At 37.5% G+C, this 125,639-nt stretch overlaps 3 protein-coding genes across 13 annotated transcripts; 2 read left to right on the forward strand and 1 right to left on the reverse strand.

Moving 5' to 3' along the window:
* Positions 1 to 7,269: 7,269 nt before the first annotated feature.
* si:ch211-215k15.4 (fucolectin-3) lies at positions 7,270 to 9,379 on the reverse strand. The gene is made up of 5 exons (XM_052144225.1): positions 9,314 to 9,379; positions 8,558 to 8,855; positions 8,297 to 8,448; positions 7,640 to 7,922; positions 7,270 to 7,420 (listed from the first exon to the last, which is right to left on the reverse strand). Exons 1-5 carry the CDS (start codon positions 9,372 to 9,374, stop codon positions 7,270 to 7,272), a joined length of 945 nt encoding a protein of 314 aa, XP_052000185.1. The 5' UTR covers positions 9,375 to 9,379.
* A 7,901-nt stretch (positions 9,380 to 17,280) lies between these two features.
* LOC127656056 (SWI/SNF complex subunit SMARCC1-like) lies at positions 17,281 to 41,644 on the forward strand. 2 transcript variants are annotated; one of them, XM_052144199.1, is made up of 28 exons: positions 17,281 to 17,504; positions 18,239 to 18,358; positions 20,581 to 20,666; positions 21,480 to 21,561; positions 21,693 to 21,785; positions 21,880 to 21,949; positions 22,104 to 22,173; positions 22,665 to 22,740; positions 22,885 to 23,010; positions 23,297 to 23,412; positions 23,683 to 23,810; positions 24,684 to 24,743; positions 24,831 to 24,868; positions 24,984 to 25,102; positions 25,487 to 25,558; positions 25,718 to 25,831; positions 26,034 to 26,187; positions 26,285 to 26,395; positions 26,501 to 26,560; positions 27,402 to 27,660; positions 27,804 to 27,965; positions 34,040 to 34,095; positions 34,327 to 34,471; positions 35,448 to 35,602; positions 35,768 to 35,902; positions 38,065 to 38,332; positions 38,446 to 38,589; positions 38,686 to 41,644. In XM_052144199.1, exons 1-28 carry the CDS (start codon positions 17,319 to 17,321, stop codon positions 38,787 to 38,789), a joined length of 3,309 nt encoding a protein of 1,102 aa, XP_052000159.1. In that variant the 5' UTR covers positions 17,281 to 17,318; the 3' UTR covers positions 38,790 to 41,644. The 2 variants fall into 2 exon arrangements, with proteins under 2 accessions (XP_052000159.1, XP_052000160.1); XM_052144200.1 differs by having other exon boundaries at positions 23,321 to 23,412.
* Positions 41,645 to 62,524: 20,880 nt separating this feature from the next.
* LOC127656058 (chondroitin sulfate proteoglycan 5-like) lies at positions 62,525 to 117,162 on the forward strand. Of its 10 annotated transcripts, none has more exons than XM_052144202.1 (7): positions 62,525 to 63,009; positions 71,129 to 72,029; positions 93,129 to 93,317; positions 96,625 to 96,781; positions 100,469 to 100,525; positions 108,164 to 108,304; positions 115,453 to 117,162. In XM_052144202.1, the coding sequence occupies exons 1-7, from the start codon at positions 62,913 to 62,915 to the stop codon at positions 115,756 to 115,758; spliced, it is 1,848 nt and encodes a 615-aa protein (XP_052000162.1). In that variant the 5' UTR covers positions 62,525 to 62,912; the 3' UTR covers positions 115,759 to 117,162. The 10 variants fall into 10 exon arrangements, with proteins under 10 accessions (XP_052000162.1, XP_052000163.1, XP_052000166.1 ...); XM_052144203.1 differs by having other exon boundaries at positions 96,628 to 96,781; XM_052144206.1 differs by having other exon boundaries at positions 96,628 to 96,703.
* Positions 117,163 to 125,639: the final 8,477 nt, after the last annotated feature.

Below are 125,639 nucleotides of genomic sequence, written 5' to 3' on the forward strand. Positions count from 1 at the left end.
TTGGTCAACTCTTGTTGTTTTTAAAGTGCTCTATAAATAAAAGTGACATTGACAATGGTGACCAGAACTCAGAAGGTCCAAAATCTGCACCTTTGACCTGCCCCGACCAGTATGTGGCTGAATATGTGAAAGTCACTTCCACACCAGAATGTGCAAGTATAGATTTACAGTAAACATTTACTTAAATATTGATCTGTTTCTCACCCACACATGTCAAATCACTTCTGAAGACATGGATTTAATCACTGGAGTCATATGGATTACTTTTATGCTGCCCCTATGTCCTTTTTGGACCTTCCAGGTTATCATCACCATTCACTTGCATTTTATGGATTTACAGAAAGACATACACTTCTGGGACGGCATGAGTGCGAGTAAATGAGAGAATTTTCATTTTTGGGTAACCATTCCTTTAAAGACACTTAACAAACCAGTGAATCAATCTTTTTGGTGAACAAATTCAAAGGAATTGGGTCGCAAGTTAACGACAGACAAATCAACATTATCTAAAGTAAAGAACATTTTACAGGTTGAATAAACAATTAAATCACAAATTAACAAATTCTTATGTTTTCCTTGGTCTTGCCAAGACGTTCTTCTCAGTGGTGACTGCCCGAGTTAGGAAGAGATGAGTGAAAAATCTGTTGTTCACCTGGCAGTTCTTCTAGTCCACACACTAAACGAGAGAGAGAGAGAAATCAGTTTATAAACTGATTATAGAAAAACAAACTTATAGCAACTGAAACATATGCTTTCCTCTGAGTCTGGTTTCTCCCAAGGTTATTTCTCCCAGTTTTTTGTTCCTTGCCACAGTTGCCTTTGGCTTGCTCACTGGGGTTATTAATACAATTATTATTTTATTACTTATTTTTATACACAATTAACAATCTTATTTGATCTAATTACACAATGATGATTCATTCACTATTCATTATAGACATTACAGTTTTATCGTCTGTTAATGCCTGATCTTCTGTAAAGCTGCTTTGAAACGATGTGTGTTGTGAAAGGCGCTATACAAATAAAAATTACTTGAGTTGACTCCGCTTTGGTTTCTTCTCAGCGAAGAGTTCACCTTGGAAGTCAGGAACCAATGTGTGTAAGATCTTCGGTGCACTAAACAGGTTTTCTGGTCTGTACAGAAAGAGAGTGAGAGGCAAATATAATAGACATTTCATGAATTGCTTGTAGGAAAAGTCAAACACAAAAGCAACTTACATTTTCTTTGGCTTCATTTTTGCCAAGACAGACTTCAAGGGTGAACAAATACCGTTGGGAATGAGGAATAAATGAGTAAAAGATGTTTGGTGCACTAGGCAATTCTTGTGATGTGTTTTCAGAGAGAGAGATAAGCAAATGTAATATCAACGTTTTTATATTGTTTACAGAAAATGTAACCCAGAAAAGCTACAGAAACCTATTTTACTTTGATTAGCTTTTGAGAAGTAATTTTCGACTTCATTTCCCAAGGAAAAATTTTGGGTTGGATATCATACATTTTCTCACACAGAAAACATAAAGATAACTTTCAATCTTCTTTGTTTCACTTCTATTGGAGAATCCCCTGTCCCAGGGTTTGTGTGTTCAACATCTTCTGGCAGCTTTAACCTTGTTTCATCGTAATTACAAAAAAAGGACTGTCCCCATTCAGCCCATTGTTTTGCACCGGCGTCATTTCAGAACTCTGATGTGACATGTAAAATTATAGAGTATGGTTTTATGACATCAAGGTAAGATATTATTCTAAATGTGTGGGACATGACATGTTTACTAATGAATACACAGATATATCACTTGATATGCTCAACATAAACAGAATCTACAAAGATTGCACTCACCTGATATAAATATTCTAGTGGGGTCCCTCCTTCTACAGATTCTTCCTAATTTTGTATTGCCTTGACGACATCTATTTTGTTTGGTGGACACATACAGTACATTCATTTGTACATGACATTAAACTTTGTTTAATGCTTGTCATCTCATGTTGCTCCTATTAGAAGTCCAATTACTCTCCATACCGAAGACAGTGTGTCTCAATTCCAATTTTCATTGACACCAAAAAAGCCCCTGCATGGAAGGAAAATGAAAGATATACATAAAAAATCACTGATGTACTACATAGATAGATGCATACAAAAACATATATATATATATATATTTGTGCACCTGCATTATCAGAACCTGCTAAAAATAAGATAAGCATCTGAACATTAAAGCACGGTAAATTATAACAGATTACATCGCTAGAGATGTGAGATTAAGTTACATATGTTAAGTGTTGGGTGCAACAGACTACATCTGAATAATTCAATCGATTACTGGTTTCCCACTGCAGACCATATTTTTGGCAATTGAAGCATCTAAGTGGTGGAGGAATGTAAGGTCTTACCGTGTAACTTACATATCCAATAAATAATCAGGCATGTTTTCCTCTTCAAATTTCAGCATTACTGATAAGCTATCCATTTTTTTTCTTTGTTCCTTACACTGTAAAAATGTCTGAAAATGTCAGAAAAAAAACTTTAATTGTTTAAAGAGTCTTAACTGTAAAATATACAGTCACATTTTTATTTTATAATACAGTAGTTTTTAAAATAACATTTTATAGATGTAAAAAGTATGATTTTCCTGAATAATTAATGGTAAAAATGTGCATTATGTTTAACAAGTGTGTACATGTAATTGTTACAGTAAATTATTGTTAAAATTAAAGTAAAAAACAATAATTTGGCGTTCCCACAATTATACATTTTATTATATTTAATGGGAATAATTATGTTTCTTCTTATTTTCAATATAATTTACATACATTGGGGTGTTCTGTTTTATATTTAATGTAGTTTAGTTAATGCTTAGATGTTTCGATAACACACTGATGGTGTTTTATTGTTTGTGTGAGTGACACTGAGCACTGTCTCTACATGTTTATTGGTCATTGCTCCTGGAAGAGAGTTACTATTGGTGAACTTCATGTCATCATGTGCTCTTCTGTAATTTTTATGGTGATTAACAATACCTTATAAACAAAAAAGCTGATTTTTACAGTTTCAGAATGTTAATATCAAATTTATGATGTTTTGTCACTGTAAAATTACATTTAAAAAAAATGTTTTTTACAGTGCCAGCTGTAATGTAATGTCATGTAATTTACAACAGTTTTAAACTGTAAAATTTACAGATTGTTGGATAATGTTGTTTACATTTTTCTGTATTTTTTCTTTTTTACATCATTATTCTGGCAACCAGAGCTTCCAGTTTTGTTGTACAAATTAAAACAGGATTTTTACATTGTACACACTGTAGACGCTTTGCTTCAATCACCTTAGTACCTTCAATAAAAAAACATGTAATTCTGTCAGTAGAGACATCCGATGGTAATCCAGCGATTACTATGGCATATTTTAATTTAGTAATTTTGTATGCAACTATATGAAGTGATTATAGTGTGTTTTATGCATATAAATTGAAATAGTTATTATTTTGGTAGTGTGAAAGGAAATATAATAGTTAGGTACTTTGCAGCTAGAAAAAGCATTATGTTAATGTTTATGAGTTCAAATGGAACATCCTGTTTTTGAGCAAAAGACAAATGTCTCTTTGTTATAAAGAGCATGCTACTTATTATCTAATCATATATCAAACTTGGAGTCAGGAATGGATTTCCGATCGGGCCAATGGGGCCAGTGCCCAGGGGCCCTTGACTGCCTGGGTGGAGGGAGGGCCCCCAACAACTTTTGACCATGAAAATTAAAATTTTGCTGATATCACATGGAAATCTGCTGAGGAGAAAATCACATGTAACATATTAATAAACAAAGGAACTATACATAAGTACATCCTGAGCCTGTCATAAAATAAGGGGGGCAGAAGACAGGAAATTCCCCTATACCGGTTGGTACGAATAAGAAGTTTTGGAATCGGAACTTTGCGTCTCCAGAAATCTTTGACACTACTGCACTTCGATTGCTGATTTGAAGGAATCTACCATGACATTACACCTCTTATCCAAGCTTTCTTATACGGTATAGTGCATGAAACTGTTTGACATTGCATTGATTTTATGCCCAATGCAGCTTTTTGCTGTTTTTCATCCTTACACAAGATTAGTACATTTCCGTTCCTCATTTTCCTTGCACTTTTTATATCTCCCAAAGCTTTTTTCAGGGTTTTATTTAGTTTGATAGGGTTTATCATAATATCAGGGTCTGTGAATTTCAGTGGTGAATTCTCAGGGCCAGCAAAGCCTTCTCTGCTGGCCTAACATGCCAAAATATACATATTTTTCATCCTTTCATTCTCAATCACCTTTTTGCCTATATATTTTTAATCGCTTTCCACTCTTAATTAATCTACAAAAAAATAGAGAAAAATGGAAAGTTTATCCAGAATAAGCCAGAATTTATTCCTTGATGCTTATGAGCGAAGTGTGACAACTGTTTCACAAATGGCATGCCCGAAGCAGCACCTGAGTTTGAGCCTCACACCATCAGACTTTCAGAAGTTCCAAAGAATCCCTAAATTTGTGTAAATTAATGCAGGTCTAATGTCAAATGGTCATATTCATCAGCCAATCAGATTGATTTATTTGTTCTTGCTGGGTGTGATCTTCAGAATATGTCCCGGTAGAGGCCTTCTAGCTGGCCTTGAGTGACGCAATCACACATTAAGTGACGTTGCTTGAAAGCGAGCGCAAGTTCTGAGTCATTACTGCCGCTATCGCCATTGAGAGAGAAAGATGTTCTGCATGACCGTGTGATTGTTTAATTTATTAATCGTGAAAGGAGTGATTTTCACTTCAAGTAAATTGGTAAGTGCTTTTTGCATTGTTATAGCAACATCAGGAGTTTTCTAAGTGTAAATTAGGCTGCTTGAGTGTCAGATCAAGTTTTGAAAAGTAATCCTGCGTTCCATTCAACTCGGAAAGTCGGATTTTATAACTTCCTACTAGGAAAAGTGCAATGGAATGCATCTTTGCTTCAGAATTACAACTTGTTGGCTCGTGCACAAATTCTCAACACACGATTTCGCCGAGATGCAGGGGCATGATGTCACACAAACATATCGACACTCAGGGAGATATACAAAGTAAGTGATAAACATTCACTTTATTAAGAAATATCGATAAATTAGTTTGTTTCCACATGACATGATATTAAAGCTGGTTTAACAAACGCTTGCAGAAACAGGTGTATAAAACATTCAATCTCTTTTGATAATCCTCAGTGTTTCCCACAGGATTTTGTGAGAGTATGGGGGTGGGCCTCCGATCCTCGAGGGGGGTCCGGGGGGCATGCTCCCCCATAAGAACATTAATTTAAAAAATAATACTTTCACAACAAAACATTAGCTACAATTCTCTATTGAAACTTTCTCATTATGCACAACATGATTAAAAGCTTCCTTGAAAACGGTTTGTTGTAATAAATAAAAAATACTCTTATTTCTCTCTAATTATGGTGGTCCATCCTGGAAGGTTTCCAGAGGTCGATGATGGTCATAAATTGAAGAGAGTAATTAAATATGTCTAAATATAATCTGATTAATCCATTTGGATGAGTGGCAAAACATTGTCAATAACTGGAAAAACAAATCATGAGGATTTTGCTCTAGAAGATAATTTATGATGACATGGATTGCTGGGAATCTTTTAAAAGCTGAGTAAAGAAACTTATAAATGAAGCTTAAATAACAAATGCTGGTTTTGTCAAGATAATATGATTAGCTCTATAAAAAGATAGCATATCCTTACATGAAAATTATGGCACAATTTAATTAAGATTCAACTTTTATTGTCATTGTCCAGTGTACAGAGTCAACGAAATGCAGTTGTTTTCACATATCCCAACTAAGCTGGGGTCAGAGCACAGGGTCAGCCATGAAACGGCACCCCTGGAGCAGATAGGGTCAAGGGCCTTGCTCAAGTGCCCAACAGAGGTATCTTGGCAGTGCTGGGGCTTGAACCCCCGACCTTTCGGTCAGTAACCCAGTAGTCTTCTGAAGCCATATAATAGCTTTGTGTGAGGAAAAAATTAATGTAAGCTATTCAGTTATTCACTGAAAATCTTCACTTGAAGTGGTGGCAGCGTAGTGGGCTAAAGCACATAACTGGTAATCAGAAGGTTGCTGGTTCAATCCTCACAGCCACCACCATTGTGTCCTTGACCAAGGCACTTAACTCCAAGTTACTCCAGGGGGATTGTCCCTGTAGTAAGTGTACTGTAAGTCGCTTTGGATAAAAGCATCTGCCAAATGCATAAAATGTAAATGTTGGCAGCTGTAGTGACCATTCATTTTTGTTGCATGGAAAAAGCAACTTGGACATTCTGCTAAACTAATTTTGATTTACACACAAAATGAAAGTGATGAGCGCAAGTTATTTTTTCTCCATTTGGGGGGACTATAAATGCTTTACTGAGCTACAGAGATGAAGCATTTAACCATCTGCAACTTTAGAATCAGGATAATTGTTAGGCTTTTTGCATTTCTCACATTTTAGCATATCAATATCGATATCAATCTTTTTACTTCCCTGTTTGGAAAACAGTAAAAAATGGAGAGTGCTACATTTTATAAAAAATTCTGGTGAAAGGGAATGAAGTTAGTAGATTGAGAGCTTGAATATAGAACATGCTTGACATATAATTATTGATTTTTTTTCCTTCACATTCATTGTTGGCCTATAATGCTGTCATGTTAGAAACTGATATGAATACCAGAAGGAAAATGCAAAGCCACAGTGAAGAGATTTGAAATATGTAATATTTGGGGGAGGAAATGTCAATTTGAATGTATTTGACAGATTGTGTTATGTGTTACACTGTATTTTTTAGTTTTTATTTATTTATTTATTTTTTTACCATTAAAGCATTTTATTAAAAAAAAAGAAGAAAAAAAAACTATATAAATCATAATATAACATTTGAACTTTTCATATTTTACAAATTCCAAGACACTCCAGACTTACTCACCAGATTATTATTTATTTCACAACATACATTCACTTCTTCATCCCAAATAGCAAACTGGTACTGCCTACAATTCTTACAGCTGTCTTACATGGGAAAAATATGTGTTGGTTTGTCCATTCTTATGTTTCCTTTGATAAACAAAAATCTGTTATATTGATCTGTAATGTAAAGTATTTATTAGCTTCCTTCTGAGATCTGTTTAGTTCAATTAAGCCTTACAATGATATTTAGCCCTAAAACTTTGATTTAGATGTTCATATATAGAAATATGACATGTAAAAAAAGTGTTGAGTGTTTCTCAGTCCAATGGAGATCCATACACTTCAACCTCACAGAGTGTAAGATATTGTTGCTGTCCTGGAATAACTATACTGACATAACGTCCATCCATCCCATTACATTCAAATGAGGTGGAAAAACCAGCAGCAATGGAAGAGACCACGGCACATCTGAAGAGAGAAAGAGAGAGCTTTAACCACAATCCATATCCAGACCAAAATACAGGACTGATCTAATAAAGACTATAATTTGTTAAAGTTAAATGTTACTTTATGCAGAGGAATGTTTTCATAGAACCACAGAGCCATTAGTGTTACACTTTTAGGTGTAATCAACATACAAATGGCATACGAGAACGAATGTTAACATGTCAGAATGAATTAATTTACCTGGGATTATTATTGCCATTGTTATCCAGACTGTTTCCAATTCGGATTTCTGCTCCATTTATTCTTTCAGGAAAACCATCTGCTCTGTTTGTAATTACAACTAGAAACACTTTGTGTGTTTTCCGTAGGTCCACTCTCCACCAGGGATTGAGGACACTTTCAGTACAGGAACAGGATCCATGAGTGAAGACACCATCTTTGTTCCCATCAATGGCATTGGATGCAATTGCATTCCCATAGAGGGATATCTGTGTAGCTACTCCACTTAAAGCCACATTTTCACCTAGAACAAAGTGATAATTGTATGCCAAATGAGAACTTACTTTTGAATAAACAATTTGTCTTTTACCATCTGGAGCAAAAAAGTCACTTAAAAGGGAATGAATGTCATTGCAGTAGATACAGTAACAAAATATCAAACCAACTGGCATTTATTTTAAATAAACTGCAACATTATTGTAACATGCACTGTAAAAATGCTCAAAAGTATTACTTTATTGGCTTTCTGTTATTGGAGAAAAAATGATGAGTGTCAGTCAATATGGAAGTTGAAGATGGCTTTGACCCTGGAATTTGTCTCTCTTTTGCATGATTACATTATATAGTATCTGAATCCATTTAAACTGTCAATAACAACAGCTAAATAAATATTGTCACCGTCAGGAGCTGGATAACCATACACCTCAACCTCGCAGAGGGTAAGAAGTCTATTCCCGGGTATGACCACGTTGACATAACGGCCTTCAATGCCTTTTTTCCACTTGAAAGTGAGGGATCTTCCACCTGGAATGGATGAAATCCTTCCAGCCCTATATAAACAACAGCAGAAGGACAATATGTAATTGTTCATAAGAGTGGTTATGTAATGTCATTAAATTATTCTTTAAGAGAATCTTTGTTCTTTTAAGGTTTTCTTACAATGGATTACTGTTTCCGTTGTTATCCAGAGAGTTCCCGATGCGTATCTCAGCTCCATCCAGCCTTTCAGGACAGCAGTCTTTTCTGTTAGTGACAGTTATGGAGGTCACTACGTACTTGTCAAGTAAGTCTACCCTCCACCATGGGTCAGTCAGCTGTGTAGTGGCAGTACAGGATCCATGATTGTAATCTGAATCACGATTGCCATCAATGGCGTTACTGGCATCACCATATGGTGCCCAAGGATTCTCAACCAAATATGCTTGCGTGGCCTTGCCATATAAAGCGAGATTTTTGGCTGAAATCAAAAAATTATTTTAGTAAAAATGCTGAGTGTAACAAAATGAATAAATAAGTCATTTGAAATTGTATTTTTTTTTTTCTCCTATTTTGCCCTGACATCATTGTTATGATTTTAACAATGGGTTTATATTGGCACTGATTTGATAAGAATATCTTCTATTGAAATGTGAAATACAGTCTAAAAACATCTTCAGTAACATATCTATACTTAAACTGCATTATAAGATAATTAAAGCCTTCTCAGTCAAATTAAAAAAATAATGAAACACAAAACAATTATAAAACTGCCAAAAGGTAACATACAAATGTATCAAACCATTTTTTGTCCTGAAGACATTGCAATAAAATTACAATAAAGTTTGATATAAATGTAACATCCTGCTTTGTCAAATGCTTTAATGCGATTGATAGGCTACAGTCAAAGTATATTTGCATTGTCATTGTAAACTCTACCTTTAGCAGTAGTTGTGTCTGTAAAATAAGGCATCACAAAAATACAAAGCAGGGAAAACATGTGCATTTCCATTGTCCTACAAATGAAATGGAAGAACAAATCTGATTAGCATTTTGCATTTTATTAATGTGTGTTTTTTTACTCATAGAGTAAAATCATTTATAATCAGATTTGTTAATGAATTTACTGAGACTTTGTTTTAGGATTTAATTTTTTTGTCTTCTTTTCTAACCGTACTTAATTAGTGGGTAATTAAGGAAAAAAACATTTGAATTAAAATGAAAGCATGCACATAAAAACTTAACTTGACAAGGATATATGATAGCAGTGACAAATTCATGACATTTTTAGTTTAACTCACCCACCTTTGTGTTAAAAGCTACAGAAGTTTTCTCAAAGATGACATGTAGCTCACTGGATAATGAGTACTCATCAGCCTTTTTATATCAGAAAAAAACAATGGGTCAGCTTTAAATGCACTGCAAGATTTTATCACACTGATATGTTATCGAAATAGGTAATCTCAGATAAATATGCTTTATCACCCTTGTAATAAAATCCATGACGTTGTTTTCCAAATTTATGAGCTTACAGCAAGGTCTGTTACTAGGAAACATTCAATGTGTTTCTCATTTGGTTTAGATATTTTATCTGTTCTTTATCTGCTTATAGATACTGTAATATGATGAAAGTCATGAAAGTGCAGTGCATATCATTTAAAGTAGACAAAAGACAATATAAACGTGAAAGAAGACATTAAGAGCAAAAGAAAATAAAGGTTTTAAATAGACATCCTAATTTGCTAAAACTTGTCCAACTCATTTTAACCCTATCAAGCTCATACTAATCAAATCAGAGGCTATGTCAAGTACTCATAGAAACATAAATAAACTAGAAATGCATTAGCAGACAGGTCATCATGGCTGGCAGTTAGATTTTGAATGGCAAACATTGTAACAATGTAGGTCAACAACAATGGGAGATTTTCAAACTGTAATGTTACATTTCTGAAAGACTGTAAAGGCCAAAATTAGATAGCAAAATGCCTTTCAATCACTGTTATTAACCAAATAATTGCATGGGTTTTGGATATTGAATCTTAAAGAATTATGGCACTCCAACCCAACCTGATGAGACAATTCAACTGACTTGACCCTGTATTACTTATTTATAAAATATGACCTTTACAAATTCTCCAGTCGGCCATGCACAAATCAGTATGTACAATTCTTTCTGCTTCTTTTATACTATTCCAAAATTGTTCAGAATTTTAAAATTATTAGAGAGACATACTTTATAATAATAATTTAGCGTTACAGGTCATGGTATTGGATATATTTCTTAGTCACCCGTATGCTTCCCAATCGCCATCCTTTGTCTGACAAAATTTAGCCCAGGCTTTATCCCTCTGCCTAAAGAGACATAAGTTGCATTTATCCAAGGTAGGTGTTTTTCCTTGACATTTGAAATTTTCCAGGGAGCATGTCTGATACTTGAGTGAACTCAGAATGTATAAAATCCCAGGTATCCTGAACATTGTGTTTTAATTGGTACCTATCCCAATTAATTCGATCATTAATAAATAAGGCAACGTTCATTTTCTTTAGTTTTTTTTTTTTATTTTCCGTCATTTTGGGGGCAATTTTGGAATTTTAATCTTCCATACAGATATAAATAACTGAGTGGTCACAGAAGCAGTCTGACAGAATACCAGCTTTAATAAATCTGTCAGGGTGAGTGAAAAGTATCAAGTAAAGACTGATATGTTGGGGTGATTCGAGTGGGTTCCTTAATTGTGATAAGTTTCGATTTTCAAAATTATTTTTATCTTTAACAGAAGGCTTATCTAGCCAATTTTTTGGAAATCACCTAAAACAATTATTTCATTTTTACATAAGAAATCAAACAGTTGGAAGATTCAGTGGGACAGAGGGAGGTCTATATATGTTTCCAATTGTTATATATTTGTTCTGATGAAAAATGATTTTAACAAAAAGGCATTCAAAATGTACAGGTTCAACTGTAGATATAATTAACTCAGATATCAAGTCTGAGACAAGCCCCTAGAGCTTCTATCAGCTCTATAAAGTACATAATTTACAAGTTTGATTTCAATATCAGAGATTTTGCTACTAAGCCATGTTTCAGACAGTGTAATAATATTAGGATTATGTTGGACTATGCATGCATGGAGTAAAGACATTTTTGGCAAAAGACTTCTAATATTCAAAAAATTATTTTTAATCCTTTAGTATTATCCCTTTTGAAAGTAAGAATTTGTATTGATAGCTATACACTACTAAGTGATAAATTAAAAGCTAGGCAAATCCAAAAAACTAAGAGGGCTGTAAGAGGTTGTAGTAATGTAACAACAAAACAAACACACAAAACAACTAAATTGATTGAGCTTAAATTGTATTGAACCAGAATGTTCCTTTAATTAGCAATTAACTGGTCCACAAGCATATTGACTCTTAATAAATAAATATTCCTCTTACTTCTGTACTGTTCTAGCTATAATAATGGAATCTGGCAGTGTGATATTACAGATAATGCTGACTTTTGTGTGGCAAATTGCTTGTTATGTTCCTCTTTTTGTCTCATTTGATTGACATTCTGAAAGTGAAAGTTGAGATTTATAGTAAAAAAGGATTTTAATATTGATCTGTTTCTCATCCAAAGCGATTGCATCACTTCAGAAGACATATATTAAACACTGGAGTCTTATGGATTACTTTTATGCTGCCTTAATGTGATTTTTGAAGCTTGAAAGTTCTGGTCAACATTCACTTGCATTGTATAAACCAAAAGAGCTGAGATATTCTTCTAGAAGTCTTTGTGTTCTGCAAAAAAAGAAAGTTATACACATCTGTGATGGCATGAGGGTAATGTTGTGTAATGAGTAAATTATGAGAACATTACAATTTTTAGGCGAACAATCATTTTAACAGGATTTGGCTAAAAGTGCATTAAACCTTGCATCCATTATGCACATGACACCTAGTTTTAATCTATTTTAAATTACTTAAAAATTATTTAAGATTCATTGATTGCTCATTGATTACAAAAAGTAATCTTCTTTTACAAAAATCAATTCCATTAAAGGAATATTCCAGGTTCAATTCAAGTTAACATTAATTGACATCTTTTGTGGCATAAAATTGATTACCACTCAAATTTATTTTGACTCGTCTCTCCTTTTCTTTAAAAAGAAAAAAAAAGAAGCTAAAATCTTGGTTACAATTGGGGGCCAATTTTTGAACATTAAAATACCCACTGTTTCAAAAGTATATCCATGGGAAATAAAGGATATGTGTGTAAACATGATTATAGTGTTATATATCACTTACTAACCTTTTCTGTGTAAAGTTATAGCCAATTTTACTACTTTGTTACCATGGTGATGTAATGTCAACAAACCCTAAAATGACTGTAAAAATGTCAATTTAAACATTACTGCTAAAATATCTCACAGGTTTTAACAGAAGAATTAATTGCAAGTGCTTTTATAAAATTATAAGCTTCACATTTCTCCACATTCACTTTAACCGACCCCATGCACTTCCTTTGTAAATGCCTCACTTAACCCAGATTTTTGATATTTTATTTGTTTTTATGAAAAGGAGGGACGAGTTGAAACATTTTTTAGTATTATTATTGTAATCAACATTATGCCACAAATGCTGTCGATTGAGCTTAACTTGTATTGAACCAGGAACATTAATTTGTATATAAATAAGAAAAAACTACGTTTTTAAATAAAAATAATAATAATAATAATTTGTCCTTTTGTTTATTGTATCTCCTCATATTTAACCCTTGTGCCTTGTTATATATTTAACACAGTTGAGTGTGTTAAGGGACAAAAATGGTCACATATTAAACATTGCCTAAAATATTATATATTATTATTATTTTCCACAAATACTGAGTTAAATCTTTTAACCAGCATCAGTCCTCATCATAACTACCAAATATTTATTTAATTTCAGGATTTTAACCCTTTAAATACCAGTTTTGGTGGTGATACCATCAATTTGTATTAGAGGAAAAAACACAAAAATGTAATTATTTTCCATATACTAAATGCAAAGTGAAAACTTTAGCTTTGGATTATCACAGTCTTGAATATGTCAAAGATTAGCAGCAACATTATTTTTGGTGCATTTTTATTTTTTGTGCTATGTCAGATTTAAAAAAAAAAAAAAACCCAGTTGAGTGTGTTAAGGACAAATTTGGTCCTATTTGAACCCATTAAAATATCAATTTTTGAACCCACTGTCATAATATCATAAAATCATAATTTCTATTCAAATACCCTGTCATTACCAAGCCTTGGGGTAAAATATTTATTTTTTACTGTTTTACACCAGTTAGTACCATTTCTCATATAATTGACATACTGCAAACATCTACTGCAAACATTTTCCTTATTTCTATAGGTGAATACAACCTGTGCCTGTCACTAAACAACAAAATTTGCTCTAGAAAGAAAGCAAAACTATACAAGATCACCATGAACATGAATTTTTATTAACTATAAAATTTCTATAAACATATAAAACATATTAAAACTTCAATACAAAATGGGGTCATTCTCATTTGCAGGAGCTGCAGAATTGCAATGCATGCTCCTTACATATGTAAACGCCACATTTTGAGCAGGTGGTGGACACTTTTCTTTTTTGGGGAGGCAGAAACTGCACCCCTCCTCCTCTTGTCATGGGTGTCTGCAGACCCACTTGCCTCTGAATTTTCTGCTCTCTGCTGCGATTGAACCATGGCTGCTGCGGATGGTGTGCGGGGCAGGCGCCAACAGCCTGCAAAATAAAAAGAAAGATCAAGGAAAAATGAATAACATGTATCTATTTTTTGGCCCAAGTTATAAGAGAAAAAAAATGCATGATACACTTAGAACTAAAAATGCCTAGATTTTAGAAAACCACAAAGATATGTATATAAAATAAAAAGAGTTACTGTTGCTAATAGCACATACCTGATCCAGGCAGTCGACAGCTCCTTTGCACCGGTTGTAGTCCATTATTATAACAGGCTTCTGGTGCTCCTCTCCACTCATAGCGGGCTCGCGGTGCTTGGTGCTCAGCAAAAGCACATTTTTCCCCCGTTTTGGCACATATGACACGGCCGTTGTGGTCTTCCTGAACGCAAACATGGAGGGTCTGGGTTGTCGCGCTCTGGTTTGGAGAAGGTGTGGAGGAAGCTCTCGTTTGTTCCTCCGTATCGTTCCAACCAGAGCAATTTTTTCTTCATCTTGTCGAGTTTGAAATTACCGCACCAAAGATGTGCACAGCTTTATATCTTTTGCATGAAACGCACTTGTATGATTTCTCAACTAGTCAAAACACAAACAAAGGCACACTTTGTTTTGGAAAGCTTGCAGCTACATCGTTGTGTTGCCGCAAGATGAAAGGTGTTATTATTGTCTAAGGACTGACAGCATGGCTGTGTTTGTGCCTCTACGTATGTGAGAAAATATCAATTAACTTTGAAATATAGACTGCCAAAAAAAACGAAGCTGTGTCAAAGGTTCAAGTCTGTGCGTAAAATACGCATGAATCAAACCGAAAGAAAACAATGCAGTAAGAAGTGCTTTCTCTTGCTAAATACACACACACACACACACACACACACACACACACATACAGAGAGAGAGAGAGGGAGAGAGAGAGAGATTAAACAGAAATGGAAAAATATGACCTAATGCGAATATTGTGATTTGTCACTCGCCTAAACACCATGTATTATATTTAGGCCCTACACACACACACTTTTGTCAACGCAGACACACATTGCTCTCAGACATCCACACATAATTATAAATATAATATTAGATCGATTAGCCATTAAAATGCTTCATAACACAGTCAATAGTACCCCTAGTGGAAACCAGGAATATAACATGCATTTCCACCCATAGGGAATACCTATGTAGTGACGCCATCTGTTGGAATACACTATATAATGCAAACAGGACCCTTTTGCTTCCCAATGACGCAATGTTTCGACCGAAATCGATTTGCATGTATTAATAGGCTTATTTGAGATGAGCAAAATCTGCGCAGAACCGATCACCGGTGATCAGCGCGTAATGCATGCCGGTTAGAAATGTGTCCGAGAGCAGTCCGCCTTGCTCTGATGTCATGCTGACGTATGTCAAAAAACACTCGCGAGCGCAAGGCGCACGTGTCGGATTCTGCAGTCGCGCGCAGTTGCTCTCCACCGACTGCGCTGATCAAAAGCATGATGGGAAACGACTTGCTGACGACACAACTTAATGCTCATTGGCTGCGATTGTCAGCTGATATTTTTTTCCCTTAATTCTAAGAAGTCCATTACCTATAGCCTAATACTATTTACTTTTTCTATAGTACTTTATTAGTAATTAGTACATGTGCTTTATTTATCCTTTTATTTTTATTTTCTTGGTTTTAAGTCCTGTTTGTTGTAATTTTCTCTTTATTGTATTGTATGCTTGTGTTAATTTTGTACATTGACATTTTTGTACCACATTATTCCATTAAATAAATTAGTCAATCAATCAATACATGCATACATACATCTAATGTGACGGTTTTACAATTAGGCCTCATGTTTGTGTGTTTTTATCTGATATCTTTATCTGGGTATGTCTTATTCCTGGAGTGCAGTAAACGCCACACATGCATGCTAATTTCTTAATTTAGAATGTGTTTTTGTTTCATATTATTTTTGAATAATAATTTGCTGTACACACTTTTCCTAATCATTAAACATGAAATTCAAACTTACATTAAGGTGACAAACAATTGTGTAATATATTTATATAGAATATTTTTCATGTAAAAGGGGATAGTTCACCCAAATATTTTTTTTTCTTTGGGTAAACTATCCCTTAAGTAGGATACACATCATTAGGTTAATCAGCTGTGCCATATCCCACTCTGAAATGTTTAACCCATAATTAGGGATAACAATGTAAACAGCATCTGTATGCTCAACATTTCTCATTATGGCTTTGATTATAAGAGGCACCCACAAAGTTAACAATTGTAGCAAGATGGAGAATGTGTTATTAACACTATCAGACTCCCAGGGAGCAATAACATTAACAGTAAGCAAAGAAATTGCTGAGACAATAAAGAATGGTGAGGAAATAATAATAATAATAATAATTTGGATGCTTGATGATGGAATTAATTTTATTTTATTGATTTAAATTCCTTTTTACAGATAAAAAAATATGCAGCATATATAATGCAACAAGTGAGAAATGCAGAACAGAAACAAGGTAAGGCATTTTAAGTAATGAGCACTGTTCACTTTCGGTGATTCTCCTCATCATAACCATCTTCGTGTAAAAACAGTGGTATTTCAATTGCATCCACTTCGTCTGCGATAAAGAACGCGAACGCGATCTCTTCCATTGCTGACGTTTGCAGTCCACAACACAGCGAGATTCAGGAAGTGTCCGGCTTGCCTGCACTTTTTTCACTCCTCCCCTCACTGCAGCCGCCTACTCTCACCTACATTTCAGGCGAGGCAAGGCACCCCATACTAACAAGCCTAATGACGGCCCCGGCTTTAAACGAGGTTTTAATGGGTTTCAATGGGCCATTTTTGGTCATTATGTTACTGGAAGGTACTTTTTTTTCTACAGAGTGTGTGTTATACATATTTTGCAAAATGGGATCAAATTTTTTACATTTATCCAAAAAGTCACAATTTTGCCAAATTACATACCATTTGCATTAAAACAGCCAAAATGGTCAAAGAAATTAAACTGCAAATGACCAAAAATGGTCATAACGAGGCACAAGGGTTAAAAGTGTTATGTTTTGCTAAACAAAATTAAAAACTGTTGTTGCTGTCTCGTCCCGTTTCCAAACCCTGGAACACCTCGCGAGATTGTCTCCAACCAACGACTCCAGCGTCGACCGTTGCGCAGGCGCAGTGCCGTTTTAAAACATTTTGTACAGACTAGCCTCTCTCGCTAATAAAGAAACAATGGCGGCGGTGGCGACTGCAGCGGGCGGAACGGGCTCCGGAGGACCATCAGCCGGCCAAGCGGGCGCCGGTGCTTCGATCGGACGGAAGAAAGATGGAGGGCCGTCGTCTAAATTCTGGGAGAGCTCGGAAACGGTGTCGCAGCTGGAGACGGTTCGCATGTGGATCGGGAAACATTACAAGAAGGTCTGCAGCTCGCGTGGTGCCCGTTGAATGAGGGGCGCGCGCATCACACAATGGCAACAAGAAGCGACACGCGCTCTTTTTTATTGTTTATTCATTATTACATTAAATTTTTGAAAGGTATTGAACCGGAGTGGTCTTGCAGATAATTTCCAGGTTCCGAACTGCAGTTATGGTCAAGAAGGTTTGCTCTGGGGATGTTTTAAGTGTCAATGTTTGGGGCTGTCTAGTTAGCTCGTGGCTAACGTTAGTGTTTGTGAGATGCCCGAGCTGGCATAACGACGGCTGTGTCTGAAAATCTATGGAGCTGCCTACCTATAAATCATTTTCGGGATCATTTTGGGGGCATATTTGTCTTTTTAACTAAATCAGCTGATCAACGACTTTTAAGTCATGGACACCTGAGGGGTTAGTGACCCCGAGAATTTCTGTTTATTCTAACGTTTGTTTACGGTATCTTTAAAAATGTCTCCTATAAAAAACAAAATGATATGTACATTCCATTATACCAAGACTGCCATGATTATGCTATGTTGCATGTCCAAAAAAACGTGATATTGCAATGGTACGTGTTCAAAATTAATAATTGGCAACACTAATGGTGTCTTGGCAGATTTGATGGTTAATTTCAGCGGCCCTCACTAGTGTTTAACAAAATTGTCTCTTAATGAAATTGATCTGTGGCACGTTTTGTATCTGTAGATAATGTATTGCATGTGTTTTTACTTTTTCTGCAGTTTGTCCAAACTGACTCTCCAACAAGCAAATCTTTGGCTGCTTTGGTTGTGCAGTTGCTGCAGTTTCAGGAGGATGCATTTGGGCGTAGAGTCAGCAATCCTGCCCTTACCAAGCTACCTGTAAGTCTGGATGTGAATATTAAGCAGTTCCTGTCTGTTTAACTGTCATACATGTGTTCTTGGTTGTACTCTTCTGTTCTATAAATGATTTGACAGATGTGGCATGTACAATTTGATTGCAAATAGGGATGCACCTATCCGATACCTGGATTGGTGTCGGCTCAGATACTGAATCTTTTAGACAGATCTCTTATTGGTCTGACAAGCCCCATCCAAATCCGTTACTCTGTGTTTGTCATGTTCATTACTGTCAAGCTTCAAAAATGACACCATGAAGTACCATAAAAACTAAATTAAAGCAGTTTATACGACTCATGCATTTTTTTCAAAGCCACTTGAAGATGTGCGATAGCACTGAATCAAAAAGGGGCTGTTAAATAAGTAAATATATAGTATGCGCAGCTCCAGCGCATTAGTGAATGGAGCTGCTTTGTTGACACAAGCTGGCGATGCACTCAAGGCTATTTTTAGCCTTTACAGTGGTGCGCAATATTTGCATGCTACTCAAGAACAGCATCTCTGATGTAGATGCTCAATAGTTTGGTTCACTTATAATATGCATTTAGAACTGTACCAGAGATTAATTTGACTAGCATTTGAATAAGAAGCCAATTAAACTACTGTGAACTTGCCTACCAACATACACATACAGGACTTCCTGGAGAGTATAGAATGTCAAAATAAAAGTGTGAGGGTTTAACCTGTTAATACGCAATCGACCGCACGCGGTAGTGACGTCTCTCTGCTTACATTTAATATATCATCTATAAATGTAAATAATGTTAACAAATTCTACGTCTTTTCAAAGGTTTAAGGGTTCAACATTATCCAATCTCTGTTTCACGATAGCAATGCTCCAGAAACAGCAATTTAGTTATTTGTGCCAGGAGTACAAATTAAAACATGCAATATCAAAACGGGCCTTCATACCTTTTTTATGAAAAAACTATCATCAGATGAATCCAGTTTGCCACACTTGGGTCAATTGTCCATGACAAGCGTTCATTGAAAAACATCCAATAGCACTTTCTGTCCAAAAGTGATAAATCTGAGAAATATTGATATATTCTCCATTGTTTACATGAGATCTTGCCTGAAAGATTTACCCTTCGTTTTTTGTTCTTCAACAAACTTTGCAATCTGAGCAGCATTATTCATTATTCAACATATTCATAATAACCAAGCAGTGCAGTCAGATTTTGTGTCGTTTTGAAAGGCGGAGCCTTAATTTTACTCTGTACGCCGCCAGTGATTTTACAGAGATCATCTTCAAATTTGAAACATAACTTCGTTAGACTTGTGGCTTTGAGAACATTGTATATCTGGGTTGTCTTGGTACTTTTATTATTGTTTTTTTGGATTATAAAATCATGTTCAGCACAAAATACCATAATCTTCAGCTTCTCTAACTTTAAGAATTAACAACATATATTAATTCTGAAACTTGGGGAAATAAAGCCCAATGTGTCTTCTTCAAAAGATACTACAAATGTGTGCATACTCCAAAGGGTCCAGTAAATACAGCCATTTAAGTTCAGGTATGTCATTTTCATGGTTTGTGCTAAAAAGGGGGTGCTTATCAACAGGTTAAAAAGTGCATGATTTAAATATATTACTGTTGTATTTAAAACTAAATCAATAATGATATTAATAACAATTTATTCATAATATTGTCATTAGTATTTGTATACAATTTATTACAATATTTAAGTTGAATGGGTTCCAAAAAAATAACTGTGAATGAAAAGTGGACTGATGTCTTACAACTAAATTTAACAAAAAAGAGATCTGAATCCTTTAAAGGCCAGATGGAAGTGGCATTTTTTTGGGGGGTAAATAAAACGTGGTTTCTTTTTTTTTCTACTGATAACTTATACTGGAATTACTGCTAATTTTCCTGCTACATTATCCAGTATACTATTTAATAATAAAGTGTTTCTTAATAAGCTATAGATTTATATTGAAATAATGTGTAGTTAGAGGTTTGTGTTTCTATACATATTAAAGAGTACTCCCAATTAGTTCCACACAATAATTTAAAGATATTCTAAACTGATTATGCATAAAAACAACACCAGTGTCTTGGGATCGGTATCCGCTGATACTGAGATTTCCGATATCGGATCGGAAGACAAAAAGTGCTATCGGTGCATCCCTATTTGCAAAACCATGTCATGTTTCAAAACTAAAGCTTCTCTTATTTTTGTTATTTGCCATTCTAGGCAAAGATCTTTCTGGACTTCAAACCTGCTGGAGCCCTGTGCCACATCCTTGGGTCTGCCTATAAGTTCAAAAGTGAGCAAGGCTGGTGAGTGGAATCTTTTGAAGATAGGTGTAAAAAAGGGGCCCAGGTTAATGAACGTAACTCATTACTGGGATCACGCAAAAAAAACATTGGATGTAAACACGTATACGCTAGCTTGTGGTGGATAAATATTTTATTTGATAAGAAATACGCAGAAACTATGCTGAAAACTCCGATTGAATTCATTTGGAGTACAAGATGTGCATTAAGTCCTGTGACTTAATAACTTTTTCATAACTTGACTAACCAGCGGACCAATCATTGCATCTGAAATGTTGCTCCGGTCATCCTGAAATGTGTGTCTAGAAAATCCATAGCCTGCATATAGGTTGCAGAGCAAGTAAGTCAAATAAAAGCATGAATTGCGCCGAAGAGCAGGTTTTATTGACATTTATATAAAGTTATAATGGTTATAATATAGATCTGCACAGGAAAGTCATAAAGTAGGAGGAATGCACACAGGTAATGTGAATTGTGTGATGCGCTGTCACTCCCAAAATTGAGACAAATTCTTTACAGTGTTTTGTCTGCGCGCCCTAAACCGTGAGTATTTTATTACTAAAAGATTCACAGTGGCTAAAATCTTTCTGGAAGTGACTATTTTCTTCTTTTGAAAACATGCAGCTTTATTCGTACATTGTTTGAAATATTATGATTTTTCACATAAATTAAATTTGCAACTTGGATGGAAACATAGCTAGTGAGAGCTTTTGAAATCTTTCTATGCTGAAAAAAATTGGTTCTAAAATGAATGCTTAACATCACCAGTAAACTGAACCTTTCCTAATTTTCAAACTATCACCTGTGTTTCTTCAGGAGGAGGTTTGATCTGCAGAACCCATCCAGAATGGACAGAAATGTGGAGATGTTTATGACTATTGAAAAGACTCTTGTTCAGGTAGAGATACTTGTGCTGAGGTTCATACAAGTTGCCCATTTAGAATTTGACTAATTGTAAACTGGGCTTAAAGTGTTGATTGCAGTCTTTCTCTTTACGCGTTCAATGCCGCATCTCATTCTTGTCCACAGAACAACTCTTTGACTCGACCAATAGTGTACATTGTGTCTGATATGGAGCAAAAGCAAGCCAATAAACTTAAAGACGTCATCAAGAGACATCAGGTAAAATAAAATCGGTTCGGAATGGTCTGGTTTTGTGTGGATTAAATTATTTGTTGACAATTTCCGTGACGTTTTGTTTAATTATATCTTCAAGGGAACCATCACTGAAGATAAGTCGAAGGCCACTCATATAATTTACCCCTCACCAGCCCAGCTGGAGGAAGGTTGGTGTTGGATTTTTATTGTAAACAGACCAACTGTATATTATAAATAACATCAGACTCCAATGTAGTCTTTCCCCAAATATTTATTTTCGTTAGTGCTTCTAATTGGAGGTTTCATGGAAACAAGCATAATAATTCTGGTTCTGTCTTTTAGAGGAGTGGATGCGTCCCGTTATGCGCAAAGACAAGCAGATGCTGGTTCACTGGGGCAATTATCCTGACAGGTTGGTAATGTGGCATATTTATATAAAGCTGTGAGAATTATCATGTTAACCTGTGCATTTAATTCATACATTAGTTAAACGCATACATTTTTCGTACATTTCACGATTAACGCGTTTAATGTTAAAACAGCATGAAGTGTATATGATAAACACCTGTTGGTTGGGCAGAACCATTGTAATGTGTCCACCGGGAGTCATTACACCTACACACAACAGTGCTTCCCTGTCAGTGATGGAATGATGGTGTTAACTCTTTCACATGAATCATGAACGCAGCTTTGCGATTGCTGTAGGAAAGCCAATAGCCACCGTCTACCGGCAGATTAATTTTGTGAGAGTTTAAGAGATTTAATGCCCATTGCAATCAATATGCAACCTATGGAGAGACTGGTTCTTTTAATTTAATTATTCCTTACAGTGCAGAAAAGCTTTTATATTTGATGGTTGTTGATCATGGATGTTTGCACATGGGTTTCTTTGACTTTTTGCAGTTATGACACATGGGTAGCAACAAGTGATGTTGATGGAGATGTTGAGGATCCTCCAAGCTCTGAGAAACCATGGAGGGTGAGAGGGTTGTTCAATAAACCGTTTGCGTTGGCTTGAGAGAAGTTCCCACACTACATTCTTTTTCATAAAGCAAGTGATGCAGCCTAGCATCAGTATTGCATTTTCTAGATTTTTGCTCACTACGCTCTGTGATGCCTTCAGGTGCATGCTAAATGGGTCATCGACACAGATGCTTTCAATGAGTGGATGAATGAGGAAGATTATGAGGTGGATGAGAACAAAAAGCCTGTTAGTTTCCGCCAACGGATCTTCCCAGGGGAAGAAGTGGTAAGAATTGAGCAACCCACTTAAAAAGTACATATGGTGCATATTCAAATGTTTATTAATAGCAGACCTCTAAGGTCTTCTTGGCAGGGTTTGTTCTCTGTCATTGTCTGTGTGTCTGTCAGTCATACTTTCAACCTTTTCCTAGCTGCCTCGCGCACCTCACCCTCACTGCCTCACCCACCCTCAAATCCCCTCAGTACCCCCCTCCCCCTTGTGTGTAAGACCGTTCCATTCTCTCATTCTCTTGCTCTTTCTCTCATCCTTCACCCTCCATGGTTCTGATCAGTCTTCCCGTACACCTGATCGCAAGGACCGCAAGTCACTGGTTGCTGGTAAGAAGAGAAGACGCTCTCCCTCCCCACCCAGCACCCCTGCGGAGTCTCGCAAAAAGGGCAAGAAAGGGTAAACATCTCTACTTTGTTTGAAGACAAATTGCTGAGAAATTTGGAAGAGCTTGTTATTTTTGGATTTAAAATATTTGAATAAATTGTAGTTGGAACCTTCTCACATTACATCACAACTTGAATTGTGTGTAATTGTCAATTATTAGTAGTGTAAAATCTGGTAAAAAAAAAAGTTAGAAATTGTCATACTTCATCTTTTCAAAGTTAGTCCTGTTCTGTTTTATAGGGAATAATGTAGTTTAAAGGCTTACCCCTTTTCGTCAAATAGGAATCCTGGGTCACAATGGAGGCGCCGTGGACATCAAAATGATGATGAGCAAGATGAAGACCTCACAAAGGACCTGGAAGATCCCTCCCCTGTGCCAGGAATGGAAGAGGTTACACTACCAAAAAATGGTCAGTTTCCTTATTTAGTTAGGCTCAGGGGGAAAAAAATATTTGTTACAAATCACAATTCTTGGGGCCTTGGTAGCTCAGTGAGTATTGATGCTGAATTCCACCCCAGGAGTCATGAGTTCAAATCCAGAGTGTGTTTGAGTGACTCCAGCCAGGTCTCCTAAGCAGACAAATTGGCTTTGTTGCTAGGGAGGGTAGAGTCACATGGGGTAACCACCTCGTGGTCGTGATTAGGGGTTTTCACTCTCAATGGGGCATGTGGTAAGTTGTGCATGGAACGTGAAGAGTAGCATGAGCCGTGGTGTCATGCACAGTGAGCCAAGTGATAAAATGCATGGATTGACAGCTCAGAAGCGGAGGCAACAGAGACCTGTCCTCTGCCACCCAGATTAAAAATTGTTATTCTTGGGACAAACTGTTTAAATGGTCTTGGTTATGAAAACAAAATTTTTAATGTAATAACAATTTGTAACAATAACAAATCTGCCTAACATAGCCTACTGAATTTTACAGAAAAAGGTATATGGGTTTATAGCAGGATGAGGAAATTATGACAATTTACAATTTTGGGTGAACTACTGCTTTAACCCTAGGTTAATCCAGAAGTACTGTCCTTCCAATAAGCATACTGTAAATCACTTAGGGTAAAAGTGCCTTGTTCACGACTACCAAAACAGTTTAAATCTTTTAAACGCCCCTCTAGATACACCAAAATTTAGAGCATGGCTAAAATAAACCCACTGGATCTCCGCTCTACTTTTTCATTGTCCTACTTTACACTGAAAGCTTTTAGATTTTTATTTCATTGGCATTGTCTGTCTGTTAACCTCCCTCCACTGCTCTCCTTGATGTTCTCTTTGTGTCTGTCTGCAGTGAATCAGAAAAAGGATAGTGAGAATACACCAGTGAAGGGTGGAACAGTTGCTGATTTGGGTAAGTGTTTTAAATCTTATTTATTATGGACAGAAATACAAGTTGTCAAAGATGTAAATGAAAGAATGGATTTGTTTTCTGTCTTAGATGACCAGGAAGATGATTCTGTTACATCTGGTGGCAAGGTAGTCTTGCACTTTAATCCAATAATTGTTTTCAGGTCTATTTCTAAAATAGTTTTTGTAGCTGTTTGTTGTGACTTGACTGGTTTTGAAAGACTGTACAACTTTCAATTGACAGGATGACGAAGAACAGTGCAAAACAGAGGTCAATCGTCTGATAGACTCTGAGGACAATGTGACCGAGCAAACCCATCATATCATTATCCCCAGCTATGCTGCTTGGTTCGACTACAACAGGTATGGAATCCCTATGGTTGTGTGTCTGTTTTATTAGTTTCCTGAGAACTAGTTATCTTAAAGGTCAACATAAAACCAAAATTAATTGTTTACATTCTCAATAAATTTCCTTATAATGCTTGGTTCATCAGTGCACTGTATTTTATAGACCATGTTTTTCTAGTCTTTTATCAACGTTTAATTTTCTGGACCTCTGAATCTGCTCTTCTTATTGATGGTAAATGTGTTGCTAATGCCATTTCATGCTGTTTTTAAAGTGAATACAAGACATTTGTTTTTCAAGACAGTACATCTTACCTCTTTAGCATTTGCTTTTATCCTGCTTTTGCTGCTTGATAACTCTTTGTATCATGTCCCATAAATTTTGCAATGTTGTTCTTCCAGTATACATGAAATTGAGAGGCGTGCCCTGCCAGAGTTTTTCAATGGCAAAAACAAATCTAAGACTCCAGAGATGTAAGTTCACAGTTCCACTAATGTGTGCATACATCTTTAATTCTCTTCAAAACATGAATTTCATTCTTTAAACTAATGCTCTAATGATCCATTTATTGCTCTTTTGCAAGCCTTCAATATATTTGTTTCACTGTTATATTCTGTTTAACTCTTAATCAGATATCTGGCTTATCGTAACTTCATGATTGACACATACCGGCTGAATCCTCAAGAGTACCTGACCTCCACCTCCTGCAGGAGGAACCTCACTGGAGATGTGTGTGCTGTCATGAGGTGAGAATTCTTATTTGCAGTCTACCCTGCGATGAATTGTGATATTTAAAAAAAGAGACTAATATAACTATGTAGTTAATTAGGCTTATTTATTTAGCAATATTTAGATTTTTAATGGGTGTGTGCTTTCTTTTGAAAACATTTTCCTTATTTACAGTACATTCTTGTATTTTTATCTTGCATATTGTCTTTTTTTTCCCAGGGTGCATGCTTTTCTAGAGCAGTGGGGACTGGTGAACTACCAGGTTGATGCAGATAGCAGGCCCCTCCCTATGGGCCCTCCACCAACCCCACACTTTAACGTACTGGCTGATACTCCATCTGGCTTGGTGCCGCTGCACCATCGTCCTCCGCAGGTGAGTCTGGAACAATTTCCTCTTTGATTTCCATAATTTTAGCAAGTTTTGTAGTGAAACTGTTACATTGGGGTAAAGTCTCTGCTGCTCTCTCCAGGTTCCCTCTGCACAGCAGATGCTGAACTTCCCAGAAAAGGGCAAAGACAAGCCAATCGACCTGCAGAACTTTGGCCTCCGTACAGATGTATTCACAAAGAAGAATCCCAAGGCAAGTGGCTGCAATTCTCTTGCCTGTTGTCAAACACACAGAAGTGGTCATTGCTTTTGTATCTTTCAGTTCAAGAAGTGATCATTTGCTCTGCTTTCCTTACAGGGTAAAGGAGCCACCAGTGGCAGAGAATGGACTGAACAAGAAACTTTGCTTCTGTTGGAGGTGAGATCAGACTCCTTTATATCAAAATGTGTGCATCATAAACTTATGATTTCTCCTTTTGAGCTATGAATGGGTTACAATGGTCGACTAGTTCAGCATCTGATCGTTGGATTAGGGTAGTAGACTTTTTTTTTTGCCATTTGTTCAATTGCAATGCTGAAAGCTTGCTGTGATTTAGCTGACAGACATGAAAAATGGCATCTTTAAATTACCTATAAATACCACTGTCGGTTCTGCATGTGATTTTGAATTCTCTGCTGTAATGCGATCTCATGCGTGAGCAGCGCAGTGATTGGAAGGAAGCGTTCCTTCTCAATAATAATATGGAGAAACACTCAGAATTGAATTATGTATTAGTGTACTCTAAAGCCAAAGTATTCTTCGGTCAGGACAAGTGATGCAAATTTTGTCATCAGCAGTGCACGGTAGCATTTTTCTAACCACACTTCTTTGAAATGCGCAGAAAGCGCATGCACATCAAATTATTTACACCAGTGGGTCAACGAGGTAGTAAATATTCATATTTCAACCGTTGCTATCACAAAGTGCTAAATGTAATCGCCAGTAAACAACATGTGGCAATTTGTATAATTATATAATGTAGTTTCAAGTTTCGGTTTACAACCGGAAGAACGAAATGGCTCAAAAGGGCCAATGCTTTAATTGTTTTCAAAGTATATATCTTTAAAACATATCAAAAAATGTGTTTTGGGCTTTCGTGACACTTAAGACATATTAGGCGATTTGTCATTCAGAGTAACCCATTGATTTTGAAAATAATATGGTTTTGCACATTTTCCTTTTATCTAGTCTTATATTTAAACTATGCTGATATTTGCAGGCTCTCGAGATGTATAAGGATGACTGGAACAAGGTTTCGGAGCACGTGGGCAGCCGTACACAGGATGAGTGCATCTTACATTTCCTGCGGCTGCCCATAGAGGATCCGTACCTGGAGAGCTCTGAAGCCTCACTAGGCCCTCTGGCTTACCAGCCGATCCCCTTCAGCCAATCAGGAAATCCCGTCATGAGCACTGTCGCATTCCTCGCCTCTGTGGTCGACCCGCGTGTAGCGGCTGCTGCTGCTAAGGCTGCTCTGGGTATGTCTGTTATATTCCTCCATTTACAAGATTCTGTGCCACTTATTTCAATTTTATAGCTGCTAGACAAGAATACATTATGAATTATCGTTGCTGTATATGCCTGTATTTTGAAATTGTTTTTCCGCTCATTGCGCTTGTAGAGGAGTTCTCCCGTGTGCGTGAGGAGGTGCCAATGGAGCTGGTGGAGGCACATGTGAAAAAGGTTCAGGAGGCGGCACGTAACACAGGAAAAGTGGACCCTGCATTTGGCCTTGAGAGCAGTGGCATTGCTGGTACTGCACCTGAAGAGCCAGAGAAGACAGGTAACAACTCTCATACAGTGAAGTTTGGAATCTCATTAACAGGGTTCTAACTTTTTCAGACGAGTAGCCTATAGACTGCTTACAGATTGTTTGATACATATTGGCCACGTTCCCACAGCAGTAGAATACAGTTGTCCATCCTGTTTTGAGTACTTGATATGGTTTCATTCACACACAATGGTTATTTACGAGTGTGACAACCGCATTCTATAACCAAACTGACTCCCGCAAATGTTCAGTTCTCTCAATCGTATTCTCATCAAACCTGTGCTGTATGAATTGAACCATACTGGACAACTAGTAGTCTGTCACACCATATATTGTTAAAGCCATGCTGCACTACACACACAATGTGTCACGTGTTAATCATGAGTGGTTTCATTAACTCATAGAAACTGGGATATGAGCTGTGTCATCAAAATATCCAAACCCTGTTTTCCACCAGCTGCTCACGAGCATGACACAAAAGCTGAGCTCTGCATGTGGTTAAAAAGCATTCAAAGCCACTGTCGGTTAGTTAGGATCTGATGGATGAACTCTTATTTAATAACGTGGAGTCCATTGTGAAAATACATGCCAGTGTTGTGTTATAGATGTCCGCATTAATATTTACTTCAGTCACTATAACAACTGTCAGAATACAGTTGTGACTTTGGTTGTTCGTTCATATAGACAGTATTCAAGCTGCTACTGTTGTATGAACAGGACATTTCAAGACTCACACCTGTAAGTAAATGCGGTTGTCAATCCCAAGCAATAACTGTGTGAATGTAGCCATTGTGTGCACACCAAGGCAGGGCTTAACAATAAGCATGGTTTGCTGGCCTGGGGCCAGTGTGATTGTGTTTCAGGACTGTTGACAGACCTGTCACTTAAATTTAGCGGACCAGTTCCAAACTTCCATAAATTTTTATAGCATTTAAATTTCTACAAATAATTCTCATGAAATTGTACCATTTTAATTATAAATTTTCTGGTACATTGCTGGTTAAATATACATAATGTCTTGTAAAAAAGATGTTGTTAACATGTCAGATGACCCCTTGTCTAAGTGGGTGCCTCTTGGTCAAAACAAACTGCTACATGGACTAGACTATACAAGTCTGTGTGAGAATACTGTGTGAATCGCAGACACCGCATCAGTGTGTCAAAATGCCTGCTGCCACCAGATGTCATCAAATCAGTACATTTATGGACAGTCATTGGAGACAAACCAGCTGTGGATGGGCTTTTTATTATTTAGAAATTGTCTGAATTATTTCAGCTAAAAACAAATGTAACTAAAAATACACCCCAAAATGAAAACTGTCATTTACACACTTTCATCATGTTGGCTTTCATAGAATATATTTTAGAATGCGATTTTAGGCAGTATTTTAGTGTCATTCCCCATTTACTATATTAGCATCTTTTTTCCATTCACTGATAATTAGTGGTGACTGAGCCATTCTGAGTCATTCTGCCTAGCATTGTTTGTGTTCCAAGGAAAATATTGGTCATATGGACCTGGAACAACAGGAGTTTCAAAGTGATGACAAAATTCAGATTTTTTGTTTAATGATGTAGTAAGATTCAGAAACCCTTGTTATTAATGACACCTGTGGTTAAGTGAACTGCAGCCAGCTACCTGTTGCTCATGCTCACGCGTACACTCCATAGGGAAGCTAGCATCAACCAAATCAAAGGGACAACATGATTCACCAACATTATGCTAACAGATGAGGTAGCATTATTAAAATTACACAGTTATGATTGTTTTACTACAAACTTTGAGACTGCATATTATATTTCACTCTAGTGCTGGAACAGGGCTAAAACAAAGTGTGGAAATAAGTCTGACTATGCGAGACTGTAGTTTGAAGTAATCACTTTTCTTTGCTTGATACGTTGACTGCATTTATACAATAGCCTATGTCAGCGTTGGCTAGCTAGCCAGCTTTATCAATAGCTGTTAGCTAAATTTGGTGGATAATGACAGTAGCTGTTCATAAAATACTGTACATTTATAAATATGTTGACACAATTCAGTATTGATGTGATTTCATCTCAACTGTAATTTTGAGATATTGTTGTGCTATTGTTTAATAATAGATCGTATATAAAGATGTCCCGATCGATCGGCCGCCGGTCAAAATCGGCCGATATTCACTTATCTTTACTCTCTTTAACATGAACGCTCTGTCAGTCAAAGACGTGCACTCTTCAGGTGCCCTCAATATCTCATTAGTCACTCATCCCAATTTAAATCAGATTAATGTTGGTCACAATACCACTAATAATAAATATAACTGTTTAACCTTCAATAACGACACCGCGTCTTCACGCATTTGCTTAATAATTAGTGATTTGTTTTACAGCAAAACTCAAAGACAGTTAACATACCGTAGATATTAAGGATTTCTCACTGGAGCAGATTTAGAGCTTGTTATGAATATATTTTTCTTATTTTTGAATGCATTTCTGTGGTGTTACTGGTTGTCAGTATGTCACAATGGCATTTTGATATTGACAACAGAACTATTAATAACCATTTCATTATTGAACTTTGGCCTGTTCAAGTGTAAAAGTTTACACCACTTATGTGGATTTGCAAAATTTTGAATTCGTTTTTATAGAAATCATTTTTTGTCTTGACTTCAAGTGAAGCTGTTTACGCCATTTGTAAGCCTATGTAAGATTTCTATTCATCCATTCAGAACTCAGTGGATTTGTGTACCTGAAAGTTTTATAAAAATGATAGCTGCAATAAGTTAAATACATTAAGCTGAAGACATCTTTTAGTTACTTTGTTTACGTGGTTATTTTTGTAAACAAAAAACAGTCTGAAGCTCTTATCTACGCAAATACCGGTATCGGGACTCTGTATCGGCAGTTATTTAAATATCGGATCGCGGCCAAAAAAGCTGATCGGGACATCCCTAATTGTATATATTTTCTGTATAACCAAGTTACATTACACTAATCTATGGAGGTTCTTGCATTACCTTGAGCATTGTCTAGCATTCATTTCATGTGTTATTGTAATTTATCTTGCTAAATAATTAAAGAGTAACATTGATATTAACCTAACTTTTAGTATAAAGAGAAGATCGTTGATATTATTTGGAAGTTACAAAGCAAGGTAGCTTGCAATTTGTCAGCGTTAGCAGGGATTAGGGATTCCGTAGATAAATGTTTTTTTTGGGGGTGGCTTACTGAGTTTGTGTAGGAGTCAGTGTTGTACTTGGAGCCGGACGTTTGCTGGATTCCATCTCTAAGATAACGTTACCTAGTGTTGCAGACTGTTGTTGCTGTTGAATAGCAGAAGAAAAGCTACTGTCTGAAGCAAGGCTTTCGGGAGTGCGCTTAAACATCACATCCTTTGGATTTTCCCGGCAAAAGCGACAGTCAACAGGCTTTAATAGACAACCTAGGAAGTCCGGGAAGGGCTAATTGTTTAAGTTGCGTTACAAGCAGTTCACACATTGGCAAATAAAAGGTGACAAATGTTAATATTGCACCTTTTAAACTAGTCCTTTTTAAGTTTTACAATTATCTGAGCCAGCCTGTGTGAGAAGGCAATACTGTGTGAAGCACTACTGCACTAGAGGCAGTGTTTGTGCGTCTGGACACAATGGTAGCCTATGGCTAGATGCAGCATTGGCAGATGGGGCACAGATGTGGGAGGGTTGAAACTGGGTCAGTGACCATAGTGTGACATGGTGTGCCAATGGATGCTTTGCCACACACACACGCCTTGATACTAAAGGCTGAAACGCACAGCAACTAACAAGCGTGCACACACCATTTTCATATGTGCCTCACCTCTTTGTTCAGCTGTGATGATCTAATGCTCGTTTATAAGCTCATAACTGCCCACTATGTCATGCTGTACTCTTCTCTAATGGCTGGTATTTCTGTGCTCACAATAAGTTCCCTGATCATTTCATTGTACTTCAAATGGCAAAGCACTTATTTAGAGTATTAAGATTAATTTATTTAGCAAAAGTTTTCTGCTGCTAATCAGTTTTTTTCAGGTTGGTCACATGACGTTTTAAAGGTGCACTCATTAATCTTTTTCTCATTAAAAAAAAGCTTAGCTCCTAAAGAAATGAATTTCTGTAGTTTTGAAACATGTGCATAAAATCATGAGCACTCGTGTGAAATGAAGACTTGTGCTTATGAAAGATGTTTTCTACATGGAGAGGGTCCCCTCATGGGGGCAGCCATGTTAGTATAACATGACCCGCCGAATATTTCTCCCTTAATCTCATTATCTGCCCTGTTATTGAACACTAACTCGTAGATTAAATTATCTTGGTTTACTGTGAAATAGTGAATTTCTACAATGGCATCAATAGCTAAAAGCTATTGTTTGAGTGTTTGATTGATACTGCATCGACACCTAGGTGTCAGTTTAACTTAAACACATGAATCAAATTTAAATGGGTGATGCTCGTAAATCCGTGTATCATTCCTTCATTTCATATTCAGTTAGGAATTCAAAATCAGAAACAAAAAATGACATTTCATTATTCGTTTACAAAACCAATATTAAAAAACAAATAATTACTTGTGTTCGTAATTTCAATTTAATGTTCAAGTTAGAAAAAATAGCCACTGGACACGTTTTTGGTTATTTTATTATGTGTTTTTGGTTATTTAATTTCACTTTTCACACATAGAGTATGTATATGTATATATATATATATATATATATATATATATATATATATTAGCTTGAATATTTGATTTGCGCATGGGTGGACCTGAAACACCCCTTCCTTCTGATTGGTCAACGTCGTCTTAATGCTGTGAGACAGAATAAAAGTTGTCTGCTGTTTAATTGTTCAGATGTCATTTAATATGAAATTCTTTACCATTTATTCTCCAAAACATGCGACATTATTTTAGCTGAGCTATCTCATCAAATAGTGCCTACACTTAACCATAAAAAGTTAACTGAATGCAGACAGGGTTTCGTCTTCATGTGATTCAGCATTGGGACAATCATTGCCATTTGAAGCAATTGATAAGAGCGACACACACACATTATTAAGATTAATCCCTCACTCTGTATGCCAAATGCTTTCTCACATTTATCCTTTTTCCTGCCACACAACTTGTTTTATTCATTTATAAGTGGTACCATACAGTGCAGCTGATCAGTTGGGCACTGGTGGTCCACACGGCACTGGAGAATCGGCTGCAGTTCAGTCTAGCATTCACCGTTAGTATGACCAGACGGCACTTTAAAACCGGGGACGTTCCTGATTTTACAAGTCATGTTCTGCATCACGGTGGACTTAGTCAGGACACCATTTGTCCTAATAATTAGTCTAAGGCAGCTATAGCTTGATTGCTTTAAGCATTTTAAATTGGCATCCGTGTTTTATACATTTTTGACATGAGAAATCATCAGAGTATTGAAAGAATCAGTTTATTTTCATTTTTACATATTTCAGTGCTATGAACAATGCAAGATATGGTTCAGAGAATATACAGACTTAACGTTGGGTGCATCCATGACATGAGCATTCATGCCAGTGAATTATAACAGCTACAAAAGTAAATTTCAAATGATAAATAATAATAATATAACAAATAAATTGGAATATATTATTACATTTTGTTAGCACAAATTAATTGTAATACTTTAGGAAGAAGGAAATAACAGTGCACACCGTATTCCAACAACCACGGACGGAGACATCTGCGTATTTGCAGATTTTAAATTATAGTTTTATTGATATTTGCCTTTTTATCATTAGACGAGACTGTTACAGGAAACCTTTAAGAAGAGAGGGGGAATGAATCATGCAAGCACTTTAAACATCATGAGCTCATACGCATCTGTCGCGGCTCTATGCAGGACAGTTTAAACGAGACCGTGTTGCGCACCGTTGCAACTTGAGAAATAAATCGGCTAAATGGGAAAATGTATCGGCTTATGCTGATCGTTTAAAATATTTGCCAATTTATCAGCCTCTGTGATCTGTTAGTTGACCACCAGTACGTTGTATTGGGTTATTGTGAGGTACACTCCGCCGTCTTATAATTTGATGTTTTCAAACAGTTTGTTCTTCTCCTCCCAGAATCAACAGAGACTGAGAAGATTGACACAGATTCTGACTCCCAGCAGCCTGATAAGGTCAGGTTTGTCCTTACCCCTAGTAGCCATATGTGTCTACATCAGTCATAATTTTAGAGTTGATTTAAAAAAGTATTAGAAGTATTCAAGTCCCAGCACTCTCCCTCCCCATGTACACAGAGTTCTTCCAAGTTCACATTTTATACAGTCATCTGTCTTGACAGATTTACATTGAACTTTTCTCTTGCTGTCTGGCTCATGTCTCACTGTTCCCCAACTCATCTGTCTCAGGCGGAGTCAAAGGATGAAGCAGAGAAGCCCAGTGAGTCTGCCGAGAAGCCGGCAGAGAAAGAAAAGAACGAGACTACAGAGAAGTCTGAGCCACAGCAAGAGGAGGAAGATGAAGAGAGTGAGCCAGGAGACGCAAAGACTGCAGGTACAGATGCTAACAGTCACATCAACACAAGATTCTCGTTGGTTTGACTGCTGTTTGGTTCTTCATGTCTAAAAAGCCAGCTGTACACCATTTCACTGACAAACAAAACAATCACAATAATGCCCAATAAATGTTACATTTGGCCTCAAAATCTGGCTTAACCGCCTACATATTCTAGTGGTTACTGCAAATGCTTTAGCACACAGAGCCATGGCACAACAATGCAGTTTGTAATCCAGCTTGCTACAACCTGTCAATACATGCACATTTACTAATAGATGCTCCATTTGCTTATGCACATTCCGGTTGCAGAAAGATGACCGAAGGAATCCATTGTCTGTCAGACATCGCACCATAAACAATCAGCAACAGACTCCACAAAAACTGTCCTTTAATTTGTCCACAACACCTCTCAAATAAACCTGTGGACTATGCATAAAACAGTAACATTGCTTACAGCAGGCCATTTAAAGTCTGATAATGATTAAAATTCTAATTTATTGTTGAACACAAGCAATGCTCAGGGGACCTGGCTGAGGTCACTCGGCACACCCTGGATTTGAAATTGCGACTCAGGGGTGGTAATCAACGTCAATACTCGCTGAGCTACCCAGGCCCCCTAAATAAAATTTATTAAAAAAATTAATTAATTTTGACCGTAGATTGTAAATTATTGTGGTTAAGCTAACAGTGAATTGTTTTTTAATCGTGGTTAATAGTGACAGTTTAATCATGACATTTCTAATACTCTAGTATAACAAGTAATAAATGTAGACTTTTTGGTGTTCTCTCTTTTTTTAAATGATACTTATTCAAGAGAGAGAGATGCTGTCAAAATAACAATGACTTTGATTTGTAAGCTGTATAAGCAAAAATATTTGCAATTTTGAGGCTTTGGTACCACGACCAAGTCTTTTAATGAAATATTATTGTAGCAATGTAAAGGAATGTAACATGTATTAATGTCATGTTTTAGAAAAAAAAGAAGAGGCCATGGAGACCACAGAAGAAGGAAAGGAAGGAGAGGAGGAGCAGGAAGAAGCAAAGAAAAAGCTGGAGTTGGATATCGAAGAGGGCAACATTGCCACTGCTGCCGCTGCTGCTCTGGCATCTGCTGCCACCAAGGCAAAGGTAACGTGTCGAATCAAGGGACAGATTGATCTGTGACAAATAGTTGTTATTCGCAAATGCTTTTACTTCCCCTTGATACCAACATATATTTTGAGCTTTATGCAGCTGTTACCAATTTCATGTTCTCTATGGCATCTTCATTTCACATGTTTTTCTCCATCTCAGCACCTGGCTGCGGTGGAAGAGAGGAAGATCAAGTCTCTTGTGGCTCTACTGGTTGAGACTCAGATGAAGAAGCTGGAGATCAAGCTCAGACATTTTGAGGAGCTGGAGACCATCATGGACCGTGAAAAGGAAGCAGTGAGTGACGTTGATTATCAGGATGAATCATGTCAGAGTTATATTCCACTCTAAAATCAAAAAGATATTTTACTACATTTTAGGACCGTTAAGATATTACATGGGAAATCGCTAACTGTTCCTTTCAGCTGTCGGGAAATGTGTTCATCCGCTCTGATGAAGAGAAGCGCTCTAGTTTCACTGTCTGACCAGTTTGTTGACATTTTTCTTACTTCCGAGTCACCAATGTTAAACGGCACAGTGTATTTGCGTCATCTCCATCAGAGCGTTCTTACGTCAGCATGCCCTGATCTCGTATGAATTCAAACCGATAATCTTCTGGCTCTGTTCACACATACCATCAATAAGGAAATTAATAGGTATTGATACATCTTTGCATTAAGGTTAATTGACAGCGCAAAATTTACTAGTATTTTCAAAATGGTTGTGTTCACACATGACCTCTAAACTGGAAATTGTAGGTAATTTTCTGGAAAAGGCTGTGTGAACATGACTTAATGCACCCCCCCCTTCAATTAAAGTTTAGACATCATTGTAGTATTTATTGTACTGCCTTTTAAGCATATTTCATTAAATCAATTGTATCAGTACATTTCCTATAACGCATTGTAATACATCTAGATGCATTATGGTAATAGTATTAATTGTCATGAAGATGCAAAAATTGTAATGTCCTGAGATTTCTAGTGGTGAAATAATAGAATAACTGCTTTATGCAATGTAGCCAATAACTTTGACACGTTTTTTCCATGTCAGGCAACGCTGCAGTATCTCCTAATTAGTTGTAGTTTTTAATAAAATGGCCTTTACTGGCACATTGTCAATGTCAGCAGAAATTTAGTGCTGGGACAGTTCACTCATCCTCTGAGATTTGATATGCCATGTACTTTTGTGTCCTGCTGTCTTTTATCTGCACAAGAGACTTGGTTATAACTTGTAGAGCTTCGCAATTTTTATTTTAGGAAATGTTGCTGAAATTGTAAACCAATTTAGCCATTGTAAATAGTGCGTGAAGGATATGTCTTTACATAGCCCAGCAAATAGCACTTTATTTTACCCTAGTGTCCACACATTCACTGAATGCACCTCTGATTTCAGTGAAACATTCTGCATTTAGAGCGTGACCACTATAGCTTGTTGCTGAACATCACTGATTAGCAATTGTTAATTATTGTTGCTTGCTTAGGCAGGGGAATTGATCTTGGCACCACAATATAGTCTTCAAAGTGGGCTCTGTTGACTTTGGCCAGTAAGCAACTATCAAGCAATCTCAAACACAATAGAAACCTTTCCAGTCTTTCCACACAGACAGCTTGTTGTAGAAAGAAGTCTCTTGGCATCCATGCCGACACCCACATCATTTCTATAGCAACTGATCTAGATGTAGTCTACTGGATGCTGACTACACTGCCCAAACGGATGCAGTTTCAACATTTACATTTATGCATTTGGCAGATGCGTTTATCCAAAGCAACTTACAGAGCCCTGGAGCAATCCCCCTGGAGCAACCTGGAGTTAAGTGCCTTGCTCAAGGACACAATGGTGGTGGCTGTGGGGCTCAAACCAGCATCCTACTGATTACCAGTTATGTGCTTGGACCACTACACCACCACCACTCCAAATAACAGTTTAGACATTCAATCCTAAAAATCGGAGTTGGAAAAAGAATCTGAATTGTGTTATCGTGAATTGTAGCTTTCCTTCATCAGGATCATGTTCATGGAAAAACTGTAAATGTAAGGGAATTTTAAAATGTGTATTTTCAGGCCCAATAAATAATAATAATAAAAAATAATGAATCACCTAAATAGCCATGTTTCCATCCAAGTTGCGACTTCAATTTATGCAATAAAAAACATATTGCAAAAAAAATTGTGAATAAAGATGCGTTTCCATCCAAAGATGTTCAAAGGGATGAAATTGTAGTTCCACTGTGAGTTTTATTAATAAATGCTGGCAGTTTCGAGCATGCAGACAAAACACTGTAAAGAACTTTCTCGTTGGGAACGACAGCGATAAAATATATAGTTTTTTTCTAATGGCATAGCTATTGTTGCTCTTGGTTTGAGTGATGTCATATTTGTGTGTGTTATGGGAACCCTGTGCCATTCACATTAGTTGATTTAACAGAAGTTCTTCATTCTTTCTCTGCGCCTCTTTAGCTGGAGCTCCAGAGGCAGCAGCTGCTGACAGAGCGACAGGCGTTCCATATGGAGCAGCTAAAGTATGCTGAGATGAAGGCTCGTCAGCAGATGGAGCAGCAAGCAGCCTCTGCGCAGCAGAATGCAGGAGGACACCACGGCCCTGCCCCTCCCCCACATGGCCCATCACCGGGGATGCACCCTGGACACCCGGGCCATCCTGGGCACCCTGGCTCTGGATATCCACCCATGCTGCACGCCATGGGTCCCCTCCACGGCCCACAGACAGGTCAGCACTCACACGTTTCGTGAGAATCACCGTTGAGTATAGTCAGAAGTCTGAAATATCAACATTCCTTTAGTACTATACCATCTTCAAATTAATCTTGTTTCTTTTTATAGGACCAATGGTTGGACCAGTCCAGCCCATGGCAGGTCCGCCTATGTCAGGCCGAATGATGCCTGTACCTCCCCCAGTTGGCCCCCCACAGGGCAGTCTGCCCCCCATGATGGGACCTCGACACCCTGGACCACCCAACGGCATGTGTGAGCATCCGATTTCTGTCTGTTCTTTTCATCTATATTTTTGTGCCTTTTTGTGTTTTAGGACTTTGTTTTTCAAAATTCCTTCTTGTCTTACAGACACAGGGCCTTCCCCTCCGCAACCTACACAGCCTGATGTAGTGCCTCCTGGCCCAGTGGGACCTCCTGCATCTGCGCCGCCTTCTCGTGCTGCTGATAACTAAAATATTCCTGTCCCCATTCACACGTTTACATATTCACACACAGATACAAGTTTTTGCTCCTTAACTTCAAATTAAATCAGGTTCCTTTGACAAGCTTGCAGACCTGCTCTGTTGATTGCCTTGCTGATGGGTGGGTCATCTCTAAAGCCCCTCTTTCCCATAGCTGAGCACTCTCCGCCTCACCCATAAACATTCTCGCGTGCTCAGGGCACATAGTCGAGAGTGCTATGATTCATACATCTCTTGGCTAGTAATAGTACTGGCTTCTGATATTATTTCTCTGATGTTAGGGTTTGTAAAGAGTGCTGCTGCTAATAGGCTTCTGTGTTTGGGGAGGGACACTGCTGCTGGTGTCCGGCTCCTCCCTGTAATGTGACTGATGGAATCGTATGTGTATATTGTGCTAATCCATGAAAGCTTAACCCTCCAAAACCAGAGATAGTGGATGCCTTGCTAGAGTCGACTCAATCTTCTAAATCACAATGTAGTTATGAGCCGGTCAGCAGCATCATGTCTTTTCTGCAGACCGGTGAATAAGTCCTGTGGTGCCCTAGAACCAGATCTTGCTACTGCCTCTTGTGTTTGTGGGGTGGTATCCATTTCAGCAGGGTTTCCCAGTGGCTTACATGAGCTTCATTATTAAAATTGTCATCTAGCTAAAATCTACCTCGCTGGTGCAACTGTCAATTGAATGCAGTCTGTGTTCATTAGCATCACATCGGTTTAACTGCATCGAGTAGAATTGGTTTGTGATGCTCTGCTCGATCAGTCACATTTTGACCCCATAATGCCCTGGCTAGAATGGAGATCAATAAGAGATCACCCTAGATCACCCTCCCTTGCTTTGCATTTCTAAACGTACCCCACATACTGTATCGTGGAGAAAAGAAAAAAAAAGCACACCTAACTGTTACTTTTAGAGATGTACCCACATTCATATTAAAGGTATAGTTCACCCAAAAATTGAATTATAATTTACTGACCCTCATGTTCCAAACCTCTTACTCAAAGATGTTGAGCAGAATGACAGACTCAGTCACCATTCACTTTCATTGTATGAAAAAAAAAAACACTCATTGAAAGTGAATTGTGTGTTCAACCGAAGAACGTCATGAGGGTAAGTAAATGATTTCAGAATTGTAATTTTTGGTTGAATTATCCCTATAACCATGTTTACTGCAGATCTACAGATACATAAACAACGCCACGTGAAAACCTCCATTCGTTCTCTTGGAGAAAAACTGAGATAATTATGGCATCACACTGAAGTGATGGAGGAACTCTGCTTATTTTAGGTGTAGCTTGCCTTTTGTGCTCCTCCCTTAGATGCTGACAGAGTAGCTGCCCTGCCTTGCTCTACCTCTTTCGCTTTACTACCTCCTTTTTCTCTCTTCCTGTTACGGCTGTTCTTTCTTTTTGTGTGTGCCCATGTGACTGCTGCATTACTGCTGTGTGGAGGCTGTTGTCCTCCTCAGGTGAACCAAGCCCTTCAACATGGCCCACCCCACTACACTACACACACACACACACACACACACACACACACACACACACACACACACAGACACAGATAGCACATTTCCTCTTCCAAAACTTTCCAGGCTGTATATCACTGGAGTTGTGGGTTAAAAACCCTGACGACCTGAATCCCCCTCCCATATATATCTTTTATTGCGTTTTATTTTATGGTAATGTATTTTTAAGAAAATAAAGTTTGTGTAGACTCCGTTATCTCTGTTCTTGGAAGTTTGTAGCTTTCTTTTTATTTTTAACCTGGCACATTGATGCTGAGACCTGAACACTGTCAAATAAAAATGTTTTTTTTGTTTTTGTACAACCGTTTCTGTTTCAGTTTTAGCTGCTTTTGTGGCATATAAGTGGAGTTGGACAAGCAAAGTTGTATTGACCACTAGGAAACCCTGAATTCTAGATACCAGAGTTACCACGTTGGAAGAGGCTTGTCATCATGAAAGATGATTGAAAGCAATGATTTGCTAAATTATTTAAATGTATGGTTATTTCATTAATAATTATAACAGAGCTTGTATTTTTTACAAGCATGTTTCGTTGAGCCCACATAATTTAGTTGGATTAAGTCAATGTATTGGAGTAGTTTTGACTCCACTTCATTAGGTTCGTCGAACTCAATTTACTGAGACTTTTCCATTGAATTTTCTTTTCTTAACCTAACTTGATTTATTTTAGTAATCCTTAGTAAATGCCAGGTGAGCATGTGTAAGTATATTGTATTTATAGAGATAACCATTACTCCAATTAAGTATCACTTGAAATGTAAAGTCCATCCTCAACCTAAGCACAAGTGTCATTCTTTGCCACATGGATAACCCCAAAACTCCAGCAACAGAGACACTTAAGTAACACTTGATTTCAACACTAGTTTTCACAATCAAGTCCCATGCAAAGCATGCTGGGAAATTGAAATCCCCTGCCCAGATTTATCAAAGCTAAATTAACACCACAAAAAGAATTCATGCAGTCCCAACTCAAATGGATTAAGTTAACTTCTATTTTACTCATTTAAATGGATAGAATACAATAAAATGAAGTTGACAATTTTTATAATTTGGTTGCTTTATTTCATTTTAATTAAGTAAACTGAAAAACAGCAACAATAATTTCCATGCATGGAAACCATATAGGTTGTGTAAAAGTCATGCAGGTGTATTCACTTATGCTTTTTCACTGGTACAACAGATAAAAGCTATTGTGTTGGTTTTAGTTTGGCTCCAAGTTGGCATACATGTCAAGCAGACGAAGGAGCTTCCAAGGTGCACATGATAATAGGCCTCTAGATGTGTATGGAAATAATTAATCAATTTGATGTAAAAACTCTGCTATGGCTTTATCATTTTGTATAAATCTCTTTCATAAATCATTAATTGTCTTTAAAGACCATAAAATTGCTAAAAAAAAATATTATCTGTAGTGACTTCCTATTGAAATGAAGATTTTTCTTTTGAATGCCTTAAGGTTTTGATCAAGTTTACTATCATAAGACCTCAAAGCCAAAAGACATGGACTTTAATACCTCAAAACTATATTGATTTCTTGGGCTCTTTATATCTGAGTAGATTTACAGCCCTCAAAAGACTGAAGCAATGGTGTTTATTGGTTTTGTCCATAATTTACTCAAAATGCACTTTGGCAAATTCAAATCCTACTCTGAAAAGCATGCAGGATTTATAACTACCTCATGTAAAGTAATTCCTTGCCCAGATAATCTCTACCAACATGTGGAAGGATGGTGTGTCAGTCAAAGTGTGCCTGAGGAAATGGGTGTAGCAATAGTTTTGACTAACATGCATGGATAAATATTTGGGTAATCTATAAATATTAGCTAATCCAACTCTCTTGAAGCACAACACCTGATGTGCTCATTTTCTAGTATTTGTTTTTTACAAGGGGGTGGATAATTACTCTCAGATGCAAACTATTATTGTTTCGAAATGAAAAGGTGATAAAGATTTAAGGTGCTTTTTTATATAGATTGGTATTTGGTCACCTTTTAGCACCTCGCTGTGTCCATGTGGGTATTAATATTCACAGATTTGAATGCTTGGTGTAATGACACCAGATGAGGCCCAGGTCATAAAACTACCCAAGGCATAGCACAAAGCCCATTGACATTGGGTGATATCTCTTTTGTTTTTTCCTCCACTAAACAGAGTCTGCTAGAACCCTTATTCTTGTGATTAGGTGAGCACTATGTCACTTAATTCGTCTTGCACCATTTACCTTATAAAAATGTATGATATCACAAATTGTGTGGCTTGAGAAAATAGGTGTTATTACCTTTCTAAAATATTGGATTCCAAATTTGCCAGGTTGATTGAATAATGGCTGTAATAAATTCCATAGACTTGCAGGACTTGCATTAAGGAGGGACCCATTCCATAGGGAGCCAGAATATCATGGAAAATTGAGCCAGTAAGCAACCATCAAGACACACAAGTAACCAAAAGTAATCAAGAAAAATCAAGTAATCGATTTTTCCACGTTTATCCCCCTCCTTGCTAAATCGCACCAGCCCTGCCATTACCGATGAGGTCACACTACCACAGCTCAGGCGAACCTGTCACTTCATTTATTCCCCCCACATTTGACTCTTTTCAACCTATTTAATTTTCCCCATTTCTTTTGAGCAGGTTTCCTTTTCCTTGGTCTTCATTCTTCTGCTATGGTTCTTCTATTCCCTTCACTTGGTTCTCTTCGTCTCTGTCCATCAATTCCTTTTTTGCTCGTCCTTGTGTGTTCTGCCATCAGTCTTCATCCTTCACATCCGTAACCATGGCGGCAGATCCAGAGATGTGTGAATAAAAGAGTGTGTGCTCTGCTCAAATCACTGTGCAGCCTGATCATGCCACAGGCAGTGTGCAGTTTAAGCCACAATTGCAAAGCCCATATTTGGCTTGTCATATACTGTACTGTTTATTTGTTAATGTTTCACTCAAGAATAAGGAGCGATATTTTACCTAATTGGTCAAATAATACTGATCTACTAAGGCAAAATGCATGAAACTGAGAAAAACGGCTATGGTTTTAGTGAAGATTTTGTTTCTGTAATCAGATCCTGAGGAGAGTTGAGCCAACCCTTTGTCACAGGACAGACCATAGTATATTTTGGTCACCTCAATATGGACAAAATGTGTAGTTACTGTGTTATGCCTTTTCTGTAGTTCATCTGGTAGAGAATGTTGTTTACTAATGGATTCCCAGGGAACACACACATACTGATAAAAAGTATTCCTTGAATGCTTTATGTTTAGGTGCATACTGTAAGCTGTTTCAGATAAAAGCATCTGCCAAATGCAAACAAATTAGTTTTATTTATTGACCTTTATTAGAAAATTGTATGTGTATATCTACTTGAACATCTTCTGTACTGTGAGTTTGATTGCTTAGATCTGTTCCCTGTAGAGCCGCATAAGCCCAAAATGTAAAAACGTTGAATTAAAGCAACAAACACTGACAGCCGGTGTGTGATGCGCAGATGGCTTGAGCTCTTGGGTAGCCAGAGACAGTTAGTATGTATGCTCTTGATCGAAAATAAAGGATCCTTTCCTTGTATGTTTTGCACCATCTTTTTAGTTCAAAAACGTGTTTGACAGAGGCATTTAAGCATTTAGTGTTTGTGCACTGGCACTATCTCTGAGGACGTTGCCATAGTAACATTTCTCATGATTGTGCATGAAGAGTAGCCAGAGAGGAGGGGCTGTTTTGTGCTTTGAAGACTGAATGTTATAGCAAAGGCTCTGGCGAATCTAATGGAGGAGACTCCATTACCGGAAGAATTACTGTGTCGATTGTCTGAGACAGTCAGTAGCTGTGCTCTCCAGTCAAACAGAGCTTCAACTGTCTTGGCGATGTAAAATTAATTACACCCCTAATTGGCATTCATTGTGAGCCACAGTTTTCGTGGTATGTTCATGACCTAGAATATTCAGCTGAAGGGTCATTGAGTTCACCGACTGAAGCTGGAAGTGTTGTTGAATGTATGGGCACATGTAAGCTCCATTTTCCAGTTGAGATGTCCACAGAGTGGTGCCAAAACTTGTAAAGCGAGTTGTATTTTAAGTTGTAAATTATGTAATAGTCAATCCTAACCCAACCCTAAACCTAACTGCTCTTTATTATTTTTGAATTACCATGGTGTGTTGTATTAATATATACAGGTATATGGGTATCTCAACTTGTTTAGCAACACTTGCCCATAGGTTCCAGACATAGAGAACACGTGTGAGTTCTATGGACGAAACGCCTTCCATTTCACTTTGGCTCTTCCAGCAGAGTATTGATTGGTGACGGTTAAGGCAAGACAGGAAGGCCGTAGATTCAAATGGAAATACACTTAATTCCTAATTCCAGATGGAGAAGTCCCATGGATTTGTCCCAGTGAAAAGAAATATGTCTAAGCTGGAGTTTAAGGTGTGTGTGCGTGTGTGCGTGCGTGCGTGCATGTTTGAAAAGTAGACATCTTATTCTTCTGATTAATATATATATTATTCCCCAAATGTTTCAATACATTTAACTCATAACAACAATGGACCATAAAAAGAGCAATGGCAAGCATGCTTAAAGCTCAAAACTGCCATTTTGATTTACATTGGCTTCCTAATGGAGAAATGGAATTGCAGTTAGAGTGCAAATCTGCTGTTTTGAAATGGATTTGCTTCCCAATTGGAAAAGAATGCTGGACACCATTTCTTGAAAAGGCTATCTCAGGCCAAAACATATGAGTAGATGAGAGTGAAGTTATTCTGGCTTTGTCCAGTTTCTGGACAGCCTTGGCCATCCATTACTTCCCTGTTTTTAAGTCCCCTTTCTTCAGTCTGTCTGACACTCACACACTATTAGTGCATGCATATCACAAGCTTGGATGCCCCTTAGCCAAACAAAAAGTGACAAACATTGTGCTTCAATCGTTTGATTACTTTAATTCCCTTTGTTTTCAGTTATCTTCACCCTTCATTAGAAGCTTTCGTGCATTACATCACAAAGGACTTCTTTGTTTTCTCAATCATTTTTCAACTTGGTCAGAGTTAATATAGGCATCTATTCAGCTGAGCAGGCCATTGTTGGCAACCAGACTGAATCAAGAGGGATGGAAAGATCTGTTTCATTTGTTTCTTGGTATTTGTATATGGATATATAATGGATAATAATGTATATTATTTGTATAATCTAATGTGTATTTCTTAGTTTAATATGCATATGGTCTGTGCCTTTGGCGATCTGTTCACTGTTTTCCAGTGATTAAACCATGCTTTGCTGTTCCCATGTTCCTCCTTAAAATTTGCCAACCAGTGACAGAAAGGAGCACTGCTCAACACTAGCACTGTTTCACTGTTTAGACTGGGCTGCTATGTTTCTTCAGTCCAATATTGAGGTTTCACTCTCCAAGGTTCTGCAAAGTGTCGATTCTATTAATGCTCTGTGTACCATGTGCCATGATTAGCACACCGTGTGTACCATGTTCTGTTCCTACTGAAGTGACTTTATTTGTCCCAAATCTTCGTTAAGATCATCATAAACCTTGCTTTCTTTCGCTTTCTCTCTAATATTTGATATATAGTCAGGTTATCTCCTCTCCAGCCTGCATCTTTGGTTAGATGCCACAGCTAAAGCACACTTGGCCTGGCTGCATCAGCTTGTTTCCATTGTCCTCAAATCTGACATCTGGAGCTGACTCTTATTCTTATTGGTTGTTATGATTCATATGAACCATATGTTGTCCTTGCTGCTCTGTCACCTTTTGTTCTTTTCAAGATGTTCCCAGAAGGAATTTGTTTCTTGAATTATGTCTTAAGTATACAGAATGAAGTGAACTTTAAGTTCGGTTTTAATCATTTTATTTGCTTTTGTGTCTTTTCTAGAATCTCCTGATTATTTTAGTGTTGTACAGCACCCAGAACCATTGAGCTCAGCATGAGCCGCGTGGCAAAAATAGGCTATCTGCTCATTGCTGTGTCTGGGTTGCGTCACCTCGCAGTGTACTCTGTTAATATGGTCACCGAAAAGAAAACATGCCGCTCATGCGCCATTCACGGAGGATGGTAAATGGTCTGCACTTATATAGCACCTTTTTAACCTTAATGGTATTCAAAGCGCTTTACACTGTGACTCATTCACCCATTCACACACATTCATACACCAATGGCGGCAGAGCTGCCATGCAAGGTGCTAGCCTGCCATTGGGAGCAACTTGGGGTTCAGTGTCTTGCCCAAGGACACTTCGGATGTGGGCCGGGATTCGAACCACAAACTCTGCGATTAGTGGCCGACCCACTCTACCAACTGAGCCACAGCTGCCCCTGTGTCTGTTTGGATCTGCCATATATTTCAGTCAAAAAACTTGGTTAAAATCAAAATAGCAGACTCATACAGTCAGCCAGGTTAGCTATAAACCTAATGACCAGAACATTCTACAAATGGACAATTTTCAGCTGTCGACACATGTTTATAACCAAGAGAAAATTATACGAACCTTAAGTCACAGTATTCCTTTGATGACGTCTGTTTATTTAAAAGTTTGCAGACTTGGAGCTTATCTGTATGTAATTTATTCCATGCTCATGAGAGCACTGTGACTCTGGTCCCACCCTGATAGTAAAATTAAGTTTTTTTGGTTGGTATGATTGGTCTAATTGGAGTAATGTGGCCGTTATCTGATTGGCTTGAGTAGACGATGGGTGGAGTCTACCTATTTGGCCGAGCTGATCTGACACAGACTCCAAGAGCACATGCGCTGAGTGTGTGCTCGTGCTGGCAGCTGTCAATCAAACTCAATGTGCTCTGTTAATTAGCTGCTCTCTGCTCTCTTTTTGCAAATAAGTACACTTTTTTTTAAATCCGAGTAACAAGAGGCTCTGTATCAGAGTAAAAAGCAAATTCTAAAAAAAGCTACTTAAGTACAGTAACAAAGAATTTGTACTTCATTACTTTACACCACTGCCTGCTGCTAAACACCTTCTTGATGCCATTGGTCCACATCATCAGTAGGTGTGACCTGGAGCTCCACCTACCTTGAGGCCGACAGCTAATTATGTTTATGTTGTTCAGTCAGTCAAGATCAGTCCACATGATCACACCGGCGTGCGGTTATTATCAAGGTGGTGCAAATTTGCATGAAATTTATTCACATAGAAACAGTTTCCAAGAACATGTCATTGGTCTACAAACAGAATCACATCTCAAATACTCACTCATGTGCCATCGGCTGCAAAAGCCATTCACACATCTAACACATTCACACATCTACAAACAGTAAACCATTACCATGTTATAAACCATGTTTTGAACCTCTTTTTACCGCTGAATGAAGAACACAGAAGAGCTTCTCCGGAAGTACAGTGGGTACGGAAAGTATTCAGACCCCCTTAAATTTTTCACTCTTTGTTATATTGCAGCCATTTGCTAAAATCATTTAAGTTCATTTTTTTTCCTCATTATTGTACACACAGCACCCCATATTGACAAAAACACAGAATTGTTGACATTTTTGCACATTTCTTAAAAAATAAAAACTGAAAAATCACATGGTCCTAAGTATTCAGACCCTTTGCTGTGACACTCATATATTTAACTTAGGTGCTGTCCATTTCTTCTGATCATCCTTGAGATGGTTCTACACCTTCAATTGAGTCTAGCTGTGTTTGATTATACTGATTGGACTTGATTAGGAAAGCTACACACCTGTCTATATAAGACCTTACAGCTCACAGTGCATGTCAGAGCAAATGAGAATCATGAGGTCAAAAGGAACTGCCTGAAGAGCTCAGAGACAGAATTGTAGCAAGGCACAGATCTGGCCAAGGTTACAAAAAAGTTTCTGCTGCCCTTAAGGTTCATAAGAGCAGAGTGGCCTCCATAATCCTTAAATGGAAGACGTTTGGGATGACCAGAACCCTTCCTAGAGCTGGCCGTCCGGCCAAACTGAGCTATTGGGGGAGAAGAGCCTTGGTGAGAGAGGTAAAGAAGAACCCAAAGATCACTGTGGCTGAGCTCCAGAGATGCAGTCGGGAGATGGGAGAAAGTTGTAGTAAGTCAACCATCACTGCAGCCATCCACCAGTCGGGGCTTTATGGCAGAGTGGCCCGACGGAAGCCTCTCCTCAGTGCAAGACACATGAAAGCCCGCATGGAGTTTGCTAAAAAACACCTGAAGGACTCCCAGATGGTGATAAATAAGATTCTCTGGTCTGATGAGACCAAGATAGAACTTTTTGGCCTTAATTCTAAGCGGTATGTGTGGAGAAAACCTGGCACTGCTCATCACCTGTCCAATACGGTCTCAACAGTGAAGCATGGTGGTGGCAGCATCATGCTGTGGGGGTGTTTTTCAGCTGCAGGGACAGGACGACTGGTTGCAATCGAGGGAAAGATGAATGCGGCCAAGTACAGGGATATCCTGGACGAAAACCTTCTCCAGAGTGCTCTGGACCTCAGACTGGGCCGAAGGTTCACCTTCCAACAAGACAATGACCCTAAGCACACCGCTAAAATAACGAAGGAGTGGCTTCACAACAACTCCGTGACTGTTCTTGAATGGCCCAGCCAGAGCCCTGACTTAAACCCAATTGAGCATCTCTGGAGAGACCTGAAAATGGCTGTCCACCAACGTTTACCATCCAGCCTGACAGAACTGGAGAGGATCTGCAAGGAGGAATGGCAGAGGATACCCAAATCCAGATGTGAGAAACTTCTTGCATCTTTCCCAAAAAGACTCATGGCTGTATTAGATCAAAAGGGTGCTTCTACTAAATACTGAACAAAGGGTCTGAATACTTAGGACCATGTGATATTTCAGTTTTTCTTTTTTAATAAATGTGCAAAAATGTCAACAATTCTGTGTTTTTCTGTCAATATGGGGTGCTGTGTGTACAATAATGAGAAAAAAAATGAACTTAAATGATTTTAGCAAATGGCTGCAATATAACAAAGAGTGAAAAATTGAAGGGGGTCTGAATACTTTCTGTACCCACTGTATATTAGAGATTGACTGCACTGTTGCTTTGCAAGTGATGAAATCAGATAGATTTGATGATTTCAGACAGTGTAGTCAATGTCCAGTACATATTGCCATACTAATAATTTATATAACTTTCTTCTACAACAACATAAGACAACATATGCATCAGAGGCATGATAGTATTTCACACATTTATGTACACGATATACAGTACATGTTTAAAACCTCTTACTTGTTCAAGCATTACTTATTTCATGAATGTCTCATTGAATATTTCCCAAACAGATGAAGTTCATTCTAATCGATAAATACATGGAACTGATGGCCATGCTCTAATAATCTATTAATATGGCATGAATGTCACCACTCACACAAGACATCCTTGTATGTGATAAAAATGAGTGAATTCAGACACACATCTATACACCGTTTCACATATTTCCTTTCATAAAAATCATGAATAAAAGGGCAGATTAATGGGTTATTACATTTACTTTTCACCCTTTTCCTCACACAATGCTATCTTATGACATCACAACACTTTTACTATAGAATAGTAGCCTGTCTAGGTGATACATTTTAACGTTTGAATTATACACTACCAACTACATTTATAAGCTTGTTCGCATGTAATCAAATTGTGCACTAGCTCGACTGATAGAGCATTGCACTTGTGATTCAAAGGACCGGGGTATGAGTCCTGAAGAGCATGCGAGTTGACACGTAAACAAAAGTGTCCCACAAAATGATGTAGTTGCTTCAGCTATTGCATTTTCCATCTAACATTAGCTTTTTATTCTACTATCAGTTATGTTCAAGTTTTAGGATAGGAAGGTACAGTAGGTTTTGTTAAATTAAAACTCGATAGAGCATTAACCTTAAAAAACCTCATCTGTTTTTCATCTCACATTTGCTTTTTATGACACCATTAGTAAGGTTTGGGTTCAGAGTAGGTTTTGTTGATTTAAAACTTGATCTTTTTGGGAGAACATTTAACTCGCTTTTAGGAGATTTTAATCTTCGCCACATTGTTTTCATGATATCAGGCTCCAAAAAAATCTGATTTTAATCAGGTCTCAAACCACATACAAATGTGGTTTGGATCATGTTTTTAAAAATCTGATTTCACATGTTTTTACTTTTTACAGATTACAGATTTGAATTGGATACAGCAAAAAAAAAAAAAAAAAATCTGATTTTGCTGCCTGTTTAAACAAATTCTTACAGCACAATCAAGGTATACATTTTTTATCAGTACATGTGCTCCCTAGGAATTGAACCCATGACCTTGCTAGTGCTATGCTTTAGCAGTTGAGCTACATTATTTCAATCATTCTGCTCAGCATATTGGTACATAAATGGAACATAGAGATTGATCATCATGCATTCATCATGCATCATGCAAATCAATGCTATTTCACAGTGCTGTGATCTTGTGGTTTTCTGAGGTTTGTGTTCATTGATAAATACAGGGAACCAACGACCATGCTCTATTAGTCTATTAATATGTTACTGATGTGTCACCACTCACACAAGACATCATTGTAAACAAATTAAAGTTACAGTGCATCTGCTGTGCTCTACAGAATTAAAGCACGGTCGAGAGATCATTCAGGGAGCAATAACTGGGGGATGGAGGCACAAACAGTTTAGTTCTGCTCTGGTTGGCAGCGCCTCCATAGCACATAAGCCTGTATGATCCAAACTCGAGCCTGTCCAGAGCCAGGAATAGCAGCAGTGTGATAATGGCACTTGAATAAAAAGGAAAAGAAAGCGCTGGAGTAGGCGTAGGAGAAAAAGAGGAGGTTCTTAGCTGTGGCCACAGGGGAAGTGAATTATAATATATCTTGCATACTGTTTCTGAGTAGTGTGTGTGTGTGTGTGTTTATATGCTAGTGTAAATCAGTGAGAAAAACATTGAAAGTGTTTTTTCTCTGGCAGAGATAATAGACTAACGAAAACATGGGATGCATTTTTAAGAAGTGGAAACTAAGAAACAGTGTGCAAAGAGTAATTAAGTTTGGAAGGTGGAAACCTCTTGGTCACAATAAATCTCCTGTGGTAAATAATAGAAACAGAGGAAATGTTTTTAGCCAAACGTCACACACGCACCTTATAATTCCATTGTATAATTGAATTTTACTGTGGGCCATATGTACTAGATTTGAAAGTTTTCTGAAGAAATTGTGAGTGATTACTTGTGGCTTGAACATCCAAAAGTTGCTGCCACAACACAGTCTCATCTTAAAAAATGGTTACTGACAATTCAGCACTGTCAACATTAGTATTCTATTCTTGACAATAGACTTCTTTGTACTAATTGTTCTTGGCTATGTTGCTCTCTTCTGTTGCCATCTTTCTCTCTCTCCTTCCTTTTTCTCATGATTACTTTGTTTTAGATAATTCACGTTAATTTTGTATTTATTTATTTTTTTTCATATGATGTGTATATGTGTGAAGCTCTGTCTCTGTTTTAAGGGTGACCGTTTAACATTCTGTCAAGGGTCTACAGATGAAAAATAGCCTTTTGGGCTAATTCTGGCACGTTTACATTTATGTTTATTAATGTGCATTGCCCCTGTAAATAAATACATTTAAAAAAGTACATCGGACTGCCGCATGCAGCCCAACATTCAGTTTTTCAGAGTCCTTGTTTGTGTGCAGTGTAGCATGCGTTGAACACGTCAGTGTGCCATAACTATTACTAAAACAAAAACTAAATTAATACATTTTCGTTAACTGAAATAAAAATAGAAACTAAAAAAGTTCTTTTTTTAACAAAAATGTTTTTTTTTTTTTTTTTTTTGCATGATTCCAAAACTAACTAAAGTAAAATGAAAATGACCTCAAATTAATTCACATTTTAGTTTTTGATAAAAAAAAAAAAAAGAATATTCTAACAATTTTAAACCTTTGCATTCTGCCTTCATTAAACATAAACATTTCATTAGATTGCGTAACACTAGCTTTAATTATGTTTCATGATATCAGTAAACAGCTTTGGCAGCCATATATTAAAACTAAAACTAAAATAAAAACTAAACTGAAATTGAATGACAAATTTAAAATAAAATATAAAATGGAAATATATAAAAAATAAAACTGTAATATCCCTGGCTCACAGTCAAAAGAGTATATTTTGAAAGGCTGAGCGCTTGACCGTGCACAAGACAGAACGGCGCACGAAAAAGCGAAGTATATGCGAGGACCGTCCGCAAGTCTAGAAAAACAGGGCTGTACGCGAACAGTCCACGCAGACTGTGCTGATCACGAAATGTATGTCGTGCTGTGCACAAAATGTTCATGGAAAACCTGAATTATACTTTGGCTTTAAGGGTGTGTTCACACTTGTAGTTCGGGTCTCTTGGTTCTCTTGGTATTCAAAAAAGAAAATGATACATTTTAGTCCTGGTTCGTTGAGCGTTCACACTGGCATTTTTAACACTGAATCTAAAGATATGAAACAAAAGGTATCAGGAAAAAGTCACAACCTGATTGGACAGCTTTTATGATGTATATTTTTCGACGGAACTTACCGAACATCCAAAACAATGCTGGCTGCTTGGCAAAATGTGTTCATTGGATTTATATATGTAAATATAGTGGTATTTTTTGGTATTCAAACGAAGAGCTACAAAATGTGTAAAGGAGTCAAAACAGCACCAGGAATTCATCCGTTGTACACACAAATTAAGATATGCTGCAAGGACAGCTGACGGGCGGTTCCGACACCAATACCGAACTGTAATGGGCAACATAGCTCCTATGATGAGAAGAACCAGGTATGCTTGAGGTCAGTATTAGGCAAATTACTTACTGTTTTTGGTCCATTTAGATATCTTTGGTCCATGTTGCATTCATATATCAATTGAACCGCACCAGAGTTCCTTTGGAAGTGGACCGAGGCCCACTTTTCAGGCGGTCTCTGTCTGCTTGTTTGGTGCGCACCAAGGTTCGTGTGACAGCGTTCACACTTGTTCAAATGAACCGCACTAACAGAGCAATCGCACCAGAGTTCGTTTTAATCGAACCAAACCTGCCACGTGTGAACACACCCTAAATCTCTATGATATAGTACTCAGGCCCAAGATAGTTTTTGGGCCCCTGCTTAGATGTAAATCTTTTGTATTTTTTCACCTGTTTTATTGCCTGGGTGAAAATGTCAAGAACAATGACTTAAAGTAATAGCGCACTCTCCACAACATGCTGCACAATTTGAGGTATCATTCATGTTCTTAGCACAAACAATAACATATCCATTATACCGTATGCTTTTTAAGTCTGTGTTTTTACCATAATAACCTTTGGTTCATGTGATAGGGCGGAGGGTGGAGCCGGGTTGTGATGCTGCACACCCAGTCCCTTATCAGGCTAATTAAGCCTCCAAGAGGGTTAAAGGCAGACTGCGGACGGTGGTGCGACAGAGAGAGAGAGATCGTTTACGGGCAGCTGACCATTGTGTGTTGATGTTTGTGTCTTTTTGGTTCTTGCCTCCTCCTTTCCATTGTTCCCTTTACAGTTCATCAGTGCAGACAGAAGATTTTATATTACACATAGTTTATTTTGTATAACCACAAAAATAAAAAATACATTTTATTGTTTTTTATTTTACCTTAGCCAACAAATGTTTCTTTTTTCTTTTCTTTTTTTTTTTGTCAACAAGATTAGAACCTCAGGTCAAGAGGGGAAATCAAGGGAAATGTTTTCCAGGAGAGAAGCAATCATTGTTATTGACCTCAAAGTTAAGTCTGTATTATGGGTCTCTTAGTTTTGAGAAGATGACTGAACATGGGGAAACTCCATGTTTTCTTTCTTTAGAATTAAACCGATTGGAGTTTGGGCTATCAAAACAACACCCTAAATATCTGAATAGAAGAGATTATTGTCACAGGCCCTTAAATATAATGTTTTTGTCAGCTGCCCATAATGTTATTATAACATTTTTAGTTTTTGTAGGTTTCATTTAATTTATGCATGTTTGTGTTTTTCACACTTGAACTTGTTAACCATGTGTCATTCTAACGTGTATTAACGTAATCCTGGATTATCTTTTTAACAGTTTCACGCTGTTCATACTATACCCTGGGTTAGTAATTAATCCTGGGTATTGAGGTTTTCAGATTTTACGACATACATTTGTAAACCCTGGATTATTGTTCTTGTTTGTATAGTAGTGCATGGAATGTTTTTGTGACTGTACAAGGTCCATGAATGTTTAATGATCTTAGCATAGTCTATAATTGGTTGGCTGTTAGATGTCTGCTAAACGCAGCCTGATTTCAACCAAATTTCATGACTGTGGCAACAGTTTTGCAAAATGATTAAATGTGGTTCCGTGCATGTATCATGGCAGTTCCGAGGTGAAATGTTCCCTTTGTGGAACAAAAAGCGAGTTAAATGTTCTCCCAAACAGATGAGGTTTTTATGATTAATGGTTTTACGAGATTTAAATCAACAAAACCAACCTCCCTACCCGAAACCTTAATCCTTAACTAACCGATAGTGTCATAAAAACAAATGTGAGATGAAAAACACAATTTTTGGCTCACTTGTTCACTCTCATGCACTTCAGAACTCTACGTGTGCTATGAGTGTTTGTCAACAGAGCAGCGCACATTCACTGAAACAAGCTGTGCATGCATAATATATATTTACTTATTAAAAACAGCATTTTCTGATTCACAAAGTTATTGTTTTTCTTCAAGTAACTTTGAATAAAAGGTCATATGGACTACATTAATGGTGCTATTTTGGTTCCTTTATGTCATTTTTGGAGCTTGACTGTGAGCATGACTAACACACAATATTGGATTTGGATTGGGCTCATCTAACTGATACCCGATCTGATTAAAAACATCTGTATCGGAGTCCTTACAGATCCAGGTCATGTGCTATAGTAAAAGTGTTTTGATGGCATTCATAAGCTAGCATTGTGTGAGGAACAGGGCGAAAATAATACGTGTTTATTAACTGATAATCTGCCTTTTTACTTATTATTACTTACGTTGTGGTAGCGTCTCTTGTGCTTATTTCACCAGAAAACTGCCATAGTATGTACAACGAGTCATGTAAAAATAATTGTGCAAAGATGTAGGTACAATAACGCAATTCTATGAGACCAGGTTTCCTAAACATCTTAACAACGCTGCAACATTCTCTCACCACATTTTTTGAGGGCATCTGTTTATGTGTGATGGTTTGAGCTTTTTACATGTCCAAGGACAAAGTTACCCACCTGATATATTTGTGTCTGGTTTGGTGTGATGTTTGGTGTGATGTGTTGTGTGGTTGTGTGTATGCTCAGAGTGGTTTTTCTAACTTTGAAAGAATGAACGAGACAGGGAGAAGGTGGAGTGCCTTCATATTTGCTTTAATACTTTACCAAATCAATAATAGATCATCAATTCCAAATAGGCTGTGTGTAACCTGCAGAACCTAATCCTGCAGGATAAACACAAACATATACACCTATACATCCTCATACAATAGATTTCTCCCCATGCTTTGCTTTTGTAACTGAATGATATGAAATCAAGCGTTTCTAATCACTGATTAAGGTTTCGCTTTTTAACAGGAACATCTCACCGTGCCTTCAGGTTCATCAGTGCAGTGGCTTTTCACATAGATGGATAATCACTATTATTCATTTTTAATAAGCATCCCCACTGTGGCTCTATTTTTAAACCTAAAGCTCTTGTTAATACAAGGTAATTGCTCACGAGCGCATTAAAAGATAAACTGTTCACGTCCTGCAGGGAAAAACAGATGCAGTTTTATTCATTTCATTTCACGTATATGTATATATATACACTAACTAAGCACTTTATTAGGGACACCGTACACCTACTTATTCTTGCGATTGTCCAATCAGCCAATCATGTGGCAGCAATGCATAAAATCATGCATATACAGTTCAGGAGCTTCAGTTAATGTTACAGTTTTTCTCAATTGCTTTGGCACATTTTTCGAAACAGTCTTAACATTCTCTAAACTGTGAGTGCAAATGTCACAACTGTTTGCAGGAACTTCAAAACTTTATAGCATGTCTGCAAAATGTAGTTACTCACCCAAAACATTTAATTCATGCTTCAAAACCTAGTTATTGTGTCAATAATTTGGCCAAGGCCACCAAAATCTAAAGTATTTTTGTCATTGTGTGAGCCACACTGTCAAAATGTTTAGTTGTTTTTTCACCACAACAGTCAAGCATGAAAATTAAGGGTTTACTGTAAACAAATCTCATATTTGTTGAGAAAAGTCAATAGTATGTGGAAAAAAAAAAAAGTCTATGAACATTTGTATTTTTACAGTGTTTATTTTTGTACTTCATGTGTATATACACAATACAAGTGTATTTACTGTACATGTAAAGTAACTGACAAGAGTAACAAGATTTCACTTTACATTTCATATTTGTGTATTACCACAAATACACAAACAACAAATAACATTCATGGGAAAAAAACAAAACAAACAAATTATTCTTGGTGGACATCTTGTCGCTCACGTTGGTCAGGCCATAGATTTTCATCAACATCACATCTGATGTTTTCCATTGCCACACACCGTGGAAAAAATCTCCTTGAATGCCGCACCCATCCCCTGCAATGGTCAGCTGTGATGTCCTCACATGCAGCATTCATGGCATCCAACAAAGAAATCTGATTTTGTGGTCTATGATCATACACTTTCCACCTCCATGCTGAAAAAAACTCTTCTATTGGATTTAGGAATGGAGAGTATGGTGGAAGGAATTCCACTGTTATCCTTTCATGTGCAGCAAACCAGTCCCAAACACTGTTGGTTCGGTGGAAGCTGACATTATCCCAGACAACAACATAATTAGGCAAATGTGGTCTAACTAAACCTCTTTCTTGTTCTGGAATCAGGTCTCTGTAAAGTGCATTTAGGAAGGCCAGGAGAAGTTGGGTATTATAGGGCCCAATGTGTGGAATATGTGTGCTCACACCGTTCTCTGAAATGGCAGCACACATTGTAATATTGGCCCCACGTTGGCCTGGTGTGTCAATTGTGGCTCGGTGTCCAATGAGATTGCGACCACGTCTCCGGCCGTTGGACAGATTAAACCCAGCCTCGTCCACAAAAACAAGAATGTGGGTCGTTTCATGTACTTCTAACTCCATGATTCTCTATGAAGAAACACAGAAAAAAATGTAACAGTAAATGTTTTTTCTTATGGGTTTCTGAAACTTACAGTAAAGTAATACAGGCATCTTAGAAAAACAGGAAAACTCACTAAGTGCACACCAATGGTTTACCTGGACATACTGGTACCATAACGCCTTGACTCTTTCACTGTTCCTCTCAAATGGCACCTTATAGAGCTGTTTCATAGTCATCTGATGTCTTTTTAAAACTCTGTCTATGGTGGAAATGCTGACAGAATTTATATTTGCAAAGACATTATTGTCATTTATGATTGCACTTTGGATCTCTCTTAGCCTGATGGAATTGTTGGCTATGACCATGTTGCAAATTTCTTGTTCTTGCAGTTGGTTAAATACTGCTGCTCTGCCACCAGCCGAGGTTGTCGTGCAGTTCTATAGAATAAACAAATAGACTTGCATTTACCTTTACAATATTGTTGTTTATACTGTAAAAATACTTTACATACTGTAAAACAAAACAAAAAAACATATTTACCTGTTTTCCCTACTGAAAGGTTTGCACAATTGATGACACTGTGGACCTGTTTACATTAGGCTGTACTCTTCGACCAGCCTCTTCCATTGTTAAACCATGATTTATGACATGATCCACAAGTGTGGCTCTGATTTCATCAGAGACTCTGACTCTTCTATTTCCACCTCTTCCTCGATTATTTCTTCCTCTACCACCACCACGTATTCTTACACGCCTTCAATTGCTCTTCCATGAGCATGTTGCTGCAGTTCAGGGTTGTGAATGTCCTCCATTCTCAAAAACTTCTACAGCAGTGATTGTGCTGTGGGCAATCTATATATATATATATATATATATATATATATATATATATATATATATATATATATATATACTCCCAAAGTTGATTGGTTAAATGGTTGATTCATATTAGAGGTAATTTGCAATTAGATTGCGAATGCAATTAGAGGTCATGTGCCAATTTAGCAAACATTACAAACAATGTCAATGTCAGATATATTTTAGAATATACATTCATGTATACTAATTATGATAATTGAATAGATCGTTTTGAATGTGATGGCTTACACAATAAAAAATGTCTGAGAAGTTCTGAAGTGTTTGACAGTGTAAGTGAGAATCGAGTCATCAGTTTTGATCAACAAGCCATATGCAATTATTTGTTGTCCAAACTGCAGACAGTTGTATGTACTCTTTGCACACATGTGCCAAAGCATTTGCAAGTTGCTCAAATCAATAAGAAATTCCAATCTGATGTGAAAAAGAAGCGAATTGTTCAGAGATCTGAACTTAATGTTTTGGGAAATAAAAAAAAACACTTGAGAACTGAGCCAAAGCAATTGAGAAAAACTGTAACATCAAACATCAGAAGAGTGAAAAAATGTGATCTCAGTCATTTTGACTGTGGCCTGATTGTTGGTGCCAGATGGGCTGGTTTGAGTAATTCTGTTTTGCTGATGTCCTGGGATTTTAATGCACAACAGTCTTCAGAGTTTACTTAGAATAGTGCAAAAAACATAAAACATCCAGTGATCGTGAATGGAAATGCATTGTTGATGATGGCCAGAATAGTTTGAGCTGACAAAAAGGCTACGGTAACTCAGACAACCACTCTGTACTGAAGTGAGTAGAATAACATCTCAGAATGCACAACATGTCAGCATATATATATATAGATAGATATGAATTCCCAGTCACTCTAAATATACATACAGTATTTATGAATATCTCGAACCGTCTTTTCCATACAATCACAGTTAACTTGCAGTGATATTAGTGCTAAACAATGCTAGTTCTTGTGTAAACACGCAAACCATTATGAACAAGCTTATCTCATAATGCTCATTAATGTGCAACGGATTTCAGGATTTTCACAACAATTTTTTTCTTAACATAACCTATTGTTTGACTTCAGTGGACAAAGAATATTAAGCATGAGTCACATGAACTACTTTTATGATACTTTTTGTCCTTTTTGATGCTTGAAAATGAGTCACTATCCACTGCCACTGTATCAATATTCGTGAAAATTTCTGATTTTGTGTTCAGCAGAAGAAAGTCTTTTTTTGAATAAGGGTGAGTAAACTTTATTTTATTTTACTTTAGTTTTATAGGCATTATTGTAAGAGCTCTGGTTGGAGGTCCACATTATACCGGCTCTCCACTTCCCCTGGGTTAATGAGTCCAATGTGGTTGGAGAAGATCAATATTTTGGTACTTTCTCATTCAACTGAATGTACAAAAGAGGCAGAAAGACATAATGTGAACTAAGAATGTTAAAAGATATTTGATTGTGCAATGTGCAGTGCTTTGTGTATCACACAAGTAATTATTCCCCCATAATTCCCTCATTTATATCAAATCCCTCAGTTATATATTTTTCTTGCTGTCTTAATATAACTTCTTGCACAACAGTAAACAGTCACTACAATAATGGCATACTGATATAAATGTCCAGAGATCATAGGAAAATCCTATATCCTGTTTACAATATTAATGCATTAATATGGTATATGAACCCTGTAGGTTCAAACTCAGGAAGTGAGGAAAAGCAAAGTCACCCGGTGAAACTGGCTGCTGATTTTAAAGTGGTTTTCTTTAGAAGTGTGATGTGACTGACCAAAGAATTGCCTCTAGAGAAATGTTCCATGCTCAAATGCTCAAAGCATATGTCTAGCTTTGGTGTTCAATGTACATTTTTAAAGCGTAGGCCAGATCAATTGATCAGTACAATTAAATCACAGTTTGGTTGCACTAAAAACTTTTTAAAGCTACTTTTTCTTCACTATTTTAGTGGGGGCTTATAGACTCACTGGATTTTATACAGTGGTAATGATATATATTCTACACCCTACCCTTAATTGTATACCCTAAACCAAACTGTCAGTGTTAATATCAGTAGATTTAAAGCAAAACATAATTTGGCCGATTTATGAGCCTTTTTAACCTATGAGAACCTATGAACAACCTCCTCAGATGTTCATCATGATTCACTTGTTTCAAACTGCATAACTTGTTTCATGTTTCAAATGTACTGTATTGAATCTCAAATCTGAACAGCATTTGTCCGGATGTTTTCTATACTTCCGCTTCTTCAAACTTATAATGAAACTTGTGATGGGCTGGGATGAAGTTTTCAATGAAAAGTGAGGGGCAGTATGGTTCATTTGTCCCATTATATGTTCTGAAAGGAAGTCAGTTCTCATTGCTTTATGATGCAATTATCATTTTGTTCTTCCTTTTTGCTGGTATTTTTTGTTGCTCAAAAGAGAAGTGGAAATTTCAACCACAGACAAAGTGAACACTCATAACACAAACACACACAGATCACAAATGCAAGCCACTGGTAAACTGCCTGTTGCAGCCCCTTGTCTTTCTCAATGGTGCTCTGTGGAAGAATGCTGCCAACCCCCACTGACACCTCCAACCCTCCTGCATTCATCACCGCCGCCTGGGGAGCGTATCTCATCCCTCCCACCCCTCCTCTGGCTTTATTGTCCCATTCTCCTCATCTTAAATCATCAATCCGTAAACAATCTGGACCATATCACAGTCTTAAAAACAACATATGTATCTCCTCTTTCCTCTCTTGTCCCTGCTTTTAATTGTTTTTGAAACTCCACGCCCTCATGTGCATAAAAACACGCATGTCCAAAATGTTGCTTGCATGGTAACAGGTTGGGGAAGTTGCTACAAAATCCCTATTTACGGCTACATGATTTTAAGTTTTGTGCTGTAGAATATTAAATTGGTAGATGTTGCAATTTACATCACAATTTTCCCATTTCTAATGTAATCAAATGTAATTTTATTAAAAGATATTCTATAATTCTGTATATATAAATATATACAGTACTGGGTAGATTACTTCAGAATTGAAACACGATACTGAGTATAAACTGCATGACTAAATTGCAGTCAGTAATGTCATCTCTTTTGGATTACCTCTGACCTGACTCTTGAATATTTGTTGTTATATTATTATGTTATGCATTTGAACATTAATCTATACTATTTTGACACAATGTGAAGAAAAATACCATTACTATACTAATACTATTATCGGCCAAGATGGTAGAAAAAGATGGTGTAAATTATTCTTATTTTGAAGAGGATTTTTTGGTAAAATGTTGTCTGCCAGGTTAGAATTATTTTGTTTTGTTCAGACTTCCTGAATCAATAATTGAAGTGTAATTGAAGGTCACTGGATGTGATGCAGACATAACAGAAAATGTATTTTCTGTAAAGCGGCTTTGAAAAGATGTGCGCTATACAAGTGAAAATGACTTGACATAGTATTTCACAGCTACACATCAGCAGTTTTTAGTAACTTGCATAATTATTTGTCAGGAGAAGGCATGGTCTCACATATGGCAGCATACATATTTACAAGATTTGAAAAAGAAGTATTAGGGGAATCAATAAATTCTGAACAATTTACTGCTGTTTGTTAATGTGTGATCACCTAATCCTTAAAAAAAGTAACTTTAATGTTATTATGCAATCCAAATGATTTGAAATAGGTTACTCCTCAGCACTGTATATATCTAAATATTATTAAATAAATATATATATACACTATAGCTATACGTATATATTTATTAGGCCTATTAATGCATTTTTTATTAATTATTTTGTTGATATATAATAGCCTATATATTTATAAATATATGCAGGAAAATAAAATAAATATGGAGTTAGATGAATACAATTTAAATAGATCCAGATATGTTTTATAGCCCATATTATACAATGTATTTATTTATGTATTTATTTCCAATTATGTTCATTTATTTAATAGCCTAAATAACATATTTGCTGGTAAGTGAAAATGAAAAAGATTTAAAGTGCATATTTTTATTAATTATTTTTATTAACTATTTTGATAATATTTTTAAATAGACTAGGCCTACATGTATTAACATACTAGCTGTTATTCTATTAAATACATACCAACTATCCGAAATAAAACCCTTTGGACGAGCAAAGCAAAAACAAGCATTGAAAGGCGGTTTGTGAGTAGTTGAATATTACTGAAAGGGATAAGATCTTGGGGAGGGGTTGTGGAGAAGAGGGGGTGGTGAGACAGTGGAGCCGAAATTATTTTCCCTCTCGGACTGTGAGAGAGCGCGTAGAATCGCAGCTACCCTCTCCTGGACGCGCGTCGGTCCAGAACCCGGTTAATTCGGCAGTAAGCGCGCGTGTGTCCGTCCGGCTTCCAGCGAGATCACCGACTTGCACATGGTCAGTGGCAATGGGACCATAAAGGAACAAATTCCATAGCACAGAGAGAGAGAAAAAACTGACGGGTGAACATCTCACAGAGAAGTGGACATGGAGACGCGCAGAGGAGATGTGATATAACAGACTGGACAAGAAGAAGCTTCTGGGATTTATTTCTCGACTTGAAATAATCAGTTTTAAGTGGTTATAGCATTTTTCCAAGTACATTTCTTACTGTTACATGCAAGCATGAGCCGAAAAGAGATGATGTTCTGTTCTGGATGCTGGAGTGCGCCGATGGTCTCTGCCCTTCTGGTTGTCTTCTTGATACCATTGTTTGCCCATGGTAAGATTTGTCTTTAAACTTGCATATTAAAATAAGCCTTCACACACGAGGTGACATGAAAGAGCTGCATTGCAAAATGAGAATGTCGGTCAGTAGTGCAGCGGTTTGCTGTGTGCGCTTGAATCATGACTGTGAATCATGAATCACGAATCTGCTTTGGACCAGTGCTGCAAATGTAGGTTAAATGTCGTACTGGGATATTTTGGGATTCGTCCAAAAATGCACATCATCATTAATCAACCTAAACTGAAAGGAAAGGACCCCCTCGCAAAAACAAAACATTTATAGACATTTTTAATACAATTTTGCTTTGAGGTTTTGACCGTAATGTCACGTGCAATATTTCTCTTTTCTCTGGTTCCCAGTGCAGTAGTAGCACCTAGTAGTAGTTAGACATGTGCAGAGTTACTGTGCTGTGATTACTCCAAAGAGCAGCTGTTGTCACTATGGCAATGAAGGAGGCACACAAAGGCAGGATTATAGCACCGAATAATTTATGCTTGGACAATCTTGCACAGCACGATTCTGGTTGCAAATCACTCTCTTTATGCTTATGTATTGATTTTACGCACAAAAAATGAATGTCTTTATAGCTGTGATGGCCACATGCTTGGGTTTTTGGACACATTGTGTTATTCCCCCATTCCCAAGATGTCCAGGGAAGGATGGAGGACCAACCCAATGGGAAACGACTGTTTCCACAAGCACTGGTGTGTTTCAAATTCCGATAGATCACTCAGCATTACGGATGACCTCATCTAGTTTCTCTTTATCTGTGTAATTACTCAGGTCGTTTAATCATATCAAACCTAAATGCATGGAAGTTAATCTATTGTCCATCCAATTGGATGCTCAATTTCTGCATTTCACCGCCCAGCAACAGGACAGGGAATAGTGTTCTTGCCATCATTTATGATAAATCAATCAAATGCATGGGGGAAAAGAATAACCATTTCAATCAGCCTATGTACAGGTTCATTTATTAGATACTCATGGCAAATTTTACTGAATGATGATGCCCCTATGCACCTTTGTTAAAGCTGGTGTGATGGTACCAGCCAGGTAAAGATGATGTCACCAGTGATCATGCCCTTTACCAGATTTATTCTATTTCTTACCTGCTTTTGATTTTTATTGTTTGTTCAGCCCCTGTCTCAGTATTTGATTTGATAATGTACCCACTTTCCGTAATTGCTGAATTGCCCTTTTATCGTCTCAAGAGTCCAGTGGACACACATTTGGTTTCTTCCAAGCTGGACGGATTCAGCTGCTGGTGGAGAAAAAAGGTGTTGCCCAGCACATCTTACTGATTGTAGCTTTTGATAATGGTATCTTATTTGTCCATTATGTCAAATTATGTACACCTTACAAAGGTTGCTCTGATCTCAACTAATGCTCTTTTTCTTGGCATTGATAAATTGAACCATTTGATTAATAGCAGTTTTATCTTTATGTATGTGCCACCTGTTACTGGGTGTCAATCTAAAGCAATGAAAGCTTACATTAAAAGCAAGTTGAATTGATCTCAATCCCTTTGAGCTGTAGTGGAGAATATCTGCTAGATGCTTTAACATAACATTTTAACCCTCGCTCGATTGAGGTAAGGATATCTGGGGTGTGCCATCATTACTTCAACCACGCTGGTAATCCTTACAAATGTAGTCCACCATTCGGAATGTGCTATATTCTCAAATTAAAGGGGCAAACCGTTTAATCAAATATTTCAACACAGTTTTAAGGACTGCTGTTCTTTGTTTCGGGGATATGATGTCATTTACTTCAATTACAGGTTGCTTAATGTTAACATGGTCATGTTAACATATTGCATTTTTTTTTTCATGAAATCAAAGTTACTGCATGTAAATATTACTGCATTTGACATTTGATGGATTCATAGGCTATAGTGGTATGCACTTTCTGTAGGGTGTGGTGTCATTTACTCAAAAACTCTTCATCTCATTTGCATTCATTCACAACCACTTGCTGCCAAAGAAAGTCAACACATCTTGTTTCCAGGTGGATTCATTTGCTTTTAACAATGTCTTGACCTCCATTTTTTCTTGAGTTTACTGGGTGTTCATTACCTTAATTTCTATTCATTCCCATCATTTAAAGCAGCCAGATTAAGTGATTTGAATGAAAAGATGTGCTGTGTTAATGTTCAGTGCTGCCATTTTGTGTTTCATCAGGAACATATCTGATCACCGCACCCCACACATACTCTACCATGTGAATTCAAACATGCAGTTTAGCAAAAAGAATTAAACAGATGGCAATGTAGAACTTATTAGCTTATTTAATTAGCTTGTCAAAATAAAACAATGACAGAGAGGATGTAAATGAATCATCAGTGGTTGTGAAGATGCTAGAACATCAAGCAGGTGTGTATGGATTGCATGTTAATATTCTTTTGTTGAAGACTTGTAAAAATGTATTTATTTTCTAGTTATTAAATGTGGCCTGATGTGAATGTATGAATTTGTGATGATGTTTTTTTTTCTTGCACAATGCATTTAACGCATTCAATCATTTGAGTGAATGTCACTGCATTCACTCTGCACATTGACGGTAAGCTGGTTCCCATGGCAACACATCCCTCCTCCGTTCCAGCACCTGTTGAGTACAGAAATGAAAAGATTAATGCAACGGGAGGTATAGAGACGTCCATTGGCAGCTGGGAGATTATATCCCAAGGTCAAAAGATCTGACTGTTAATACCTGAATAATTAGCTCAAGTAAAATATTCCATGGATGGTAGGTTGTTAAGGATGGATGGAAATAAAACTTTTATTTATTAATAAAATCTTTATTCTTGTACAAGATAAAAGTTATTATATTATCAAGTCCAGATTATAGCTTCCGTCTCCTTGTTAAAGTTTAAAGGAATTTCCTGGTTTCAATACAAGTTAAAGGAATAATTCACCCAAAAATGAAAATTATCTTATCATTTACTCACCCTCATGCCATCCCAGATGTGTATGAATTTCTTCTTCTGCTGAAAACAAACAAAGATTTTTAGAAGAATATTTCAGCTCTGTAGGTCCATACAATACAAGTAAATGGTGCAGAACTTTGAAGGATGTAAAAGCACATAAATGCAGCATAAAAGTAATCCATATGACTCCAGTGGTTAAATCCATATCTTCTAAAATGATATGATAGGTGTGGGTGAGAAACAGATCAATAATTAAATTATTTTTCTTCAATTTACATGTCACTAGTATTTTTTTAAAAGATTTATTGGTGCATGTGATTCCCAAGAAAAATGTTAAAGCGGTCATGAAACGCTCTTTTTTTATATCGTTTTATTATCTTCCCTGAGGTCCACCAATAATGTTAGTAAGGTTTTTTGGTTTTAAAACAGTCATTATTTTGTAATATATGATCATTTTCCACCCTGTCTCTGGCGCTCTGTCTGAAACGCTGGGTTTTGGCTTAAGCGCCTCCTTAAAACTTCAGTGTAACTGTTCTGACTGGCTAACAGTGTGCATTTTTAAATTAACCAGCTCCACAACATTATAAAACACAATTTCAGGAGCTAGACATCATTTACATCCAACACATTGCATCTGAACAGGGATCTGGAATAGTTAGGCCACAGTTTAAGTTTTGAGTTCTGAAATTTACAGTCTTATATGTCAAAATATCAAGGAAAATGGGATTCCTCATGACATGACCCCTTTAACATAATCTTAAATCTATATCTATATCTATCTATCTATCTATATATATATATATATATATAATGACTTGCTCTGCCTCTGAAACAACTTAATAAGAATTGCAAATGGCAATTTCTTTCAGAAAAATAAGTAATGGGACTGTTCAGGAACCGGAATCGTTGAATTCCTTACAATTCCCATGCCTATCCAAACACCTGTCATGTAGAGACAACCTTTCACAATTCAATCAATTCCAGGTGGATGAAATCAAGTCTTACCCAACATATTTTTAAAGTGGAATATCTCATTTCACTTGGTAATACGTCACATTGTGGAAGTATTTGGCAGTAAAATTGGTTCCGAACAGTGTTTTATGTTGACTTCAATACAATCAAACTGTTGTTGGAGTTTACCTCTTAACAATACATGAATAATGAATAATGAAAACTCATCGAATAATTGCCTTTACACTGAGGTCCCAGAGGTTCTGAGTTGTACCTTCCACAGTTGCTAGGGCAGCCTACAATCAGAGGTACACACAAACCACTAATCACTGTCCTCCCTTTGCTGTCTCCAGAGCTAAACAAACAAAGAGTTTGGCATCTCCCCTAGATTTATGCAACTAAGAACTATGGTCATCATTTCTCCTAGACTAGCCACCAAAGAGCAATCCCCAAATCCTGGAACATGCTCCCAAATTACCTCCTCCCCTCTCAGGGCAGTATTGGGGATGCTCGGAAGAAAAAAAGGAGTAACCGGGTATTAACAAGATTTGACCCTCTCAGAGAAAAGGGGGAAACACAAGGACCCTTTGTGTCATCTCAGACTGCACTCTACCTGGGGCCCCCAGTTCTGCACTTCTGGACTGTGTCCCATCAGGGAGACACATTTAATCATTACATTTACATTTATGCATTTGGCAGACGCTTTTATCCAAAGCGACTTACAGAGCCCTTATTACAGAAACAATCACCCCGGAGCAAGCTGGAGTTAAGTGCCTTGCTCAAGGACACAATGGTGGTGGCTGTGGGGATCGAACCAGCAACCTTCTGATTATCAGTTTACCAGTTATGTGGTTTAGACCACTACACCACCACCACTCCATCATATGGCAGGACATCTTGGATAATGTGGTGGCAGTAAAGATCTGACCCAGATGTGACTATTTAAGCCACACAATCTACAATGCCAGAGTTCCAGCTGGTGTCAAATGTGTTTTTTACTGAACAAATAGTTTTGATAGACTGTTCTCTGGCTTGGTCATTCCTGCTTGTGGAGATGTGTCTCTATATGAAGCGTACACTTTCCAAAATCCTGGTTCTAATTTAGTTACTGGCAAGTATCCATGACACGCATTTGCCATTGATTGAAAGTGGTTGTGCATTAACCGTTCTGTATGATCAATTTCAGGCCTTCCACACCACAGCATGGATTCCTATATCACGTTCTCTACACGAGTCACTCTAAAACACAATTATGCAATTTACTTGATACACTGAACAGCAAACACGATATGATTACTCAAATGAGAGCTTCAATACTTAACATTAGTCGTTGTGAGAATGGTGCAAATCCTTTTCTTCAAATGTGTCAATATGTCATGCTTTTTTAATTACACATCTGGATTCTATCTAGTACAGCTCCATCAGATTGATGATGACTTCCTGTATTGGTCTGTATTAGCCATCGCTATTATGACTTTAAAATGAACACGGCATGCATTGTTTGCTCAATGCACTTTTTAGAAACTAAAGATATTTGTGTCTACGGAGATAACTTTGATATTTGTGTTTTGTTTGAGTGGTTTTCATGACTTATGTCTCTTTTCCTTCTAAGGAGAAGCTTTCAGTTTATCTTCATGTATCTCCCTTAAACTGACAAGATGCAGTAAAAACAGAAAACTGCTTTCTTCTTTTATTTGAGTGTTTCGTTTGTTCCAGTAAGTGTACTTTGATCCACGGACCACAGATATTGGTGAACATTTTTCACCTTATTTAATTGCTCTGACAGGCCATGCTCTTAAGAAGGGGATATATTTGCCCATTTCATGAGTGTGTGCCATTTGTTTTTTTGTTGTAGTTTTTTTTTTTTTGCATTTTGCTGGCAATTTATTTGCTGTTGCCATAGAAATTACAAATGTTACTAACCACTTGAAACACCTCTCTCTATTTTTAAAATGAGTGTAAATGCACATTCATTTTGAACAAATGCAGAGAATTGAATACCAAATTATAGATTTGCTAACATCAAATGTTATCACAATGGGGCTTTATCAGATTTGTCTTTATCAGAAATATTGCATTAGTGGTTTACGTGATTTTGGTTTACTAACAAAACCCAGATCAAATACATTTGGCCATTTTGGGAAACTTTTTCTAGTGGAACGACACCGAGCCAAAGAGCTTTAACTCCACTGTCACACATATTGTCTCAGACTTTCTTCATTCTATTTCTTTATTAGCCTTTAGTTTTAACAGAAGAAACATAGATATGTTCTTGAGACAAAAAAATGTAACTTTTGACCCTCTAGCAGTTAAAAAATAAATCTGCTTGTCTTGCGGAAGAACATTGTTTCTGTAATGACATAAGTTGTTCTTCGGCTCTGCTCCTCTGCGCGGATGAATGTGGTTCGAGGCACCAGTGTACACTGACACAGGACATCTTATCAGAGCGAATGGACCTGCTGAGTTAGAAAAAAGCCATCTCTGGGTCGCTTTTACATCCTTTAAGTTGTTGCCACCTCTGAAAAGCCGTTATTGATTCAGGTTTTATTATGGCCTGTGTTGCTTTCCCTTTTTGCTTGTGGACTCCGCTCTGTTCGGAGTATCATTTATTTTACATCCAGTGATTCCCCGGAAGTTTGCCATTTTGAATGATCCATGGTCAATTTTCCTCGTTTGTTGTGACAGCAAACTTTCAGCTTCACGCTACTCCCAACAGCTCTAAAATATATAATTGTTATAGGTTTATCAAAGTGTTTTTGGGTAAAGTAATGGTTTGGAATATGGATATTTGTTGCACTCTCTCAATAATAACATTTTGCTATTTTTAAAACAAAACAAAGTTATATAGTGTAGCTTTAAAATATGAAAAGCCATCATAAAAATACAAATGATTACATGAAAACTATGATAATCTAAACAAAGAATGAAAGAAGCATAAACAATTTACATTTTTATTGTGGGATAATTATTTCTATACATTTTTCCTTTATTACGAGTGTCCCACCACAGTAGTGGCTTCATTTCCACCGTACCAAAATGTTTTGCCCCAAATAGATTTTTTCTAATTATAGTGTACTCTTTTACCTAGCCAACAAAAGTGTCAGTGAAGATCATGCGTAAGATTAAATATGAGACATGTGAAAATGCAAGGTAAATATCACATGAGAGAAGAATATTATTATTACATAATTTCCATTCAAGCTTTAATTTTGCAGAATTATTAATTGCAAAAATGTATTTAATTGAGTATATTTAGGATAAACAATATGTTAGCTATGAAATAACAAAGAAAAAGGAGTAGGACATTTTATCCCAAAATTGTTACATTTTCATCACTTTCATTTCCAACCCAGAATTCTATAATTCACAATATAGAATATGATATATGGTGGAAATGACAATGTGGTGGGAATTATCATGACTTTAAGAGAAAATGACAAAGACTACAGAAATCTCTTGTGATGCATAGGTCCACAGTGCAAAAAGTGCCCAAAAAACCCCAAAAAACATATAAATATATACACACACACACACTCACCGACCACGTTATTAGTTACACCTGTACACCTACTCATTCATGCAATTATCAAATCAGCCAATCATGTGGCAGCTGTGCAATGCAATCATGCAGATACGGGTCAGAGCTTTAGTTAATGTTCACATCAACCATCAGAATGGGGAAAAATGTGATCTCATGATTTCGACCATGGCCTGATTGTTGGTTCCAGGCGGGCATGTTTGAGTATTTCTGTAACTGCTGATCTCCTGATATTTTAATGCACAACAGTCTCTAGAGTTTACTCAGAATGATGCTAAAAACAAAAGACATCCAGTGAGCAGCAGTTCTGTGGATGGAAATGCCTTGTTGATGAGAGAGGTCAATAGAGAATGGCCAGACTGAAGTGGTGTAATCTTTCCCAATTTGGTCAAAAATGTGTCCCTTTCTTAAACGAATCATTGCTCAGTTGGGAACCCCTGTGCTTCTAGTCTCAACCTCTAATCCCTTATCCTTCATCTTTGAGAAGAACATACATTAGTAAAATAATCACATTTAATCTCAAGTCTTGCTAAAGAAACTTGGAGACATTTGGAGAGCTTCCTTTGAGAAAGAAAATAACTAATGCAGAAGATCTAAATAAAGTATTTTTTTATTGTTTGGGAGGAAAGGTTTTTTTTTAAGAGTTTTCAGTGTTTTCTTGAGTCATTTCAAATGTAATCTTCTCCTTTCAACAGGAAACACTGTAGTGGGAAATGAGACTGAGGCTGACAGTGCTCTTAATGTGACCTCCTTGTCTACCGAGGGTGAGGAGGAGAAGCTGAAAGAAGTGTCCAGTGCCACATACCTGACTCAAGGCAGTGAGCAGAAGGAAGAAGGCAGTGGCATGCTGGAAGAGGTCATTTCACCAACTCCTGGTACTAGTAAGATGGCCACCACCAGCTTGCCAGGCCCAGAGATCAGCCCTGACTCTGCTGAGACCGACCACTTGCTACCCCATGACCCAGACAATAAATTTACAAAGGATCAGAAACATGAAGAGGAAAAAGTTACACCAGATGTACCCACACAGCCACCTTGGCAGGCCAAAAGAGACATGGAGACCACTGTGTTTGACCTGGACCATGAAGATCACGAATCTCCCACAACCCCTCCCCCTACACCCCCACCTTCGCCTTCAGACGTAACTGTAGATTTCTTCGACTCTGGTTCCAGTCACAAGAACCTAGAACCTCCATCTCTGTCCCCCCATGAGCTTCAGGGCGGTGACCCCACCTCCTGGGACATGCCGGAAGACTACACAACGCCCTATGATGACAGCGTGTCTCCCACTACGGAAGATTACCCCTACAGCAGCACTACTGACTCTTACGATGATGATCTCACCACTACGCCTTCCTCCGAGCCAATCCACCCACGTTTGTCCTTCAACCCTGATAACACACAAACCAAATGGTCCAATGCAGTCGAGGAATCACCTGTTCCCCCAGACGTGGGTGACTCTGTTTATGGCTCAGACTGTCGGCAGGGCTTTGTCCGTAGCAATGGCACCTGCAAGTCCCCATGCAACCTTCAGCCCAGCTTCTGCTTCAACGGAGGCCAATGCTACGTCCTGGAGGGAACTCAGATGTTCTGCAGGTAAGCGTTTAGAAGAAGAATCAGAATAGTCATTGAGAAGAAAACATTCTGAGCCAAAATAATGAACTATTTGCTATTACTATTGCTTATACGTTGAAAACTACAATTGTGTCATTATTGTCTAACCCTCAAGTTGTTCCAAGACTGTATGACTTATTTTCTTACCTGGAATACAAAAGGGAATGTTAGGCAAAATGACAGCCTCAGTCACCATTCACTTTCATTAGCTACGTTTCCACTATCGGCCAAATAAGGGCATGCTTGTGCCTGCAAGTGCCAGTTGCATTCCCACTGTCACTTCCAGGGCTATATCTTGCCTCCTCAGGGCTTCCTTGGGGACAACTGCCAATAGCCGAACTTGCCTAATTGTGTATCCAGCACACAACAGTACAGATTCGGGGGGGGAGTCTGATACAGAGAGTCTGATATGTTAACTTGAGTTTTCCCTTGCTTGTAAAATGGGCGGGGTGTGTGCCGTTGGCACCAGGGTAACGTATTAAGGGCAGGTTTTAGGCCAATGGTGGGAATGCAGATTGATTTTGGTCTCGAGGCTCGAGGTCCAAGGCTATTGGCCCTGGGTAAGCAGTTGATAGCCTTGGCTCGCACTGGCTTGATAGTGGAAAAGTGGTTAAAAAATATTCAATTCAATTGAATGGTTACTGAGGCTGCCAATCTGCCAAAAAAAACAAATCTCCTAATTTTTGGGTGGATTATGCTTTTAAGTGATCAGACATTTTATTTTGGCCTGGAAGATGATAAAATGGGTGAAAGTATGCCTTAAGGACCGTTCAGACCAAACACGTTCAATAAAAGCAAGATTCATTGCAAAAGATACAACAGAAAGTTGGTGCTTTGAGACACGTTTTTAACAGTTCAGTTCATCCTGACACAGTGTTTAAAAAAAGCTGTGCTTCTGTGCGGGAGCAAGACACAGTCAAAAACATTCATTAAGTACATATTTACATGGAAAAACAATTGAAAAATAACACGGACAGATGCAAAAAAGCATTCGGTGTGAACAGCCCCTTACACAAAATCAAGGGAATAGAATATTATTCTATTGAGGGTGGGTTCTATTGACATGGGCCAATATGCAAGCACCTAACAACTACCCAAAACACTAGCAACTGCATAGCAAAAAGCTAAAAAAATCTCAGAACACCTTAGCAACAGCATAGCAACGCCCTGCCAACCAACCACAACACCCTAGCATTGTATCGACTTTCAATTTTATTTTTAGAAAACATCAAATCTAGTTTAAAATTGGAATGGTATAGAGGGAAACTCATTCCCTCATGTTGCATCTGGCCACAAGGGGAACTGAGGACTCTCACTAGGACAGCCGAGTGCCACGGACAGAAAGCACCTAACTTTTCCCAGATTCTTTATGAGGAAAGTTTATTAGGAAAATTCCCTCTAGCTGCCAGATTATTTTGAGCACAACTGTTTTTGCCAAAACATGTGACCCACATGCACACTAGTAACAAGTTTATGTTCACAAATCTTGTTTGTTTTCACGTGCCTTGCGTTATGACAACAGATCTCTCCTTTCTCATGAAAAATGTTACTAAGATGTCTAATTAAGAAGAATGACAATCAACTTCATCACAGCAGATGTACTTATCATCAGAGCAAATCTGACCCATGAGAAAATAAAAAAATCACATATAGATCTCAGTAGTTCACCCACAAATTGTCATTCTGTAATCATTTACTCAACCTCATGTTGTTCCAAACCCATATGTCTTTCTTTCTTCCATGGAATACAAAATTAGGTGTTAGGCAGACTGTTAGCTTTAGTCACCCTTTGCTTTCATTCTATGGAAAAAAATATGCAATAAAAGTGAATGGTGACATTCTGCCTTTTGCCTTTTGCATTTGATGGAAGAAATCTCATTAATATCTCAGTTGTTTCTCTTAGACTGCAATGATATTAAATGTGCTCAGGTTTGCCAAGACACTAAAGACTGCTTTTAAAAGTCAGTGTTTTCCATTTCTCACAGAAGTCTTCCAAGACCAAGTTATCTGAGCTATGCTATCACACTCATTTTATAGCTATATGCCAACTATTGTTTTTACTAACTCATTTGTGTCATTTTTATTTCTCCCAAAAATTTGGTACATAAAAGGATAGTTACATAAATATTTGAAAGAGCAACCTCAGTCTAAGTAATACATTTTTCCGTAACCGCTATATAGCAACTGCCATTATAAAGAGGTAATAGTAAGTATTATGCTTAAAGCTAAAATAAGTATGCGATGATATGAAATTCAGCATGTTCAAGGGCAGATTAGGACAATGTGGGGGAGGGACGGTAGAGGAGAACTGGGCATAATGCTTCCTGAAAAGCCTCTTTCGCTTTCCCACATAAAAGTCATGCATTGTTGAGGATATCCTTCTCATTATATTTATATAAAAGAATAAGATAATTTATATGAGATATAATTGCTTTGTCTAGTTACCAAATTAAACTATCATGGTTTAATTTTTGGTCCCTTCAGTAGTACGTGAAGGTAAAAACGAGTGCAGAGCACTCATCCAGATGCCCACAAGTTGTAATTCATGTGATTGTGGCCTTAGGCCATCCCCTAGCCAAACTGCGACCATTAAAACCCTATTCATGGCCATAAATCTCTTCCCTCTCTCTCTTTTTGGATTTGTGCAGTGGCCCTCACTGTGACCTCAACCTTCACGTAAGCCCAGATGTCAAGGTTATAGTAGTAAATTCCCTTAAATTTGCTCACACTCATTGTGATGTACTTCATTCCCAAAGAAAATAAATATAACCCAAAACCTTTTTTTTTTTTTTGCTCAGGTATTCAAATTATGTGTCAGATGATTCTAACTTTCTTAGGAGAAATAAATACGGACAGAAATGAGTCTTGCTGACATAGTTATATAGATATCCTTACTCTGATAATTTGATCGCAATAGAATTTGATGAGATATATTTGAGTTTCCTGAAACTCTAGGACAAATGTGAGATTTCTAGGGTCTATTTTTCAGGAGTAAAATCGGAAACTCTGCAGATTTAAAGGGATAGTTCACCCAAAAAATGAACATTCTCTCATCATTTACTCACCCTCATGCCATCACGAATGTGTATGACTTTCTTTCTTCTGTAGAACACAAACAAAGATTTTTAGAAGACTATTTCAGCTATATATGTCCATACAATGCAAGTGAATGGTGTCCAAAATTTTAAAGCTCCAAAAAGCACAAAAAGGCAGCATAAAAGTAATCCATACGACTCCAGTGGATTAATCCATGTCTCCTGAAGCAAACAAAATGTAACTTCTTTTTCACTGTACATCTCGCAATTGCAGTCTCTAGACAGGTCTCATGAAAAATCATGATCGCCAAGGAGACTGCATATGTCAAGATTTATAGTGGAAAAGGAGTTATATTTTCATCTATTCTCACCCAAATCTGAATGGGTGAGAATAGGGGGTTCTATTAAACCATTGGAGTCTTATGGATTACTTTTATACTGCCTTTATGTGCTTTCTGGAGCTTCAAAGTTTTGGTTACCATTCACTTGCATTGTATGGACCTACAGAGCTGAGATGTTCATTAAAAACTTTTTGGAATAAAGTGAGGGTGAATAATGAAGTTAATGAGAGAACTTAAATTTTTGGGTGAACTATAAACAATTCATATATTAAAAAGTTCTCACATGTGTTTGTCTTTCTGTCAGATGTTCTGGATTAGTGTTTTTGTTCTTTTAATTTTTTTTTTACAAAATATACTGTGTGCCCAATTATTAGGCAAGTGAGTATTCTGATCTAATCATTATTTCCATGCACATTTTCCAAGTCCAAACCATATAAACTTGAATGCTTATTGCGTTCAATCATTTTCAGGTGGTATATATTTGTGTAATGAGGGAGGGTGTGGTGAAAGAGACTAACACCTTATATCAAGGTGTGCATAATTATTAGGCAGTTTCATTACCTCAAGTAAAATGGGCCAAAAAAGAGATTTAACTGACACTGAAGAATCAAATATAGTAAAATGGCTTTCAGACGGATGCAACACTCTTGAAATAACTATTGAGGCATAACCGCCAGACAATCAAACATTTTGTTGCGAATAGTCAACTGGGGTGCAAAAAGGCATGGAGAAGAAAAGGCACAAATTGACTGCAAAAGACTTGAGAAGAATTAAATGTGAAGCTACCAGGAACCCATTATCCTCCAGTGCCACCATATTCCAGAACTGCAGTGTCCAGAAGTACAAGGTGCCAAGTGCTCAGAGACATGGCCAAGATCAAGAAGACTGAAACACGGCCAACACTGAATATATTCACAAGTTGAAGTGTCAAGACTGGGCAAAGAATTACATGAAGGCTGATTTTTCAAAAGTTTTATGGACAGATGAAATGAGAGTGACTTTTAATGGACCAGATGGATGGGCACAGGGCACCACTTCAGGTGGCAGCAAGGTGGAGGAGGGGTACTGGTATGGGCTGCTATCATTAAGGATGAGGTTGTTGGACCTTTTCGAGCTGAAGATGGACTGAAACTCAACTCTCAAACCTACTGCCAGTTTCTGGAAAGTACTTTCTTCAAGCAGTGGTACAGGAAGAAGTCCTCTGCATTCAAGAAGGCCACGATCTTTATGCAGGACAATGCTGCATCATATGCATCCAAGTACTCCACTGCTTGGCTAGCCAGCAAGGGCCTCAAAGATGCCCAAATAATGACTTGGCCCCCTTCCTTGCCTAACTTAAATCCTACTGAGAACTTGTGGGCCCTTCTCAAATGTGAGATTTACAGTGAAGGAAGACAATACTCCTCTTTGAACAGCATTTGGGAGGCTGTGGTTGCTGCTTCAGCAAAAGTTGATCGGGAACAGATCAAGAAACTGACAGACTCCATGGATGGACGGCTCATGGCAGTTACTGAAATGAAGGGTGGCTATATTGGTCACTGAATATTTCTGAAAGGCCAAAATTTTTATTTAATTGTCATTTTGTGTTACTTATTTGTTGCACCTACTCTAAATATCGAGAATAAACAATTGAGTTGGGAGAAATTATTTTTGTAATTTAGTTGCCTAATAATTGTGCACTTATATATTCCCTTGAGAAAGACAAAACTCACTTTTTCTTTGTTAAACATTCAGGTTTGAGGTTCAATAACATTTTGGATTGACTGAGAGCATTGTGTTCGTGCAACAATCAAATTAATCCTGAGGAATACAATTTGCCTAATAATTGGGCATGCAGTGAAACACCATAGAAACATAATCTAAGCAACATATACATAGCTGTAAAAGATATTGCTGAAATTTTGACCCTCACTCCCTAATATAAATGAGTGGCATTGTGGCATTCCTAGATACTCCCTTTACCCAGTCAGCATAATTGAGTAGGACAGTAATATATTACATCTCTAGGCCTTTCTAGTGGCTCTGGAAAAGAGCATCTGCTAAATGCCATGAATGTAAATGTGCATTTCTATGGATCTCAAGAGTCTCTCATTGAGTTCATGGCTAAACTGTTTCACAGGGCTCCTGTACTTGCATTGTAAATAGATGCCTGCCCCACCAGTAACCCCCCCTTTGGGACTGGTTACTCTTCCTAACTCCCCAAAACAGGCCTAGTCAAAGTGGGTCAGTGGAGCTCTGGGCAGCTGTGTCCCATGTTGGCTTTGTGTACATGACGCTCATCTGAGCATACTGATTTATTCACCAGTGCAATCTTATTAGAGGATGAATGTTAATCGCTCAGACATCTTTTCAGCGCTTTGTCATTCCCCCTCCCCTTACCATGCACCTCTGTTGTTTGTGTTCTGTCCTGATCTTTCTCTTAGTATGTGTAGACATATGACAGCTGAGTTTTCATTTTATTTTGAACACGTGTTTTTAACATTAATTCTTAAGTGATCAATTAAAGAGAGATTTTTTTTTTACCATTCCACGGCGAGTTATATTGCTCAAAGGTTGCTTTTTCATAGCTCAGGGGACTTTAAGCTGACTTTTTTATGAAATGCTTTCTCATTCAGTTTAATATGCAGACACAACTATACAGTAGCTGTTTGTGGGCTGATTTCCTGGAATAGTGAACACTGAGGTCCTGTGGTGCTATCTAATCTTTGCTGTTTGTTTGAGCATCCCAACCACCCCAAGACATCAACATTGGCACAACTAATGGCATGAGTTTGGGGTGGGACAATGAGTTTGGCACAATGGCAGAAAGCTATTTGAAAATAATTATATTTGCCATTCCAGGAGGTGATGCTAGTGGCACAGACGTTACCCACTACAGAGTTTCACTTATGTTTGATGCAAGTATCAACATTGTCTCAAGTGTTTCTCTTAATTCTTTGACAGTGGTGGAAAGAATACTGAAAAATAATACTCTGTATGAGCACTGTTACATATTAAAATATGTAGTTTGATTAGAGTAAAAGTACCTGTCCTAAAAACTACTCAAGTAATAGTAAAAGAGTAGCTCATTTAAAGGTACTCATGAGTAGTGAGTATTGAGTACTGAGTTGTGAAATCTATGCCCCTATATAATAAATAAAATAAACAGTATACTGCAATTTAAAAATGTAGCAGACATACACATAATTTACATTCCCTTTTGCCAGAAAGAATAAAAAATATAGGTATTTTATTGGTGCTTGTGATTGACAACTTTTAAAATACATCACTTATCTATGATACTGTAAAAACTACATGAATCAAATTTTTTTTTTAAATAAACAAATAAAAGGGCTGCATGATTACAGAAATTAAAAGATGAAAACGTTATTTTCAATATCATAATGTATGAAACAATTACATTAAAATCAGTTTATGTGAAGGGACTAAATTTCCCTTAATGCCGACTGAGTTATTGTTGCGCAACATGTTCAATGCAAGAAAACAAAAAAAAAGAACAAAAAAGCAGGGTCACTTGGTGCGTCATGTCCTGCACAATAGAGGCGGTAGAGCAGTTGTTTGGTACATTGGGCTTTAAAGGAATAATGCACACAAAAATGAAAATTCTGTCATCATTTAGTCACTCTTATGCCATCCCAGATGTGTATGACTTTCTTCAGCTGAACACAAATTAGGATTTTTAGAAGAATATCTCAGCTCTTTTGGTCCATACAATGCAAGTGAATGGGTGCCAAAATTTTGAAGCTCCAAAAATCACATAATTCTGCATAAAAGTAGCCTAATCCATGTGACTCCAGTGGTTTATTCCATGTCTTAAAAAATCATATGATACAGTAGGAAGGGTGAGAAACAGATCAATATTTAAGTAAATGTGTATTATAAATTCTCCTCCCTGCTCAGTCAATCTTCACTTTAACTTTCACTTTCTTCTTGTGTTTTTGCTGGTTCACATTCTTCATTCATATCGCCATCTACTGAGCAGGGAGAAGAATGCCTTTTTGGCATCCATTCACTTGTATTGTATGGACCTACAGAGCTGATATATTCTTCTAAAAATCTTATTTTGTGTTCTGAAGGAAGAAAGTCATACACATCTGGGATGGCATGAGGGTGAGCAAATGATGAGGGAATTTTAGCCTCATATCATAGCCTACTAGACAGTGCTCAGTTCGATTACATGTACACTTCAAGTCCAACATTTTGATTCAAATACGCTTTTTGTACCACTATTTACATTCACCTTAGACCAAACCGACTGCATTTACATTAATGCCTCACCAAGATGGGCACTGGTGGAATTATAAAGTGTATTTGATTGTTTAGGTGCCTACCCGCATTAGTGCATAAACATTTGCCGCCTGTAAATCAAAGAGCAGCTACAGACGTCAGGAAATAAAAGTAAATCTTTTATATTTTATCTAGATCAACCAACCAGTGGTTGTCTTGTCATCACGATCGATGTAATGAACACCCCTGTTCTAGATGTAGAACATCGATACCGAGGACATCTCTCTCTATATTATTTAGATAAACATCAAGATTGTTTTATCGCCCAGCCCTATTGATAACTTTGCCCTAATCTCTCACATCAACCCAATTATCTTAGTGATACAAACCTAATTTACAGGGTACATTATAGACCAGGGGTGGGCAACTATTTTGGTTAAGGGGCCACATCGGGCTTCAAGTAGTACTTAAGGGGCCACATTGTATTCCTTTTGAGATACAATGTTCTGCGTTGATTTGGTTTTTGTATCTATCTTTTAAGCCAGGAAATAGTTGTGTACTAAATTTTCTGAAGTGTATTTGTGACTAATGGGACTATTCTGCAATTGCCTAAAGTATTGTATTGCTCTACAAAGGTAGATACTTTTCTATCAGGCATTAAAAAACTGAATAAAAGCTGAGCTTATAAATGTATTTTACCAACTCTACTTCCCTGTTAATTTATTACTTATTTTACTTATTTTTTTCTAAAACATTACCCATTTACATGCTAAAAGGGTCATGATGCGGGTCTCCTCTATGAATAACACAGGCTGCATGACTATGATAAATGATTACTGCAAGAGTTAGATAAACATCTCAAACTGGGGGTGTTGCATCTCTTATCTGGCAACCCTGAGCATGTTAAATGCTTGTGGAGATGCATTAGGTCCCAAAGCAAGTTACATGAAATATTCAATGAAAAAAAAAACACTTTTACGCACACAGAATCTAGTAAGCAGAAATATGAAATTTACCTTGATATGTTTCTTCAAATTAGAGGCAGGATTAATGCTGATATCTGGCTTGAGCAAGTTAAACTCACAATCAAGCAATTGGCCTTTTTCACTGTGAAAAACCGTTTCAGGTGCAGCTGTGATGTTCAGGTGTTGAACTGTGCTTGAGGTATCCTCCACATCCATAACAGTTGGCTCCAGATCTGCAGCTGCCATTCAAGTTCTTTACGTGTGATTTGATTTGACGGGAGTCACGAGACTCTCACTAGCAAATCATTTTGATAGATAAAAATAAAATCAGGACAGGGAAGGAGCGAACACAGATGGTGGGAAAATAGTGCATTAAAAGTACAGTTACAGCACTTAAAATGTATTCAATTAAAAGTAAAAGCATTCAATTTTTAAACTAATTAAAAAAAGTACAATTCCTGGGGAAAACTACTTAATTACTGTAATGTGAGTATTTGTAATTTGTTACTTTACACCCCTGTTCTTTAGGAAATAAAAATAGAAATAAATGAAATAATTATTGACATAAATAAGACTATAGAGCTTTACAATTAATGTGGACAGAACAGTCCAGATAATTCAGTTTTATAAAAAGTTTCGGAGAAATGTTGGATTTCATATTATATTCTTTTGATTGCAGACAAATGGCAGCTTGGCAAATCTGAGCACATTTTGTTGAGACATTGTTGAGATCTCTTCTGAATCTCTAGTGGAGACAAATGTGAGATTACTGGCTTTCCTCTGAGGAGACAAATCTGAGATGCAGAAGACTTACATTTGAGATAATCTCATTTGTGATTTTTGTTTTTCCTATGAAGTGTTAGTCATCCACAAGAGAACATGAAAACACATTCACAGAGTGGAGTACAGAGATGTGAGAATTGTAGAGTTTAGAGAGAAGTGTGAGTCAGACTTCACTCAGCCTGCCAGCATGGAAACAGATTAAGGCCAGTCAGGCTGAGTTCATAAAAAGTGTGTGTGTGTGTGTGTGTGTGTGTGTTTTTGTTTGTGTTTTGTAATAATGTCATATCTGAGCAAAATCTATTTACTGTATGTGTCAATTTGTATATATAATGACTGTTAAGTTCTCAAAAGTTTGTTGCAGTCAAGTAAAGGATGACATCTCAAACCTCCCACATTAGTGCTTCTGACATGTACAATAGAGCTGCTTTACACTCATTGACTATGAACCTGAAACCTGAGTTTCTAATCTTGTCAGAAAGCATAAATACATCCCAAAGTTCCCATGAAAATCCAACCTCTTTTCAATATGAGTCAGCCTTTATTGCTGTAATTGGATATGCTGCAATTGGCAGACATTTATAGTAGGGTTAACCTCGTACGAACACGCGTACACATGCGCAGACAGTGTATTTTGACTTCGCTATATGCAGCGCATAATTTAAAATCAATTAAATCAACTGATATCAGTTCAGGAGACTGTGCTGTCAGTAAAGGTTTAAACTTTCCTTTGACAAAATAACATGGCTGCTGACCACAGCAGAGTTTGTCTTAGGGAGAAACGCCAACAAAACTACATCTGGCAAGAAACCTAATTATGTTTTTACATTGAAACCTGTTTGAGTCAAAAGATAAGAGTCTCTAATTTCATCTGATATACCATTTTCTAAATTTGAGTGATTCATCACGAAACGCCCCACTGCTAAACACAATGTACACTAATGTGTACTTCAGTGCATTTTTTCCGTAGAAATCCTATAATCACTGTGCATTATCGCATTGACAATCAATGGGTTCATCCAAAGGCTTTATATGGAGTTAGGATGAAAATAAGGTGCATATTGAATTGTTCTGAGACCAGTGCAGACAGACAGCACACTGGAGGATAAGCTCTAAATAGGGTGCAAGGGAGCATCCTGTAACTCTCTATGCAGCTACATACATTTAATTCAAACTTCCTATCAAATGTTCAGTTTCAGGCTGCAGATGATGTTTGGACCACTCAATATGTTTGGCAGACATGAGACAATAGTAATAAGTACATATATTCCGAATTTATATTGTATAATTTCATTTAAACTTGGTTGGCTGTAGGGCTGGGTATCACCTGGCACCTCATGATACGAAACGTATTGCAATAGACGTGTCACGATTCGATATATTGCTATACTTCACAATATCATAATTTTATTTGATTACGATCCAATTTCAATTCCAATTCATTTGGGTATATTTCTGCTATATACTAATGTGTGCCAACTTTGTTGTGTGTTTACATGATATGAATACACTAATAGTTGAATATAATAATAATAATAATTATTATTATTATTGCATGTTTATTAGGTGCTACTGGTTACAAATCATAAAGGGAAATGGAAAATATACACAGCAGTCATGCTGTTCTAGGTTCAATATATAAGCTCTAAATAAGCTCTATCAGCAGCATTTGTGGTGTAATGTCGATTACCACAGAAAGTAATTTGGACTTTGTCCCTCAGATAAAAAAAAAAAGATAAAGAAAGAATCACAGTTACAATAAGGTACTTACAATTGAGGTGCACTGACAAGCCAATTGAATATAAATTCTCACTGTTTCAAAAGTATAGTCACAATACTTAAACATTATACCTGTTAACATGAGGTTAGTGTGATAGAATCGCTTTCTGAACTCGTCCGTGTAAAGTTATATAACATTTTTGAGGAATGGCAATATAAAGCTGGTAATTTACATACGACAAGTGCAATACCAGAAAGGGACTATTTTCATCCACTCACTTTAAATTGGTAACGCAAAACCAGAAGTTCATCCACCTATACTTGAAGTCCTTTCATCCGAAAATGTGAATAATTAGTTCAATTGCTTTAACAAAATAGAAGCTTCACATACTTTTAAACCATCTTTTAACAGTGGCTCAGTTTACTTCCCTTGTAAGTGCATTACTGAAAGAAAAGTCAAAATAATTTTCTGTAGCAACTGACTTTATACCACAAATGGTGTCAATAGAGCTTAACTTGAACAGAACATTCCTTTAAAACAGTGTTCTGTAGCTTATTTGAGCTCGCTTGAATTTGGAAGGTCAGCAAATGCTTGCTTGTTGCAGATAAATAGCGCATTGTTGTCAGACACAGTGGGACTTGATTAATGATTGGTCCTAATCCAGTCTTGATCTCTCTCATACCCAGCTTATTACCACTGAGGGGTCTTCGAGTAATGGGGCCCTCCCTCTGGGAGTCACCCGGTGGTCCACCCAGGGATCAACTGGCCCGCTGCCTCTCTAAGCCCACAAAATATTGCAGAGATTCGGCAGCACAGAATATGGGGGTAAAAAAATCTAATATAAAAAAAAAGATTTTGGTATTAGTGGCATTACTGGTAGTTAATGAAGGGATACCGCTCGTGCCGTGGCTGTGCTCTGGATGACAAATGGCAGTGAAACTTAACCCGAGACTAAGAGTTAAAAGGGCCAATAGCCTTTTTGACAGAGACATTGCTTGTCAGTTTTAATTGAGAACGCACATGTGCATTAGCTGGACCAGCCTGAAAATGTATCTAAAAAGAGTGATTTGAGCTAAATAAGGACTATTCCAATTGATTCGATTTTTGTCAGATTTTATTGCTGATTTTAAATATTTTTTGCTCTGAATCTTTACAAACCGTTATGAAGATTTTGGTTTCTCCTTATTCAAATAGATGCATTTGCTGTACTTGTACCCAGGGGCACCTGCAGGATTTAATCTGAGGTTATGCACAGAAATCTGCCTAATAAACCTTATATCTATGGGGGTCCAGGGGTATGCTCCCCCATGAGATTTCTTTTGTGTGCAAAAACATTACCAAAGCGTTCAATTCTGGTGACATTGAGATGCATTTGGTTTATTTTCTTTAGGCTAAAGCAATTCTTCCAGTAATTGTTCAGACAGATGCGTTTTCACGCTAAAAAAGCAAAATGCACACCACAACAAATAGAGCAAATCGCAGGTGTCTTGAGTGGTAAAGCAGTGTGAGAAACAGCTGCAAATGATTCAGTAATCCCAACTCGCTCACTCTACTTACATTTTTAGTGGAAACGGCTTGCACATAAAACTTTTAGTTTAGTCCAGCACAGTAACATGAAAGTTTTGAGTGCACTTGACACAAATTTAGGTGTTGTTTCTACTCAAAGATTTTAAATGATAAATGTTCTGCACTTATATAGCACCTTTTTAACCTTAGCGGTATTCAAAGCATTTTACACTGCGACTCATTCACCCATTCACGGCAGAGCTGCCATGCAAGGCGCTAACCTACCATTGGGAGCAACTTGGGGTTCAGTGTCTTGCCCAAGGTCACTTCAGCATGTGGAGTCATGTGGGCCGGGAATCGAACCGCCAACCCTGTGATTACTAGCCAACCCGGTGTACCACCTGAACTTGAGCACATTAGGCTATATGTGCTTTATAAATCTTAGTACATTTAACTCAAAAATAAAAACTTGTTGACTTAACATTAAAAAATATGTCAAACTAACATGATATGTGTTTTTGTGTCAAGTGAACATGACATTTTTATGTTGTTTTGATATTTCTGACCATTTGTCTAGACTCTACACAAAGATTTTGTCACGACCTCGCTCACCTGCACCATGTCTCGTGTCGTCTGCACTGTGTCTCGTGTCGTCTGCACCGTGTTTCGTGTCGTCTGCCCCGTGTTTTCCGTTTCACCCACCACTAGTCACTTTCCATGTCATGCTCCCTTGTTGTCCGCCCGTGTTTTCTGTTTTACCGTTCACGCTCCCTGTCATGTCTTCCTTGTTGTCCGCCCGTGTTTCACTGTCTCTGTGAAAACTACACTTCCCTTCTTCCCGTCGCTTCCGGCCCTGTCTGCGTGTTATTGTCCGCACCTGTCTGTCATTTTGTCATTACCGTGTCTCGTTATTTAAACCCCGCTGTTTTCCCTTCCCGTTGTCGTACGTTAACGTTCCGTGTCTCTGATGTCTGGTAAGACGCTCTCTGTTCGTGTTCCCTGCCATTCTGTCTACTCATTCGTGGTTACCCAGCTATCTGTCAGTCCGTCCGAGGTTACCCTGCTCTTTATGTTCTCTGCCTGTTGTTCCCTGCTCGTTGGAGGTTACCCTGCTCTTCGTGTTCCCTGCTTGTTAACCCGTTCATGTTATCCCTGCCCTTCGTGGATGTTCTCCAACCTATGTTCATCAGTGTGTTAGATTAGTTTTTCCCATCGTGGACGTTTCTTTTGTTCCAGTGTTTGTTTATTTTATGTTATCAGCAATAAAAGCCGCATTTGGGTCCACCCCCCTGTCTGCCTTGTCCTGCTTCCCTCACACAATCGTAACAGATTTTGTGTCATGGATGAGTTGGGATTTACAGTGTGAGAGCGAGCGGTCCAAATAAATTGTACTGAATCATGAATCAATCCAGACTGGTTTGCAAGCCTGTTTGGCCAACTCAATTGGGCATTGCTAGTTCTTTTAACTGCCAACAGAAATACGGGACACATTTCATGATTGACTGAAATATTCTGAGTATAAATAATCCTCAGGGCAGTCAGAGCACTCATGGTACACACGTGCACACACGTCCGTACAGCTGCAGGCACCCATGCTTGTATTCGTAGGAAATAGCTTCCCACAGGCCGCCTGGAGGCATTACGAACATGGCCGCTGAGTGACCTGACCTGCCTTAAAGGGACTTTGGACTTAAAGCTGAAATATGTAACTTTTCAGAGTTAAAATGCTTTCTATCCAAGCTTAATGTGCAGAGACAACTATAATTAAGCCATTCAAAAGGTAATTTTCTGGAAAACTGTAAATTGTCGTTGTTGCTCTATAAAATTCAGGTGTTTGTTTTTATCGACCCGTTTAGACCCCACCCAACAACGTTACTCAACCAATGAAAAATGCTGTATGTAGAGTTCCCGGCTTATATAAACAGAAAACAACAAAACCGTCCTTTTAGGTCCCTTTTAGATTTTTGCGTTTTCCATGTAAACGTAATAGGCAGACATCCTTGACTGTTTGCCGCGTCTCACGCAGGAGCCGTGCCAAGTTTAAAAGAACTTCAACTGTTAAAAATGCATTTTAAGACACCTGCGTTCTGCTCTATTTGTGGTGCTACGTCTAGCTTTTTAGCGCAAGGACGCGTTCGATATAAACGGCCTCTTACTTAGCAGTCTATGGGCAGAACTGTCCATGGTTATGTTGTTCTTGTGATGGGAAAAAATGAAAGATAGCAGGGCAGGGAGGGACAAAAATAGTAGTAGAAATAAATAGTAAGAGAAATGGTAAAAAAGGAGGTAAACTAAGGGGAGGTTTGGTCTTAAGAGAGATGTCAGTGATTGAATGACATGTCATCACTACATCTGTTTCGACTACTGCTTGCAACTGCTCAGCTGGGGCTGTTTGGCATCCATCCATCTCAACGCTCAATCCTCTATGTAACACATACACACACACACACACACACCACCCATACACACACACACAAACAGAGTCTTAGCCGAACCATCTGTCCACATGGCAGCTTCATAAACTGCCCATATTTTTACACACAGAGGTTAATGGCACAAATTTAACATTGACCCACTGGAGCCATTTAAACCTGCTGATCAAAAATCCACCCCTTAAAGGGATAATTCACTCGAAAATGAAAAATCTGTCATAATTTATTCTCAAACAAGTTGTTCCAAGCCCATGTCACTTTCTTTCTTCCATGGAACACAACAGAAGCAGAATGTTAGCTTCGGTCACCATTGACTTTCATGGTACGCAAAAAAGATGCAATAAAAGTGAATGGTGACTGAGGCTGCGATTATGGCTAACATGTTCTTTTGTGTTCCATGGAAGAAAGAAAGATATACGGGTGAGTGAATGATGACAGATGTTTCATTTTTGGGTGAACTAAGCCTTCAAATAACTGATGTGACTTAGAGCTGGTCTTAGTTGTAAAATCAAACACACAATCTCACTTTGCCTGTCAGCTGCATTGATATTACATTTTTCTTAAAACCTTTCAAACTTCTGATTTCATTTCACATAAAATAATATAAATATTGGGTAAATGGTTTCATTGCTGCAGGCTCTATTTGGAAAGACAGCCTATGTGGGATGAATCTGACAGACTGCATTCGATTTCTTACTATTGATGTAGTCTGACGGTCTCGCAACTAAGAGACACAACTATAAACACAAGTGAGAGAGTCAGAGGGGAGGGAGGGAAAATGGAAGATTAGAGAGATTAATAAAGGAGCAAAAAGAAAGGCAAGTAACAGAGAAATCTGGAAAGACTGTCTGGAATTGAAAGCCCTGAAGAGAGGGTTGGGTTGGCAAACAAGCATGAGAATGGGTGTGGAATGTAATTTAGATAGCATGCAAACTTGCTGCAGAAACAAACACAATTAACAAAGTGTTGAGTTCTGGAAAGGATGATGAAAAATAGCTAAAGGGCTGAATAGACAGGCTGCTTTATACACCGATGGTAAGGATGCATTTAAATGTGTGCTCTCATCAGCACGCCTGTCACTTCTGCCTCCTGGGATTGAAAGCCCTTGATGGCACCATGCCAACCCCTGAACCCTGTTACTGCTCGTCTTGCTCTCGATTGGCGCAGGCACAAAGGGGCATACAGGATGCTGTAGTGAAAAAGAGTGAAACCTCAGACCCCCCCTCCTGTGACCACCAAGAGTGTGAATGAAGACGACTTCCTTTCATTATAGACATTTACATTTGAATTTGTGCATATGTGTACGTGGCTGAAAGAGAGTCTTCTTTAGATAATTTGTGTTTGATTGCTTGCAAATGTTTCGATTTCTGAAATGTTACTGGGTTGCCACTTATATACTTACAATTTTCAGACTTGTGTTCTAAAACATAGTGAGCATGCTCCGTAGGCAGTATTTTAAGGCATCATCTTATACCAAATTTTTGCCAAATTCATCACAGTATAAATTTAGCAATTGTAGGTTGAAAGCTTTGCAGCTTAAATCAGTCTGTGCCTTCTGAAATTAGAATTGCAGGCCCCAGTGGCCGAAGCTGGAAATGTTTTTTAACGTATGTGCGCATGAGCTCCAGCTTGTTTAAAGGAAGTGGCCAAAAGTGAGTGGTATTTAAGGAAATGCATAGTTTATCTACAACCTAACCCAAATCCCAACCCTAAACCTAACCGTCGGTGGAGTAAAAATGTACTTTCAAAGTAAAAAAAGCAACCTCTGAATCACGCTAACTATTGATTATGTGAATGCCATTACTTCCTGGTTCTCACAGGACCAAAACCCACCTCTTTGAGTTTGCTTGTGTCACAGGCTATCAGTAGCAGTGGGGATTTCTTTAAGACTGCAAGGGAAGCTCAGCTTCCCCTATAATGTCAAAAAAATAATGGTCAAATATGTACTACTGTGTAAACAATTTATTGACTAAAAATGCGTTAGAACACGTTCATCTCGAAGACGAGTTCGTTCAGAATCAGCTACATTACATATAGCAGGTCGGCTGACTCGATTTACTTCTCATACATTCCCGTAGCGTCAGTGCATTTCCCTGTTGAAGCCGAGCGTCCACTGACTTCAATGGGGCTGCTCTGAACAGTTTTTTTCAGTGCTCGAAAATAGACGGTCATTGGATAAATGCTGCGATTATGTCCCGCCCACGGACGCTCAGCGTCTCTGGGGGTGAATGAGGAGTGGGCTGGCCCGGACTCCGGGCTTCCGCGTGATGATTGGAGGATCTGTCGAAAGACTGCATCTCCTTTTGATTGACAGCGAATCTGTACTATAAGAAGTCACTGAAGCTATTTCGCGCTCAGTCCCATTTCTCAAGTGTAGTCGAAAGACAAACTGCTGCAACCTATTTCTTTATATTTGTTTGGCGAAATTGCTAGTCAATTTGCATAATACATTTCACACAATTATACACCACATTCCTTGTTTCAGTTTTACCAAGTTTAATATATTTTGTTTTAGAGCGTTCGTTCGTTCGTTCATTCATTCATTCATACAGCAGGCTAGGCTAGCGTCGTACGGGTGAAACTGCGCATGATGGCAGACGGTGCTAATATTGTCGACCTGATTTTGGCGAAGCCATTTGAAAGTCTTCCTTACGAGGAAAAAATTAGAATTAAACAGCAGGGCAGATCAACACCTAAGATTGATTTAGTGCAAAAAATAGGGAAAAATAACATGTCTTTTCAGCTCTTCTGGTATGACAAAGTTAGCTGGCTGACTGGAAGTGCTGTGACAAATAAAATGTACTGCTGGCCATGCCTCTTGATGAAACCATCTCACGGATGTGTTGTTTGGTCAAAAGTGGGGTTTGGAGATCTGTCTAACTTTGACAGGGCATATAAAAGACATGAAAAGAGCAATGAACATGTGAGTGCATGTGCAAGATTAAGTTGCATGGGCAGGATCAGGGTTGAGCATGCAATCAATGAAGGTGCTCGCATTCAAGTGACTAAACATAATGAAACAGTCAAACAAAACAGGGCCTTCCTAAACCGCCTTATTGATGTAACATCCTTGCTTGGCCGACAGGAGCTGTCATTTAGGGGACATGATGAGAGTAGTGAATCATCCAACAAGGGCCAAGTAACACAATGGGCCAAGGTCGTTTAAGCAGCCTAGCTCTGCTGGCCATTGAGAAGACACTGGTCAAGTCACTGGAAAAGACGCCTAGTTGGTACGACAGGGTCACAGTGCATTTTCTCGAAAAGGAACGTAGGGCAGAATTTACTTTTAAATAAGTTTATAATTGTAACACTGTTGAAGGATGGGCAAGGAGGAGGCGAGAAACGGCTTGTCAACATAAATTATATTTTAATGAGAAACTCAAAAACACATAAACAAACACACATGACGGACATGTCCGTAATTCTCTCTCTCTCTCTCGAACAATCGTCACCGGCCGCCTTTATCCCTCGCGCGCCTCATCAGGCTGATTGGGGACCGGGCGCGCGATATTCCGACCGGCCCCGCCCCCCTCCGCTCCACAATAATGTAGGCCGAAAAATGAGCTTCCCCTCTTTGAAAGACCAGCAGCCGCCACTGATCAGTAGGGCTAGAGGGAAATGTATTCACGCTTGAATTGATGCAAAAATGTCTGATGGGGATGGTGCTTGTCAGTAATTCAGCTGAATTGGGTTGATTTCAGGAAACTTGAACATTCGGAAGCAATGTGTTGGCATCACATATATTCTTTGCGGATAAGACAATACCAGAATGCATTGCAAAAATTCACTGAAATCTTGAAAATTCATTCATTCATTAAAAAAAATGGTTTCACTAAACTACTAAAAAATATAGGATAATTTTTATAGAATTAAAAACATATTATTTTACCCAAAATGTATGTGTGTGTGTGTGTGTGTGTGTGTGTGTGTGTGTGTGCAATGTATATTTATGCTTATTAGAGTTTCGTGTCTTTATCTTTGCAACATGCTAACAACAAGCTCTATTGAAATTAATTGTCGATTAAAAAGAATAAGGCGATTCTCCTGTGCTCTTCACGTGAAGGGCAATATTTGTGGGATGCAATTGCTGCCTATGTAGAGTGTTCCAAATAACTCACTTAAGAGGTTCCATTTAATTTAGGATGATGCCATAGAAGGCAGCTGCCTACGTAGGCAGCGAGCCAGCTCACTTAGTTTTGGAACATAGCCAGAGTATACAAAGCCATGTGCATGTGTCTTGTCTTCAGACAGCTTCCTTATTTCTCCAGCTATTTGTAGCTCTTGTTCCCACATTTCTCTGCATGATACCCTTACAGTGAATCTTCTTAACTCTGTGCAAAATGTGTATTTCACGCATAATGTAATTTACCCAAGTAGAACAAGTTTCTGGATTTACATCCATTCTTGTTGGTCCTGGAACAACATTGCAATCGAGCAATCAGCTTTTAGAGTTAGGTTGAGAGTTGCATCATTACCTTAACAGCCATAATAACATGAAATTTTGTTGATTGGCTGGTTTCTATTTCGTCGCTTTACACTGATTAGCCCAGCCCAAAGTGAAATCTTATTGGTCCAAAAACCCTTCTCCACATAACATTGTTCTTAAAAGCATTCTGACTTGTTCAGCCCATGTGATTGTTTTTGCTGACAAAGCCCAGATGCAAACCCCAGTTTTCCGCAACCATTTTTGGTAGCTACATTTTTAATATGCTCCACATCTTCAACATAGATGCCATTGAATTTCCATATCAGATTTTCGATGCAAATGTAATTGAGTTTTAGGCCTAAACATACTGTACAGAGACACCTCTAGTTATGCAAGATGAAAATCACTTGTTGTTGCGTTCTGAAAGGCATCACAATGCAATTAAGGCAACACAAGAGTACACAATGCATTCTCAGTGTTGCTGCAAGGGGGTGCTATAGCAGACATTAGCGTAAAATGTCTTCTATTGTCAGTTTTCTCTCTAAGGTCAACTACTATAATCATGTTTGTATCTATCTACCTGAATCACAACATATACACGTTAATGGCATAGTCATTTTAAGGTAACTCAATATGAACAGATTAATGAGGTTTCTTTACACCACACATTTGCAATGTGTTAACCAGGGGCGGTTGTGGAAAAATAGTTGCTGTATTTGCCAAGGTTTGCAAAGTTCACAGCAATTGTGTCATAAAATAGCTTTGCAGAAAACACTAATGTCCTGGCTTGTGTCTTAAAGTTTGCAATCTGTAAATCATATAAGACTACTCATTGTTTTCAGGATTATGTTTCTAAATATTTGGTACTGATTGCATCTGGACTGATCAAGTCAACATTTCCATTACTTCACCAAGGCATTTTGACTGTTCACGCACATAGCTGCAATCGTGAGTCATGCCAGACAATGTGTGTGTACCAGTACTATTGAATGATTGATATTATTACTTAGGATATATATTAATATTACAAAAAGTACCAATGTACTGATATTTTTACATAGAAAATATCTATAAATACCTACATTAGAGGCTTAAGCCCCGGTAGCCTACCCCTGTTTCCCCCCCTCCCCCTTCAATATTGACTTTACTTCTGGTGCAGGTTCAGTCTTTAAATCCAGTCTAATGCACTATGGAAGAGGCTTAAGGTAAGACAAAGGCAGTGAACTTGTCATCTACCCAGGTGTCTGGAAAAATGAATGGTAAAAATGCTGAAGGCACTGAATTTTAACTCGCCCTTGGTGCAGGAGGAACACTAAGCCCCATGAATAATTCATATGGAACCAGGGACTACATGGGAAATCAAAGCCCATTTTAGGGAGGTCAGTAAGGACTAACAAAGTGTTTGGATATTTAACCGTGTGTCTCCTGTGTGTCTGCATATGGTGTGTTTTGACTCATTTAGAAAAATGGGTGTAATATGATATTGAAGAAAATGAGTATAATAGGATATTGAATGATATTGTCGCTTGACAAAATCCGTTTATGGGCTTTGGAGCTCTCACAGGGGGAAAGATAGTTCTATTATGGCATCCCTCATCTTTTTACATTTCATTTTCTTATCTACATGTACATGCATTTTTTTCTTGTAGGTGCAACATTCAGGATTACATGTGGCACAAGGGTGCCCGCTGTGAGTCGGTCATCACGGAGTTCCAGGTGATGTGCATCGCCATCGGAGCCACCGCCCTCATGGTGCTACTACTCTTCATGATCATCGTTTGCTTCGCCAAGAAGTTGCATGTGCTCAAAACTGAGAATCAAAAGTTGCGTAAGCGCAGGTGAGACTCCGGCCTGCAGAGGACGGTAGAGATGATAAAGCAAATGCATGAAAATAACCCATTTTATAGAGTGTTTAGAGAGAGTGAGAGACCAAGTAGAAGGGCTTATGTATGAAAGAGCTTAAAACCTCATGTTTTTGTGGTGGAATTAGGAGTGAATAAGACTTGCACACTGCATTAGCTGGCCAAACAAGTTTGGTTTCACAACATTTCTCAGGTATATGATTGTGAGACCAAACATTTCTGTTTAAAGACCACATAAAATCAAAATAGGTGTTGTAGCAGATGTATGCCTGTAAAATGTACAGTTTTTTCTTGCTGGAAAACAGACCAAACATACTAATTTTGCACTTGAGTTCTAAGACATGAAACAAACAAACCAGCTCCTATGTGAATCACAGGATTACAAGGTTTGATTTGAAGCAAAACATTTGAAAATCACACATAAAGACAAAGGTACAAGATCTGTACTTAATATATATATTATGAGGGAATAGACTACAATTCCATTAAGGATTGCAAATGGTGTAATCTGGTGTAAACAATAATACATTATAAAACTATTGATTTAAAGTTGTTGATTATAAGAATAGAAAGAATATATTTTAAGTTTATTGCAAAATTTCAGATACAGTAACTAGTTTGTGAGTGGGCGGTCACTACACAGGTCTGTTGGCGTGCTTTGTTTGCCACAGTTCTCTTATTGGTGGACCTTTCTCAGCAGGATCGTGGGTAATGCAGTTATTCCCCACAAAATTTGCTATTAAATGCAAATGTTTAAAAATTAAGCTGAAATAAAGCAGATTATGGGCTCAGCAGAAGCATATACCATCAATGAACAACATCTGAGCTCCCGAAAGGCCTGTCTTTAATGATTTATAAGTTATTGTTAAAAATCTATTTCCCTATCGAAAAATGTATGATATTTTTACTTATGGAACCAGACTGTTATGCTAAATTGGCTATATATATATATATATATATATATAAAAGGGACAAGCCCATCAATATGTCCCATCAAAACCTCCTGTTTCAATAGGAAAAAATACCACACAAGAAATAAAATTGTGTCAAGTTGTTCCATGGGGTCTTTAAATAAATATAAAAAACTAATTGTGGTTGAATATGAAATGAAATATTCAATGTTTAATGGAGAAAGACAACATAGCAGCACTCTGAATGGTAAATCACTGTAGAAGAAAGGGTTCAGAAACAGGCTATTGGTAATATCTTCAGTGCCTTTAATTCCCTGAAAAGTGTTAACATTGCGATACTGCAGCTAACAGGATGCTGCAGAGTTCAAATCGAGCAGTGAGTGGATGACGTGCTAATGCTTAGTGTACTGCGCTAGCAGTGGTCAGACTGCATGATGTCACAAATGCTCCAGCTGAAAGTAGGGCAGTGTGATGGGGTAGGAGGGGCAGGCTGACCTACATACAGCTGTGAGACCCAAGGGGGTGTGGGGGTGGAAGAAAGGGACAGGATTTAAACAGCACACACCCTCTTTAAAGAAGACAAGGAGAATGATGAGAGAAAGAGATGAGAACAGAGGAGGAAAACAAGTGGCAGGGAGTTTTATAACAGGCTGCAGAGGAGGGTGGCCATGTTTGGAGGAAAGATGATGGAAAGGCAGCAGAGCTACAAATGAGACTCTTGAATAAATCAGACACCCACCTCTCCATCTGCTGCAACTAAATGTGCTTGAATTCACTCTGCAGCACCTATAGGAATTGATGACTTATTACATTGAGAACTAGAGGGGAGATAAAGAGCAAAAGAGAGCAGAATAGTTACAGAGAGGTAGAAAACATCTCTAGATTTGTCTAGGTATATAGCTACAGGGTTAGATTACCCTTGAAAGAAATAGTTCACCCAAACATGAAAATCCTGTCATCATATACTCACCCTCATGTTTTAAACATGTAAAACGCAAAAGGAGATATGAGGCAGAATGACAGCTTTAGTCACCATTTACAAGATGCAATAGAAGTGAATGGTGACTAAACTGCAAATGTGATAACATTTTTATTTTATTTTTTTAAACTGCAACATTTTCAGCGAATTAAATTTATTAAGACTTAAATTCGCTTTAAAGCATCCGTCTGCTTTCACTTTTATTGTATGGAAATGAGCAACATAAACATTCTGCCTAATATCTCCTTTTGTGTTCCATGGAAGAAAAAAAGTCACACTTTAGAACAACATGAGGGTGAGTAAATGAGGACAGAATTTTCATTTTTGGGAGATCTATTTCTTTAAACTGCCTCTCAAAATTAGACATAGAAACTCTAAAACCACTGGAAGGACTCTAATGGGGTGGTCACACTACACTTTGCCTTCCATTCACTCCTATTCAAATGCATCCAAATGCAACAGACTGGAAACGCAAGCTCACGCGAAGAAATTTTGTACTACGCTGCATAACAAAGTTCAAGCTTGGTAATCTCTGACCCGTGAATTCGTACAATGAGAAGACCCATGACCAATAGAAGATTGGCTCAATTCAAAAGATACAAATATAAAATCTGCGAGTTTATTGTTGCAGAAAAGTGATATTTTAAAATGTTTAATATAATATTATTTGTTATTTGTGATGCATTATTTACTTAAACCAGAAGCCCTCCCGCATGACATCATATCCTGGTTTGTTGCATTGTCCGAAAAAAATGTGTGTGCTAAAAGCCCATTGTGACTACACCTTAAAAATCTGAAACAAGGGCCCCCAAAAACAAAGAATCAGCGCCATTGGTGGTTGCTTAACGCCTCTACCTCTCTTGCCTGTTCCAGCTACTCTCATTAGCCAATCACATGGGTTATTAAATTCATATTTCAGTGCTACTTTGAGAATAGAAAGAGTAATGCTTTGATTAGCAAGTAAGAAATGGAGGATGATGTAAATCATTTTTTCACAGAAGCAGGTGATGAACAAATACACAGCCCCACGATGCTGTATTCATTTCTTTTGGTCAGTTTGTGGTGATTAATGTGTAAAGAATTTTACATGTTTTCTACTCAGTGAAATATGTGGTGGAAAAAGTGCCATTTTATCATCTGGTATGTTGCATCACAGGTTGTGTATGTTTGTCTAAACTTCTGCTGTAGAATTGCACTAATGCTCTCTCTTGCTTTTTCTCTCTCCCTGCTGTCTTTTCAAACCTCTTCATTCTAATATATTTTATTCCCTGTTCTGTCCTTTTTTTGTCCATCCCTATATCTTTTTGGTTTTGCCCATGTCTTCTCTCATTTTCTCATAATTCCTTTGCTCTCTCCATTCCATCATTCTTCCTCTCCCTTTATCCCCCCACAGCAGTAAGTACCGTCCTTCCTCGGAGCACCACAATGATAATTTCTCGTTGTCCACCATCGCTGAGGGCTCCCATCCAAATGTAAGGAAACTTTGCGACACCCCTCCTAACCTCCCTCATGCCCGTGCTTTGGCTTACTATGATAACATTATATGTCAGGTAACGTGTTTCTCGTCTCTCTCTTCCCCCCTCTCCTTCCCTCTCTGCATGGGCCCCAAGCGTAACCTTTTTGGTAAGGGAGGGGGTGCGCAGCACTCAGAGAGATGGGAGCGTTTTCTCTGCTGAAAAGGTCTGCTCTCAGACAGGAGCATGGTTACTGAGGCAACAGTTGTAACCATAGCAACAGGGTAACTGGGAAACAGGAAAAAAAATGTCCCTTTTTACTTTTTTCTTTTTCGAGCCACTGTTTTGATGCTCCATTAATGGTGGAGTTGGGTGGTGTGGCTGACCCAAGTCAATCACTGTTTGTCAGCCCCTCTACGACCGACCATCCATCTGCCTGGATGTGTATCAAGTTGAGCAGATAGTCTAGCCACTAGCCATACTTTTTAACAGTGGTGTGTCTTGGGAAGTCAGCCTTTTTGATCTGACATTGATAATCAATGCAAAGGCATAAGTGGACATGAAAGATGCATTCTGTCAGTATATGCATTCACATGCACACTCTAGGGCTGGGTAATATATAGAATAACAGGTGGGCGATATACCGGTCATATCGATATAATGGTAGAAAAGTGTAAACTCATAAAACGTTTAGTGTATTGTTTATATTGTGGTTATGTAATATGCTGATGCATGATAGGGAATACGAGTTGTACTTTACATTCCAAGAGAAAATTAACAAGATTTTCTTCTGATCAAAGCAAATGCTTCTATATTCAACTAAAGAGATTAGCCTTGTTTTTGCTTGGATTAAAAACTTATGCCAAATAGATATAATAGATCAAATATTATTTTTAACAATTAGTTATTTTTGAGTTAATTGTGTCATTGCAATGGATATGACAGGTCCACCAAAACTGTGGACTTTGTTTTAAATCAAAAAAAATTTGAATCACTTTCCATAAACATGTGTACATCATGATATACTGTATATCGTTATCGACAAAACATTTCAAGAATATCGAAATATAAATTTTGGCCTATGTCGCCCAACCCTATATCAAATATTCATTTTGTATATAATTTTTTATTATTTTGCTGCGGATATAAATTAAGCAACATCATTTAAATTTGTATGTGGCCATTCAGAATATTTAATATCAAATTTGCATAATTTTTCATGATTAATCGCATTTAATCACTGATTTTGAAAGTTCTGAAATTTGACTTAATATATACTTCTTTTCTTGTCAAAATGCATTTATTTCATTTTTTAGGTAAGAAAACAAAAACATATGTAACAATATAGTGCTTTATTAACATTTTACAAACAAAGACTTCCACAGTATAAAGATAGAAATGTACTAAAATAGCACCAGTTTTCGTGATAGATAACACTTGACCTGCTTCTATGGTAATTAAATTGTGCCTTACGGAGGCTGCAAAGTACATGCTTTCTGTCACAAGTCTTACTTTGTAAATACATAAATCGTTAAGGGTCCTTTCCCATTGAGTCCAAGCGGGCACATCACAAAGGTGCCGCACTTCCAACCAGTGTTTTTATTACTTTATCAAAGCAAATACATACATTTTGAGATACTGAATATATCATAAAAAATGTGAAAACTATCGAGATATAATTATTTTAGCTATATCGATCAGCCCTAGAACATTCATACACACATGCAGGGTATTTATTTTGCACATTAAGCACAAGTGGCAAGCTTTAAGTAAGTAGGTAATCAGCGTGTTGTGTAATGTTATTTGCACCTCTCTTAATGTTCCGGCAATGTGCCCTGATTGCAGACCTTGGACTTCGCCGAGAGAGCCCACCCACACCTACACTCCTACTCCTAAACCTGCTCCCTTTCTCTATCCTCTGCAACACTGCATGTCTAACTGTTCACTTTGACCTGCTAGTGGTCACGTGATTTCCTGCTGCTTGTTCACTGCATCGCATTAATATAACTGTCTGTCGTTTCACTCGTTTATCCTGGTTCACAAAGATGAGAGGGTGATTGGGCGATCTTCCATTGGCAAATCTCACCGACCAAATAAAATGTTGAGAATAAAAGGATAAACATCTGAGATGCAACATCACACTGCTGCCTGTAGGTGGCGTAACACTTGGCTAACGTGTCAGCAGCATGGGTAGACGTAGATCTAACATGAGCGTCATTCTCTTCTGTGGGATAACCATAACACATCTCTCTTGTTGTATCACAGTTATTTTAGTGTAGTTTCAGAAAATATAATTATACTTTTACATTTCTCTCAGCTTTAACTATATATGATTTTAGCCCCTCTGTATCCACTGCAGTCCAGGCTATGAATTGCTTAATAAAATCAGCATAAGAAACTTTCAATAAGTACAACATCTCCATTAAATGAACATAACCATCCTTTCAGATACTAATTCCCATTTAACTGCCCTCAACGTCATCCAGGACCCATCAAATAGATTAAATTCAAATGAAAACTGTTTATTAATGTTTTTTTCCTCTCATTTTTTAAACAATTCTATGGGGGACATTAATTCATATTTTCAGGACCTGAGCTCAAGACCTTTTGTTGGGAATTTTCATTAAACTATATTTAAAATGCAATTCAGAGCACATTGTGAAAGAATGGACACTAATTCTGTCTTTACTCCAAACCCTAATGTTGTTATTTATTCTATGGAACACAAAAGGAGAAATTCTTAGAAATCTTCTTTAAGCTTTTTGTTGTACAAGGACAATTCACTTTGACTATGTCTGTCAAACAAAAATAAAAGTATATTCTTCTAAAGTCTTCGAAGTCTAAATCTTCTTAAAGGGATAGTGCACTCAAAAATTTAAATTCTCTCATTTACTCACCCTCAAGTAATTTCAGATGTGTATGACTTTCTTTCTTCTGCAGAACACAAAAAAAGATTTTTAGAAGATTTTCTCATCTCTGTAGGTCTACAAAATGCAAGGCTACAGGGTCCAAAACTTTGAAGCTCAAAAAAGCATATAAAGGTAGCATGGAAATAATCCATACGACTCCAGTGGTTAATCCATGTCTTCAGAAGCAATTCGGTTGGTGTGGGTGACAAACAGATCAATATTTAATTCTTTTTTTTATTATAAATTCTCCTCCCTGCCCAGTAGATGGCAATATACACGAAGAACGTGAATCGCCAAAAACAAAAGAAATAGAACACTTAGGAGAGAAGAGCGCTTAGGAGGGCTGTTTTAAAGTGGAGATTTTTTGTAAAAAATAAAAATAAAAAAGAGGACAATTTGTTTAGATCGAATACTTTAATGCTGCTTTTATAAGCTTTTTGAGCTTCAAGGTTTTGAATCCCTGTTGACTTGCATTGAATGGACCTACAGAGCTGAGATATTCAGACAAAGAAAGTCATACACATCTGGGATGGCATGAGGGTGAGTAAATGAGAACATTTTCATTTTGGGGTGAACCATCCCTTTAAGTCACTTGATAGCATTTGTGTGAAGATCAGACCAGAATAAAGGACCCTAGATCAGACGTCCCACAACACTGATACTTAAAAAAAGCAAAAGTTCAAGATAAGTGGCTCTTGGGTTGGAACATTTCTCACCACTGAAGGATCTTATGCAAAGGACACTCTTCTTGTCCCACTGTCTATCTCTGTCTTTCATTGTCTCCTTCTTTCTCCTCCTGTCTCTATCTCTTACTGGTTCTGAATGAAAATGATATCTCTGAGGTATATAATCCTCTCCATACCCCCACCCTCAGAAAACCATGAGCAGATACACCTGGGAGTGTAAGACCAAAGAGGAGCCCGACTGTGAGGTAAGATTTATTATCCCACAGCTCCACCAAAAGGTACAGCAAATGTCCCTTCATTGTGCTGTTATCCTTTCAATGATCCTCTCAAAACTGTCATGAGCAAACGTGTTCCCTTTTATCATCATCATCAGGAAACCAAACCAAACTGATCTGGCTAGCTTGGTCCAAATATGTTTTAAAAAGATTGTTCACCCCAAAATAAAAGGTCTATCATCATTTACTCAACCCCTCAACATTGTTCCGTGGAACATTAAATGAGTTATTTTGTAGAATGGCCGCTCTTCTTCATTCAATGAAGGTGAATGGGGGTTGATACGCTCTATAAATGACAACAAAGCACCACAAATTATCATAAAAGTAGCCTTACAACTCATGTGGTATATTATACAGTATATATAAGTCTTCTTAAGTTTATCAAGATATCTCTGTGTGAAAAATAAACTGAAATGTACTTGCTACAACTGAGGAAAAGATTAGACATATGATCACATAAGTTATAGGGTTTGAAGTGACATAAGAGTGAATAAATGATGACAAGAATTTTAGGGTGAACTTTTCCTTTAAAATAAAGGAGACTGCAATTTATCTGCTAACAATTAAAGATCACAAATTACTATACATTTTAACCAATCTGGTCTCGGAGAAATACGTGACTATACCTACATTTATGCAAAGTAAATTTTGACATGGCTCGGTGTACGTATCGTGGCAGTTTCCTGGTGAAATAAAACCTAGAGGCCCTAAAACCAAAATGGCTTTATTCATGTGTATAACGGCAGATTAATAATTCATAAACGCTCACTTTTAGCCCTGTTCCTCACACAGTGCTATCCTATGACATCTAAACTCTTTTACCATAGCGCATGACTTGTAAGGTGATTTATTTTAATGTGTGCATTACATAACCAACTACATTTACATTCTTGTTTGAGTGTGATCAAACTGTGTGGTAGCTCGACAGATTGAGCGTTGCACTTGTGATTTAGAGGACTTGCGTATGAGTCCAGAAGTGTATGTGAGTCGACACGTTAGATGCACCACAAAATGACATGTTTGCTACAGCAATTGCGTTTTTAATCACACATTTGATATTATGACACTGTCGGTTAGGTTTGGGTTTGAGGGTTGGGAGGTCGGTTTTGTTGATTTAAAACTCCTTACTAACTTAAAAAAAAAAAAAGAAAAAACTCATCTGTTTGGGAGAGCATGTAACTCGCACCGTGTGCCGCACAGTGGACATTTCACCATGAAACTGTCGCGTGTAATTAAATCACATAATATCAAATATATTCTAAATGTAACCATAGACATGTCATTTTTCTGAGATTTTAATATAATAATATTCCATTATTGAAATTCAGTTCTGTGAGTGTATACTGTCTCAAATGTCCTTCCCGGAAATCTAAGTGTTAGATCAAGAACGAGATAGATCCTCAAAACTCTTTCAAACACTCCATGACCTTCAGACAATGCAAGACACTGAAAATTGATTGTCTCTTCCGCCCGCACGGAGGGAGCTCATCGTCACAAAGAGAAAACTGCTGGAAATGAAATACATGCCATGAAACAAGAGGAATCTCTCAAGACAGGGGGTGTAATGTAGACAGTCAGGGCTCTTTTTTACCATCAGCCAAGAGCTGCTGCTGTTCCACCGATTGATATCTGCTTGAGTAAAAGAGTCTAGCTCTGGATAGCTGCCAACACACACACTCTCTCTCTCTCTCTCTCTCTCTCTCTCTCTCTCTCTCTCTCTCTCTCTATTTTCACATACATAGACCTAAACCCACAGGGTCTATAGCTTGACAGATGTTTTGGAATGAAATAGACCATATATTAACTTGAGTGGAAAGATCAGATAAGTGAAGTGGTAGCTGAATATTCTTCCCTGTGCGATTCATATGTGGCTTTAGAAGACAAGACATGGACCATGCTAGAACCCCAAATAATTGTCCACCCAACCTCTGCAGTCTTAACCTCTGTCCTCAACACTTTCCAAATCCGAAATGTACAGAATAAAAAAAAAAATTTTGTTCATACGATGCAACTGTGGACCTGCCTATTTTTATTTTCCATTGTGCCCTATGTTGCGCCTGTCCAAACTCTGAAACCTTTTATATGTGGAGTGTCTGATTCCACAGTGTCCTGTCCCTGTCTCGTCCTCTTAGTGTCCTTCCACAACACTTTGTTGTATACAGCAACATAAACTTACGTTAGGTAGAGAATACATAATTAAATAATATGCCACTTGAAATGAATACTAAATAGCTCCAAAACCTATTAAGCTCCTAACCTGAACTTCACAAGTAAGAAGAAATTGTTCACATTATGACTCATCCTGATTGGCCATTACCCATTGTCACAAACACTCTTTTCACAGGAACTGACTAATTAAATTAATTAGTTTACTCAGAACTGAAAATTCTGTCATCATTTACTTACTCGAATGTCATCCAACCCTATATACTTCTTTCTTCTACAAAACACAAAATTATATATTTTAAATAATTTTGCGATTGCTGATTTAAACATACAGTAATAGCAGTTGAAAGTGTAAAAAAAAAAGTTTTGTGAAAGTAGTCCATTCGACTATTGACTCATTTACCAAATCTTCTTAAGGCATATGATCCCTTTGATTTGAGAGTGACTAACGACTTAAAGGGATAGTTCATCTTTTTTTATTCACCCTCATGCCATCCAAGATGTGTGTCTTTCTTTCTTCTTCTGAACAGAAACAAAGCTTTTTAGAAGAATATCTCAGCTCTGTTTGTCCTTACAATGCAAGTGAATGGTGACTAGACCTTTGAAACTCAAAAAATAAATTCAGAAAAGGCCTCATAAAAGTAATCCATAAGACTCCAGTGGTTAAATCTACAGTTGAATTCAGAAGTTTACATACACCATAGCAAAATATATTTAAACTCAGTTTTTCACAATTCCTGACATTTAATCGTAGAAAACATTCCCTGTCCGTTCACTACTTTATTTTAAGAATGTGAAATGTCAGAATAATATAGAGAATTATTTATTTCAGATTTTATTTCTTTCTTCACATTCCCAGAGGGTCAGAAGTTTACATATACTTTGTTAGTATTTGGTAGCATTGCCGTTATATTGTTTAACTTGGGTCAAATGTTTTGGGTATCCTTCCACAAACTTCTCGCAATAAGTTGCTGGAATTTTGTCCCATTCCTCCAGACAGAACTAGAGAACTGAGTCAGGTTTGTATGCATCCTTGCTCGCACATGCTTTTTCAGTTCTGTCCACAAATTTCTATCAGATTGAGGTCAGGACTTTGTGATGGCCACTCCAATACCTTGATTATGTTGTCCTTAAGCCATTTTGCCACAACTTTGGAGGTCAATGTCCATTTGGAACACCCATTTGTGTTGGAGCTTTAACTTCCTGGCTCTCCTTCCTCATGATGCCATCTATTTTGTGAAGTGCACCAGTCCCTCCTGCAGCAAAGCACCCCCACAACATGATGCTGCCACCCCCATGGTTCACGGTTCAGATGGCGTTCTTCGGCAAGCAAGCCTCACCCTTTTTCCTCCAAACATAATGATGGTCATTATGGCCTAACTGTTAAAGTTTTGTTTCATCAGACCAGAGGACATTTCTCCGAAAAGTAAGATCTTTGTCCCCATGTGCACTTGCAAACTGGTGGTTTTGGAGCAGTGGCTTCTTCCTTGCTGAGCAGCCTTTCAGGTTTTGCCGAAATAGGACTCATTTTACTGTGGATATAGATACTTGTCTACCTGTTTCCTCCAGCATCTTCACAAGGTCCTTTGCTGTTGTTCTGGATTGATTTGCACTTTTTGCCCCAAACCACTTTCATCTCTAGGAGACAGAATGTGTCTCCTTCCTGAGCGGTATGATGGCTGTGTGGTCCCATGGTGTTTATACTTGCATACTATTGTTTGTACAGTTGAATGTGGTACCTTCAAGCCTTTGGAAATTGCTCCCAAGGATGAACCAGACTTGTGGGGCCTACCATGTTTTTTTCTGAGGTCTTGGCTGATTTCTTACACTGAGTTTGAAGATAGGCCTTAAAATAAATCCACAGATACACCTCCATTTGACTCCAATTAGCCTTTCAAAGCTAATTAACTAATTACCTAAAGGCTTGACATAATTTTCTGGAATTTTCCAAGCTGCTTAAAGGCACAGTTAACTTGTAAACTTCTGATCCACTGCAAATGTGTTAAATTAAAATTAAAACAATCTGTCTGTAAACAATTGTTGGAAAAATTACTTGTGTTATGCACAAAATAGATGTCCTAAATGACTTGCCAAACTATAGTTTGCTAATATGAAATCTGTGGAGTGGTTACATTTATTTTTAATTATTTCAACCTAAGTGTATGTAACCTTCTGACTTCAACTGTATATCTTCAGAACATATGTGATAGGTGTGGGTGGAGAATGCGATCAATATTAAAGCCTTTTTTTTTATATAAATCGGCACTTTCACTTTCATATTATTTTACATTTTGAAAGTGAAAGTGGAGATATATACAAAGAAAAAAGACTTAAATATTGATCTGTTTTTCATTCACACCTATCATATCGCTTCTGAAGACATGGATTTCACAACTGGAGTCATATGGATAACATTTATGCTGCTTTTATATGCTTTTTGAGCTTCAAAGGTCTGGTCACCTTTCACTTGCATTGTAAGGATGAACAGAGCTGAGATATTCTTCTAAAATCTTCATTTGTGTTCTGCAGAAGAAAGGAAGTCATACACATCTGGGATGGCATGACGGTGATTAAATGATGAGAGAATTTTAATTTTGGGGTGAACTATCCCTTTAAATGTATCTCTGTTCATCTTACAAAGTGATCATGTGCCTTCAGTAAAGTTGGGGAAATTACTCACTAGTTGAATGGTCCACTTTTGACATTTTGGGTGCTTTTTTTAAGCAACTAATCCATTTTCTTTTGAGAACTGTTTGCCGTTTCCTAATGCCATAATTTTCCAAAATATGGGGTAATGGAGTGCGTTTTCAGTGGAGGAAAATGCCTTTCCATTGTGGTTGAGCCATACACATATATCAAAATTGAAAAAAATGAAAACATAGTGTGGACGTTGCCTTAAAGTGAGTAACTATCAACTGCTATTGTATGAAAATCTGTGATGGTGACATTATTGTCTTCTTTTGGGTTTGGAACAACCTGAGGGTGAATAAATGATGACAGAATTTTCTATTTTTGGAAAACAGTATTTCTTTAAGCTCATAAATGAAAAACACAAAAAACACATTCAGAATGAACAACATTATGTTGAGAACTGCATTATCTTATTTCTCATCATTACTGTAGCCCATGTTGACAGGAAGGATGCAAAGAACACACAATTCATCAGTCATCCACATCATGGCCCTCTTGATATCACTCTTAAATCCTTGAAAAGTCTCAAGAGCAGTATAATCCTCCCAACCCTCTCCCCACCCACCACACTTAAAAAGCTAATTTTCTAGTTTCATGCCGACGGAAGAAAAGAAGCCTCATATCCCGTGACCATGGAGGTGGCGTATCCCCATGTCCTGCCCGAAGTTACAATCTAAGCCATCGCAGAACGGGTAAATCTTCAATAGTTGTCTCTGTGGAGTTGGAAATAACACATTCGTGCCTTAGTCCAAGTCTACTTAGGAAACTGAAAAGCCAGAAAGCTCTCACAAATTCTGTCATGCCAGGCTTGACTGTGTATAGTTATATTTATTATTTCAACCCATGTCATGATCAAGTAAACCCATGAACTTTCACATGATATCCAGGCAAGGATACCAGGATGTGACAAAACCAAATGTTCATCCACCTAGTAAATTAGTCCGTTTAGTCCACTGGTCCTTTAAGGATGTTAAAACACTTAAAACACTAAAACACTAATGCTAATGGTCCCATAGACCATTAGCATTACTGTTTTCCTTATTGTTTTTATACACTAAGGAATAAGTCTATTTTTTTCAATAACAACAAGTCACAGATGCCGTTGATAGAGCTTAACTTGTATTTAACCTGGAATATTCCTTTAAGATGATCAAAGGATGTCTTCTCATGTATTTTTTCAATTACTGCACTAATTAAATGCTGCTGAATGGTTATTCCACAGAGAGAGTGCTGAGCTTAATTGATATAGCAGATGAGCTCATCTTGCCAAAGCTCTTGTTTCAGTCCGTGGCTTCTCCTTTTCACTGACGGCACAGGAGTGCGGGATGTGGTTATATGAGCTTTATGGGTTTGCATGTATGCATGTTTATCGATACGTGTGGATCATACAGCCTCTGCTCTGCCCAAAGGAGAAAAAAGCCTCAGCTATTGATTTAACATTGACTGAAATCAATCGATATATGTGCTGCAAGATCTTTCCTGCAGTGCTGTCACACTCCAAATATTTGGATGTGAAGCTAAAGTGTTGTGGTTATAATTTCTACTATAATACAAATGTATTTCATTATTTAATTTAAATGTATATATGTATGAAAACAATTACAATTGTTCACTCTTTGCAGAACTGGAGGACAAGTGTTATATTTTGTATCAAAAAATGTATCAAAAAAATATTTTTTGAATGCACATTGCGTTGTGCAATCCTGAGGTAACAGTACATTTTAGGTTTTGGGGTGTTTTTTCATGGCAGATATGCATTATTTCTTTTTATATTTTAGGTTTTATTTAGGTCAATGATGTGACACTATTTATTTATTTATTTTGTCCGTATCTATTAAGTTATTTTAAAAAAAATTACTTGAATACACCTTTCTATGATGAAAATGTTTTCAGTTAATGAGTTTCTTTTCACTTTTTGAGTAATTTTACTCTTAAAGTAAAAAATGTCATGTGGTGTAAAAAAAAAAAATCTAATTAAAAGCTGATTATAATTATAAAATGTATTATAATAATAAAAAAAAAAGTTGGCATGAGTAATGCAGAATAACATTTTATTATAATTTAAATTATTAATATTTTGAAAAACTTCAAAGAAAATTTTTTTTGACACAAAAGTAATTTGGGGTAGCCAACTTGTGACAGAAAATACATAATAATAGCACAGACAGGACCCATTTTGATACTCATGACTGTGTGTGACATTTATAAAAAAGTTAACAGTTATTTTTGCTTTATTATTCAAATGCAAATTTTGTTCCGGTTATATGGGGTAACCCCGAGAGAAACGTTTTGGTACTCGTTACTCAAAAATAATTATATGTGAAAAAAATATTTTGTACCTTGAAGATTAAGTTGTGACACTCTCATGTATTGAAGGTGAAAGAAAAGCATTTCAATACCTTTTACTTGATGGTTACACCACATTATATTTTTAAAATACTAAAATTATTATTATTATTATTATTTTATTTTTTATTTATGAAACCAAATTGGACACAAAGATTTCTACAAAGTGGACCAGTTTTAAAGTATATATTTTTTAAATATTTAAAATTTGTATCACCTCGCACACCCTTATTCGTCATTGAAACATTACAATTGCAAAATGGCACATTTCCCAAAAAGAAAAAAAACATAATTAAAATTACTTGCAGATATTTTTGTTCTTAAATGAAACCAAATGAGCATTTATAATGTAATTAGCAATAAGAGGTTGTTGCATGAGGCTAACACTGGCCGATCATTTCACAGGATGATCCTAATGCCCAGAACAAGCTGGAGGACCCCGTGAAGGCCCCCCCACCCAAAGAGGACGAGTCGCTGAACATCCAGAACTCACTCACCCCTAAGCACGAGAACCATAAGGTGCTGGGCGAGGAGAACTCCTCGGAGGTAAACTCGCTACAGAACAACATGATGTAGAACAGCAGAAAAAACACCCCACGCAACCACGTCCACGATCATTTAAAGCAACGATCAACAGACGCTACGAGCAGCCACTTCCACCACACATCATCAACACATGACAGAAAATTTGAAAACCCACCCCTCGCCCCCACTCAGTCTCTGCCTCCCGCCCTGCCTTGCCCCTTGTTGCAGTCTTTTTGCCCTGTAGTCAACCCACCCCTGACCTAGCCCTTATATATTCACACACACCTACCCCTGCCTAACTGAATTATGGCATGCGTTGGTATATATTGTAAAAAACAAAACAAAAAAAACATATTCAGGGTTTAAAATATAAAACATTGTCATTAAAGAAAAAGCTACTGAGAGGTGTTGATGTTTGTCTGACTAATTCAGTGAGTATGTGTAAAAATATGAAGAAAAAAATGCTTAGATTGATATTAAGAAAAAAAAAACACAATGTGTCTTTGTTTTGATGTGATTTCTAATCCTTTGATGTACTTGTTTTATTTTGTACTTTTTTGGGAATATAAACTACAAACAGAAAAAATTCTGACAGTTGTTGAAATAAACCTTTTTAACACTAAAGTCCTTGTTCCTGTGTTTTCCTAGCTTGTGCTTCTTCCCGGCCAATTGCTTTCTTGCACTCACTCACTTGTCTCTTGCTTTTCTTGATATTGTGCATGGCTTTTTGATACCTGTTTAGTACCCTGAATTCTGCATCATTGTACACCTTTGCACTGGCAAAGCTTTGCAAGAGTTGAAAAGCCTAGTACTCATGCATTCCAGGTGGGTGCCCCAAACATACTGCTTAAACTTATCTAACTGCTGTTTCCCTGGGCTCCTTTTAAATAATTGACAAATATAAAATGCAAACTGGCTAATTCCAAAAAACAGTCCTTGAATTGTGCTTAGATTTTTTAGGGATTGAGTAAAACAGTAATTTGACCCATATTCAGACAGTCCATATGTCTCACTCTCAGCTTCAGAATCCAGAGTCTCTCAAACCACCTGTCACTCTCTCCAATCTACACATGAAATCAAAATTGACCATATTTACCTCTTAAAAGAATAGTTCACCCAAAAACGAAAATTCTCTCATCATGTACTCACTCTCATGCCATCCCAGACGTGTATGACTTTCTTTCTTCTGCAGAACACAAACAAAGATTTTTAGAAGAATATCTCAGCTCTGTAGGTCCATATAATGCAAGTGAATGGTGGCCAGAAATTTGAACCTCAAAAAAGCATATAAAGGCAGCACAAAGGTCATCCATAAGACTCCAGTGGTTTAATCCATGTCTTCTGAAGTGACCTAACCGATTTTCACTATAAATCTTGACATCTGCAGTCTCCTTGGCGATCATGGCTTCAAGCTCGATTACACTTTCTAGAGCCATCTAGCGCTCTGTGCATGAATTAGGCACTAGGAAGTGTAACCGAGCTTGAAATCATGATCATGCCTAGAGACTGCAATGCAAGATGTACATATTTATGTCTGTTCTCACCCAAAATTGACTGGATATCTTCTGAAGACATGGATTAAACCACTTGTGTTTTATGGATTACCTATATGTTGCCTTTATGTGATTTTTGGAGCTATAGATTTTTGGACACCATTCATTTGCATTGTGAGGACCTACAGAGGTGAATTATACTTCTAAAATCTTCTTTTGAGTCCTGCAGAACAAAGAAAGTCAAGCACATCTGGGATGGCATGAGGGTGAGTAAATGATGAGAGAATTTTCATTTTTGGGTGAGCTATCCCTTTAACACTTGTTCCTGGGCTGATTGTATACGAATTATTGGTGGCCATTATTTAAAAAAAAAGAAGAAAAAACTCTTTCCACAAAATATAATAACCTGCTCAGCCTCTGAGACAACTTTTCTTTTACACCAACTCTTTTTCTTTTTTAACCCCTCTTCTCCATCCACCTGTTACAGTATACATTATAGACTCTAGGGATGCACCAATACACTTTCAGTCTCTTTTTCTTTCTTAATTTATTTTCATCCCACATTCTTTTCTCATTAAATATCCAGTTTCAATCATAAATATGTCACAATATGGAAGTAAAACTGGTTGCGAATACCATTTCATGTTGACTTTAAACTCAACAATGTACAACAGATTAATTCAGGACCACTCCACACAATTTGCTCACTTCAAAAATTATATTTCGCTGCTTTCTTACGTTGTGTTATCAAACATACTGTATGGGTTTGCTTCTTTTTCATTTTACATTTTTATTTATTCACTGCCTTGTGGAATCAGGCCCAAACCAATAAACTGGATCCAACTAAATGCATAAAATGAAAAAAAAAAATTTTTTTTAAATTGTTATTATGATATTTTGTTCAATGTTTAACATGGAAATCCAAGTTAAACCTCTGCATTGATTTTCCAAATTGAATAACATCCTTAATAAGACTAAACTGACCCACCAAGATTCCTTTCTTGATTAAATGGATCACAGGTTTTCATTGTGGCTTCCTCTTATGGGTTTTTGAGCAATGTGGTTTGTTTCAGGCACAGCCACAGAATAACTCATTTCCAGACCACACTAACAGAGAAACACGCTAAATTGAGACCGCAGGCAAATAGACAGCAGACACACAGCTGAGACAATTTTGACATCAAGCAATGCTAGTCATCCATTCTTTTTTATTTTTTAAATATATTTTATTGTAATTTTCTTTTTATTATTTCTTTGATTATTCATCTTTTGCCATCCTGTGTTTTCAGTACAACAAGGGCCCCTAGCTGGTATTTCTCTTTGTGTGAATCTGTATTATAATGAAGAATAGGGGCCACTTCATCCTCTTATAGACAGAGACATGAGTGCTTTCACAATGCACCACAGATGCCTATGAAATCAGACCCCGGAACTATAGACCACACAGTCATGTGAGTCTGCTGTATTGAATGTGGAGATTCCAGAGCGAACTAGTTTCTACTTCAAAACTCAAGGGCACTTTGGTTAGCTTTGGCCAAATCTGAGATTTTGGCTGCTACAATTATTACAAAATTTTTCTTAATCGAATTCCTGGCCGGTGCTATGACAACCACATATGCGTGAGTATCAAAAACAAGGGAGAGTCCACACAGTGTGCTACCTATGGTGTGAATGTTACACTCTTAGCTGAAATACCATTTATAATGGGAACATAACAGAGACTTCTATTGTTTTTCTATTAATCTTGTTATTATATTATTGAGATAAAGACTAACTCAAACCCTAAAAACATTGGTAACATTTTACAATAAGGTCTCATTCGTTAACATTAGTTAATGCATTAGGTATCATGAACTAACAATGAACAATATATTTTTTTTCACAGCATTTAATAATCTTTGTTCATGTTAGTTAATAAAAATGCAATCGTTCATTGTTAGTTCATGGTGCATTAACTAATGTTAACAAATAAAACATCTGATCACATGTTTTACTATAGTTGTGAGGCCATTTTCAACAATTTGGCACCAACTGGATTATCCAAGCCTGTACACACCAACACACAAATAAACTAACTAAATAATAATCAGTAGTGCCCTGAGGTTGCGCCCAGTCTCACAGACACAGTGAATATTTCTGGCCGAAGAAAAAGGACACCGTGCTAATGTCCCCAGGCACTTTTGTCTCAACAAGTTTTTGTCTAAAACCAGCTCGATTCCCACATCTCTCTCTCTCTCTCTCTCTCTCTCTCTCTCTGCTTTCTTTTCTCCCTCATTTTTCACCGCTTGCCCTCCCCTTCCTTTTTCTGGTGTGTTGGCTCTCATGCAAATGCAATTATGGGGGTGTAATCGTCATAGAAACACATTGAGGTACTATGGGTCATAGCTAGATTTAGGAGATGTGAGTTTCTCCACTCTTTCATTTACCGTCACTCAAGTAAAACAGTTTGCAATTGAATAAAAAGGAGAAACTAGATTTGTTTAAAAGAAAGTGCAACCCTCATTTACAGATGTCACCAAATAAAATCAAAAGATCAGTATCAGAAATGCACCACCTAAACGCATTTGTTTCATTACCACCAATTCTCCCTGCTTTGAATTTCATTTGAAACCTTGAATAACCTACATAAATGTGATTCTTAATGAAGCTATTTAATTTAATCTGTTCATCTCAGCTGTCTGTGCTGTATAAGTGAGAAAGAATATAAATGTGTGGCAACACCTGCCTCCACTAACATGGGTGGATGGATGCTGCATCCCTGCTTCCCTATTGGCTACTGATATGGTGGAACGATGACATACAGATCTCAGACAGAGTTCAGCCATTGGCCATTGGAAATACAAGAACACATGTGAGCGCACACACGCTCAGCCTCAATAGCACATTGGTTTAGGAGATTTAAATTGTGTGGGGTTCATCAGAACATGCTGAACTTATAAGGAATGCTTAAGAGTGTTAATGAGGCCTTTCTAATGTGGGTTGAGAAGCCTTTCTAATGGAAATGCGACCAATAGGTTATGGCCCAAAAGTTAAAAATCCCCCCTACACCCCCTTCTCCTAAAGTGTGATTTGTCCTGCTGAGTTTGGCATGTCCTTTTGATGTTGAACACCACACGAGTAGCAGGTGCAGTTGCAAGAAAGAGGCAGTAAGAATGTAAAACAGTATGAGGGTGAATGTCACAAAAATATGTCCAGGTTACATTTGAACCTCAAAAAAATAAAAAAATAAATAAATAAATAAAAAATATATATATATATATATATATATATATATATATATATATATATATATATATATATATATATATATATATATATATATATTTTTTTTTTTTTTTTTTATTTTTTTATTTTAGATTGTCATTATTTTAATGACAATAAAGCACATTTCCCATTATAGTAATTATTACCATAATGCATACTGAGGTTTTATATACACTCACCTAAAGGATTATTAGGAACACCTGTTCAATTTCTCATTAATGCAATTATCTAATCAACCAATCACATGGCAGTTGCTTCAATGCATTTAGGGGTGTGGTCCTGGTCAAGACAATCTCCTGAACTCCAAACTGAATGTCAGAATGGGAAAGAAAGGTGATTTAAGCAATTTTGAGCGTGGCATGGTTGTTGGTGCCAGACGGGCCGGTCTGAGTATTTCAGAATCTGCTCAGTTACTGGGATTTTCACGCACAACCATTTCTAGGGTTTACAAAGAATGATGTGAAAAGGGAAAAACATCCAGTATGCGGCAGTCCTGTGGGCGAAAATGCCTTGTTGATGCTAGAGGTCAGAGGAGAATGGGCCGACTGATTCAAGCTGATAGAAGAGCAACTTTGCCTGAAATAACCACTCGTTACAACCGAGGTATGCAGCAAAGCATTTGTGAAGCCACAACACGCACAACCTTGAGGCGGATGGGCTACAACCCCACCGGGTACCACTCATCTCCACTACAAATAGGAAAAAGAGGCTACAATTTGCAAGAGCTCACCAAAATTGGACAGTTGAAGACTGGAAAAATGTTGCCTGGTCTGATGAGTCTCGATTTCTGTTGAGACATTCAGATGGTAGAGTCAGAATTTGGCGTAAACAGAATCAGAACATGGATCCATCATGCCTTGTTACCACTGTGCAGGCTGGTGGTGGTGGTGGTGTAATGGTGTGGGGGATGTTTTCTTGGCACACTTTAGGCCCCTTAGTGCCAGTTGGGCATCGTTTAAATGCCACGGCCTACCTGAGCATTGTTTCTGACCATGTCCATCCCTTTATGGCCACCATGTACCCATCCTCTGATGGCTACTTCCAGCAGGATAATGCACCATGTCACAAAGCTTGAATCATTTCAAATTGGTTTCTTGAACATGACAATGAGTTCACTGTACTAAAATGGCCTCCACAGTCACCAGATCTCAACCCAATAGAGCATCTTTGGGATGTGGTGGAACGGGAGCTTCGTGCCCTGGTTGTGCATCCCACAAATCTCCATCAACTACAAGATGCTATCCTATCAATATGGGCCAACATTTCTAAAGAATGCTCTCAGTACCTTGTTGAATCAATGCCATGTAGAATTAAGGCAGTTCTGAAGGCAAAAGGGGGTCAAACACAGTATTAGTATGGTGTTCCTAATAATCCTTTAGGTGAGTGTATATATATACATCCTCATTTCTCTCTCTCTCTCTCTCTCTCTCTCTCTCTCTCTCTCTCTCTCTCTATATATATATATATATATATATATATATATATATATATATGCAGTACTGTGCAAATGTTTTAGGCACTAGTGAAAAATAATGCATAGTGGGTATGTCTTCAAAAATAATGCCCTATAGTTTTGAATAGTTTTCATTAATCAATTTTAAAACCAAAAAAGTCCAGGAAACATAAAAAAAAAAAAAAAAAAAGCTAAATCTATATTCGGTGTGACCATCTTTGCCTTCAAAACAGCACCAATTATTCTAGCTACTCCTGGACACCGTTTTTCTTGGTTGTTGGCAGATGTTCAAGCTTCTTGGAAAATTCACCACAGTTCTTCTATCTGTTTAGGTTGTCTCATTTGCTTCTGTCTCTTCATGTAATCCCTGAGTTGATGTTCAGTGGTGGGCTCTGTGGGGGCCATGACATCTGTTGCAGGGCTCCTGTTCTTCTATTCTATTTGCAAAAGGAATGTTTGGGAGTTTAAAATGTATATTTCCTATTGACACACTACAGCTAAAGCTATAAATAGCCATCTTAAGACAAATGTTTTTGTGAAACAACTTTTGAGACTTTGCACAGTACATATACAGTATATATACTGTATACTTGCATTCTGCATTCTTGCTTTCTGCATCTATTTCACCACTGCATTATAATAATGAGAATGCCCTACAGGTTTTTTGCATCATGTGAATTGAGGGGACATAATGCAAAAAATCTAATACCTTAAAAATATCCTCTATATTCTATAAGCAAAATATTATTTCTTTCTTTTTATTTTCAGGTCATATATTACTTAGACATGTTTTCGTGACATTTCATGAGATTCACCCATGCACTCACAGTGCACACCATTTTGGTTGGCGGATTATTCAGCACCAAAGTCATCATTTACATCTCTTAAAACGCATTTGTGTGAATACATGTCTCAGTGTGTGCTTTGTGCTCCTGTTTTTGCATGTGCTCTCTTTACAGGGACGAATGACTATTGATGTGGAGCTCCACCTTCCCAAACGTGCCAAAGTCTTACCCAAACCCAATCCATTAGTCCACTATGACGTGTTCCTCTATAAAGTAGCCAAATCACAAGAAAGGGTAAAGCACAGGGTAAGGTGGGAGGACTGTGAATACAGTGTCTATGAGTCTCCATTCTCCTGCTGTCCGGCCTACAGCCCCGTCAGCACACGCTCACTGCCTGCGATCATCAACAGGACTGGACCGTGCAAAGGCATGCCATGCACCCCATCTGTGCCCTTTAAGAAAAGTTTCGGACAAGCCTGAGGGGTCACACCAACACATATGGTCACATTATACTCATGGTGGTTAATCAACACTGTAAAGTGAAGACTTTAATACAGACTGGCTAAATAAAATGGTGCTCAGCAAACAATATGTATTGTGGGAAACATGTTAAAATGCATGCCATTTATGAAATCTATGTAATTTACAGCTATATCAGCTGAATCAATTGTTACAGTGATATCATAAAGGTGGCTCCTTACGTTGTCAAACTTACGTACAAACTTTGAAACCGTTTCTTCTTGTTTTTGTAATGGAACAGGCATGGTAAACAGGTTTGCAATTGAGGAAATGAGATCCACAGAATAATCAGAATAATTTAATTTTATACATTGACTGCCCCTAAAGCCCAGAGGTAGAGTGTGTGTTTCAACAGCAACGTGTGGTCAAAGAGGGGCCCTGAAACACCAAAAGCAACAGAGCCGTCTTGTGAACTGCAGGGAGCTCCAGGGCCCTTTTGTCCCACATGGGATTAAATCAGCATGGTCCATTAGCTTCTTGGTGACACAAAGACACAGTTTGCTAGCGTAACACACACACCACAGAGAAGAAAAAACATCTGATATTCTTATTGCCTATTTAATTCATAGTTTTAAATGTTTGTTTGTTTTTTGGCAAATACTGGCACTGTAACTGGCAAGTTAATTATGATCCATATTACACATGTATAAGAGCAAGCTCACAGAAAGAAAAAAAATAGGAAAGACTTCCCTTTTTGGATTTTAAATTTTTTAATTTGATTTTTTTAATGACATAGATGCAACATGTCAAATAGATTTTAGTGCAAATGAACGGGGTGGTCTCTCCTGCCATCTAGTGATTGCTTGCATTGTTTCAGCACACCAAAGCAGGCCTGTTTGATTAATTACATTTTTTCAGAATCAACACAGATTCCAATTCCTGGTTTGGGAATCGACAGATATGACAAAACATAAAATTCCTTTATCATATATTTAAGATGATTTTTTAAACTGACATTTTGTTATTTATGTATTGATAAAACACCAACTGTGTGAATATTTGACATCAGATTCCATTTGATCTTTTAGTTTTTTCTTTTTTCATACAAACCTTTGAACAAAGACAAAACTTACATTTTATTTAATGCATTTGTTAGACACGTTCATCCAAATTGACTTACAGTACTTTCAATCTATGCATCAGTATGCACTCGCATGGGAATCAAATCATGACCTTGGTGTTACTCTATTATTCTCTACCTGTTGAGCTACAGGATCTTTTGCAATGCCATTATTTTAATGTTTATTGAAAAGTCTGGACTTTTTCCTGTCCTATTTGTGTGGGAGTGACATGATGGGAACACAGTTTTGAAACCTGCACAGGTCCTAAGGCATAGTAAGGCATCAAGGCAAATATCTGTCTGATCAATAAGTCTAGATAGTAAAGTGATTACTTAAGCTCTTCTGTCTTGAAAGACTTTGTGTTATTAAAAGAGTTCATTGTCAAATAAATCTATATTTATTGTACATTTTGTCCCACGACTTGATTTAATTCTCATCATCAAAATTTTAAATCTTACTGACACAAGAATTATTAACGTCCCCATTAATGTAGTTTTAAAGAAACCATTAATAATAATTTTGCCATCAGATTGCTTTACAGCAAACTAAAGTATCTTGTAACTGACTTTAATTTAAACAGACATACAAAAATGAAGTCTTCACGTGTATTTGAATGCCTTTATTTCATTGCATATTTTTAATGCATCACATGTTTTAAAGCAACAAGTTTTCTAATGCACAACATGTTTTAAACACAAACTTTGTTATGCTCAAGATATATATTTTTTTTTTCATGCATAAAGATCCATACTGGAAAACCAAGCAGTGATGGTTATGGTTGGCTTATCCTCTGGAAGCTGTTGACAATCCCATAACAGAAAAATCAAGGATGTTTTTGGATGGGATTCTTGATCAACTCCAGGACAATGTTTGATCTGTAATCAAAAGGAACACTGGTGGTGTCTTCCTTGTTGGTTAAACCTTTTGCCAAAGCTGCTCTTCTGGCCAGAAGAGGGACTCTGACTGGTGGATGAGGCCTCCACATCTTTACATACTCCATGTCAGATGTACTCTCATTGCTGAGGTGATAAGATGTCTGATTATTCTCCACAACAACAGGGCCTGTTTTCCTTCTTGTTTTAGGAATGATGGGCAGACAGGTTGGTTCCAAAACCGGCATGCTCTTCGGCTCAGCAACAGGCCATTGACGCTGAGATGTACCTTTGTCTACCCTAACTGGTTTGCTCACAAGATTGGGCAGGCGGGGAATGGAAGAGAAGAATGAAGACTCAGCTTTGGCTTGGGTCCTGAGAGACTTGCATGAAGGATCTGTGATCTTTTCATCAGAAACCTTTTTAAACAGGTTAGAAGATCTGGGCCCTAGGCGCCCTGGAGGTCTTTGGTCTGGATCAGATATCTGAGGTGGAATCTCAGAAGTTCTGGGCCCTCTGCGACCTTGAGGCCTCCTTTCTGGAGCCAAATTCATCTGATCTCCAGTTTCTGGCAAGTAAGATCCAGAAGGTCTATCAGGAATATGCTTGCCTGAGTTTGGCCAACGCCAGAGAGTCTGTCTGTCTCTGTCCATCACGTCTAAACGCTTGGTTGAAGTTTTCCAACAGCAACAACAACAATACTGGCTAGAACGAGTGAATAGCAAATAGCAGTCACAACAGTCAGATGCCAAATGAAGTTTTGATCAACACTAGAATCTTCGATGCGACTGTGTTTATGTCGTCCTCTCTTTAGAATCTTCGATGCGTCTGTTTATGTCGTCACGCGCAACACGACATGATATAAAAAACCTCCTTCTCAGGAGTTCTGAAAGATCTAAATATGGTGGAAATCTCTTCAGTGTATAAACATAACATTAAAAAACATGTGGCATATTCACGTGGCAATTGATATCGGATTTTTAACATTTCGATTAAACGAGGTTTGACCTGGGTAATGGATATCATCATTTCTTACAATATAAATATATTATATAATTAATAATGAATAAATACATAATAAATAAAAATAGGCCAAATTAATTTGGCATATACTGGGTGGATTGGATGGATCTCTCTCAATATCAAATCGCAAGAACAAATTAATAATAATACCCTTACAATAAAAAAATATATGTTTAAAATGAAAAAGTATACAATTATAATTATAATAAAGCTATTCATATTATTCTTATTGTTTTATTTTTTAAATCTGGGCATTACAAAACAATTAAAATCCGAGGATGTTTGCAGAAAGAGCCAAACTGAAAACTAGTTGCGCAGAGTAAAAAATAAATAAATAGGAAGTGCAATTTAATCCGATTTTTTTAATTTTTTTTATTGAAAGTTGACATATAAAAGAGCGAATATCAGAACGAGTTGTTAATACCTGATGGATAATTGAACCTCCATTCACTTTAATGCCGTCAACAAAACTTTATTTCATACTCAACTAAGACCTAAGATTTTCAGTCTAGAAACATATTGCATAGGCAGGGCTAAATAAGAAATATCACTAACAATAGCCTATATATTGTATTATATTGTGTCCTTTAAAACCTAACACAATTTTTTGGTGAAATGATTCACATTAAAAGTGTTATTATGCACATGGTGCTTTCCTACACTGTGAGGTGGAGACTACATCAACAACCTGCATAGACTACCTACACCAGACGCGGACTTTCCACTGGGAGAACCGGGACTTTTCCCGGCCACGAATTCCGCCCCCTTCAAATAATTAAAACGATCTGTCCACCCCATTTGCCTTTCAATATGGACCTGTTACAGCTTATTTTACAACTATGAAGAGATAAGAGTACTTTCCCCTAATGTTGAGAACATAAACATCCATTATAAATAATCAGACAATCAGTGATTTTCAATTAAAGTAACATAATTTCATTCAGTACCAAGTTGTTGCCCTGTCTAACAGCAGACAGACCCTCCTCTGCAAGGGAATGCTCAGCCATGTCCTTTTAGGGGACAAGACAACAAGCAAGTTTTAATGTCAAACCACATAAGAAAAGGACATAAAGGACATTTAATTCTGTGGGCCTCCCATCACTCTCCACCTATGTAACAACAGATCTTAATCTTAAAATGCACATGAATATCATGTACTGTATGGCCAACTGAAAAGCATTACATTTAATCTATAGAAAATAATGATGAATGCGGAAGATCCTACAATTAAAAGAGGGTCTATTAATGACACCTTCAGCAAATGTGGGAAATGGAAGATGATATTATGCTAAATCAAAGACATTTTTCAGAAACCCAAATATTAAACTGGGTACATAAAATTGTATTAAAAATAAAATAATTACATACAGTGGACCTACACATAACATGCATTAAAAAATAAGAATGCAAGTTGTAAAATGCCTGAAAAATTCACCTTAAAATAAAAAATATAAAATAAAATAAAATAAAATATAGTAAACCTACAGGCTATATTACAATATTATTATAATGTGAATGTATACTTATTATGATGTTCATTGTAAACCTTTTAAACATTAATGTGAAAGGGCGGGGTTACGATTTCCAAGGCCAACAATTGGTTCTCGTAGTCAACAAATTGAATGTAGTAGAAATGGGCAGGAGTAAAAACATGAGCGACATTGACAAAGGCCAAATTGTTATGGCCAGATGACTGGATCAAAACATCTCTGAAATGGCAAGGCTTGTGGGGTGCTCCAGGTCAGCCAACCCGTTCTCATCAATCTGCGTATAAATAACACGACTTTATACTTCCAAATTGCGTGTAATGCATACGCCAAAGTCGGGTCAGCAGTGGTGAGTACGTAGCGACAGTGGTCCAAGGAGGGACAAACCACAAACCAGGGTGTTGGGTGCCCAAGGCTCATCGATGCATGAGGGCAATGAAGGCTATCCCATCTGGTCTGAACCGACAGAAGGTCTAATGTGGCACAAGTCACAGAAAATTGTAATGATGGTTATGGGAGGAATGTCTCACAACACACTGCTGCAAATGGGGCTGCATAGCCGCAGACCAGTCAGAGTGCCCATGATGACCCCTGTCCACAGTCGAAAGCACCTACAATGGGCACGCTAGTGTCAGAACTGGACCGATGAATCCTGTTTTATTTTACATCTAGTGAACGTCCGTGTACATGTGCGCGTTTACCTGTGGAAGTGATGTCACTAGGATGCACTGTGCGAAGACGACAAGCCAGTGGAGGGAGCGTGATGCTCTGGACAATGTTCTGCTGGGAAACCCTGGTTCCGGCCATTTATGTGGACGTCAATTTGACACATGCCACCTACCTAAACATCGTTGCAGGCCAGGTACACCCCTTCATGTCAGTGGTATTCACTGATGGCAGTGGCCTCGTTTAGCAGGATCGTGCACCCTGCCACACTGCACACATTGCTCAGGAAGGGTTTGAGGAACATGATGAAGAGTTCAAGGTGTTGCCCTGGCCTCAGCATTTCCCCAGATCTCTGTCCGATTGAGCATCTGTGGGATGTGCTGGACCAGCAAGTCCGATCCACGGACAACTTACAGGACTTGAACGATCTGCTGCTAATGTCTTGGTGCCAGATACCACAGGACACCTTCAGGGGTCTTGTAGATTCCATGGACAAACAGCATAGTAGGCAGGTGGTCTTCATATTTTGGTTCATCGGTGTATACATCCATGCAGACTGCAGCGATGCTGTGAACTGTCTGAGTGTGACTGACTAAATTGAACAGCGTAGTTTCCTCAGCTGGAACACGTGACGGCCGGTACTTCTTTCCTGTGTTTACAAAATATGTTAATTTGTAACCAAAAAATCTTACATAGTGCAGATTTGAACAAAAAGAGAGGCATATTTTTAGTATTTAGTAATGTTTTTATATTTAAAACATTATTTTTTATGTCACTCAATACATTTTAAAGCCTTAAAAGATAACCACGTATCCCCAAACTTTTAAGAGTTTGAAGTACTTGTTGCCTACACCACCTTTGTAGTTGGACCAACTATTTGATATTTTATTGGTGCTGACACATGATCTTATAAAGAAATGTACACTGACAGCGCACTTTATTAAGAGCACCTGTACATGTACTTATTCACCTGTATACGTATTTATTAATGTGATTATCTAATCAGCCAATCGTGTGACAGCAGTGCAGTGCATAAAATCATGCAGGTATTAGTGCTGCACGATTAATCATATCGCAATCACGATGTCAGCCTGTGCGATTGTATGACGGCAAAATGCGGCGATTTTATTAAACAAATAAGTGCACGTGTGGACGTGACAGCCCATTCTCTCTGAGAGCTGTTTGCCCATTTTCTACACCGCTAATAAAAAGATAACCAGTCAGTCTCAGTTTCGGGAGAGGCATGTGTGTGTCATGTCATGAGTTTCCGGTGTGCAGCGAGGACATCAGGTGAAGAGAGAAGATTTTTGTTTCATCCTTAAAGTTCATATAATACGGGAGCGTGCCATGTCAATAAGCTCAAACTACAAAACTGTCATTCTCTGTGCGGTCAGAGCTGCTTCAACCAGTCGCGGAAGAGACCAAATCTGAGCGGGAGTCGAGACCGGGAGAGATGTAAAGTTCCGCCGGCTGATGCGCACTCTAACACGGAGACGCTCGTCTCTCACCCCCGCTGTCTGCAGCTCGCACCGTCATCATCATGATAAGATCAATCTTATGTGAAAAATAACACTAAAATGACAACAATTTTATATATATATATATATATATATATATATATATATATATATATATATTTGGTTTTAATATAGACAAGATTGACAAATGCTTATCAATAATACTCTCATGTCTAAAATGTTTATAGTGTTCAGTGACTAAAATGTCAATATGACTAAAGGTTACTAAAATGTCAACAGTTTTCATTGACTAAAACTACATTAAAAAGCCCAGACTTTGTCAACTAAAACTTGATAATGTTCACATCAACCATCAGAATGGGGAAAACATTTGATCTCAGTGACTTCGACAATGGCATGATTGTTGGTGCCACACGGGCTGGTTTGAATATTTCTGTAACTGCTGATCTCCTGAGATTTTAATGCACAACAGTCTCTAGAGTTTACTCAGAATGGTGCCAAAAACAAAAAACATCCAGTTTACATATATTTAATAAATTTTCATGAATATTGAAAATTATGGACAGTTGTACTTAAAAATGCGAGTTTTTGAACTCTATAATCATTTATATTTTTGAATTTGCTGAACTTACTGTATTGAGTCCATTGAACTACAATCCAACTTGAATTGATAAGATGGTACAACTAATTTTCCTGAAGTTGAGTAAACTCAAAAATGCTTTGCAGCTGATTGCTCTACTTTTAAGTTTACTCAACTTTTTATGTTTACAGTGTTTGTATATTATTATTTCAGCAATGGATAATGAGTTAAAAAAATTCCCCATGAATATACATTGATTTCACGTAAGAAGAAAAGATGAAAAGTTAGCAGTGAGATGAGAATTAAATCAAATACTTTTTTATAATAATGACTCCATCAGACCTTGGACCTGGTGGCAGCTCATGTGAAAATACAGCACCTTGAAGCACACTGCTTTTTCTCATAGATTTTTTTTGTAAAACTTTTTTCTGGAGTAAGTAGTTAAAATTTAAATGCTTATTTTACAGTAATTTTACATTACTTCTACCTCTTCCCACTTTACATCAAATATTTTCTTTCTTATAGGATCATCATCACTCGCCAAATCACTTTTACTGGTGTTTTGAAGACAACAGGCTGCAAAGCTTCAAACCAGTATGGGAGTTCAACAGGTTCCCTGTATGTGAATGGTCATACTGGTGAGTCTTTTTTATGATACAATTTATAAAATATGTATGTTCTTCTAGAATCCAGCACTGTCTATTGGGCTTTGCTCTCCCTGGTCTGTTTAGTCCCAAGCTGTGTCATTCTTTGTCTTCTTCTGCTTTACAATAAACCTGGTCTGTGTGTTTATAATGTGTTTTGAGTACTACAAAACTGCCACGCCATTCTGGTGTGATCTTAAGTTCTCAAAGATGCCCTATTCATTCACCAGATCAAAATACGTCCTTAAGCTTGGCTACAGAAGACCATGTGGGGACATGCTATGTTTGACAGTTAATACGTGGGAGATGAGGAGGCTACCATGGGCAATAAAATCATTAAAATGTAACCTTTCATTAAACTAATCCAGTGAAATGTTTTAACTCCCTCTGTGTGAGTTCACTTTAGATAAGCGATAATGTCAGGGTCGTGGCAGAGCACAGGTACAGAACAAGAGTATAAAGAAAGAACATCTCCAAATCAAGAGTCCAGAGAAAAGAGCATAAGTTACAATGCACTTTTATCCTTTCCTTTATCATGTGACCTGTAAATATCTCAACCCAGCAAATCACATGCTTCACATGCAAGCAGAAAAATATTCAACTAAAATTGTATCTTTGCTGTATCATTATTGTATCATTGCTGTAGGGCTATCATCATTGTATCAACTATGTTCAAGTTTTTTTATTGTTTTTTGTTTGTTTTTAACACTTGCTCCTTTGTAATAAACAAGTGCTCATCTTAAAAACTATCTCTAAAGTGCTCATCTTAAAAACTAGCGACTATCTCTGTCCACATCCGCATTTAAGCAATAATGTCCACGAGGCTGTGCTATATTGCGAATATAGTCACAGTTGGAAGGCTTGTAAAATACGATACTAGGCAGAGGATAACCCTTTCAACTGTGACTATTCACAATATGGCACAGCCTTGAGTACCTTATTGCTGTAATAAAATGGTTACCACATACATGAAAAATAATATTGCTAATGTTCACTAAAAAGTTATTCTTTTTCAAGAAAAATCATTAAATGCCATCCTTCCTCTAGAAAATATACACTGGTGGCAAGAAGTTTGGAATAATGTGCAGATTTTGATCTTTCGGAAGGAAATTGGTACATTAATTAATCAACTTGGCATTTAACTGATCACAATGTATATTCAGGACATTACTGATGTAAAAAAACAGCACCATCACTATTTGAAAAAGTCATTTTTGATCAAATCTAGACAGGACCCTTTTCTAGCAGCATCCTTCAGTAACCATGCTAAATTGCTAATTTGATACTAGAAAATCACATTCCATTATATCAAACACAGTTGAAAGCTATTTGGTTCATTAAATGAAGCTTATTATCTTTGTGTTTGTTTTTGAGTTGCCACAGTATGAACCTCTCAGGTCTGAGGGTGTTTTGGGCGCTGGACAAGTTTTGACATGCCTTGACATTTGTGCTTTTTTGGGTTGCTTAAAAACATACTAATGGCTAAAGTCTGATAACACTGTATTCAGCACAAACTGGGCTACAATAATATGTGAGCAACATGTATGTGCATGTTTGTATTTTGAGAAAATAACGTTTGCGTGGTTTTTAAAAAAACTAACATTGTAAGTAATTGAAATAAGGCCATATAACACATACTCCACATTTGTCCACAAGCCTTTTGGAAACTGGATCTTGTAGCCTAGAGTTTTTGCTACAAAATGATTTGAAAACCATCCTGATCACTCATTCATACAAAACAATATAGTAATTTAACTTTTGTAAGACACTTTTAGTGTTGAAAGCTCATATGCGAGGAGGCGTGAACTATAATGAATATTGATTGTTATTCACACCTGAGGATACAAAAGACCCCTCCCCTGGGCCTATCAATGAGGAATGTGACCAAGAGAATGAATGTGAGGAGACTTAATGATCAAAATCAAGTTTTAAGTTAAAATAAATAATCTGACTATACATTTTCTTTACATTAAGACTTTACTTAATTTTATACCTACACTACCATATAAAAGTTTTAGAAGAAGTCTCTTC

The sequence above is a fragment of the Xyrauchen texanus genome, chromosome 15, assembly GCF_025860055.1.
Source record: "Xyrauchen texanus isolate HMW12.3.18 chromosome 15, RBS_HiC_50CHRs, whole genome shotgun sequence".
NCBI lineage: Eukaryota > Metazoa > Chordata > Actinopteri > Cypriniformes > Catostomidae > Xyrauchen > Xyrauchen texanus.

Excerpts from the sequence above, each read along its gene's own strand:
- LOC127656058 (XM_052144202.1), top strand. The coding sequence starts at position 62,913 with ATGAGCCGAAAAGAGATGATGTTCTGTTCTGGATGCTGGAGTGCGCCG. Across the intron at positions 63,010-71,128 it reads GATACCATTGTTTGCCCATG|GAAACACTGTAGTGGGAAAT; the intron begins GTAAGATTTGTC and ends TCCTTTCAACAG. Across the intron at positions 93,318-96,624 it reads CAAAAGTTGCGTAAGCGCAG|CAGTAAGTACCGTCCTTCCT; the intron begins GTGAGACTCCGG and ends ATCCCCCCACAG.
- si:ch211-215k15.4 (XM_052144225.1), bottom strand. The coding sequence starts at position 9,374 with ATGTTTTCCCTGCTTTGTATTTTTGTGATGCCTTATTTTACAGACACA. Across the intron at positions 8,856-9,313 it reads AGACACAACTACTGCTAAAG|CCAAAAATCTCGCTTTATAT; the intron begins GTAGAGTTTACA and ends TTTTGATTTCAG. Across the intron at positions 8,449-8,557 it reads AACGGAAACAGTAATCCATT|GGCTGGAAGGATTTCATCCA; the intron begins GTAAGAAAACCT and ends TTGTTTATATAG.
- LOC127656056 (XM_052144199.1), top strand. The coding sequence starts at position 17,319 with ATGGCGGCGGTGGCGACTGCAGCGGGCGGAACGGGCTCCGGAGGACCA. Across the intron at positions 25,103-25,486 it reads GCTTGGTTCGACTACAACAG|TATACATGAAATTGAGAGGC; the intron begins GTATGGAATCCC and ends TTGTTCTTCCAG. Across the intron at positions 38,590-38,685 it reads TGGACCACCCAACGGCATGT|ACACAGGGCCTTCCCCTCCG; the intron begins GTGAGCATCCGA and ends CTTGTCTTACAG.